Source organism: Coenobita brevimanus, chromosome 47, assembly GCF_032717465.1.
Source record: "Coenobita brevimanus isolate Jiangsu-jjx chromosome 47, ASM3271746v2, whole genome shotgun sequence".
In the NCBI taxonomy this organism is placed as follows: domain Eukaryota; kingdom Metazoa; phylum Arthropoda; class Malacostraca; order Decapoda; family Coenobitidae; genus Coenobita; species Coenobita brevimanus.
This window is the reverse complement of record NC_137000.1, coordinates 3,362,955-3,479,130: the sequence shown is the minus strand read 5'-3', so window position 1 is coordinate 3,479,130 and position 116,176 is coordinate 3,362,955. Positions and strand designations below refer to the sequence as shown.

At 41.9% G+C, this 116,176-nt stretch overlaps 5 protein-coding genes and 1 pseudogene across 5 annotated transcripts in view; 3 read left to right on the top strand and 3 right to left on the bottom strand.

The window, feature by feature from the left end:
• The window catches only part of LOC145398984 (putative aldolase class 2 protein CC_1201), an 8,600-nt gene extending 2,036 nt beyond the window's left edge, over positions 1–6,564 (top strand). The window contains exons 2-6 of the mRNA XM_080271713.1: positions 101–254; positions 1,214–1,376; positions 3,923–4,057; positions 5,126–5,235; positions 6,403–6,564. Coding sequence (XP_080127839.1) covers positions 101–254; positions 1,214–1,376; positions 3,923–4,057; positions 5,126–5,235; positions 6,403–6,564 — 724 coding nt within the window. The remainder of the gene's footprint in view (positions 1–100; positions 255–1,213; positions 1,377–3,922; positions 4,058–5,125; positions 5,236–6,402) is intronic.
• Positions 6,565–15,522: 8,958 nt separating this feature from the next.
• LOC145398982 (atrial natriuretic peptide receptor 2-like) lies at positions 15,523–22,719 on the bottom strand (annotated as a pseudogene).
• A 652-nt stretch (positions 22,720–23,371) lies between these two features.
• On the top strand, positions 23,372–41,785 carry LOC145398981 (putative aldolase class 2 protein CC_1201). Its single transcript, XM_080271712.1, has 8 exons — positions 23,372–23,416; positions 25,073–25,210; positions 33,242–33,393; positions 35,380–35,533; positions 36,507–36,669; positions 39,155–39,289; positions 40,357–40,466; positions 41,624–41,785. The coding sequence occupies exons 1-8, from the start codon at positions 23,372–23,374 to the stop codon at positions 41,783–41,785; spliced, it is 1,059 nt and encodes a 352-aa protein (XP_080127838.1).
• A 9,065-nt stretch (positions 41,786–50,850) lies between these two features.
• On the bottom strand, positions 50,851–68,470 carry LOC145398980 (uncharacterized). Its single transcript, XM_080271711.1, has 14 exons — positions 68,363–68,470; positions 67,207–67,304; positions 66,073–66,213; positions 64,893–65,018; positions 61,816–62,055; positions 61,078–61,206; positions 60,462–60,591; positions 58,831–58,953; positions 56,428–56,517; positions 54,919–55,042; positions 54,170–54,304; positions 52,936–53,019; positions 51,530–51,621; positions 50,851–50,925 (listed from the first exon to the last, which is right to left on the bottom strand). Exons 1-14 carry the CDS (start codon positions 68,468–68,470, stop codon positions 50,851–50,853), a joined length of 1,695 nt encoding a protein of 564 aa, XP_080127837.1.
• A 1,834-nt stretch (positions 68,471–70,304) lies between these two features.
• LOC145398979 (putative aldolase class 2 protein PA3430) lies at positions 70,305–87,677 on the top strand. Its single transcript, XM_080271710.1, has 7 exons — positions 70,305–70,322; positions 79,723–79,874; positions 80,743–80,896; positions 81,957–82,119; positions 84,896–85,030; positions 86,162–86,271; positions 87,516–87,677. The coding sequence occupies exons 1-7, from the start codon at positions 70,305–70,307 to the stop codon at positions 87,675–87,677; spliced, it is 894 nt and encodes a 297-aa protein (XP_080127836.1).
• An 8,863-nt stretch (positions 87,678–96,540) lies between these two features.
• On the bottom strand, positions 96,541–113,568 carry LOC145398978 (uncharacterized). The gene is made up of 14 exons (XM_080271709.1): positions 113,461–113,568; positions 112,314–112,411; positions 111,179–111,319; positions 110,000–110,125; positions 106,866–107,105; positions 106,166–106,294; positions 105,578–105,707; positions 103,981–104,103; positions 102,050–102,139; positions 100,557–100,680; positions 99,814–99,948; positions 98,620–98,703; positions 97,223–97,314; positions 96,541–96,615 (listed from the first exon to the last, which is right to left on the bottom strand). The coding sequence occupies exons 1-14, from the start codon at positions 113,566–113,568 to the stop codon at positions 96,541–96,543; spliced, it is 1,695 nt and encodes a 564-aa protein (XP_080127835.1).
• Positions 113,569–116,176: the final 2,608 nt, after the last annotated feature.

Here is a 116,176-nt window from a genome sequence, read left to right as displayed (position 1 = left end):
AGAGAGAGAGAGAGAGAGAGAGAGAGAGAGAGAGAGAGAGTATGAAAGTCTTTGTTAGAAGGAAAGTGAAAGAAATCTAAATCACCACCACTATACACAGGGCAGCCCGTCTGGAGTTGGCAGCAGCACACCGAGGGCTGGACTTGCTGGGTTTGAACGAGGGTGTTTTTAACCACCTCAGCGTTATGGCCCCGCGGTCCAATGGCGAAGGAGAGGCGATGCTGGTAGTAGAATATGGACTACACTGGAACGAGGTTAGTCTGGGTCAAATCCATAGGGTCGCTCTTGCCTCACTACGGATTGCATTTGAGCCAGGTCAGTCTAGGTCAGGTTTATTTAGTCCTTCTTGGCGCATTACGAACTGCGCTGGAGGGAAATTAGTGTAAGTCAATCACATACGGTCGTTCTTGCCTCATTACGCATTACACATAAAACAGTCTAGACTCTCAATTTACCACAAGGGAGCGAGGCCATTCTATGTTCCGTCATGTCCACATTGCCACTCTTGCCTAAATGCATGTTGCAAGTATAGTCAGGATCTGCGTTTCTTCCTAAGAACCAGAACCCTCCCCCCGGCCCTTTCCTCGCTGTCCGTATGGTGCTCATTATCTTCCACTTGGTCATATTTACATCTGTGCAAATAGTCAACACTGTAGCTTGAAGAATGTGGTTATGAATAGCGTACACACACACACACACACACACACACACACACACACACACACACACACACACACACACACGCACATTTTTATTTACTGTGCCCTGCTCTGCGCACAGGCTTCACACCCTGCTTCCAAGGCCCAGTATTCCCCCTACATACATTACACCTCCACCTGTCACCATTTTGGAGCTATTATCCACCGTCCATACTGAATACATAGCTGGGGTTTCCCACACAGGACTGGTATTTGGTATTAGCAGGGGTATTTTCACATGTCGGTTGGTCTTCTGGTAGAACAGTAAAGTCTGCATTTACTAAAATTCAGTTCCATAAACTGTTCCCTGCTCCAGCCGGGATTTGAAGTTGGGCCCATTAGGATTGTAGGTCACCTCTCTAGCGATTAGATGTGTGTGTGTGTGTGTGTGTGTGTGTGTGTGTGTGCGTGTTTACGTCTGTCCTTAAGTCTGTGCGACCTTCTGTGCATATACTTACATGTACAGAATTGTTCGTAACCAGAAACACTTAAAAATAGTCTCACACCCTTTACAGGTAACGGCCAGCGGACTACTGGAAGTGGACAAGGAGGCCAAAGTGGTGAGAGGTGATGGTGAGCCTGACATCGCCGCCTCCTGCATCCACCGTGGCATCAGAGAAATACGCCCAGACGCTAAGGTGATCATGCATACACACCAGCCATACGCCACTGCCCTGGGTAAGTCACGCATCTCTCTCTCTCTCTCTCTCTCTCTCTCTCTCTCTCTCTCTCTCTCTCTCTCTCTCTCTCAAACATATACACACACACACACACACACACACACACACACACACACACACACACACACACACACACACACACACACACACACACACACACACACACACACACACACACAACCCAAAGTATTATTCGATCTCAGCATTTAACATAGGAACCTGTACACCGAATCTTCCTCCTTAAATTCAACTATTCCTCGATCAAATGTAGTAATTTTTTCAGCCTGGTTAAGTGTTTGTTTAATATATTCCTCTGCTATTGCTTTGTCTTGTATCATGACCTTTATGATCACCCCGATTTTCCTTTCCGTAAACAGGTACGGAAATTTCCAGTCATATTGATTTCCGAAAAGTTGTTGTGGAAATATCACGCAACTTTATGGTGTTGTGGAAGGAACTTCTGATTAATAATTTAAAAAAAAAAGATTATGACGCATTCTTGACGGATGCATATCTTCTTTGGATTATGGATATGAAAATTAAGTTGTTAATGGTTCAGTGCTTTTACCTACATTTTATGGTGCTCAGCAAATGAGGTTATATGCTTTGTTGATGGTAATGGCATACAAATGATTGTCCGTGAACAATGCTTTCTAGAAACTCACCTAGTGGTCTGTTAGTTTAGGTGTGGATGATTAAATGATGCAGGATAGACACTGGTATTGGTGACCGAACCGTTCCTGCAACGTGATAATTCGCCTTGCGGAATGAAAGAAGAGCATTACAGTATCGTATAGTATCGTTTTATGTATATATTGGCTCCAACATGTTTACATGCACCGACCTTGGTCACCTAATGGCGGTTTTCCACGCTGCTCGATCTCTGACAACCTCTTTATTCAGTCCCTTATTCCTAAGGTCGCACGCTATGACCTCTCCCCAGGTCTTTCTCGGTCTGTTTCTCGCAGCCCTACCCCATACGTTCACACTTCTCACTTTCCGCACCCGACTGTCATCCTCCATCCTCTCCATATGATGAAACCATCTCAATCTCCCCTTCCTTATCACTTCACCAATACACTTCAGTCCCATCCTTCCTCTCAACCCCTCAATCGTAACCTAACCCCCCCCCCTTTCCCCGACCCCACATTCAAAGACGCACAATACATCCATCTAATCATTGTCATTACTGTTCGTTTGAGCCCACGAATGTCCTCTTTCTTTACACCTCAGGCCTCACTACCATACAGCATTACACTTCAAGCACATGTCGCATACAAAGATCCCTTAGCACGGAGGAACAGCCCTTTTAGTGTCAGGAGAAGCAACAGCTTCCCGAACTTCCTCCAACCACTCTTTACCCTAGCCACCCAGACCCATATCCGGCACATAACATGTCCCCCAAATAACAAAACTCTTCTACACACTCGAGAAACTCACCAGACAGGGCAGTCCTTTCACAGTACATGTGAATCAGTTCTGATCTGAAGTCACTGTATAAAGCAGCCATTTTTTGCAAATATAAAACACGGTGGAGAGGGCTATTTACTGTTCTGATCACTGATGTGAGATATGAGATATAAGATGCAGCAGAGGTACCTTCAGTTTATCTTTTTCCTACTTAGCGATTCTTAGAAAGCCATGATTTATTGTTCCGGGAAGCATAAGAAACAAGAGATGATTCTCCAAACCTCTATTCCTTGTCCGTCCAGCAAAACCATAGGTTACTTTCACAAGGGAAGTAAAAATATATTTGTTTGTCACTGTCCCGACGTACAGTATGGGAATGAACTATCTTCCTATGGTTTGGTGAGCACATCGTGGAAAAGTGAGACTCTTCGAGATAAGGAATGGTTATGTTGGCCTCTTCACGCAGATTACGTAATCTTCATTTCCTTCTCGCTCCCTCTAAGCAGTGATATAAAGGCTTTTCAGGTGGGGGGTTAGATACAGCCTAAGTTCCCTCTCATTGTTAGCCGTCGTTCGTTAGCTTAAAAAATAAAAATAGAAGATGCCATGATCGAAATAAAAGACGTTCAAGTAGCGAAGAGTTAAGACTTTGGTAATGTTCCACTACACCTTTTTTACTCTAACTTGATCTGAAATTGTCATTTTAACATCATGAGATTACCTCTAGAAAGCGAAGCGAGTCATGAAGAAGTGCTACAAAAAGGATGTAAAGCCACAGCATTGTCTTATTCTACCACTGAGCTGCGTGAATTGAGCTTCAAAGGGGCAAAAATCTGGGCCAAGTTAAGGTAAAGCAACCATAGTTCATTCACTTTACCTTGGTCCAAATTTTCGCCATTTTACAGCATATTTTCCGTAGTTCAGTGGCAGATAAGGTCAACACCACAGCTCTGCATTTTTTTTACATAATACTTCTTCGTGACTACTACCATAATCTGTTGTTAATCTCTTGTTGCAGCTCAGTATTCAAGACGGAGAGATGTGAGTTTTAGTCCAAGTTAACGTGAACAGGGAATATAGTTTTATCTTTAAACTGAGATGATGGTTGATTCTCTGTTCTTGTTTACCCACCAGCCTGCCTAAAGGACCCGACACTGCTGATGGTGCACCAGAACTCGACTCGGTTCTACCAGCGAGTGGCTTACGACAAACATTATAGTGGCTTGGCACTGGCTATAGACGAGGGACGCAGACTGGGGAAGGTATTAGGTGGGTATAGTGGTATAGTGAAGTGGTATGAGGTGGTGTAGTGGTGGGGTATAGTGGTAATGTACGGTAATATGAGGTGGTGTAATGGTAGGGCATAGTGATGTAGTGAGCTGGTATGAGGTAGTACGATGGTAAGGTATAATGGTGTTTGTGGTGATGTGAGGTGACATAGTGGTGTGGTGCGCTGGTGTGAGATGGTGTAGTGGTTAGGCATAATGGTGTAGTGTGTTTTTGTAAGGTGTTACAGTCGTGTAGTGTGATGGTGTGGAGTGGTATAGTAGTGCCATGTGGTGGTATGAGGTGATAGAGTGGTGAGATATAGTGATGTAGTTTGGTGGTGTGCGGTGATGTAGTCGTGTAATGCGCTGGTGTGAGACTGTGTAGTGGTAAGGCATTGTGGTGTAGTTTGGTGGTGTGAGTTGTACGGGCGTAGTGCGCTGGTGTGAGATGGTGCATTGGTGTAGTGCGCTGGTGTGAGTTGGTACAGTGCTGTAGGGCGCTGGTGTGAGATGTAGTGGTGGGATACAGTATTGTGGAGAGTGGATTTTTTTTTTTTTTTTTATGCACGTATCGTCTAGCCATATTTTACTTTAGTTGTAAGAGAACAGCCTGCAGTCCATATATATATTGCGGGGGGAGGTGGAGGGATTCTTTATTAACCATTTAAAAAAAAAAAGCCCCAACACTCTGAGGAACATTGTCGATGAAGGCTAAGCAGGGATGGGTGAAATAAATCGATACAAGTAAGCTAAACTGGCAAGTACGGAATGATACAATTGCTAACACAGTAATACAAGGATTCTGTTTTTCCACCATGATGACAGTAACTATAATGACAATAGTTGGTTTGCTTTCATATGGAACTGGATCAGTGCTACAACTTTAATTCAAAGTCGTTGTTGCATGGAATCAGGCGAGCCGTAGTTAATAGGTAGGAATGAGTCTCCTTGGCTACAAATTTGATCCCCCCTCACTCTCATCTGATTACACCTGGGCATCAGCTGAACTGAAAACGGTTAAGGATCTTTGTCAGGTTAAACACGTTCTAAAAATCTAATATACTTACAGGAGACAAGGACGTACTCTTCCTGGGTCATCACGGGGTAGTTGTGGTGGCTTCTACTGTGGCCCTGGCTTTCGACAACCTCTACTACCTTGAACGAGCGGCGCAGGTTCAGGTGGGTTTGTGGCTCAAGTGGGTATGTATGAAGTGTGTCTGTACAATACCTTTGTTAGTCACTGATCTTTATTCTTCTCTTCATTCTACATTATTCTTATTATCAGCTACGGGTAATTTTGTATCATGTATGTGCTAATGTACCTCACCTTGCTTTACACTACTTATTCCTGCTTGGCCTTCAGCGACAATGTTTCTTAGTGTGTTGCGGCTTGTAGGCTACTAAATGGAAAAGAATAAAAATAAATAAGTAAATGAATAAACAAATATAAGTAAAAACTCGGTTAAACTGGTCTGTCTAGCATTGTTCTTAAGTAGCTCCACAGAGGTTGAGAACTGGAACCATGTAACAGAGGGAGGGAGGTGGGGAGTCGTAGAAGGTACCATCCTCAGATCTCAAGCCAGTAATGATTATCTGCCTTAACGACCCTTGTTCAGTCGATATGCATAAATCTGTTTTACCTAATGACTACTGAAAGAGACAATGTTTAATAGTGTATATCATTTAAATATCGTCCAAGTATAACCTTCTGAAACTTGTCACACTGCAGAGCATCTTAGTAACCCTGTGGTTTTTATTTCTTCGCTGTTACTGTTAGCGATTCTGTTAATTTCAGGAGGGAACCTTAGTATTAAAGATTTGCATGAAGACGCATCTAACCCCTCCCGTTTGAAAAGTCTATCGTCAAACTAAAGATAATCATACGAGATTAAAGAATGAAACAGAAATGGTTTAATTTTCCGTCACTTTCTATTGACTTACAGAATTTATTAATCCCTTCGTGTGTCAAAGAATAAACTGTCTGCCAGGCACCCGTAACTTAAATAGGTAAACTCTCTCTCTCTCTCTCTCTGTGCTTACGTGTGTGCGTGCGTGCGTGTGTGTGTGTGTGTGTGTGTGTGTGTGTGTGTGTGTGTGTGTGTGTGTGTGTGTGTGTGTGTGACAGATAAGGGTAAGCTTTGGCACTTTCTCTTGCCTTCAAACGGTACACTCTCTGACACTGTTTTAATCGGAAGGGAAAAACTCCATGGCACTCTCTTGACCTCTTCCCTCTCTCTGGACCTAAAGCGGTGAACTCTGGCACTCTTTGTTTACTCCATGGCACTCTCACTTATTAAAAAATGTACCTCACTGACGCTCTCTCTTCATCTGATGTTCCTTCTTCAGGTGCTGGCTATGTCGACCAACAAGGAAGTGGAGCTGATACCAGAGGAGGAGTGCAAGAGGACCTCTGATGATATGTGGCGGGATATTAAGAATTACTCCGATGCCAACTTCTACGCCATCTACAGACGACTATGTACATCACAACCAAGCTTTGAGACGTAAACTGGAGAGAGAGAGAGAGAGAGAGAGAGAGAGAGAGAGAGAGAGAGAGAGAAGGGGGGGAGTTGATATAAGAGGTGCTAATTCTTTGCTCAAGCTCAGTGGACGTTATGCCTTCTTGTTCGACTTAGAGCTCCCCCAGTGAAAGAGAGAGAGAGAGAGAGAGAGAGAGAGAGAGAGAGAGATATATATATATATATATATATATATATATATATTTTTATTTTTTATTTTTTTTTTATAGCCCGACGCCCTAATCCCGCAAAGGGTGGCCGCAGACAAAACGCCTCCAAGTCACTCTGTCACCCACCATTTGACTCCCCTCCCCCCAACTCACCCCCTCCCTCATATACCTCTCAACTCCATCCCTCCACCTCATCCTCGGTCTACCCCTCCCTCTCCCTCCCTCCACCTCACCTACATACACCCTCTTAGTCAGTCTTTCATTCTCCATCCTCTCCACATGTCCAAACCACCTCAGTGTATTTCTCCTAATCTTTTCAACCACATCCACATCTACCCCACAACGTTCCTTCACTTCTTCATTCGTCAACCTGTCCCTCCATGTCACTCCACATGCTCCTCTCAAGTAACTCATCTTCCTGTGATCGGTGGATTGATTCTTCTTTCGCAAGGGATGTTCCTGGAAATATCATGTAGTTATATTTCTATTTTCATTTTTTTTTAATGCAAGGAAGAAGTAACCAAAGGCCAGGAGCCCTCAAGATTGTTCCTTCGATAAATAAATAAATAAATAAATATATATATATATATATATATATATATATATATATATATATATATATATATATATATATATATATATATATATAAAACAGGGTACAGTCGGCATCAAAATTACTGTTGCCTCACTTGCCCCTCTAGACTTTGATATTCAGTCTGGTGGACCTGCAGCAAACGACGCTTATCACACTGAGCAGAGGCCAAATGAATTCATAACTATCAGTTGATGCGGATTACGACACTGGTTTTCGAAGCGCATGGAGAGAAAATCAGGAGAGGTGACAGGACTGTGAAGGCAGACTGTATATTGCCTTATTATATTGTGCTGCACAACAGTACCTCTGATGTACCAACTCTTTATCTGCATTTTCATATCTGGAGATCATTGGGATTGTTCTTAATATATTCTATTACAACTTACAGGACAGCATGCTCATAAGCACTGGGGGATTTCTTGCACTTATTTCCTGTTTATTGCAGCTCGGTATTGTGTTTTATGCTATTTACATCTCTTTAAAACCAATTCACATTGCATAAAATATATTATCCAAGATAATATCAACACGTCATATGCAGAAAAAGACTTGTAGGGAAGAGATGTTTGAAAGTCAAAGCTGACGAGCATACGGTTCTTAATGCTGAATCAACATAGTCACATGTCCTCGGAAAGTATCCAATTAAAAAACAATAAATGCATAGTAGTGTTATATTTTGTTTCACTGAGTCCTGATGAAGTGAAAAATGTTTGGCCACGTGAAGAGGATGGACAATGTGATCCTGACTAGGAGAATATGTGTGAGTGAAGCGGAGGGGGAGAGGGGGAAGAGGAGACCAAGAATAAGATGGGAGGATGGGACGGAGAAGTATGAGTGAATGTGAAGTGAACTGTAGATAAGGCAGGCTGAGATCGCCAAGGGAGAGGTATTACGAAGCCTCTTATGCCATTTTGATTACGACACTAATTCCAGCACTCTAATAAAGGATCATGCACTGTTGTTCCTTCTGCCTTTTTGTGGATCTCACCCACCCCCTGTATACGAGTGATAACGGGAATAGCAAGGGCCTGGCAGAGTCACCAAGATGACCTCTATAATGATGATGATGATAATGATGACGATGATGATGGTAATAATAAGATAATAATAATAATGATAATAATAAAATAATAATAATTATATAATCTACAGAATGCCCATCCCTCCATCAATCCCTTTAATCTGGGTTACGTTCTTTTCAATTTATTCTTGCTGCTCCCTGACGGTATTATTCAGCTTACGGCCTCTCGCACTGATTGGGTGTAGTAAAGCTCCATCTCACCCCTCCAGTTAGAAGTATGTCCAGAGCAGAATGATATCGTCAGTAGATAGCATTATGAAAAAAAAAAAAAAAGTTTAATGGGTAATGAAAGGAATACGAAGGAACATATAAAATAACTAATATAGTTACGGTCTGTTTTTACCTGGCTGAAATGGGTCACTCCCACAGTTGGATTCCTTAGTGATAGTCACATGAAATTAGATTAGCCTCGGATATGAAGGAAAACTGGGTCGTCCTGGTTGTTAGTTAAATTAACCATAAGCCTCACTACAACTGGCCATCGCCTTAGTCGAAAGGGGTTAGGAATCTTCGGCAGACTAGAGAAAACGCCCTCTAGCACTGTATGCATCCACACGAATTAAGTCTGAAGGGGACTGGCATACCCTTTTTACTCTACCCTGGCCTAAAATTGCCCTATCTCCATCTTGAATGCTGATTTATAGTAAGAAATTAACAATGAAATATGATGCCAGTCACGAGATGCTATGGAAATGATGTAGTGACAATGCATCGTCCTTTCCTGCCACTGAACTACTTGAATTAGCCAGAAAAGGACGAGAAAGTAGACCAAGTTAAGGTGAAGAAGCTTTGTCGATCATTCGCCACCCACGGTCGAAGTTTGCGCTTTCTTCAGGATTCTAGGGTTCAATCTTTCGTTTTCTTTCTTCGTCAGGTTGAGTTGCAGCTTAGGCGTTAGGTTCAAGTTTAAATTCTCGAACAGAGAGGCGTCCGAGAAACAAAGCAAACTTTTCATGGCGTGTTCAGTGTAGACTGAACTGTTGAGGTGAGGGGTTGCTAATGGCTTCTCTGGAACATCTTTTCTCCATTAGAGGTAAATATATGTACAAAAATTCATAGTATGTTAATATAGACTAGGCTGATATGCATGTGACCCAGTGTGGATTATTTTAAGGCAGGGGGAAGGGTATAACTGTAAGGTGGGTCAGTTTGCTGTGGAGTCGTGCTGTGAAAGAAGAAGGCTATTGAAGGCTTCTCCTAGACATTTTTCTTCATTACAAGTTTATAAGAAAATCACGATATATTACCTTGGAACAGAGTTGATATATACGTGAATAACTACGGGTGGAGGACTTAAGCCAGGATGAGAGATACCTTACTGGGTTAGTATGTTTTCCGGCGTTTTGAAAGCCAGAAGAGGTTTGTAGCAGGGTATGGTTGTTTGGTAGTTCGATCTATCTATCTATTGCCAGACGCCTTAATCCCTTCTACGGGGTGGCCACAAACAAATCTCCTCCACGTCACCCTGTCCCCAGCCATCTCACTGCCCAGCTCCCAATTCACACCCCCCTCTCTCGTATACATCTCCACTCCATCCCTCCATCTCATCCTTGGCCTTCCTCTCCCTTTCTCCCCCTCCGCCTCACTCACATACACTCTCCTCGTCAGTTTCTCACTCTCCATCCGCTCCACATGGCCAAACCACCTCAGTGTGTTTCTCCTAATGCTTCCTATCACATCCACTTCCACACCACAACGCTCCTTCACATCCTCATTTGTCAGTCTGTCTCTCCATGTGACTCCACAGGCTCCTCTCAAATAACTCATTTCCATTGCTCTCACTCTTGACTTATGTCCCTCCAACAACTTCCAAGCTTCACTTCCATACGTCAGAATTGGTATCACAATACTGTCATGTAATAACTTTTTCACTCCCATCCTCACTTCCCTGTTTCTTATCACTGCCTTCAAGGAAGGGCAACCTTTCTTCCTTGTTGTACCCTTTCAAGCACTTCATCCTCCAAACTTCCAGCCTTACTTATCAAACTACCCAGGTACTTAAATCTGTTGGTGAACCGATCTTAAGGTTGTTTTTGATTTCACGTATTTTCGCATCATCACTTAACCCTTAAATCCCGTCGTATATTCTCTGTCTGTTGCCTTCAGACGGTTTTATCCAGTGAAGGGATTAATGAAAGCTAAGTCTTACTCCTTCAAATGAGAAAGCCTGTCCTGAACTAAACAAAATCGCCTGGAGGTAGAAAAAAAAAAAATTCCATCGGACTGTAGTTCAACTAGCCGTTACCGAGGAAAAAAAAAAAAAAAAAAGATGGGAAATTACCCTACAATGATCATATATCATCAAGGGAAGAAAATATACATGTTTTTAGGCTGCCTCCACAAAATGTAGTTTTCTCTCACGGCTTTATACGTGTAGGATTACAATTGACTTTCGTTATGCATGTTTGCTCTCCACGTCATAAGTATACCACTGCGAATCATGAAGGAGGTTCAGTTGCCATAAGGGAGACATATGTTCCTTTCTTATCCTTTCAACTCCCTTCCTACTTTATTACAGGAAACAAAAATACCATTATAATCATATATTTTAGTCAAAACCATTTTGCCAACTCAGACATAGGTCAGACCACTGAGTTCCGCATCCCCCGAAAACAAAAACAAAAAAAATGTGAGGGAAAAGACAGTCACGAGCTATATTCATAAACTACAGTAGCTACCGATACACATGTTCATTTTCTTTAATATTTTGTTCTAAAGAAAACGAGTTAACACATCCATAACTAATATAATACAATTACATTCTTCTTTGTTATCCAGTTTGCTGATGGATACCTTTCACCGATTAGGTATTTTATTCAGTGAACGTGCTCGTGAACTTTTTTTTTTTTTTGCATACCCTACAAGATTGATCTAAGCGCTTTTTTGTTTTTGTGGTAGCCATCTACTTGCATAAGTCTAACAATGAGATAGCCTTACTATACACTTTTAAGCCGTGTTTTATGGCTCCTGTGAGACAATTACTTCCAAGGGGCGAAGGAACACCACTATCTGTCACTGGAGAATGACCTGCCACCCACACATGCTTCATGCACTGGTGTAGGTGTGGAAGACGCTCGGAGAGTAGAGTAAGAAGTGCATGTTGAAATTGTGTTGTTGTGGTTGTTTTTGTTGGTGAGAGTCTATATATGTCATAAAAAAAAAAAACTAGAGGGTGAGAACACATGAGAGCACACGAAGAAAAAGAAAGTGAAAGAATGTGTAGTTCTATATGGTCCACTGTCAGACCGGATCTCCCCACATGGAGAGTTACACCCAGGAAACTCCCACGATGCCTTAAGTCGAGTTGGGAAAGAGTGTGTATGTAAGAGGTGTGGTACATAATTTGTCTGTGTGTGACAGGAGTCTGTTGTTTCTTCACTCAGAATATGACCCATCTTGTCGATTAACATCCAGGTTCCCGTTCCAGTACTTGGTATGAGCAGTCACTCTCTCCTCTCATGTTCTGATGATGATATCTGCATTAGTTACCAAAATCTTGGCACTCTTCAGCATCCCCTTGCGAAAATTGATTCAGATGCTTATGAATGTGCTGATCATCAGTACTGACTAAACAAAGAAGTGCACTAGGTTGCCTGGCATAAATAACTGATATTATTTTGTGGGTGTAGTCTTGATGATGTTCAAGACATCCCATATCTCAAGACCCCTTTCTCGTTTATAATTAATTGTTGTTGTTACCAGATAATTTTCTTGAGGTTAGGAGAGCCCCCAAGTAGAAAAGAAATTAATGAAGACCACAGCCAGTCCCTTCAGTTCGAAAAGTCTATCCTAAAGAGAATATGAGTATAGCAGCGTAGAGATAACAAGAATGGAATAAAATATTCATCTTAACATCAAAGCGTTAAAAGAACTTCATACACACACCGCAACTCAGCCAGGAGACAGGGCGTGTGTGCTGGGCATTCCCCAGGCCCTGTCTTCCCCCTTACCTTTACTCAAGACAACCACCAGCAACCGGGCTACAGCAAGGCCCGGTCTCCTCGAATTGAGGAGAGAATCAACAACAACAACAACAAGAACTTCATTCCCTTCACCGTATAGTCCAACGTCAGACCCACGAGACCCCAACATTCCCTTTGCTGCTGTTACTTCTATGCGTTTACTGTTTTATCCACGTCCAGTCATCCCCCAAATATCCAGTCCTTAACTGCCCCATCAGGAGCGTAGGGTCCGGAGCTAGGCTACGCATTCTCAACATTTAAGGTGAGAATGGCCAGCCTCACTCGCCTGTGAGTGACTTGGTGTGAGTAATAAACTCCAAATAACCCTCCCATGCAGAGCCTTATGGGCCTTAACCGGTTGGAACACCTTAACCCCCTACACCATTAGTATTATGTAGGCATATGGTTACCACCCAGAGTAGTCTCAGTAGTTTCCTGGGTTACAGTAAACCATTTGGACTATCATTCAGTCACCCTGAAGACAGCACTACATCGAGATTGTGAATGGTGGGCGTCCCAAAACAGAATGAACAAAATAACTGAGGCTGGGTGTGTTGGTGATGCATCGGTTAGAACGACCAGCTCACATGTGAAAACTGGAGTTTAAAACTCTAGTCGGTCAGACCCCCGGAAAGGTTGCTTTCCCTTCTCCTTGTTCACAAGTAATATATCTGGAGACCTGGGTGTAAGATCGAGTATCACGAGCATATTCTAGGAAAACATTATGACTTAGCAAAAAATGAATACTGTAATAGATTTATTGGCCCCCGTCCAGTAGTCAGGCTCTAATCTAAGCCATCTTCTACATTATCGCACCGTATCCTTACTGCCTTCATCTACTATGACGACTGTCGACTCTGAACACTCTTAAGCTTGCAGTACAGGCATTAATATCTCTATCAACAGACTTCACACATTTATGGCAAGCATAAGTCTCTCCCAATGATGTGACGTAGCTCCTGCATGATGAATAATTTCAAAATCATTTGTACAGAATGAAGTTAATTATGTAACGGGGATTGGCCGAATATGCATTAAGAGATACTTTTACTCTGCTTCTCATTGTATTTCACAAACAGTATTGTTGAACGTGCTCCATACTCACACACTACAATCATCTTCAGGAAATCCAGACTTTAATATGTTAATATGCTCCTGGTACGTACTGTTCACAATATAACGTCAACTTCACACATCTCGTAATGAATAGACAAATCAGGAGTCAAGCAAAACTTTTAACGCAGAAAGTGGGTATTAAATGTCAGAAGCAAAAAGCCGTCCTTTGTGAAGAGTTAATCAAACAGCAGCCAGTATCAAGGTCTGCTCATTGAAGGTAGGGGAAAGACGGGCTGAGGAGGGCTGTTTCAGAGTTATCAGTGCTTGTATAAGATAAGCAGAGACTACTGTATCAGTTGATTCCAGCAGAACAGAACTGGATAGAAAGGAAGAGGCAGTGTGCACAGTTGACTGAAGGGTGATGTTTGTTCTCTTTAGAGGAGGCGTCGCTGAATCAACGACAGTACTCAAGCCGGTAAAATCATAAATGGGATAGCGTTTCTTGATGTTTTCTGATGCATAATTACTGCATTTTATTCTGTTAAAGTGAAAGAAAGACAGAAAAAAAAAAAAAAAGCTGTATGTCACCCCGTAGCAGAAAGTAAAACATGTTGCGAAGGAAAATAACACAATGATAGCAAAGTATGTATTATTAGTAAGGGCTGGCGGGCTCTTCAGCCGAGGTTTGTGTTTCAGAAGTTTGACCACTGTCCTTAGTGAGAGAAGACTGACTACATAAGAACTAAGCATATTTTCCTGTACTATACTCCTTTCATGTTCTCAAAGGGTAGGTGCCGTTCTTGATGCCTACGCTGTTACATAAACTCACTAATAAATCACTACATAAGAATGCTATATGCTTTCGTTAGCAAGTGCAAGCAAGGTTCTTCAACTACACCCTCTCAAAAAGCCAGTATCAAGGCTCATAGGAATGCATTCTTAAATCAGTAATTCTAACAGCAGCCTACCGATACTTGCTAATCTCTTAATAATATTAGTCAGACGAATATACAGCTATTCTATAAACTGTGTATGTTTGTTCAGTTACCTATTCATCGAAGGAAAACTAACTTTCAGCCCAAGGACGTCTTTTTATCACAATTAGGTAGCCGTCAAAAAATTTCATTCATATTCCAAGGAACCCTTTCGCGATATGGGGATTAATTAAGGCCATAATTAACCTTCCATTTCTAAAAGGCTTCCCCAAGCTGAATACAATCGTCTCGAGATGACACAAATAAACTCTAAAAGACATCCTCATATAAGAGCTTAATACTCACTAACGAAACTGTCTAAGAAGATTAACACCACTACGGCTGGCTTAAATGGCTAAAGCGTGTATATTTTCACTACCCTGTTTATCCCTGTACCCGTAGCAGGGATTCGACATCGGGAAAACCTTTTGAAGTCACAGAGGTTTGTGATGTCGTAGACGCTTGTGATGCTGCTGGATGTCTTACCTTATAAATTACTCCTGATCTTCAAAAAGCATCTGATGCCACACAGTTAACCATTCCATTTCGCTGACTTATTTCTTATTCTACTTTTGTAGCATTAAGAGGCTTTTTTCAGCTTAGGCGTGAGTTTTCGAACTCAAGAATTTTAATATAACCTTCATTGTCTTTATTACAAGTGTCAACTCCAAAGCTGAATGAACCTGTCAGGAAATAGCAAGATAAACTCCATATGACATCTTATTTTCCCTCTAACGTTACCGAGGATTTGTTATGATAAGCTCGGACTTCACCGTGTCTGCTGATGTCACAGTGGCCTCTGACGTCACAAGGGCGTTGATGCCGCGGTAGTCTTTGATGCCAAGGTGACTTTTGCTGTCGCAGTGGCGAGTGATGCTAAGGTAGTTTCTGAAATCACAGATAATTTTGTTGTAACTGGCTTCTGACATCACAAGGTCTTTTGACATCACAAGGACTTTGGAGTCATGGCGGCCTCTGACGTCTAAGGTATCTCCTGACATCCTAAGACTTTGAGGCCATTGTGGCTTCTGACGTTACAGGTGTTTTGATGTCCCGGTGGCCTTTGACATTACAGGGACTTGTCATGTCACGGTGGCCTCTGAAGTCTCCTAAACATCATGACGCTGTGATGGACTCTGAGGTACTTTCTTTATATATATCGTGTTGATCACTGACGCCGCACGGACATCTTGATGCGATGTTACGATGGCCTTCAGTGTTACAGGAACTTTTAATGTGATGTCAGGGTAGCCATCAGTGTCACAGGATCTTTCGATGAGTTGTCACAGTGGTCATCGATGTCACAGGGACTTTTGATATGATGTCATGGTGGCCTTTGACGCTGTGTGGACTATTTCACCAAACCACTGAGCCCAGGAACGTCTCTGACATCTCAACTTTGTGCCTTCTCTTGACGATTTTGTTCATCTTAGGCTAGGCTGTTCTCATCGGATTAACTCCAGCAGCACAAAAGGCCTTTCCTAAGCTAAAGATAATCGCCTGGATATACAAAGATTAGAGAGGAAAAGACGTCACCGGATTCAAGGAGCTAATGTCGTAGGGGCCTCTGAAATCGTAAGTTTTATGATGTCAGGCGGCCTGTGACGTGACGTGAAGGGGAAAGGGGAATTAGTGACCTTCTACGAGGGCATCTTGACTCCCTTGGTATTGGGAGGCCCCGACACCAGCCAGAAAGTCGGAAGGCTGCCCTTACCCTGCCGACAAAAAAAATATTATCAATTGTTTGGGTCTTGTGGAAGATCTGCTAATACTGCTTCAGCGAAAAGGAAACTCCAAATCTTAACTTAGAACAAAGTATATACTAAGATATAGTTACCGATGAGAACGAGTATAGGCATGACCTTGATCTACTAGGAGTATCTGAACTCGAAGGAATTGTTTCCCAGCTAAAGGTTAGAACAATACAGACAACAAACATCTAGGCAAGAGTATATTTTACTTTCTAAGCTAGAGCTGCAGCAACAACAACAAAATGGGCTAGGACACAATTACTATTAAAAAAAAAAAAAAAAAAACGAACAAGCAAAACCTTGATCTAGTAGCCTTAGTACTCAATGAAGTCCCACAGTTAAAGGTTAGAACAAAGCAGACACCATAAAAGCTAAAACGTTTTAGATCGAAGCTACGACAAAATGCTAGGACACGATTGCTAAGGGCGAGAACAGCTGCGACGTTGATGACCTGGTTGCCTTTGAGGTTAGAGCGATACAGACTACAGACATCAAGCCTACAGCGTTCGAAGTCGAAGCTAGGAGGACAAGAGGCTAGGACATAACTACGGAAGACTAGGACAGGTATGACCTTGATCTCCTGGTAGCCCCTGAACTCGAAGGAATAGCCTCCCAGCTGCTCGAGAACCTCTTTAGTAGCCTGGGATATGTGCACCTTCATGGCTGTTGGTGGGAAGAATGTGAAAGCTTGTGGTCTGAAATGTACCTGATCCTCATGAGAATTAAGGTCGTACTCTAGGTGGCATAGGAGGCTTCGTAGCACCCCTCCTTTAGCACTTTATTTCTCTTATCACTGCTTTTTGTACTTTCACTTGTTTGATATGTTCGTCATATTAGTATGGATATAGCTTACATCAGTACCATACAAGAGGATTCAAAGGTGTAATATGCAGAATATTGCTAAGGAAGGGGTGTTGCCAAACTTTCAAAATCAATAACTAGAATGATAACGTAGTGTTTACTTTTGCCTTCTCATCTCTTACTCATGATTTCTCACCTTTCTCCCTTACTAGCTGGCAAAAGGTATATTTATCTCACTCAAAGTCGTATGCATTGAGCTTAAAATACAAAGTAGACGGGAAGCCCTCGTTCACTGGTAAGCAATTGTGGAACATTAAAGGTTGCTGAAATTGATCAGAATGCATCCCACAGAAGAGAGTGCACTCAGTAGCAATAAAGGCAAACCACCTTATACTCTGGTGATGTGCTTCCGAAATTATTTACAATTAATGGTGATTTGCCTTACATGTTGCGATTTATGTAGTATGAATGCAACAGTCAATTAGAGTATTACAACCGTATCAGTAAAACTGAATGGGGTAAGGTGTAAACAATATCCTAATTTTTTATTATCACTTGTGGAAGACCTGTAACTGTTGAATGTGTCGGCCAGTCTTCTTCCACATTGAAGAGTGCAATCAGAATCGATACTGGAAGGTCAGACATCTATTCTTCTCATATGCTTGATCGTCAAAAACTGGGGGCTTGTCTTCAAATACTCACTCTCATTTATAATAATACGTCACCTACGGCCTACCAGTCAAGTCCTCACAGTTACCCAGCTCTAAAGCATGCAACCTTACTTCTCATTATTCAGCTCTTCAGCTTTAGCTCTTGAAGCGTTCTGTCGTCGTGAATTTATTACTGGTTCAGTCGTAGTTATACACTTTAATGAAATTCTCTTCACAACAATAAATACTGCAGCGCAACAAATAATTCTTTCAAAACACAATTTTGTCATTAGCAGCCTCTGACATAAGAAGCCTTTTCATAATTTTCCTTACATGCAAAAATATATACTTAAACTAAAAATTTTTACATAAGAATCAAACTGGCAGACATTGGGACCCCGGGAGTTTTTCTTTTTTCCAGGCATAAACAGCTGTCTTCGATCAGTAACTAAACAGCACAAAAACCTTCGGTATGTTAGTTGAATAATAAACATTAAAGGATAATCACGGCACTGACCTTCCCCAGTGCTCTCCATCCTACTGGCCACATTAACCGTGTCGCCGAAGAGACAATAACGAGGCATCCTTGTCCCCACAACACCTGTCAACACACAGCACCATCACTCTCACTTCTACAGTTAAACAGTGTTCATCATAAGGTCATACTGACAAACATGCCGTTAATTATAATGTCATTTTCCAAAAGACTAATAATTAAGTCTGTTACATTAATTTTCATTCATGGCTATATACAGAGAAGATAATAATTGCTGAATCCACATGATTTGTATTTTGAAAATTAAATGATGTATCCTGATCTCTTTATACGACTGTAATGTAGATGGGAAGCAAGGTAAGGTAGAAGGATGCAAAAAAGATAGTAGGACGAGACGAGGCAAGGAAAGGTGAATCATACCAAGGCTGAGTGAGACATTCTGAAGCAGAGGAAGACAGGATAAAGCTGAGTGAAAACAGAAAAAAAATCAGGAGCTTGGATGAAGCAGACTAAAGAAGAATAAAAATAGATCTCCAGCAAAACAGGCCTCTGAGTTGATGGCTACCCGGATGAAGAGAGGCAGAACAAAGGATGGAAGGACAAGTATACATAAAATCGAACAGGCAGAAGATGGTAGAAGAAGGCAGAGGATGGCGGAGCAAGGCAGAGGCTGGAAGGACGAGGCAGAAGGTGGCAAGTCGAGGCAGAGGGTGGCAGGACGAGGCAAGGGTGACAGGACAAGGCAGAGGGATGGCAAGACAAGGCAGAGGGAAAAAGGACAAGGCAGAGGGAGGTATGGCAAAGGATGGTAGGACAAGGCAACGTGTCAAGAGGAGGCAAAGGGTGGCATGACAAATCAGAGAACAGCAGGCTAAGTCAGAGGGTGGTAGAACAAGGCAGAGGGAAACAGGACAATGTAGAAGAAGGCAGGGCAGGCTAGATGGGGGCAGGGCGAGGCCGAGGCAGAATGAGGCAAGACAAGGCAGAGGGGGGCAGTTCAAAGAAGAAAGAGGCAGGACAAGGCAGAGGAAGGCAGGTCAAGGAAGAAGGAGGCAAGACAAGGCAGAGGGAGGCAGAACAAGCCATATGATGGCAGAACAAGGCAAAAAAAAAGGAAGGAGGGAAGCATTTTGAAAGTCAGCGTGAAAGGGACAAAGGCAGATCAAAGAAGCGTGAAGCAGAATAAGCAGAATGAAGTTACCAGCAACACACGGCCCTGAATTGATGCCGGCCCTGATGAGGAGTGACTTGTCGGGTCGGTGGGGTATCTCGAAGGTCTTGGCCCCCATCGATCAGGTCCAGGGCCATGTCACACAGCTCACCGGCGTGACGCAACCCTGCAACACCAGTTAAATACAATGCAATATCACGCTTCTTGTAATGTAGTCACTCTTGCTACACCACTCTTAACATCACATTTTTGCAGCATCATATTTTTTGCATCATACTATAGCAACATCATATTCTTCCAGCGTCATATTCTTACAACATATTATAACATCATTTTATGGCAACATACTGGCTTACGACCTTATATTTTTGCCATATCAAAAGATGTCTTGTGACATCTTACACGACAATATCATAAGCTTGCAGCTGTCAGGACTCCGTATTATAGTTACAAATCATAATAGATCTATCTATCTACCTATATGCATAGGCTGCTTCCCCCAAGGAAAGGGAGGTAGCCGAGACAGGACGACACACTCCCCATTTACTCATCCATTCAAATACATTCATTCGCATCTTAGCCCCAAAGAGGAGAACGGACAGATCCTCACCGCACCACACCGCACAAGGGTCAACTGCGCAATGCAATCAGTGACATCCGCAGCAGGGCCCGACAGCAGAGCTGGTTTACCCCGTGCCACATCATAACAGACCCATCCCCTTACCCGCACCTGACCTGACTAGCTGATCAGACCAAATGAGGGAGAATATCCCTTCAGGGCTGCGTCATCATTTATTCATTCACAATTTCTCTCCATTTATTTCTGTCACGCACAGCCACTCTTCCTTGCTCAACAGACATCCCTCTTGCATCCAGCGCTCTCTTCACACTGTCCATCCATCCTATTCGTGGTCTTCCTCTCAGCCTTACACCTCTCACATCAGATCTAGTTATCTTTTTCACCAATCGCTCATTATCCAGTCTCTCCATATGCCCAAACCATCGCAACACCCTCTGCTCAACTCTACCAGCCATCTCCCGAACAACTCCAGTTCTCCTTCGCACTTCATCATTTCGCACTCGATCCATACGTGTCACTCCACACATACTCCTCAGACATCTCATCTCCATTACATTCAAACTTTTCCTTTCTGCTACACCCATATTCCATGTTTCAGCCCCATATAATGCAGTCGGTACTACAACACCCTCATACAGCCTTCTCTTTACATCCATTCTAAGCGAGCGACATCTAAACACTTTTTTCATTCCTCCCAGCACCTTTCCTACTTTATTTATTCTAAACTTCACTTCTGCATCTATTCTTCCACCCACAGCAACATGTGACCCTAGATACTGTATTTAAAACACTCTACCTCCTCAAGCAACTCGCCATTCAAAACTATATTCATCCCCCTACCATCTACCAACCTCGTACACTTCATCACTTTACTCTTATTCTCATTTACTTTCAATTTCCTCCTTTCACACACCCTTCCAAACTCGTCTACCAACTGTCTCAACCTCTCCTCTGAATCAGCCACCAGTGCAGTATCATCTGCAAACAGCAGCTGCTTCAGATTCCACTCTCCACCATCAACATTCACCAGACTCAGACCTCCACCTAAAACTCTTGCATTCAACTCCCTTACAACACCATCCATGTAAATATTAAACAACCAAGGCTACATCACACATCCCTGTCGAAGCCCCATTGTCACGGGAAACCAATCACTCACAGCATTTCCCACTCTTACACACGCTCTACTATTAACATAAAAACTTTTCTCCCTTTTTAGTAACCTGCCATCAAGTCCATACAATATTAAAACAGTCCACAAAGCCTCCCTATCAATTCTATCATACGCTTTCTCTAAATCCATGAATGCCCAAAACACATCCTTGCCTTTCGCTAAATACTTTTCACACACTTGTCTCACAGCAAACACCTGATCCACGCATCCCCTCCCTCTCCTAAAGCCACATTGCTCATCACCAATCACTCCCTCTGTACCCTCTCTAACTCTCATAATTAACACTCTACCATAAACCTTACCTACAACACTCAACAGACTTATACCCCTAAAGCTAGTACATTCATACTTATCACCCTTGCCTTTATACAACGGGACCACACAAGCACTTGCCCAGTCAATTGGCACCATACCTTTCACAATAGATAGATAGATAAATAGATAGATAGACAGACAGATAGAAGCAGCAAGTCAGAGGATGAGAAGGTATTGCGTCTGCAAGAATCGAGAAATGCTAAACATGTTTACACACTCTAACTCAAGGAATGCTTGATAGGCACACGACAGCGCCTCGTGACCATGCACACACATACACACATACTGACACACAGGCTTCTAGAACATTTCAACAACAGTGTAACACACATGACACGACCCCTGCTACACCAGAATTTAGGAAGCAGAGCTCAGAAGGAGACAGGCCATAGAACCGACAGGTAGTAGGGAGATGGAGCCTAGCAACATGGGCGAAAGAGAGAGAGAGAGAGAGAGAGAGAGAGAGAGAGAGACTGGAAGGTAGCTCGCGGGACTCTATACTTCACTCGTGTGCGAGAGACTTTGTTAATATTTCCAAGACAAATAAAAATAGTCCCATATTCATCTTTACCTCTACTGTCATTGCATGACAAAAAGGTAACGAAGATTATCTACTTACAAAACTACTCAAGTATAACAACTGCTCGTCCACAAGTCTAATATCTGTATAACTGATCTACAAAACTTCACTACAAAGTTATTGTGACAGCAACAAGACGTACCCCACAACCCCTGCAAATTCAACATCATGCTCTCTTCTCGGTGACAGACTTAAAACAATTCCATTTTGTTTGAAGTAATCTTTCGTGTATCCAATATTATCCAAGTGTACGTCTCACTTTTCCGTCCCTTTTTCATGGCTAGTAACTTTTGTACTTAGACTTTTGACTTGTTTAATGGTGATGATGATGATGATGATATTACTGAAGATGAGGAAAATGACGATGAAGACGATGACGATGCTGATGAAGGAAACAATGACGACGAAAAGGACTCTGTACTAAGAAAAAAAAAATAGATTATATAAATACAGACGACTATGAAAAGAAGAAAACGTAAACAAGTACACACCATTGGGGTGAGGGAGTCCAGACACGACCATGTACGCGTCCCCGATGGTCTCCACCTTGTACACGTCGTAGTTGCCAATGCGAGAGTCGAACATGTTGTAGAGTTTGTTTAGTAAGGTCACTACCTGGGGGGAAGAGAGAGAGAGAGAGAGAGAGAGAGAGAGAGAGAGAGATTGTTATAAATACTTAAACCTACATTTCAGTCTTTTGAAATTACACATAGCCATAGCACTTTCGCACTTACCTCGCGTAGGCGTCCGTTAACTGCACGGGACAGTCTGATATGGTATATTTGCATGCCTGCTATTGATGGGTCTGCTCTGCCAGACAAGCGGGGGTTAACGGCAGCAACAACAACATATGTACCTTGCACACGCTCGCCCAGAACACTTGCGCTATTTCAGTAATTATTAATTTTAAGTGTGCAATCGTGCTACTGACTTATTTTTTCAGTGCTTCATTTCGTCATTCCACAAATCTACTCTTAAGCACTTTCATACATAGTCATCCTACAGATGTACTCTTACCAGTACATTGTTAACAACTTTACGCGAAAACTACTGGTGCGATTTTGACTAAAATTACAGGGATGAAGGGCTATGACCTTCTGATCACCTGATTAAATTTTGCGCCAAATTGGACAAAGGCCCACGCTGTAGACACAAAAAACGTAAAAAAAAAAAAAAGTAAAAAATCGTTTTCCACCATGACTCTTCAAAATCGTCATATCGACATGAAACCAAAACCCAAAGGTGCATCTTTCAAATCTGCATCCTATAACATGCCTCATTACATCAGGGGGGTCACCCCCCAGTTAGTGGTAGGAGGCCAATGTCAGGTGGGTCGGGCCTAAAATTTCAAATGGGCATAGAATCGTCAATTTTCACCCGATTTACTCCAAATTTGATATGTGAATAGATATCCTGTTGTGTTTATACGTCAGCACTAATATGACTGCCAAGGACCGGTTTGCTACGCCTTGGCACCGCTTCTTGGTATTTTTATTAATATGAACTTATGGTGATGAAGTGACTAGAAAACGTATGCAGATGAAAAAGCATAAAGCCCATTACATGTTTGTGATGGGAGACTTCGGTGCCAAACTAAGCAAGATAAGGGTAGGAGGGACAGCAGTGGCGAAATTGGAATGTGTATTTAGAATGCAAAAAGTGAATTGTTAGCTAAATTTACGGAAAGTGGCAATTTTAGGGTGAATGTTTTCTCTTTAACTTTATTGTAATATGGCTCCCATGAGTTGCACACAGGTTTTTTGGTACCTGAAAAAAAAAAAAAAAAAAAAGGAAAAATTAAATGCCAAGAACTCAGGCCCCGAGCTGTCGACCCAAAGTGTCGCTTGGTCTGCCAAACCTAGTGCAAGGACTCGCTAAACAACCTCCATGACCTTGCAGACCTAATCAGTTCCTCGTCCCTTCTTACTGTATCACGGACAAAGATTGGCTGAAATCCGTTGAGGGGTCCAGGACATATCCCACAAGGATAAACTAAGTCAATCCCTTTATAACCTTGACCTTTGCCCCCTTGATCTTGCTGACCTAAACAGTTCAACGTCCCTTCATATTGTATCTCTGACAAAGTTTGGTCGAAATCCAGAGGGCTTCTGGAGATATCACACCCAGAAGGATAAATTAAGTTGACCCCAAATGACACAGTTTTTTGACCCCTTTACTTAGCTGACATAATCATTAAACGGTCTCCTCAAATTGCATCACCGACAAAAGTTTGGTGGAAATCCGTCAATGGGTTCAGAAGATATTGCGCCTACAAGAGTGTTACGGATGTACAGACTCATACATCCATGCACGCACAGACGTACAGACCAATCACTTAATGCCTCCTCCACCATAGGTAGGCGGAGGCATAATGATGATTTAGTTTCGAATCCTTTGACTTCAGTGCGAACAGTACAGCTTGATCCATCCATCCATCCATGCATCATCCAATCCTACGTTGCCCCATGAAGAGCGTAGGAGCCCGGGGCTAGTCAATTTGGTCCTGACATTTAAGATGAGAGTGACCAGCGTCAATCATCCCTGAGTGGCATTATGTGAGCAATAACCACAACCATCAATTGGATATAAACCTTCATCGGCTCAATCTGATTGCAAAGCCGTAGTTACCCATTTAACCACCAGGCAGCATAAGTTGGTTATATGGTTACCACCCCGCGTAGTAAATGGTTTCCTGGTGTACAGGAAACCATTCGGCTTGTCACTCAGTGTAGAGTCACCCATAGGCAGAAGAAACAGGAAAGAATGAAGGAAAGAAAGGCAGAAGAGGGAGTGTAAAGTCACGCGTAGACAGAAGGACGAGGAAGGAAGGAAGTAAACAAAGACAAGAGGAAGGAAGGTATGGAGAGAGGAGAGGAAAGGGCAGACACCCTAGAGCAGCACTACGTCGAGTGAGTGGATGGTGAGCGCCCCCACCTACCACTATAGCAAAAAATAATACCATTTCTGTTTGTAGACGGAGTTCTTTATCAGAAAAACTTATCTTAAAAATGCTCTCGTGACACCGACTGTTTGTGATATAATGTGTGTGTGTGTGTGTGTGTGTGTGTGATTAATTCCGACAGTGAGGTTGTTTCCGGCCGCAAAATTAGTTCTGATAGTGATATTAGTTCCGGCCGTGAGACATGCTCCGATTGTGAGTTTGCTTCTTACTTTGAGATTAGCTTCGACATCGAGAACAGTTCCTGCCGTGATAATGGTTCTAACCTTGATGGTAGGTCCACCCGCGAGATTAGTTCCGGCCATGAAATTAGTCCGATGGTGAGATTAGTTTCGATCGCTAGATTAGTTCTGATCGTGATACTAGTTTCTGCCATTAGATTAGTCCTGACCATGAGATTAGTACCGATCGTGTGATTAGTTCCGACCGTGAGATTAGTTCCGGCCAAGGCCAGAGTGATAGGGAATCGATTCGTTTGTGGCCACCCCTTCCAGAAATAAAACAACAGACAGTTAAGGTTATAGATAGGCTGACAGATAGACAGACAGACAGATCGATCGATCCACAGATAGATAGATAGATAAACAGATACGCAGTTCCTGTCAGATATCCCTTGTTTGTCGTGTCACTCATAATCAAAACATTATTTCCAGCTTAAAGGCATTAGAAACAGTAAGCGAAATAACTCTGCGTGAAAGTTTATAATAATTGCCTAAGGGAGAGACTTTACGAATAAATGAATAAAAATATATAAATAAAAAGTCAGATAGACAGACAGATAGAGAGAGAGAGAGGGAGAGAGAGAATAATTAGAAATCTCGTAAAAAAAATATTAAGGATATTAATGAACCGAAGTGGGCAAATTGGACACGCTGCCATAAGGCGATAAAGCCCTGTATTCTCGTCTATCAAGGAGGCTTCATAGCACTTCTTCCTGACTGGCTAATTCCGTATCTGGTACGTTAATATACTCTTGCATGCCATTTATGTATTCCATATTGGTATGAAAGAGATGTAGATAGGTTGCATAAGATACTGCTGTAGTCAAGATAATGTGCTAAGGAAGAGATGCTATAAAGCCTCCTAAGCCATCGAGAATACAACACAAAGTCGTGTGTTGCAATCTGTATATAGTTGCTACTTGCCAGCTTAGCGTTTTTCTTTTTGTTTTCGCTTGTTTCAGGGATAGGAGCTTTGTTCTGGTAGCCGTCACTTAGCTGCAGGATATCTATGGATATTTTCCATACCTTTATTGATTGGCGATATCCTAAAGATTATTATATTTTTTTTCCGACGATTTACTAGTGGGTCTTATCATGGTAACATTCTAGCGTTTCTGGAGCAAGTTTAGCTGTATTACGAACTTAGCTGAGGTTGGCAAGTCCAGTGTTGTCTCACTATCTGTAGCCGGCAGTGCGTAGCTAGGTGTCAGATGTGTGTAGGTGTGGGCTGCAGTTCCACCAGTGTGTATATACAGCCGTGGTGCGCAGTGCCAAAGGTAGGTGTTGGGGTGGACGTTGTGTCTCGGTCGGTTTGATATTGGCCCCATGTTCCGGGGGACGTTTTATTCATGAGGTCGAGTCCCACTATGTGCCACTGAGTTTGTGGATTAAACGCATAAACTAGTTTCAATTTGCATTAAACATGAAAACCATATCTCCACCCTATCACTGCCTTCGACCACTATCTTCTGTTTCACCGGCTGTGTCTTGTATCTGTCCTATACTACTAGCCTTCACCGTATCACTGCTACCACTGTTTCCTGTTTCACTCCTCCTAGCCTCCTATGATTTCACATTAAGTGTGAAAACCGTATGATTCTCTGCGTTGTCGGCATAAACAGGAGAGGTGTTCCCATAGTTTGCGGTGTTACTTTAACCTCGATGACGATTAATCTCGAGAAAGCTAGTGTCAGTTCACATTGACTTGGCCTTAAATTCCCATCTCTTTATCCTGAATACTGAGATTCGGCAAAAGATTATCACAAGAATATGATGTTAGTCACGAAGGGATGCTATGGAAAGGATGAAGAGAAGCTGCAGTCTTTTTGAGCCACTCTGCTACATGAAGTAAGATGCTAAAATGCGAAAATCTGGGCCAAGTTGAAGTGAATGAACCATAGTATTTTACTGTATTCCGCGTAACTTCAGACTATTTTATTTAGTTAAGTGAGTCATGGGAGCTCGAGATTTAATATTACAACAGTTAACCTTCTCATGGTAGGAACAGCTCTGGTATTTTATGTCAACGCCAGACATTCATTCAAGTGTCAAAGTGTCAGGACTCCATATTATAATTATAAATCATAATAAATAGATAGATAGATAGATAGATAGACAGACAGATAGAAGCAGCAGGTCAGGGGATGAGATAGGTATTGTGTCTGCAAATCGAGCAATGCTAATCATGCTTACACACTCTAACTTAAGGAATGCTTGATAGGCACACGACAGCGCCTCGTGACCATACACACACATACACACATACACACAGGCTTCTAGAACATTTCAACAACAGTGTAACACACGTGACACGACCCCTTCTACACCAGAATTTAGGAAGCAGAGCTCAGAAGGAGGTTAGCCATAGAACCGACAGGTAGTGGAGAGAGTGAATAAGAAGAGGGGTCCAACTAGACTTACTTAGTATATTATGTCTCTGTAATACATACGCTGCTCAACTTAAGACTTTCTCTGAAGATAATAAATCAAGATTAACTCCCTGTATTCATCTTTAACTCCTACTGCTATTCAATTATCAAAATAATAATAAAAACTCAAGACTCACCTATTACAAGAACAGAGAGTCACATTGGTGGCAGCAAGTCCAAAATTCATATAGGAGGCATGTTGGGAAATGAGTGTATCTTGATACCAGCTGTATGTGAGGATCAAATCGTTTCCTTATTTTTAGACACAGGCTCTCCAGTGAACTTAATAACACAAGAAGAAATAAATAGAACGTTTAAAAATAGGAAGAAAGTAACTTTTCTGGAAGAAGCTGATTCAGATTTATATACAATAGATGGGAAAAAAATCACAGTAAAAGGTATGATAAAGTTAAATAAATATCAGTTTCACAGAGACTACAAGACCAATCTCTGCCTTTTTCTATATCGTTGAAAACTTAGCAATTAAAGCTCATATGTTACTGGGCTTAAGATGCAGGAGAGCAGAGAACATAACGTTACTCCCACAAATGAATGGAATAGACTTTGACAATGAATTCATAGAGGAAATACTATCAGAGCCCTCACTGATTAGTAAAAGAGAACCAAAAAGAATTGGTAATATTAAAAGTTTAAACAAACATACACAAACAGATGAGTGTATAGATCCACTCACACCACCAGCCCCAGCCTCCATAATTAGAGACCCAGGTAACAGTACTGATTTATCAGTTTTCCCGCCCATCTCACCAATGACGTAGTTATACCACCTAATTCCTATATGAAAGTTACCATAAAGAGCAAATTACGGAATAATACTGTTCTTATCTTAGAAGAATTATGTAAAGGGATTGTCAGTAGAAAACGCATTATGTCAGATGAACGACGAAGGGCAAACTCAGATATTCATAATTAATTACATGAATGGGGAAGTACAGTTGAAAAAGGAGACTTGCATAGTTAATATTGAAAAATGTCCCGCCCCTGTGAAGGAAATAGTTATAGCTGGAGTGACAAGTGAGATAAAATCTACGGATAGAGAAAGCATAAAAGAGAATTTAATTCACTCAAGTGAATTTGATGAAGAAAATTATTTGTTAACCCTGCTGGAAACACACAGGGACACCGTAGCATTACCCGGAGAACAATTAGGGTGTACTAACCTGATTAATCACAAGATTAATGTGCACCCAGAAACACCACCAATTTTCGTACCAGCCTACCGCATCCCACAATCTCAACGTACACTTGCAAATCAGTATGTCGATAAAATGTTAAAACTTGGAATTATTGAACCTTCAGTCTCCCCGTGGAATGCCCCATTATTCTTCGTGCCCAAACGAAATGGAGAAATGCGTGCGGTAGTAGATTACCGTAAACTAAATCACTCAATCCCAGACCGATTTCCCATGCCATTGCTAAGCGAAGTTCTACAGAATATTGGACCGGAAAATAATGTATTTTCCACAATCGATCTACTAAATGGTTATTACCAAATACCGGTTGAACAGGAGTCACGTAAATACACTGCCTTTTCCACAAATAGAGGCCACTACCAATATACAAGGATGCCGATGGGACTGAGGACAGCCCCAGGCACATTCCAGTGTCTTATGAATTACGTATTGTCCGGAATTTTAGGACAATAATATTTGTTTATCTTGACGATATTATAATCGCAACGAAAAATATTACAGAACATCTCAGGAAATTAGACTTACTCTTACAAAAGCTTTGTGATGCTGGTTTAAAAATTAAGCTTTCTAAATGCAAATTTTGCTTTAAGGAAATAAATTTCTTTTGCCACAAATTAAATTCTAATGGTATTCACACCACTGATGACAAAATACAGGCAGAGAGATTTTCCTGAACCCTCTACGACTGACGAAGTTAGACAATTTTTAGGTCTAGTTGGGTACTATAGGTCATTCGTACCACAATTCTCTCATATAGCCTTTCCTCTGTTCCAGCTACTCAAAAAAGATGCTATATTCCAATGGGAAGAAGAACAAAAACAAGCATTTAACAATCTAAAAATTAAACTAACAAATGCACCTTGTTTGGCATATCCGGATTTCGCAAAATCATTTATCTGTACAGACGCATCAGTTAAAGGATTAGGGGCTGTACTGATGCAGGAAGATAAAAGAGGAAAGAATCAACCAATTGCATTTGCCAGCAGACAAACAAAAGGTGCAGAGAAAAATTATTGCACTACAGACTTAGAGGCATTTACAGTGGTTTTTGCATTACAAAAGTTTCGAGATTTGGTATATGGTTACGAAGTACACTTATTCACCGACCATAAACCACTAGTGGGTATGTTTAAAGAAAAACTCCTCTCTGGGAGGAGAGCAAGATGGAAATGCACAGTTGAAAACTACAATGTACAAATTCATTATATACAAGGTAAAATCAACATAGTAGCCGATGCATTATCTAGGAACCCGAACACAATTCAGGTCGCGGCATTAGATCTCAAAGGAAATATCCCAAACCACGATGATATCGCAAAAGCACAAAGACTTGACCCAATATGGTCTAAAGTTATATACAAGTTAGAAAGTGGAGATGACATACAATTACCAAAACTGCATGTACCACTCGAACAATTCACAATAGTCAATAATACTTTATACAAGAGAAACCCGAAACAACCAAAACGCCAAAGAAATACTAACCAGTTGGTAGTGCCTAATGACATGATACCCCAAGTATTACGAATGAAAGAGTGGAGACAAAAAGGCTCCATTTAGTTGCCTCATACGAGAGTAAAATAAAAACGACGTCATTGGACTGAATGGATTAAAGACGTCAGTGTAGTAGTAGTAGTAGTAGTAGCCACAGGTTCATCTGTAACGTGAACCCAATGGACTGCAGGCTGAAGCTACTTATCTCTAACAGTTCATCATCCCCTTCCGGGGGTACTGGGAGGGAGATAGGAGTCTGTGTAACTGGGCTGTGAATCCCCTTGGTTATATCACTGCCACAACGGGAAGGTGTCCCTCTCTAGTACCTCGGCATTGTGGAGAAGAGATTAATTTGCCGATTTAATTTAACTCAAGCAGGAACTCTGTTTGTGCGGGTGTTAAGACAATATCTAACCCCTCCAGTCCGACAAGTCTCTCCTGAGATTAATAAAATAGTCTGGTGATACCGAGAATGAAAAACAAATGACATCCTCGTAGTGAGAGGGTTGATGCTGTTGTCTGATCTGTTAAGGTACTATGGTTCTTTCACCTGAACCTGGCCCAGATTCTCGTCCTTTTAATGCCTATTTTACGTTACTCATTACCAAATAAGGCTGTGTTACGACTCTAAGGTCCTATCCTTGGCACCTCTTCATGACTACCATAGCACCTCTTCGTGACTATCATCAAATTCTGGTGTTAATCATTTGTTACAATGCATCATTCAGGATTTAGAGATTTCAATTTCAGGCTAGGTACAAGTAAGAGAAGCACAGAGGACAATTTTCAGCATTCCTTTCTTCGACATGAAGTGAGCAAACGACCTTGAAGAATTTAAGTGTCTGCATCATGTTGTTCTGCGACTTGGCCTACAAGAGTCCTCACACCTGCTTTAACATATTCATGTTCACGTATGAGGGGTGGTTCTCATACAACGCTCCTCCTCTCCACTCTGCCGGGCATTTTCTCGTGCTATGCGGGGACGGCTCACTCAACATTAACAGTGTTTGTCCTGCATCATTTGTTCAATTCCTACTCCCACTGCAACACCCACGCCCACACCAACAGACTGAGCTAACCCCACAAGACATGATACTCTCAGGTGAGTTTCTAGTGGAGCGCTATTTCTTGACCACCCAGTATTTTGTTGTATTCTTGCCATGTCCAGGTAGTTTTATGCAGCCCTGGGGAGACGTTTCGAACTGAAGGGATTATATGTAGCTATCAGTAACCCTCTTCACTATTAGAGGGTGCTGGAGAGGGAAACCTTCATGTGGTGGCGCTGCTCGACTGTACAAACATCCCTCAACTCCCTCCCCATCCCCGAAAGGAGGATGGTGAACTGCCGGAGAAAGGCAAGTTCAGTCACCAGTCCACCGGGTTCAGATGAGCCTGAGGCTGCAACTGCTGTTACTCCTTCTCCTCCTACTATTTTCATTATTACTGCTGCTGCTGCTGCTGTTGCTCCTGCTGCTGCTGCTCCTGCTGCTGCTGCTTCTGCTACTACTACTACTACTACTGCTACTACTACTGCCACTACTACTACCACTACTACTACTACTACTACTACTACTGCTACTACTACTACTACTACTACTACTACTACTACTACTACTACTACTACTACTACCACTACTACTACTACAACTACAACTACTACTACTACTACTACTACTACTGCTACTACTATTACTACTACCACTACTACTACTACTGCCACTACTACTACGACTACGACTTTTATTACTAGTACCATTACTACTACTACTAACTATTACTACTACAACTACTATTACAGTACTACTACTACTACTACTACTGCAACTACCACCACTACTACTACTACTGCCGTCACCACCACCACTACTACTACTGGTACTACGACTACTACTACTACTACTGCCGTCACCACCACCACTACTACTACTACTACTACTACTACTACTACTGCCACCACCACCATCCCCACCACAACCACTACTGCTACTGTTACAACTACTGTTACTACTACTGCTACCACTGAAGACCTCTCCCAGGTTATGTAATATGATGTGGTAGCCTGAAAAACTGAATATACATCATCCGATCGAGGGGAATGAATTTGTCAGTAACCGGGGGGCTCAAGTGTCTGTACAAGTGGCCCTCAACTCCCTCCCAGCCCCCCTAAGTAGGACGGTGGAGTGCAAGAGAAGTGCAGGTTCAGCTTATAGTCCAACTGCTTTACGTCCGGATGTGGGTGGGAACACATTAACAACAAGGTGTTTGACCCGACAAATGGCTATATTCTATCCATATTTTCATTGGCTGAGGAGGTTATCGTATCTCCTCTTCTTAGCCAGTTTGTCTTACCTGTGTAGCATAGTTTTTTTTCAGTATATTCGTACCATTATTAAACGATTGTCCTCAGCTTAGGAGAGACTTCGACCTGCAGGGGTTAAATGTAGCTTTCGTTAACCCCTTCGCAACCAGATGGATCTTCCTCAGTTGAATAGTACCGTCAATGGCTGTTTTATATTTTCATCTGATGGAGCATGACTGCTCCAAAAACTCAAATTCTAACATGTTGTTGCAAGAAATTTGATAAGCTTTATCTATAAGATAACAATGCTTCTCTTTGGTTACTAGCCAAATTTATCCTCCAATCTTATTACAGCTGGCCATAAACTAAGCTGAGAGGAGTTAGGAGCCTTTGTCAGGTTAAAGTAAACGCACTACAGGGAGAATTGAAGTAAACTATCAATGACGTAGTCGAAATGAATAAGTCGACTAAAACATCCGACTATGGCGCGTTGTTTCTAACCTGACAAAAAACCTGAACTCCTTTCAGCTCAGTTAATGGCCAAAGTATACTCAGATTGGAGGATCTGTTTAACTAGTAACCAAAAAGACTTACTCCTATCACAACTAAGACGACGAATATTATGTAACTATAATATTCAAGTTCTGAGAGTGGTCCATTAATTGAAAATAAACTAACGACTCCTTATTGGCAGATGGTCATGATGCTACAGGCGGGGAGGCTGGTGATGGGCGGGATGAGGCAGGTGGTGGCGGCGGGGACGAGGCAGACACAGGTGACAAGGACCCTGTCATCAATTGATAAGCTCCCGTACACAGTACCCCAGGGTCCTCAGGGAGAAAACAGGTATGATGGTGTGTGTTTGTCTAATTACTTGTTTCGTAATTATACACAGCACAACGAAGTAGCTAACAGAAGGCGATTTGCATCTGAATAACATGTAATTAGTCATGTCATACTAAGACATAAAATAGCAATGGGGGTGAGATACTGTAGTTGATGGAAGAAGGAGAACATGTAAGGCAATGTGTGTCTATGCATCTGATTATCACCTCCTGATTTAGCACAGCGTAGAAGTAGCTACTTAAGGAGTAAAGAAGAACAGATGTAACTAACAGGGGCAAAAATACGTACACATATTATTAACAGAGGACAAACCACACACACATGTAGCTAATGGAAGACAAGACTACACAGATGTAGTTAACAGAAGATAAAACACACAGGCGTAGGTAATCGAAGACAAAAAGACAGAGATGCAGCTAGTAAGATAGAACACACACACACACACACACACACACACACACACACACACACACACACACACACACACACACACACACACACACACACCATACTGCTGCTAGGGATGAGGCAGGAAGTGGTGGAAATGAGACAAATGGTGTGGGGGTGAGGCAGGTGGTGATGGGGGTAAGACAGGGGGTTTGGGGCTGAGGTAGGTAATGTGGCGTGAGGCAGATGGTGTGGGGATGAGGTACGTGGTGTGGGTATGAGTTACGTGGTGCAGGGTGAGGCAGGTGATGGTGGGGGTGAGGTAGGTGGTGTGGGGTGAGGTAGGTGGTGTGGAAATGAAGCAGGTAGTGGTGGGGATGATGTAGGTGATGTGAGTACAGGTGGTGTGAGAATAAGGCAGGTGGTGGTGGGGATGAGGCGAATGGTGTAAGGGTGAGGCAGGAAGTGGTGGGGTTCAGGCAGGTTGTGTGGGGATGAAGTGGTGGTGATGGTGGTGAGGCAGGCGGTGGTGTGGAGGTGGGCAAGTGGTGCTGGGGTGAGACAGGTGGTGTGGTGAGAGGCGGATGGTGAGGGGTTGAGGCAAGTAACATAAGTCAACCGCCATACCCAGCGTCACAGAGCTTGGAGGGAAGACAGGTGATGTAGATTGTGCTTTTGAGGCATGAATGAATATCCTCATTTAATATACTTACTTGACCTTAACTTTTTCGTCCATTTGCAAAATATTTCAATAAAGCCAGGGGCAGAAAAGGACAGTATTGTTGTTTTACATCCTCTCCATAGCACTTCTTCATGACTAGCAGCTATTCCAGTGCTTAGCTGTTATTACAAATCAGCATTTGAGGCCCAGTTAGTGTAAAGCGAGAACAGTAAAATAGGCCGTCAAGCCTGTCATCACTTGGCTCTCACCTGAGCTGAAAATGGTTTGGAATCTTTGACTGGCTAGAACAAACGCCCTGTAGACGAATTTTACTCCAACTGGCATCAAGCTTGTTTGCTGTAGCCAACTTAAAGACAAGACCGTATAAAGTTTAACCATCAGCGTTTATCCGCAAAATCTATCCACTTCACAAGCATTTTTTTTTTTTTTTTCACCCATATCTAAGTTTTCACATGATAAGCATAAATATATTTTATATTGTTATCTTTTCAGTATGATTTGTAGATAAGGCAGTCATTTTAACATTTATGACTAAACCCCTTCCATCCGGTGCCGTATCTTTTAATTACTTCTTGCCACATCCACACCTTTTTAATCAACTTAAGGGAAAAGGATAAAGTGTGAGAACTCTTTATCATTGTCTATATCACTCCCTCTACACACACAGGGCAGTTCGTCTGGAGTTGGCAGCAGCATAACGATGGCCGGACGGGTTGAGTATGAACGGGAATGTGTGTAAAGAGATAAAATGACAGAAAGAGCGAGTGAAAGCGAGAAAATAATAGAAAAGGATAGAGTGAAACACCTATATCAACACCTGCAAAAGGAGAGAGAGAGAGAGAGAGAGAGAGAGAGAGTATGAAAGTCTTTGTTAGAAGGAAAGTGAAAGAAATCTAAATCACCACCACTACACACAGGGCAGCCCGTCTGGAGTTGGCAGCAGCACACCGAGGGCTGGACTTGCTGGGTTTGAACGAGGGTGTTTTTAACCACCTCAGCGTTATGGCCCCGCGGTCCAATGGCGAAGGAGAGGCGATGCTGGTAGTAGAATATGGACTACACTGGAACGAGGTTAGTCTGGGTCAAATCCATAGGGTCGCTCTTGCCTCACTACGGATTGCATTTGAGCCAGGTCAGTCTAGGTCAGGTTTATTTAGTCCTTCTTGGCGCATTACGAACTGCGCTGGAGGGAAATTAGTGTAAGTCAATCACATACGGTCGTTCTTGCCTCATTACGCATTACACATAAAACAGTCTAGACTCTCAATTTACCACAAGGGAGCGAGGCCATTCTATGTTCCGTCATGTCCACATTGCCACTCTTGCCTAAATGCATGTTGCAAGTATAGTCAGGATCTGCGTTTCTTCCTAAGAACCAGAACCCTCCCCCCGGCCCTTTCCTCGCTGTCCGTATGGTGCTCATTATCTTCCACTTGGTCATATTTACATCTGTGCAAATAGTCAACACTGTAGCTTGAAGAATGTGGTTATGAATAGCGTACACACACACACACACACACACACACACACACACACACACACACACACACACACACACACGCACATTTTTATTTACTGTGCCCTACTCTGCGCACAGGCTTCACACCCTGCTTCCAAGGCCCAGTATTCCCCCTACATACATTACACCTCCACCTGTCACCATTTTGGAGCTATTATCCACCGTCCATACTGAATACATAGCTGGGGTTTCCCACACAGGACTGGTATTTGGTATTAGCAGGGGTATTTTCACATGTCGGTTGGTCTTCTGGTAGAACAGTAAAGTCTGCATTTACTAAAATTCAGTTCCATAAACTGTTCCCTGCTCCAGCCGGGATTTGAAGTTGGGCCCATTAGGATTGTAGGTCACCTCTCTAGCGATTAGATGTGTGTGTGTGTGTGTGTGTGTGTGTGTGTGTGTGTGTGTGTGTGTGTGCGTGTTTACGTCTGTCCTTAAGTCTGTGCTACCTTCTGTGCATATACTTACATGTACAGAATTGTTCGTAACCAGAAACACTTAAAAATAGTCTCACACCCTTTACAGGTAACGGCCAGCGGACTACTGGAAGTGGACAAGGAGGCCAAAGTGGTGAGAGGTGATGGTGAGCCTGACATCGCCGCCTCCTGCATCCACCGTGGCATCAGAGAAATACGCCCAGACGCTAAGGTGATCATGCATACACACCAGCCATACGCCACTGCCCTGGGTAAGTCACGCATCTCTCTCTCTCTCTCTCTCTCTCTCTCTCTCTCTCTCTCTCTCTCTCTCTCTCTCTCTCTCTCTCATACATATTCACACACACACACACACACACACACACACACAACCCAAAGTATTATTCGATCTCAGCATTTAACATAGGAACCTGTACACCGAATCTTCCTCCTTAAATTCAACTATTCCTCGATCAAATGTAGTAATTTTTTCAGCCTGGTTAAGTGTTTGTTTAATATATTCCTCTGCTATTGCTTTGTCTTGTATCATGACCTTTATGATCACCCCGATTTTCCTTTCCGTAAACAGGTACGGAAATTTCCAGTCATATTGATTTCCGAAAAGTTGTTGTGGAAATATCAAGCAACTTTATGGTGTTGTGGAAGGAACTTCTGATTAATAATTTAAAAAAAAAAGATTATGACGCATTCTTGACGGATGCATATCTTCTTTGGATTATGGATATGAAAATTAAGTTGTTAATGGTTCAGTGCTTTTACCTACATTTTATGGTGCTCAGCAAATGAGGTTATATGCTTTGTTGATGGTAATGGCATACAAATGATTGTCCGTGAACAATGCTTTCTAGAAACTCACCTAGTGGTCTGTTAGTTTAGGTGTGGATGATTAAATGATGCAGGATAGACACTGGTATTGGTGACCGAACCGTTCCTGCAACGTGATAATTCGCCTTGCGGAATGAAAGAAGAGCATTACAGTATCGTATAGTATCGTTTTATGTATATATTGGCTCCAACATGTTTACATGCACCGACCTTGGTCACCTAATGGCGGTTTTCCACGCTGCTCGATCTCTGACAACCTCTTTATTCAGTCCCTTATTCCTAAGGTCGCACGCTATGACCTCTCCCCAGGTCTTTCTCGGTCTGTTTCTCGCAGCCCTACCCCATACGTTCACACTTCTCACTTTCCGCACCCGACTGTCATCCTCCATCCTCTCCATATGATGAAACCATCTCAATCTCCCCTTCCTTATCACTTCACCAATACACTTCAGTCCCATCCTTCCTCTCAACCCCTCAATCGTAACCTAACCCCCCCCCCTTTCCCCGACCCCACATTCAAAGACGCACAATACATCCATCTAATCATTGTCATTACTGTTCGTTTGAGCCCACGAATGTCCTCTTTCTTTACACCTCAGGCCTCACTACCATACAGCATTACACTTCAAGCACATGTCGCATACAAAGATCCCTTAGCACGGAGGAACAGCCCTTTTAGTGTCAGGAGAAGCAACAGCTTCCCGAACTTCCTCCAACCACTCTTTACCCTAGCCACCCAGACCCATATCCGGCACATAACATGTCCCCCAAATAACAAAACTCTTCTACACACTCGAGAAACTCACCAGACAGGGCAGTCCTTTCACAGTACATGTGAATCAGTTCTGATCTGAAGTCACTGTATAAAGCAGCCATTTTTTGCAAATATAAAACACGGTGGAGAGGGCTATTTACTGTTCTGATCACTGATGTGAGATATGAGATATAAGATGCAGCAGAGGTACCTTCAGTTTATCTTTTTCCTACTTAGCGATTCTTAGAAAGCCATGATTTATTGTTCCGGGAAGCATAAGAAACAAGAGATGATTCTCCAAACCTCTATTCCTTGTCCGTCCAGCAAAACCATAGGTTACTTTCACAAGGGAAGTAAAAATATATTTGTTTGTCACTGTCCCGACGTACAGTATGGGAATGAACTATCTTCCTATGGTTTGGTGAGCACATCGTGGAAAAGTGAGACTCTTCGAGATAAGGAATGGTTATGTTGGCCTCTTCACGCAGATTACGTAATCTTCATTTCCTTCTCGCTCCCTCTAAGCAGTGATATAAAGGCTTTTCAAGTGGGGGGTTAGATACAGCCTAAGTTCCCTCTCATTGTTAGCCGTCGTTCGTTAGCTTAAAAAATAAAAATAGAAGATGCCATGAACGAAATAAAAGACGTTCAAGTAGCGAAGAGTTAAGACTTTGGTAATGTTCCACTACACCTTTTTTACTCTAACTTGATCTAAAATTGTCATTTTAACATCATGAGATTACCTCTAGAAAGCGAAGCGAGTCATGAAGAAGTGCTACAAAAAGGATGTAAAGCCACAGCATTGTCTTATTCTACCACTGAGCTGCGTGAATTGAGCTTCAAAGGGGCAAAAATCTGGGCCAAGTTAAGGTAAAGCAACCATAGTTCATTCACTTTACCTTGGTCCAAATTTTCGCCATTTTACAGCATATTTTCCGTAGTTCAGTGGCAGATAAGGTCAACACCACAGCTCTGCATTTTTTTTTACATAATACTTCTTCGTGACTACTACCATAATCTGTTGTTAATCTCTTGTTGCAGCTCAGTATTCAAGACGGAGAGATGTGAGTTTTAGTCCAAGTTAACGTGAACAGGGAATATAGTTTTATCTTTAAACTGAGATGATGGTTGATTCTCTGTTTTTGTTTACCCACCAGCCTGCCTAAAGGACCCGACACTGCTGATGGTGCACCAGAACTCGACTCGGTTCTACCAGCGAGTGGCTTACGACAAACATTATAGTGGCTTGGCACTGGCTATAGACGAGGGACGCAGACTGGGGAAGGTATTAGGTGGGTATAGTGGTATAGTGAAGTGGTATGAGGTGGTGTAGTGGTGGGGTATAGTGGTAATGTACGGTAATATGAGGTGGTGTAATGGTAGGGCATAGTGATGTAGTGAGCTGGTATGAGGTAGTACGATGGTAAGGTATAATGGTGTTTGTGGTGATGTGAGGTGACATAGTGGTGTGGTGCGCTGGTGTGAGATGGTGTAGTGGTTAGGCATAATGGTGTAGTGTGTTTTTGTAAGGTGTTACAGTCGTGTAGTGTGATGGTGTGGAGTGGTATAGTAGTGCCATGTGGTGGTATGAGGTGATAGAGTGGTGAGATATAGTGATGTAGTTTGGTGGTGTGCGGTGATATAGTCGTGTAATGCGCTGGTGTGAGACTGTGTAGTGGTAAGGCATTGTGGTGTAGTTTGGTGGTGTGAGTTGTACGGGCGTAGTGCGCTGGTGTGAGATGGTGCATTGGTGTAGTGCGCTGGTGTGAGTTGGTACAGTGCTGTAGGGCGCTGGTGTGAGATGTAGTGGTGGGATACAGTATTGTGGAGAGTGGATTTTTTTTTTTTTTTTATGCAGGTATCGTCTAGCCATATTTTACTTTAGTTGTAAGAGAACAGCCTGCAGTCCATATATATATTGCGGGGGGAGGTGGAGGGATTCTTTATTAACCATTTAAAAAAAAAAAGCCCCAACACTCTGAGGAACATTGTCGATGAAGGCTAAGCAGGGATGGGTGAAATAAATCGATACAAGTAAGCTAAACTGGCAAGTACGGAATGATACAATTGCTAACACAGTAATACAAGGATTCTGTTTTTCCACCATGATGACAGTAACTATAATGACAATAGTTGGTTTGCTTTCATATGGAACTGGATCAGTGCTACAACTTTAATTCAAAGTCGTTGTTGCATGGAATCAGGCGAGCCGTAGTTAATAGGTAGGAATGAGTCTCCTTGGCTACAAATTTGATCCCCCCTCACTCTCATCTGATTACACCTGGGCATCAGCTGAACTGAAAACGGTTAAGGATCTTTGTCAGGTTAAACACGTTCTAAAAATGTAATATACTTACAGGAGACAAGGACGTACTCTTCCTGGGTCATCACGGGGTAGTTGTGGTGGCTTCTACTGTGGCCCTGGCTTTCGACAACCTCTACTACCTTGAACGAGCGGCGCAGGTTCAGGTGGGTTTGTGGCTCAAGTGGGTATGTATGAAGTGTGTCTGTACAATACCTTTGTTAGTCACTGATCTTTATTCTTCTCTTCATACTACATTATTCTTATTATCAGCTACGGGTAATTTTGTATCATGTATGTGCTAATGTACCTCACCTTGCTTTACACTACTTATTCCTGCTTGGCCTTCAGCGACAATGTTTCTCAGTGTGTTGCGGCTTGTAGGCTACTAAATGGAAAAGAATAAAAATAAATAAGTAAATGAATAAACAAATATAAGTAAAAACTCGGTTAAACTGGTCTCTCTAGCATTGTTCTTAAGTAGCTCCACAGAGGTTGAGAACTGGAACCATGTAACAGAGGGAGGGAGGTGGGGAGTCGTAGAAGGTACCATCCTCAGATCTCAAGCCAGTAATGATTATCTGCCTTAACGACCCTTGTTCAGTCGATATGCATAAATCTGTTTTACCTAATGACTACTGAAAGAGACAATGTTTAATAGTGTATATCATTTAAATATCGTCCAAGTATAACCTTCTGAAACTTGTCACACTGCAGAGCATCTTAGTAACCCTGTGGTTTTTATTTCTTCGCTGTTACTGTTAGCGATTCTGTTAATTTCAGGAGAGAACCTTAGTATTAAAGATTTGTATGAAGACGCATCTAACCCCTCCCGTTTGAAAAGTCTATCGTCAAACTAAAGATAATCATACGAGATTAAAGAATGAAACAGAAATGGTTTAATTTTCCGTCACTTTCTATTGACTTACAGAATTTATTAATCCCTTCGTGTGTCAAAGAATAAACTGTCTGCCAGGCACCCGTAACTTAAATAGGTAAACTCTCTCTCTCTCTCTCTCTCTCTGTGCTTACGTGTGTGCGTGTGTGTGTGTGTGTGTGTGTGTGTGTGTGTGTGTGTGTGTGTGTGTGTGTGTGTGTGTGACAGATAAGGGTAAGCTTTGGCACTTTCTCTTGCCTTCAAACGGTACACTCTCTGACACTTTTAATCGGAAGGGAAAAACTCCATGGCACTCTCTTGACCTCTTCCCTCTCTCTGGACCTAAAGCGGTGAACTCTGGCACTCTTTGTTTACTCCATGGCACTCTCACTTATTAAAAAATGTACCTCACTGACGCTCTCTCTTCATCTGATGTTCCTTCTTCAGGTGCTGGCTATGTCGACCAACAAGGAAGTGGAGCTGATACCAGAGGAGGAGTGCAAGAGGACCTCTGATGATATGTGGCGGGATATTAAGAATTACTCCGATGCCAACTTCTACGCCATCTACAGACGACTATGTAGATCACAACCAAGCTTTGAGACGTAAACTGCAGAGAGAGAGAGAGAGAGAGAGAGAGAGAGAGAAGGGGGGGAGTTGATATAAGAGGTGCTAATTCTTTGCTCAAGCTCTGTGGACGTTATGCCTTCTTGTTCGACTTAGAGCTCCCCCAGTGAAAGAGAGAGAGAGAGAGAGAGAGAGAGAGAGAGAGAGAGAGAGAATATATATATATATATATATATATATATATATATATATATATATATATATATATATATATATATATATATGTATATATAAATAAAATAGGAGAGGGTAAGAATAAAATAGAAGATCTTCCTGTGATCGGTGGATTGATTCTTCTTTCGCAAGGGATGTTCCTGGAAATATCATGTAGTTATATTTCTATTTTCATTTTTTTTTAATGCAAGGAAGAAGTAACCAAAGGCCAGGAGCCCTCAAGATTGTTCCTTCGATAAATAAATAAATAAATAAATATATATATATATATATATATATATATATATATATATATATATATATATATATATATATATATATATATATAACAGGGTACAGTCGGCATCAAAATTACTGTTGCCTCACTTGCCCCTCTAGACTTTGATATTCAGTCTGGTGGACCTGCAGCAAACGACGCTTATCACACTGAGCAGAGGCCAAATGAATTCATAACTATCAGTTGATGCGGATTACCACACTGGTTTTCGAAGCGCATAGAGAGAAAATCAGGAGAGGTGACAGGACTGTGAAGGCAGACTGTATATTGCCTTATTATATTCTGCTGCACAACAGTACCTCTGATGTACCAACTCTTTATCTGCATTTTCATATCTGGAGATCATTGGGATTGTTCTTAATATATTCTATTACAACTTACAGGACAGCATGCTCATAAGCACTGGGGGATTTCTTGCACTTATTTCCTGTTTATTGCAGCTCGGTATTGTGTTTTATGCTATTTACATCTCTTTAAAACCAATTCACATTGCATAAAATATATTATCCAAGATAATATTAACACGTCATATGCAGAAAAAGACTTGTAGGGAAGAGATGTTTGAAAGTCAAAGCTGACGAGCATACGGTTCTTAATGCTGAATCAACATAGTCACATGTCCTCGGAAAGTATCCAATTAAAAAACAATAAATGCATAGTAGTGTTATATTTTGTTTCACTGAGTCCTGATGAAGTGAAAAATGTTTGGCCACGTGAAGAGGATGGACAATGTGATCCTGACTAGGAGAATATGTGTGAGTGAAGCGGAGGGGGAGAGGGGGAAGAGGAGACCAAGAATAAGATGGGAGGATGGGACGGAGAAGTATGAGTGAATGTGAAGTGAGCTGTAGATAAGGCAGGCTGAGATCGCCAAGGGAGAGGTATTACGAAGCCTCTTATGCCATTTTGATTACGACACTAATTCCAGCACTCTAATAAAGGATCATGCACTGTTGTTCCTTCTGCCTTTTTGTGGATCTCACCCACCCCCTGTATACGAGTGATAACGGGAATAGCAAGGGCCTGGCAGAGTCACCAAGATGACCTCTATAATGATGATGATGATAATGATGACGATGATGATGGTAATAATAAGATAATAATAATAATGATAATAATAAAATAATAATAATTATATAATCTACAGAATGCCCATCCCTCCATCAATCCCTTTAATCTGGGTTACGTTCTTTTCAATTTATTCTTGCTGCTCCCTGACGGTATTATTCAGCTTACGGCCTCTCGCACTGATTGGGTGTAGTAAAGCTCCATCTAACCCCTCCAGTTAGAAGTATGTCCAGAGCAGAATGAAATCGTCAGTAGATAGCATTATGAAAAAAAAAAAAAATGTTTAATGGGTAATGAAAGGAATACGAAGGAACATATAAAATAACTAATATAGTTACGGTCTGTTTTTACCTGGCTGAAATGGGTCACTCCCACAGTTGGATTCCTTAGTGATAGTCACATGAAATTAGATTAGCCTCGGATATGAAGGAAAACTGGGTCGTCCTGGTTGTTAGTTAAATTAACCATAAGCCTCACTACAACTGGCCATCGCCTTAGTCGAAAGGGGTTAGGAATCTTCGGCAGACTAGAGAAAACGCCCTCTAGCACTGTACAGTATGCATCCACACGAATTAAGTCTGAAGGGGACTGGCATACTCTTTTTACTCTAACCTGGCCTAAAATTGCCCTATCTCCATCTTGAATGCTGATTTATAGTAAGAAATTAACAATGAAATATGATGCCAGTCACGAGATGCTATGGAAATGATGTAGTGACAATGCATCGTCCTTTCCTGCCACTGAACTACTTGAATTAGCCAGAAAAGGACGAGAAAGTAGACCAAGTTAAGGTGAAAAAGCTTTGTCGATCATTCGCCACCCACGGTCGAAGTTTGCGCTTTCTTCAGGATTCTAGGGTTCAATCTTTCGTTTTCTTTCTTCGTCAGGTTGAGTTGCAGCTTAGGCGTTAGGTTCAAGTTTAAATTCTCGAACAGAGAGGCGTCCGAGAAACAAAGCAAACTTTTCATGGCGTGTTCAGTGTAGACTGAACTGTTGAGGTGAGGGGTTGCTGATGTCTTCTCTGGAACATCTTTTCTCCATTATAGGTAAATATATGTAAAAAAAATTCATAGTATGTTAATGTAGACTAGGCTGATATGCATGTGACCCAGTGTGGATTATTTTAAGGCAGGGGGAAGGGTATAACTGTAAGGTGAGTCAGTTTGCTGTGGAGTCGTGCTGTGAAAGAAGAAGGCTATTGAAGGCTTCTCCCAGACATTTTTCTTCATTACAAGTTTATAAGAAAATCACGATATATTACCTCGGAACAGACTTGATATATACGTGAATAACTACGGGTGGAGGACTTAAGCCAGGATGAGAGGTACCTTACTGGGTTAGTATGTTTTCCGGCGTTTTGAAAGCCAGAAGAGATTTGTATCATGGTATGGTTGTTTGGTAGTTCGATCTATCTATCTATTGCCAGACGCCTTAATCCCTTCTACGGGATGGCCACAAACAAATCGCCTCCACGTCACCCTGTCCCCAGCCATGTCACTGCCCAGCTCCCAATTCACACACCCCTCTTTCGTATACCTTTCCACTCCATCCCTCTATCTCATCCTTGGCCTTCCTTTCCCTTTCTCCCCCTCCACCTCACTCACATACACTCTCCTCGTCAGTCTCTCACTCTCCATCCGCTCCACATGGCCAAACCACCTCAGTGTGTTTCTCCTAATGCTTCCTATCACATCCACATCCACATCCACACCACAACGCTCCTTCACATCCTCATTTGTCAGTCTGTCTCTCCATGTGACTCCACAGGCTCCTCTCAAATAACTCATTTCCATTGCTCTCACTCTTGACTTATGTCCCTTCAACAACTTCCAAGCTTCACTTCCATACGTCAGAATTGGTATCACAATACTGTCATGTAATAACTTTTTCACTCCCATCCTCACTTCCCTGTTTCTTATCACTGCTTTCAAGGAACAGCAAACTTTCTTCCTTGTTGTACCCTTTCAAGCACTTCACCCTCCAAACTTCCAGCCTTACTTATCAAACTACCCAGGTACTTAAATCTGTTAGTGAACCGATCTTAAGGTTGTTTTTGATTTCACCTAATTTCGCATCATCACTTAACCCTTAAATCCTGTCGTATATTCTCGGTCTGTTGTCTTCAGACGGTTTTATTCAGTGAAGGGATTAATGAAAGCTAAGTCTTACTCCTTCAAATGAGAAAGCCTGTCCTGAACTAAACAAAATCGCCTGGAGGTAGAAAAAAAAAATGTTCCATCGGACTGTAGTTCAACTAGCTGTTACCGAGGGAAAAAAAAAAAAAAAAAAAAAAGATGGGATATTACCCTTCAATGATCATATATCATCAAGGGAAGAAAATATACAAGTTTTTAGGCTGCCTCCACAAAATGTAGTTTTCTCCTCACGGCTTTATACGTGTAGGATTACAACTGACTTTCGTTATGCATGTTTGCTCTCCACGTCATAAGTATACCACTGCGAATCATGAAGGAGGTTCAGTTGCCATAAGGGAGACATATGTTCCTTTCTTATCCTTTCAACTCCCTTCCTACTTTATTACAGGAAACAAAAATACCATTATAATCATATATTTTAGTCAAAACCATTTTGCCAACTCATACATAGGTCAGACCACTGAGTTCCGCATCCCCCGAAAACAAAAACAAAAAAAATGTGAGGGAAAAGACAGTCACGAGCTATATTCATAAACTACAGTAGCTACCGATACACATGTTCATTTTCTTTAATATTTTGTTCTAAAGAAAACGAGTTAACACATCCATAACTAATATAATACAATTACATTCTTGTTTGTTATCCAGTTTGCTGATGGATACCTTTCACCGATTAGGTATTTTATTCAGTGAACGTGCTCGTGAACTTTTTTTTTTTTTTTGCATACCCTACAAGATTGATCTAAGCGCTTTTTTGTTTTTGTGGTAGCCATCTACTTGCATAAGTCTAACAATGAGATAGCCTTACTATACACTTTTAAGCCGTGTTTTATGGCTCCTGAGAGACAATTACTTCCAAGGGGCGAAGGAACACCACTATCTGTCACTGGAGAATGACCTGCCACCCACACATGCTTCATGCACTGGTGTAGGTGTGGAAGACGCTCGGAGAGTAGAGTAAGAAGTGCATGTTGAAATTGTGTTGTTGTGGTTGTTTTTGTTGGTGAGAGTCTATATATGTCATAAAAAAAAAAACTAGAGGGTGAGAACACATGAGAGCACACGAAGAAAAAGAAAGTGAAAGAATGTGTAGTTCTATATGGTCCACTGTCAGACCGGATCTCCCCACATGGAGAGTTACACCCAGGAAACTCCCACGATGCCTTAAGTCGAGTTGGGAAAGAGTGTGTATGTAAGAGGTGTGGTACATAATTTGTCTGTGTGTGACAGGAGTCTGTTGTTTCTTCACTCAGAATATGACCCATCTTGTCGATTAACATCCAGGTTCCCGTTCCAGTACTTGGTATGAGCAGTCACTCTCTCCTCTCATGTTCTGATGATGATATCTGCATTAGTTACCAAAATCTTGGCACTCTTCAGCATCCCCTTGCGAAAATTGATTCAGATGCTTATGAATGTGCTGATCATCAGTACTGACTAAACAAAGAAGTGCACTAGGTTGCCTGGCATAAATAACTGATATTATTTTGTGGGTGTAGTCTTGATGATGTTCAAGACATCCCATATCTCAAGACCCCTTTCTCGTTTATAATTAATTGTTGTTGTTACCAGATAATTTTCTTGAGGTTAGGAGAGCCCCCAAGTAGAAAAGAAATTAATGAAGACCACAGCCAGTCCCTTCAGTTCGAAAAGTCTATCCTAAAGCGAATATGAGTATAGCAGCGTAGAGATAACAAAAATAGAATAAAATATTCATCTTAACATCAAAGAGTTAAAAGACTTCATTCCCTTCACACTATAGTCCAACGTCAGACCCACGAGGCCCCAACATTCCCTTTGCTGCTGTTACTTCTATGCGTTTACTGTTGTACCCACGGCCAGTCATCCCCCAAATCATCCAGTCCTTAACTGCCCCATCAGGAGCGTAGGGTCCGGAGCTAGGCTACGCATTCTCAACATTTAAGGTGAGAATGGCCAGCCTCACCCGCCTGTGAGTGACTTGGTGTGAGTAATAAACTCCAAATAACCCTGCCATGCAGAGCCTTATGGGCCTTAACTGGTTGGAACACCTTAACCCCCTACATCATTAGTATTATGTAGGCATATGGTTACCACCCAGAGTGGTCTCAGTAGTTTCCTGGGTTACAGTAAATCATTTGGACTATCATTCAGTCACCCTGAAGACAGCACTACATCGAAATTGTGAATGGTGGGCGTCCCAGAACAGAATGAACAAAATAACTGAGGCTGGGTGTGTTGGTGATGCATCGGTTAGAACGACCAGCTCACATGTGAAAACTGGAGTTTAAAACTCTAGTCGGTCAGACCCCCGGAAAGGTTGCTTTCCCTTCTCCTTGTTCACAAGTAATATATCTGGAGACCTGGGTGTAAGATCGATTATCACGAGCATATTCTAGGAAAACATTAAGACTTAGCAAAAAATGAATACTGTAATAGATTTATTGGCCCCCGTCCAGTAGTCAGGCTCTAATCTAAGCCATCCTCTACATTATCGCACCGTATCCTTACTGCCTTCATCTACTATGACGACTGTCGACTCTGAACACTCTTAAGCTTACGGCACAGGCATTAATATCTCTATCAACAGACTTCACACATTTATGGCAAGCATAAGTCTCTCCCAGTGATGTGACGTAGCTCCTGCAAGATGAATAATTTCAATATCATTTGTACAGAATTAAGTTATCTGTGTAACGGGGATTGGCCGAATATGCATTAAGAGATACTTTTACTCTGCTTCTCATTGTATCTCACAAACATAACAATATTGTTGAACGTGCTCCATACTCACACACTACAATCATCTTCAGGAAATCCAGACTTTAATATGTTAATATGTTCCTGGTACGTACTGTTCACAATATAACGTCAACTTCACACATCTCGTAATGAATAGACAAATCAGGAGTCAAGCAAAACTTTTAACGCAGAAAGTGGGTATTAAATGTCAGAAGCAAAAAGCCGTCCTTTGTGAAGAGTTAATCAAACAGCAGCCAGTATCAAGGTCTGCTCATTGAAGGTAGGGGAAAGACGGGCTGAGGAGGGCTGTTTCAGAGTTATCAGTGCTTGTATAAGATAAGCAGAGACTGCTGTATCAGTTGATTCCAGCAGAAGAGAACTGGATAGAAAGGAAGAGACAGTGTGCACAGTTGACTGAAGGGAGATGTTTGTTCTCTTTAGAGGCGTCGTCGCTGAATCAGCGACAGTACTCAAGCCGGTAAAATCATAAATGGGATAGCGTTTCTTGATGTTTTCTGATACATAATTACCGCATTTTATTCTGTTAAAGTGAAAGAAAGACAGAAAAAAAAAAAAGGCTGTATGTCACCCCGTAGCTGAAAGTAAAACATATTGGGAAGGAAAATAACACAATGATAGCAAAGTATGTATTATTAGTAAGGGCTGGCGGGCTCTTCAGCCGAGGTTTATGTTTCAGAAGTTTGACCACTGTCCTTAGTGAGAGAAGACTGACTACATAAGAACTAAGCATATTTTCCTGTACTATACTCCTTTCATGTTCTCAAAGGGTAGGTGCCGTTCTTGTTGTCTACGCTGTTACATAAACGCACTAATAAATCACTACATAAGAATGCTATATGCTTTCGTTAGCAAGTGCAAGCAAGGTTCTTCAACTACACCCTCTCAAAAAGCCAGTATCAAGGCTCGTAGGAATGCATTCTTAAATCAGTAATTCTAACAGCAGCCTACCGATACTTGCTAATCTCTTAATAATATTAGTCAGACGAACATACAGCTATTCTATAAACTGTGTATGTTTGTTCAGTTACCTATTCATCGAAGGAAAACTAACTTTCAGCCCAAAGACGTCTTTTTATCATAATCAGGTAGCCGTCAAAAAATTCCATTCATATTCCAAAGAACCCTTTCGAGATATAGGGGTTAATTAAAGCCATAATTAACCTTCCATTTCTAAAAGGCTTCCCCAAGCTGAATACAATCGTCTCGAGATGACACAAATAAACTCTAAAAGACATCCTCATATAAGAGCTTAATACTCACTAACGAAACTAAGAAGATTAACACCACTACGGCTGGCTTAAATGGCTAAAGCGTGTATATTTTCACTACCCTGTTTATCCCTGTACCCGTGGCAGGGATTCGACATCGGGAAAACCTTTTGAAGTCACAGAGGTTTGTGATGTAGACGCTTGTGATGCTGCTGGATGTCTTACCTTATAAATTACTCCTGATCTTCAAAAAGCATCTGTTGCCACACAGTTAACCATTCCACTTCGATGACTTATTTCTTATTCTACTTTTGTAGCATTAAGAGGCTTTTTTCAGCTTAGGCGTGAGTTTTCGAACTCAAGAGTTTTAATATAACCTTCATTGTCTTTATTACAAGTGTCAACTCCAAAGCTGAATGAACCTGTCAGGAAATGGCAAGAATAAACTCCATATGATGTCCTCTTGCTGACGGGGTTAACGTCACAGCCTTCTGACATCTTATTTTCCCTCTAACGTTACAGAGGATTTGTTATCATGATAAGCTCGGACTTCACCGTGTTTGCTGATGTCACAGTGGCCTCTGACGTTACAAGGGAGTTGATGCCGCGGTAGTCTTTGATGCCAAGGTGACTTCTGCTGTCGCAGTGGCGAGTGATGCTAAGGTAGTTTCTGAAATCACAGATAATTTTTTTGTAACTGGCTTCTGACATCATAAGGTCTTTTGACATCACAAGGACTTTGGAGTCATGGCGGCCTCTGACGTCTAAGGTATCTCCTGACATCGTAAGACTTTGAGGCCATTTTGGCTTCTGACGTTACAGGTGTTTTGATGTCCCAGTGGCCTTTGACATTACAGGGACTTGTCATGTCACGGTGGCCTCTGAAGTCTCCTAAACATCATAACGCTGTGATGGACTCTGAGGTAATTTCTTTATATATATCATGTTGATCACTGACGCCGCACGGACATCTTGATGCGATGTTACGATGGCCTTCAGTGTTACAGGAACTTTTAATGTGATGTCAGGGTAGCCATCAGTGTCACAGGAACTTTCGATGAGTTGTCACAGTGGTCATCGATGTCACAGGGACTTTTGATATGATGTCATGGTGGCCTTTGACGCTGCGTGGACTATTTCACCAAACCACTGAGCCCAGGAACGTCTCTGACATCTTAACTTTGTGCCTTCTCTTGACGATTTTGTTCACCTTAGGCTAGGCTCTTCTCATCGGATTAACTCCAGCAGTACAAGAGCCCTTTCATAAGCTGAAGAAAATCGCCTGGGTATACAAAGACTAGAGAGGAAAAGATGTCACCGGATTCAAGGAGCTAATGTCGTAGGGGCCTCTGAAATCGTAAGTTTCATGATGTCAGGCGGCCTGTGACGTGACGGGAAGGGGAAAGGGGAATTAGTGACCTTCTACGAGGGCATCTTGACTCCCTTGGTATTGGGAGGCCCCGACACCAGCCAGAAAGTCGGAAGGCTGCCCTTACCCTGCCGACAAAAAAAATATTATCAATTGTTTGGGTCTTGTGGAAGATCTGCTAATACTGCTTCAGCGAAAAGGAAACTCCAAATCTTAACTTAGAACAAAGTATATACTAAGATATAGTTACCGATGAGAACGAGTATAGGCATGACCTTGATCTACTAGGAGCATCTGAACTCGAAGGAATTGTTTCCCAGCTAAAGGTTAGAACAATATAGACAACAAACATCTAGGCAAGAGTATATTTTAATTTCTAAGCTAGAGCTGCAACAACAACAACAAAATGGGCTAGGACACGATTACTAAAAAATAAAAAATAAAAATGAACAAGTAAAACTTTGATCTAGTAGCCTTAGTACTCAATGAAGTCCCACAGTTAAAGGTTAGAACAAAGCAGACACCATAAAAGCTAAAACGTTTTAGATCGAAGCTAAGACAAAATGCTAGGACACGATTCCTAAGGGCGAGAACAGGTACGACGTTGATGACCTGGTTGACTTTGAGGTTAGAACGATACAGACTACAGACATCAAGCCTACAGCGTTCGAAGTCGAAGCTAGGAGGACAAGAGGCTAGGACATAACTACGGAAGACTAGGACAGGCATGACCTTGATCTCCTGGTAGCCCCTGAACTCGAAGGAATAGCCTCCCAGCTGCTCGAGAACCTCTTTAGTAGCCTGGGATATGTGCACCTTCATGGCTGTTGGTGGGAAGAATGTGAAAGCTTGTGGTCTGAAATATACCTGATCCTCATGAGAATTAAGGTCGTACTTTAGGTGGCATAGGAGGCTTCGTAGCACCCCTCCTTTAGCACTTTATTTTGCTTATCACTGCTTTTTGTACTTTCACTTGTTTGATATGTTCGTCATTTTAGTATGGATATAGCTTACATCAGTACCATACAAGAGGATTCAAAGGTGTAATATGCAGAATAAATTGCTAAGGGAAGGATGTTGCCAAACTTTCAAAATCAATAACTAGAATGATAACGTAGTTTTTACTTTTGCCTTCTCATCTCTTACTCATGATTTCTCACCTTTCTCCCTTACTAGCTGGCAAAAGGCATATTTATCTCACTCAAAGTCGTATGCATTGAGCTTAAAATACAAAGCAGACGGCACAAGCCCTCCATTACTGATAAGCAGTTGTGGAGCATTTAAGTTTGCTGAAATTGATCAGAATGCATCCCACAGAAGAGAGTGCACTCAGCAGTAATAAAGGCAAACCACCTTATACTCTGTTGATGTGCTTCCGAAATTATTTATAATTAATGGTTATTTACCTTACATGTTGCGATTTATGTAGTACGAATGCAACCATCAATTGGAGTATTACAACCGTATCAGTAAAACTGAATGGGCTAAGGTGTAAAAAATATCCTAATTTTTTATATTCACTTGTGGAAGACCCGCAACTGTTGAATGTGTCGGCCAGTCTTCTTCCACATTGAAGAGTGGAATCAGAATCGATACTGGAAGGTCAGACATCTATTCTTCTCATATGCTTGATCGTCAAAAACTTGGGGCTTGTCTTCAAATACTCACTCTTATTTATAATAATACGTCACCTACTGTACGGCCTACCAATCAAGTCCTCACAGTTACCAAGCTCTAAAGCATGCAACCTTACTTCTCATTATTCAGCTCTTCAGCTTTAGCTCTTGAAGCGTTCTGTCGTCGTGAATTTATTACTGGTTCAGTCGTAGTTATACACTGTAATGAAATTCTCTTCACAACAATAAATACTGCAGCGCAACAAATAATTCTTTCAAAACACAATTTTGTCATTAGCAGCCTCTGACATAAGAAGCCTTTTCATAATTTTCCTTACAAGCAAAAATATATACTTAAACTAAAAATTTTTACATAAGAATCAAACTGGCAGACATTGGGACCCCGGGAGTTTTTCTTTTTTCCAGGCATAAACAGCTGTCTTCGATCAGTAACTAAACAGTACAAAAACCTTCGGTATGTTAGTTGAATAATAAACATTAAAGGATAATCACGGCACTGACCTTCCCCAGTGCTCTCCATCCTACTGGCCACATTAACCGTGTCGCCGAAGAGACAATAACGAGGCATCCTTGTCCCCACAACACCTGTCAACACACAACACCATCACTCTCACTTTTACTGTTGAACAGTGTTCATCATAAGGTCATACTGACAAACATGCCGTTAATTATAATGTCATTTTCCAAAAGACTAATAATTAAGTCTGTTACATTAATTTTCATTAATGGCTATATACAGAGAAGATAATAATTGAGGAATCCACATGATTTGTATTTTGAAAATTAAATGATGTATCCTCATCTCTTTATACGACTGTAATGTAGATGGGAAGCAGGGTAAGGTAGAAGGAGGCAAAAAAGATAGTAGGACGAGACGAGGCAAGGAAAAGTGAATCATACCAAGACTGAGTGAGACATCCTGAAGCAGAGGAAGACAGGATAAAGCTGAGTGAAAAAAAAGAAAATAATCAGGAGCTTGGATGAAGCAGACTAAAGAAGAATAAAAATAGATCTCCAGCAAAACAGGCCTCTGAGTTGATGGGTACCCGGATGAAGAGAGGCAGAACAAAAGGTGGAAGGACAAGTTTACATAAAATCGAACAAGGCAGAAGATTGTAGAAGAAGGCAGAGGGTGGCAGAGCAAGGCAGAGGGTGGCAGAGCAAGGCAGAGGGTGGCAGAGCAAGGCAGAGGGTGGCAGAGCAAGGCAGAGGCTGGAAGGACGAGGCAGAGGGTGGTAGGACGAGGCAGAGGGTGGCAGGACGAGGCAAAAGCTGGCAGGACGAGGCAGGGGGTGGCATGACAATGCATAGCGAAAAGGGACAAGGCAGAGGGAGGTATGACAAAGCAGAAGGGGGCAGAACAAGGCAGAGGGTTGTAAGACGAGTCAGAGTGGCAAGAGGAGGCAAAGGGTGGCATGACAAATCAGAGAAAGGCAGGATAAGTCAGAGGATGGTAGAACAAGGCAGAGGGAAACAAGACAATGCAGAAGGAGGCAGGGCAGGGTAGAGTGAGACAGGGCAAGTCCGAGGCAGGATGAGGCAAGACAGAGCAGAGGGGGACAGGTCAAGGAAGAAAGAGCCAGGACAAGGCAGAGGGAGGCAGAATAAGACATATGGAGGCAGAACAAGGCAAAGAAGAAAAAAAAAGGAAGGAGGGAAGCATTTTGAAAGTCAGTGTGAAAGGGACAAAGGCAGATCAAAGAAGTGTGAAAGAGAAAAAGCAGAATGAATTTACCAGCAACACACGGCCCTGAATTGATGCCGGCCCTGATGAGGAGTGACTTGTCGGGACGGTGGGGTATCTCGAAGGCCTTGGCTCCCTCGATCAGGTCCAGGGCCATGTCACACAGCTCTCCGGCGTGACGCAACCCTACAACACCAATACATCATCGCAATATCACGCGTCTTATGATGTAGCCACTCTTGCTACACCACTCTTAACGTCACATTTTTGCAGCATCATATTTTTTGCATCATATTATAGCAACATCATATTCTTCCAGCGTCATATTCTTACAACATATTATAACATCATTTTATGGCAACATACTGGCTTACGACCTTATATTTTTGCCATATCAGTCTTGTGACATCTTACACAACAATATCATAAGCCTGCAGCAATAGGCCGTACCTCTCAACCCTTACAAATTCAACATCATGCTCTGTTCTCCGTGACAGACTTAAAACAATTCCATTTTGTATGAAGCAATCTTTCGTGTATCCAGTATTATCCAAGTGTACGTCTCACTTTTCAGTCCCTTTTTCATGGCCAGTAACTTTTGTGCTTAGACTTTTGACTTGTTTAATGGTGATGATGATGATATTACTGAAGATGAGGAAAATGACGATGAAGACGAAGACGATGACGATGCTGATGAAGGAAACAATGACGACGAAAAGGACTCTGTACTAAGAAAAAAAAAAAAAAATTATATAAATACAGACGACTATGAAAAGAAGAAAACGTATACAAGTACATACCATTGGGGTGAGGGAGTCCAGACACTACCATGTACGCATCCCCGATGGTCTCCACCTTGTACACGTCGTAGTTGCCAATGCGAGAGTCGAACATGTTGTAGAGTTTGTTCAGCAAGGTCACTACCTGCGGGGAAGAGAGAGAGAGAGAGAGAGAGAGAGAGAGAGAGAGAGAGAGAGAGAGAGAAAGTGATGAAAGGACAAAATGAGGCATAAACGATTGGAAGTGACATAAAAAGAGGGAAGAGTCACAGAATGGGTGAGAAGGCATAGAAGTTTTGAGTCGAGAGAATGAATACTGTAGGAGGGATGAAACGAGAATACAGAAAAGGAGGAATGAAAGTAGGGAGACTGAGAAAAGGACAGTGATCGTGACATACGTAGGGCGAAAGATTTGCAAGAAGTAACCTAATAAAGGTAGGAAGGAGACAAACATGGAACTGAGAGAGTCAGAGAGTAAATCTGGGCAAGAAATAAAATACTGATCTAGGAGAGACAAAAATGTACGTGAAACACTGAGAGAATAAATATACAAGAATTATATAACAAGGAAAGAAATAAAAATGAATGCGAGAGAGACAAAAACAAAGGCTGAGCAAGGAAGGAGATATGGCACAGGAAGGGGCAAAAATGGAAGTGAAGGACACAGGGTGAAAAAATTAACAAAGAAAGAGGAGGACATGGTGTGCAGGGGGAAGCTTGGGAGAAGTTCAAGGCCAGGATCTGCACAGGAATAATAGAGAGAGAGTGAGTTAGTAACAAAGAGATGGATCGAGATACTAATAGGAGAGGGAGATACTAATGAAAAGGAGGACAGGAATGATGAAGGAAGTGAGGTACAAATTAAGCAGGGGAGGAGATACTGAGAAGAGTCTGATTCTTGTAAGAGGGAATGAGACGATAAGCGAGAGAGTGATATGATAGTGGGGGAGTGAGATATACCAACAAGGCAGAGGATGGGATACCAATGTATGTAAAACGAAAAGGGATCAAAGTAAAACAGAAAATGAAAGCACAAAAAGAAACAATGAAGGGAGAGCGAGTAAGTGGTCAGTAGAAAAATAAATACACTGTTAAAAGAATCGTAATTATACTCCACTAATATTTCCTTTCCATGCATCAACCATAATCAGTAATCCAAGCAGATCTTGACTCTGGCTCTCTTCTATTCAGTTTTTCTCTTTGGAATAGTGGGTTATTATTTTTTTACAGGCTTTCAGTCATTGGCTCTTTCTCTTTTACGTAAATATATTAGGTCTAGAAACAAGATAATACTATGACAGTAAGGGGGTGGAGAATTTAAATATAACTGAAATTATGCTGTACATTGCAAGAATGAAGACCGGACGAACCAGTGGTTAGGAGGAATAATATAAGAAACCCTACTAACCTTGTCTCCAAGCATAATTTTTTAAAATATAATCCGTATATATATAAGCTTCCCACTGCTTTCCAACGTGACCCGAATGAACAAGTGGCATTAAAGAGGGATTTTAGATCATTGTGACTTACCTGCATGGGCTCAGAGTCTGAACAGAGAGTGGTGAAGCCAACTATGTCACTAAAGTACACAGACACGTCCTTGTAGCTCTCCGCAGGTACCTGCCAAATACCCAAGATACATAGGTTCGTATTCTTAGAGGCTTCGTAGATTCTGTAGTAGCTCTTAAGTTAACGATAAATTTCTCTTACTGCCCCTTCCTATTCTCTTGTTATGCTATTCATATTTTCATGGCGACATATATTGCATAAATATCGTACAAAATTATATTAACGTGCCAGCAGCAATTATACCCTGGTAAGAAAGAGATGCTATACCTCTTTTTTTTTTCTCTCTGCTTTAGCCTAGAATTGCCATGTCTCCATTTTGGATGATGAGTCGTAACAATGGTTTAATGCTAGGATACTCGTATAATGCTAGTCATGAAGAAATGCTATGGATAGGATGTAGTCATGGTATTGTCTATTCTACTACTGAGTCAAGTGAAATTAGCAACAAAGGAACTAAAACCTGGGCCAAGTTAAGGTAAAAGCATTATAGAAGCCACACTTCCTGGTGAGAGTAAGGGTCATATGGCCTTATTCTCGTCGACTGAGGAAGCTCCCTAACACATCTTCCTAAGTGTCCTCTTGCGTGTTATATAAATCATTCCAATATTGGCAGACTCAGCATAACACGCAAACGGAGAGAGAGAGAGAGAGAGAGAGAGAGAGAGAGAGAGAGAGAGAGAGAGAGAGAGAGAGAGAGAGATGGAGAATCAGTAGCTGAGGAGGAAGTGTTACAAATCTTATACAACATCGAGGATACGATCCATATATAACTAGGAGGCACTCAGAGAGCGCAAAATGCCATTGCCATTAAAAAGGGTCTGGATCAGGATCCATGGAGATATTGTGCTGAATACATTGGATCCGGATCCGCACCGTTTGTTCCTTGACCCATGGATCACCCTTCCACAAAATGTTATTGATATTCAGAACTTTTGGAAATATTATACTTAGGATCCGGATTCGCCCCCAAATTTAATTAATTCCTTTGGTCCATGGCCCACCCTTCCATCAATTTTTCATTGAAATTCATTGACGACTTTTGGAGATATCGTCTAGATAAACAGACAGACAAACATGGTGAATACATAATCTCCTCCAACTTTGTTGGCGGAGGTAGTCATAACTGCCACCGCACCGCAAGCTACTGGGAATGTAAGGCCACTTGCTCCTTAACGATTTGTTTGCATATTACATTTTAACATTCCCTTTCATGTTATTCACGCCTGTTTAATACCGAAATAAGGAGGGGAGGGACATTGAAAAGATTTAACAGATACAAAACAGAAATCACTCAAAGAGCTCATACCTCCACCAATGCCATTGCAGGATCCTGATCCTGATCCGGACACACACACACACACACACACACACACACACACACACACACACACACACACACACACACACACACACACACACACACACACACACACACACACACACACACACACACACACACACACACACACACACACACACACACACACACACACACACACACACACACACACACACACACACACACACACACACACACACACACACACACACACACACACACACACACACACACACACACACACACACACACACACACACACACACACACACACACACACACACACACACACACACACACACACACACACACACACACACACACACACACACACACACACACACACACACACACACACACACACACACACACACACACACACACACACACACACACACACACACACACACACACACACACACACACACACACACACACACACACACACACACACACACACACACACACACACACACACACACACACACACACACACACACACACACACACACACACACACACACACACACACACACACACACACACACACAAAGATAAAGTGACAGAATGAAAATAGGAATACATGATACAGAGAAACATAGACGAGGAGCGGTAATAATCAACACCAGAAAAAACACGAGAATAATGATATACGGTTGAAACAGAGGTAATTAAATGACGAAAATATGGAAAATATAGCAAATCGGACCGTCTTCTTCTTTAAGTTGGAAGGAAACGGGTCGGGACAGGAGACACATTTCGGATACAGTGAATATGTTGAAGTAGGAATTGAAACAGTGATAAGTTTAGACCATAAAATTACTTGAAACGGGGGATAAGTAAAGGCAGGAAATATACAGAGTAAAGCATATCAAACCGTCCTCTTCTTTAGGTTGAGAGTGATGATCGAGGGATAAAAATAGAAGCAAAATTGAAATAAAAAGTAGAATTAAGGAACTGAAAAATGTAAAAAGCAAACCGAAATCAACAAACCCAGGGAAAATACAAAATAATGCATATCACACCGTCTTTTTCTTCTTGAGCTGGAGGGCGACTGCTCTGGGCAACATCTGGTAAATAAGTCGGTCACACCTGCGCTTCTCTCGTTTCAGCTCGGCGCCTTTTACAGTCAGGTTGGAGGCGAACACCTGCAATTTGACGAAATTACCTTCATCAGTCTGGTAACGATTTTTTTCGTTTTATTTTTCCTATCTCCAAACGGTTTTATTCAGCTTTGGAGAAACTTCTCGAACTGAGGATGTTTAATATAGTCTTCATTTCAACTTCTTTACAATCACAGGTCTTGCCAAAGCCTAATAAAATCGTCTGAGGTAGCAAACGTAAATTATGAGAAAAGATCATCTGATTTGCGAAGTTAAAGTTCCCAGTCCTCTATAAGTCACTTACAGCTGAGTAAAATCGTCTAGCTTTAGTTAAAATACAATACACGATTTTTTCCCATCAATTGATGGTTAACGGTATCATTCTATCGCTTTCAGGGTCCTAGGACTTATTCTCACCTGAATAATATCGTCTGGCGTTATCTGGAATGAAATACCACAGTTGTCCCGAGCATGACCGGGTGAACAATTTAAAATGTGTGTGTGTGTGTGTGTGTGTGTGTGTGTGTGTGTGTGTGTGTGTGTGTGTGTGTAAAAGAGAAAATCACAGAAAGCAGAGACATAACACTTGTGGTCATCAGTGTATGCAGCAGCTGCACATACTTGCACTACATTTCTGCCGACACAAGTAACTTGTGTTCAGGGCAATATTCTAAATGCCTCAGAGGAGTTTGCAACACCTCTTCTTTACCGATTGACTTTGAACATTGCACCTCAGTATCTTTTTGAATAGTATTGGTAGAATCTATGTCGACAGTAAAACGATATATACAGCATGCAAGTGAAAGTTGAGGTGTAATATGTACAATAAATCGCCTAGGAAAAGGTGATACGGTATCTACTATGCCACCTAGAGTACGCCCCATATTTCCTTACAAACGACTGTCATTAACGGAGACGTCTTTTTCTTTTAGTTAATTCTTGCTCTCTCTGCAGACAATTTCATTCAGCTTGATATATATATATATATATATATATATATATATATATATATATATATATATATATATATATATATATATATATATATATGTATATATATAAAATAAAGTACAATTACTATGCTTACCATTAACTAAAATATTCGAAATAACTTCTACATCACCAAAGGGACCATCATAACTGCCACACAACATGATCCACTGCACATTTTTAATGTGTCCGACTCTGGATACAGATCTGATGTCTTGTTCCCTGAGGCTCATTAGTCTATCTACGTGTAGCACACCTTTACATGTCACCACTTCGGGACATATCCACCGTCCTTATTGAACTAAATATAGTTGGTGTATCAGTATGAGCCATTTCATAGCACTTTATCACAAGTTAGTCCATATTCTAGGGTTAATCTCTTGCTACAACAGTTTATATTCGTGAGAGAGAGAGAGAGAGAGAGAGAAAGAGAGAGAGAGAGAGAGAGAGAGAGAGAGAGAGAGAGAGAGAGAGAGAGAGAGAGAGAGAGAGACGATAGTTTTAGGTTAAATTAAAGTGAAAAGAGTATAGAAAACAGACCTCCTCCTTGAATCCCATCTCACCTGGATGCTGAAGGTGGCGTGGCGGACAAGCAAGATGATGAGGGGCGAGATGACGAGGATGAGAACCAGGATGATGATGGAGATAGTTACCTGTGTGTCTGACCAACGAGTCTCTCGTACCATGTACTCCCTTTGCACGTACACACACATACATATGCATTCATATATGCGAGTACATAGACATACATGCACAAACCATCTCAAGTGCAAGCGCACGCGCACACACACACACACACACACACACACACACACACACACACACACACACACACACACACACACACACACACACACACACACACACACACACACACACACGTGTAGAGATTCAGTTAGTATAGATTACACAGCTGCGTTCAGGGGTTATAAGCATCTTTCATATAATGCACTAGTTTGTGTTAAAATGTTAAGGTAGTTATGATATATATGCAGTTTATATTCATGCATTGGAGAGAGAGAGAGAGAGAGAGAGAGAGAGAGAGAGAGAGAGAGAGAGATGGAGGGGGGAGGAAGCGAAAAAAGAATAATTCAAAAGATCCTACGATATGCAAGATCATTGAAAAGATACAAGATAGCTAGGACATGCAGGAAAAACGAGGAATATCTAGGGACAAACTTAATCATATCCAAGAGAAGCCATTGCAGGTTCCTCAGCTCGTCAGTGAAGCGGGTCATCACGTAAAAGTAATCGTCAGCCACCTTCAGGTCTGACATCTGCTCCACGTTGCCCAGAATCATATCCCGCCTGGCCAAGAAAAATCACAAGTAACTGTTAGATCCCCTACTTGATATATGCCGTGCTAGAGAGGGACGCCTTCACGTGGTGGCACTAATATGACTGGGCAATGAAGCTCTCTGATTATACAAACTTCCCTTAATCCCTTCTTTATCCCTCGAAAGTATATATATATATATATATATATATATATATATATATATATATATATATATATATATATATATATATATATATATATATATAAGATATTCATGTCATTATCATATCATGTGTCGTTCCTCCCACTCAGTTTAAATAATTTCTCTGAATTATCTTCAAACACCTGTACAAGTTTTGTACATACGGTTAATATTAAGAAGAATTTCACCAATTAATTATGGTCTTAAACGCCTCGTATTGGAGGTAGAAGCTTTTTTGAAAAAAAAAAAAATCCCCAGTCATTAGTTAAGTAATTAAACTCCCTGTATTGGAAATGGTTGATATTGAGAAAATCCTCGCGACTTATCTATGTTCTTAAACTCATCGTATTGGAAAAGTTGTTATTAAGATAAGTCTCACCAATGAATTGTGTTCTTATACCCTCGTACTGAAAAGACTTAATATTAAGATCCTCACCAACTGCTAATGTTCTTAAACTCCTCATATTGTAGGTAGAATCTTTCCACTTTGTCCCGAACCAACTGAACAAAATCCTTGGTCTGGTTGAAGGATTTCCAGGCCAACACGTCGAAGATAACGAAACTCACGAACTTGTCCTTTGTGAGACTCCCCGTGCCAAAAAAGCTGAGGCCTTCCACCGTGACGATGCCAAAGTACTCGACTGAACGGATCATGTCCTTGTAGGCCACTAGCAGCCTGTAGTATAGAGGGTAGTATTAGAGAATGCAAACTCTTCATAGTTGCATTGTATTGTACTACATACCCACGCCACAGGACACCAGTCGATACACTACACACCCACCTGACTCTCTCTCTCTCTCTCTCTCTCTCACACACACACACACACACACACACACACACACACACACACACACACACACACACACACACACACACACACACACACACACACACACACACACACACACACTGGCTTATGTTGCTAGTTTAGTTTAATCTTGCTACTAGTACACAGTTTTATTCAGCTTATAAGAAAATTCATCTAGTAAAAGAATTAGGGAAGGCTATATCTAATTCCTGCTAATGGCAATACTGAAACAAACACAAAAGCGCTAAATAGATGCGGGAGCTTCAGGGTCCAAATATGGTGTCACTAAAGTAGCTGAAGTCTAAAAAAGTGAAGCATGCCAAGGGAGAAAAAAAACATTAGTAAACAACAGACTGACAGGGCCTCTCGAGGAGATGGTTCCGCATCTAAAAAGAAAGACGTCTTCCGTCTGAGCGGGTTAAAAATCATTGTCTGGAGGCAGCGGAAACAGAGAGAGAGAGAGAGAGAGAGAGAGAGAGAGAGAGACAGACAGACAGACAGAGCGGGGGGAGGGGGATGAGAGAAAGTAGACATTATCGAAAAGATTAATTAGGTCGCCCCTGAGCGTGTGATCTGAGCTACCTTGACATAATCCCCTAATATGATTATCTAACCCATTCTCTCTCTCTCTCTCTCTCTCTCTCTCTCTCTGCCTGACCTACTTATCTATATTTTCCCAGTCACTTCTTACACCTAATTTCTTCAGCGCAATATTTTCAGACCAAAGACTATCCATTCACCAAGTCTAGTATGCTTCAGTTTACCTTTGAACTTTTGCCTTTTGTAAATCTAACCATCTATTTTGTTTATCTCATTATTTTGTGATATTTTCCACCCTTTACGCTTTTCCATAACGTTATCCTTATTCCGTCATTCATTTATATCTACCTTCCACCCACACCTTACACCCATCCTCCATCCATATCCCCCACCCACACACTCTCCATGCTGTACGTTCCACTCTCATCCTGTACTATTACCTCCTTCATCCTACAGCCATCGCCTATCTCTCATCCACTCCCTTCGCCTACCCCCACACTCACACCCACACCTTACACCAGTGGTTCTCAATCTTAAGGTTCACGAACCCTCCAGGGTATGCAAGAGGGTTTCCAGGAGTACTTCGACCCCCGATATGAAAAAAGTATATAAAATATAGTAATTTTACAAACATAAATCATGAGATGATAGTGAGAACTGGGAAACTAGTTTCCGTGAAAGATGGGTGTCAGTCATAATCATATACGATATTGACTGCCATGATAAAATCTCCGTGTTAACACTGACACAGTGTTGTAACAGTGTAATAACACACATTTCCGTGGCAAATTAACTTCCACTTCAGTAATTTTGCAACAGCCATTGTGATACCATTATGTAATGGACTAGTGTTAATGAAGTACCAATCTGTATTCAGTACCTCGAAAATGAGGGTACGGGTTGATAGTCTGAATACTCAGAGGTTACATAATAAAAAGTTTCTGAACCAATGCCGTACGAGTACACTCATTCCAACTCCAAAGGTACACTTATCGCCCCCCCCCCCTCACACACACACTACATCCATCCCAGTCCCACGTCCTGCTGTATACCCATCACAAGCCCACACCGTACTGTATGCCCACCCCACACCCACACCCATCCCTCTCCCACATCCTCCTCCATCTTTCACACACGCCCTCAGCCTAAACCCACAGTCTACCCACACCTTACGTGTATCACTTATCCGTGACCCGTCCAACACTCACATCCTACATTCTTCCTAAACCCATCTCCCATACTACACCCACACCTCGCCCACTCTCTACGTCTGTTTTCATCCACACACTTCTCTCACTCTTAATCTGTATGTCTGTCAACCTCCACCCTCACCCTCCACCCATCCCTCACCTACCATCCACACCCTATTATACTTCACCCTTCTCCCAATTCTCTTCTGGCTTTTCCCAAACTTTTTGATCCCCAAACAAGAGGATTATTTGTCTATAATCATCAGAGCTGCTTAATTAATTCCTCTAAAATCCTTTGTAATCAGGGCTAGGGTATCGGCCGAGAGAGAGAGAGAGAGAGAGAGAGAGAGAGAGAGAGAGACAGACAGACAGACAGACAGAAAGAGACTGAAAAGAAAGGAAGAGAACAGGATATGGGGTGAATATAAGGATAAGAGGAGGAAGGACATTTGGAGACAGACAGACAGACAGACAAACAGACAGAGAGGTAGTGATGTAAGTCGCAACTGTCATCTTGTTGATAAGTTACCAGATCAGTGTACACTAAGTCTATCGGCTCCTTAAGTCTAGATAAACGTTCAGATTACGTTACACAACATCTACAACAGAGAAAATTAATAACGATTTGGAGAGAATGAAAAATGGCTGATGATTACTGATAAAGAGATTGAGTGAGAGAGGTGGAGGTGGAGAGGGGAGGGGGAGACCGAAGATGAGATGGAGGGATAAGATGGAGAGGTTTATGAGAAAGGGGGCTGTGAGTTGGAGATAGGGTATCCTGATGGCGTAGGACACGGTGAATTTATTTTAGTAGTGAATATTAAAAGGTGAATATCCACATAGTATAACACTACAGAATGAGAGAGAGAGAGAGAGAGAGAGAGAGAGAGAGAGAGAGAGAGAGAGAGAGAGATCGACTACTGACTGACTGACTGACTAACTGGGTTTTACACGAGCACAGAGGAACGTCCTACTTCCACACGCTGGAGATGTTGGCGTCCTTGATGTTTGACACAATGGCCTCCATGATGAAGTATGTGATGCGGTTGTACCAGTCCATCTTCTGAGTGACCGTGTCTCCTTCATCGTTAATGCTCTTTCTGTACCACAATTTAGAAGTACAGTTAGTTGCCTTACTCTGTTTCTTGTGCTGGAAATAGCTATAAGCCAACACAGATTAGATTTATACTCTTTGTACGACAGTTTAGCAACGCTGTAAATTGACTTATCCTACTTTTTTATTTATGAGAAATGCTAGCAATTATCCATAACAGATTAGATTTATTACATTTCAAGACTCACGCCCTTCCACCCCTTTTCTTACTCCCTCATTATAATTCCATCACCTGTAACTAATATCGCAAATGTTGAACGTGTCTGAGCAAGGTAAGGTTGTATGTTGGCCTTTCTTGGCTACATTCGGCTTTATACTGGTTCCACTGTAAGTGCTTTTTTTAGGATTTTTTTAAAAAGATACGACAGGCCATGAACAGCCTAAAGGACTGGAAAAAATATAGTGCTGTATTACTGCGTAGCGGAATTGTTTTTGGCGTTGTTGGGTTATATATGACTCCACTTATGGGAAATGTAACACTGGAATGTAATTTTCATGACAATTTCAGAATGGTAAGACGACATGGTTGGTTCAACAGCTGAGAAGAAAACAAAGTTTTGGTGTTCCTCGAGCAAGGAAATTCTACGAGCCGTACGAACAGTATTCTTGCTCGCACTGCATGCTTTAACAGTGATAATTTGGGTTGCATCACAATTACAAGTGATGGAGCTATAGTGAGGGAGAATGGGCAAGTATGGAAGGTTGTGAGTCATAGCCGAATATAATTCTACTTTGCTTACATCTGGTGACAGGTACCTTACACTGGAAAATTTGCCCCCGTCTCTGCTAATGTATATAATTTCTACACTCTTTAGCTATGCCTTAAATTGCAACATTTCCATCTTGAAAGCTGAGTTGCAGCAATAGATATACATTAGAATATAATGCCACTTATAAAGAAGCACTGTGGAAAGGATGAAGGGCCATAGCATTGTGTTTTTACGCCACTGAGCTACGTTAATTAAACTAGAAAAGGACAAAAGTTTGGACCAAGTTAAGGTGACAGAACCAAACTGCACAACGTCCCCCTCCCATCTCACCTCAAGTCCTCCAGCTTGATCTGAAACCTAAGCTTGGACGCGAGTATCTCCTGGATTCCTTCATCTCCCGTAAAGTTGGGCCAAGTGTGGAGACGGTCCAGGATTCCGTCTGTCCTCTTAAAGGTGTCCTGTAGGTTGGTTCTGTGAGGAAATGAGGTTAGTTTAGATTTGGTTAGGTTAGATTAAGTTAGATTAGGTTGTGTTAGACTGGGATAGATTAGGATAGATTATGTTAGGGTTGGTTAGGTTAGGCTGAGATAGGTGAGGTGAGATGAGGTTAGATTAAGCTAGGGTAGGTTAGGCTTGGTTAGGATAGGTGAGGTGAGGTAAGGTAAGGTCAAGTAAGGCTAGGTTGATATAGGTCAAATTAGACCGGGCTAGATTAGGTTAGGTGGGGTTAGATAATGCTAGGTTAGGACAGGTCAGGTTAGGGTAGGTTAGATTTGCATTGGCTTGTGAGATGCGTGGTATTTGTGCAATCGGCCTAGTTGTATCGATGCCATGTCATGAAGGTGTCCCTCTGCAGCACTTGCGCTTGTTTGGATGCCAACCAAAGAAATCTTTACTCCCCAGATGGACTTTCGTAGTTACCTTTAGACTTGATACTGTCGAGCGCATGAACTTTTAACATGAACTTTGTTAGAACTATTACAGTGGATTCGTTAGTGAATTACATACCTACCCAGTGAACCATACCATGTTGGGTATTTTTTCTTTTTTCTTTCTTTCTTTCTTTCTTTCTTTCTTCTTTTTCTGTTAAGATGCAGACAGATCAGCTCTGAACAAGAAAGAAGGGGTGAAAGAGGAGTGGAAGGGATGGTAGGAGAAGTAATAAGGAAGGAACAGAAGCAGAGAGGAGAAGGAAAATAGGAGAGATGTAAGAGATGCATGAGGACAGTGAGGAGAAACCAAGAGCGAAAACTAAAAAGCGTGGAATGATAACATAAACGCAAGGAAGGGAAGGGAAGGGAAAGGAAGGGAAAGAGAGGAAATGAAGGAGCTGATGATGGAAAGGTGTACATAGTGAGACGTAAAGGTAGATAAAAGTAAGATGAAAAGGTAAAAATGATGGAAGAGAAAGGAAAGTGGGGAAAATGGAAAAGGTGATGGAAGGATACAAGAAACGCTCCGTACCTGAGCTTAGTGCCATTGGAGAAGACAAAGTAGGCGACCTCGCTCCTCTCTAGCTGTACGGCGGTCAGTAGCATACCTAGCTCTACCGTACCGTCCACCTGAGAGAGAGAGAGAGAGAGAGAGAGAGAGAGAGAGAGAGAGAGAGAGAGATTGTTATTAATGCTTAAACCTACATTTCACTCTTATGAAATTACACATAGCCATAGCACTTTCGCACTTGCCTCTCGTAGGCATCAGTTAACTGCACGGGACAGTCTGGTATGGTATATTTGCGTGCCTGCTATTGATGGGTCTGCGCTGCCAGAGAAGCGGGGGTTACTAGCAGCAACAACAACACATATGTGCCCTGCACGCGCTCGCCCAGAACACTTGCGCTATTTCAGTAATTATTAATTTTAAGTGTGCAGTCTTGCTACAGACTTATATGTTCAGTGCTTCAGTTCGTCTTTCCACAAATCTACTCTTAAGCACTTTCATACATAGTCATCCTACAGATGTACTCTTACCAGTACATTCTGATTTATTTGCACACCTGCATTCACACAATCACACTTACACCTACCCACACCCTCACACACTGATACCTCACCCTCACACACCTACACCTAATTCATACCCTCACACACCAACACATGACTCACACCCTCTTACAGCTTCAAACACACGTCTCCTCAAACCTATACTCACACGCACATCTACACCCACCCTCACTCATCCACACCTACACCCAACGATACCCTTCCACACATACCTACCTGCCCAAAAGGCGCATCTCCCTTTAGTGCAACGCTTCACAGCCTTACACACATTCACTTACTTATAATTACAGCCACCCACTCCCACTCAACATCTACCTGTCTGCTCAAAAGCCGCAAGGACCCTCTGGCGCGACGCTCCAACACATAGAACTACATACCCTACACTCACACCTACACCTGCACTCATACCCAAACCCACACCCATTGAGCACTTTCGCACTACACCCAAACCCACACCCATACAAACCTACACCCAAACCCACACCCTCACACGTTCACATCATCTCACAGATTCACTCCACACACTCCTTCCCATACATGCCCTCACACTTGCACACCACACACCTGCACTTACAAATATACTCACCCACACCCACCCACTCTCCTCCCACACGTACCTGCCTGCCCAAAAGACGCATCTCTCTCTGGTGCGAAGCTACGGTGGCCATGAACCAACAATTCTGCATTACGAGGGCGGTGATGGGTAAGAAGGGCAGGGTGATCATCTGCAGCTGGTGCCATCGCTTCCCTGAAGGGCTGACGGGGTTGAAGCTGCAGCACCCAGCCCTCACCGTCACCAGGGAGGAGGCTTCAGTGGCCGAGGCTGACAGGTCGCTCTTCTCGCTGTCTTCGTCCGTCTGGTGCGCCAATGAGGAATTTTGTCTCTTTTAATTCATACACCAACTTAGCGGAGATTTTCGTCATTTTGCAGCTGCTCTCTCGTAGCTCATTGGCAGAATACTGTAATACTGCAGCTCGATAGCCTTACCATAATTTTTCTTTTGAGATTTTGTGACTAGCACCGTACTGTAGCGTCGATCGTTTGGTACAGCTCAGCATTCAGGAAGGAAAGAAAGCAATTTTAAGCAAAGTTAGAACGGACAGAGCAAACTTTCGGTGGAACACCCTAGAGTCATTGTTTATTCTGACGACAATATTCTCATGGATTTACGACTCTTCATAACACGTCTTCCTAGCCGCTTGTTTTCGGACACACTTACTGTATTTTTCCTCAGTACTGATTAAATTAATTAATGTGCCAAAAAATATCAACAAGTTATATGCACAAAAAATTGGTATAAGGAAAGAAGCCATAAACACACCCCAAAGCCCACAAAATTATGGTTTTTACAGTATTACTTGAAGTGTGGTTTATGAATGGCCCCAACATGTCTAATTACCTGGGCATAAATAACCATTATGATTAAATTATGTGAATATCTTTGACGGATCATAAGAGAAGATTGGAAAAAATGAAAAAAAAAAAGTTATATGCCATTTTTCAGGAACATTTATTGTACTACAAATGTGTTCTGCGAGCACACGTTGGAAGTTAAGATTAATTTTTTTTTTTTAATCTAGAGGTCTGCTTAGAATTGGATTACAGGAAATTAGTTAGAGACATCTTGCTAAAAACATGAGGGCGAGTAGAAAAGAGTAGTGTATTCTGGTAATATATTTTGTACTTCGCTGAACCAACATATAAATGAATGCTTACTTAAACACCACGTGCCAATTGTTAAACACTGGGCCGTATTCTAGGCGTCAAGGAGGCTTCGTAGCACTCATTCCTTAGCGATTTATTTTGCATATTCCACCAAAACAGTCTCGTGTATGCTATATATTATTTTATTATCGACATAGTTTACATCATATACAAAGTAATACTGAGTGGCAATGCTTAGAATAAATCGCTAAGGAAGATGTGTAACGGAGTATCTGAAGCCCCTTTCTGTGCTACCCCCACCAACAGTAACATAAAAAAAATGTATCACTTACCAGACCGTGAGATGAATGTTCCCTGTGAAAGTAGAGAAACACATATATTGTCGGTACTAAACCCTGCATCTATAGTAAATGGAGATCACACTCAACAGAAAATCCAAAGCAAAAAGAATACCCAACACAAAAATTTCACAGCCTTATCCAAAAGCCGTATGTAGTGTAAATTCAGTTCAGATAAATTACGCAAGTGGTTAGGAAATACGAGTAATCATTATTTTTACTACCTGTCTGATGGTTTAGGTATGCAACTGAGCACATATACAATATTTTCTTCTTGACTTTAGGAAAAAAATTCCACTGCCTTGAACCCTCGAATCATCTTGGTTAACTGATGGTAAAGATAGTCACACTAACTAATGTCATCATATCGTGCTAGCTTTTTTTTTTCTTTCCGAACTGCAGAAAAGTAGCCTAGATTGTGATGTAATGCTAGACATTTTTCCAGAACAATTCTACAATATTAGTGTTTCATTATCAGATCATAAAGTTTTTAGTAAAACATTCAATATCAACAGATATGAGTACACTGTGACTTACAATTCCGTGATGTCCGTCATGGCTGGGAGAAAGGGGGTGAGTAAGTGTGCGTCTTGGTGCAGGGTAAAGTTATACCGGTTTGCGAGAGGCACAGGATAGCCCACCTCACCCCGCAGAACACACCCTCCTACTGCCTCATCGCCCTACCTCTCATCAGCAGGCAGCTCTCCCATTCCATAATCTCATCGACCCAGTACACCTTCGTCTTATCCTTGTTTATCCTCATCTCCTTCCATCACACTTCAGCTTGCTTCATCCTCCCCCTCTTCCTTCTCCTTCCCTCCCTTATCCTTGTATATCCTTATCTCCTTCCATCACACTTCCTACTTGCTTCCTCCTCCTCCTCCTCCTTCTGTCCCTATAACTAATCTCATCGGACCAGTACACATTCGTCTTATCCTTGTCTTTCATCTCTTCCCATTGCACTTCCTACATACTTCCGTCTCTTCCTCCTCTCTTTTCCTTGTCTTTGATCTCCTTTCCTTGCATTTTTTTTTAATGCCGTTCTCCTCTTCTTCCTCTTTTATCTGTGTTTTCCTTCTCCTTCCCTCGCACTCGCTACCTGCTTCCTCTTCCTCTTCCTCCTCACCACTCAGTCGTAACCTAGGGTCTTTAATAATCACTTTGACCCTATTATTATTATTATTATTACCAGCCCAGAGGGGCTCGGGGACGAGTATTGTTTTCACCCAGATTGTCTGTTTGTTTGTTTGTCTGTCTGTCTGTCTGTCTGTCTGTTAACAACTTTACGCGAAAAATACTGGTGCGATTTTGACTAAAATTACAGGGATGAAGGGCTATGACCTTCTTATCACCTGATTAAATTTTCCAAATTGGGCCAAGGCCCACGCTGTAGACACAAAAAACGTAAAAAAAAAAAAAAAAAAAAAAAAAAAATTGTTTTTCGCTATGACTCCTTTCAAAATCGTCATATTGACATGAAACCAAAACCCAAAGGTGCATCTTTCAAATCTGCATCCTATAACATGCCTCATTACATCAGGGGGGGTCACCCTCCAGTTAGTGGTAGGAGGCCAATGTCAGGCGTGTCGGGCCAAAAATTTCAAATGGGCATACAATCGTCAATTTTCACCCGATTTACTCCAAATTTGATATGTGACATCTTTGACTAGATATCCTGTTGTGTTTATACGTCAGCACTAAAATGACTGCCGAGGACCGGTTTGCTATGCCTTGGCACCGCTTCTTGGTATTTTTATTAATATGAACTTATGGTGAAGTGACTAGAAAACGTATGCAGATGAAAAAGCATAAAATCCAGTACATATTTGTGATGGGAGACTTCAGTGCCAAACCAAGCAAGATAAGGGTAGGAGGGACAGCAGTGGCGAAATTGGAATGTGTGTTTAAAATGCAAAAAGTGAATTGTTAGATAAATTTACGGGAAGGGGCAATTTTGGGGTGAATGTTTTCTCTTTAACTATATTGTAATTGGTCTCCCATGAGCTGAATATAGGTTTTTGGGTACCTGAAAAAAAAAAAAACATGGAAAAATTAAATGCCGAGAACTCAGGCTCCGCGCTGTCGACCCAAAGCGTCGCTTGGTCTGCCAAACCTAGTGCAAGGACTCGCCAAACAACCTCCATGACCTTGCAGACCTAATCAGTTCATCATCCCTTCTTACTGTATCACGGACAAAGATTGGCTGAAATCCGTTGAGGGGTCCAGGACATATCCCACAAGGATAAACTAAGTCAATCCCTTTATAACCTTGACCTTTGCCCCCTTGATCTTGCTGACCTAAACAGTTCAACGTCCCTTCATATTGTATCTCTGACAACAGTTTGGTCGAAATCCAGAGGGCTTCTGGAGATATCACACCCACAAGGATAAATTAAGTTGACCCCAAATGACATAGTCTTTTGACCCCTTTACTTAGCTGACATAATCATTTAACGGTCTCCTCAAATTGCATCACTGACAAAAGTTTGGTGGAAATCCGTCAATGGGTTCAGAAGATACTGCGCCTACAAGAGTGTTACGGATTACAGACTCACACATCCATCCACACACAGACGTACAGACCAATCACTTAATGCCTCCTCCACCATAGGTAGGCGGAGGCATAATGATGATTTAGTTTCGAATCCTTTGACTTCAGTGCGAACAGTACAGCTTGATCCATTCATCCATCCATGCATCATCCAATCCTACGTTGCTCCATGAAGAGCGTAGGAGCCCGGGGCTAGGCAATTTGTTCCTGACATTTAAGATGAGAGTGACCAGCCTCACTCATCCCTGAGTGGCATTATGTGGGCAATAACCACAACCACCCTTTGGATATAAACCTTCATCGGCTCAATCACTGCAACGCCGTAATTACCCATTAAACCACCAGGCGCCATAATTTGGTTATGTGGTTACCACCCAGCGTAGTAAATGGTTTCCTGGTGTATGGGAAGCATTCGGCTTATCACTCAGTGTAGAGTCACCCACAGGCAGAAGAAATAGGAAAGAATGAAGGAAAGAAAGACAGAAGAGGGACTGTAAAGTCACCCGTAGGTAGAAGGACGAGGAAGGAATGAAGTAAAGAAAGACAGAAGAGGAAGGAAGGTATGGAGGGAGGAGAGGAAAGGGCAGACACCCGAGAGCAGCACTACATCGAGTGAGTGGATGGTGAGCGCCCCCACCTATCACTATAACAAAAAATAATACCATTTCTGTTTGCAGAAGGAGTTCTTTATCAGAAAAGCTTTTCTTAAAAATGCTTTCATGACACCAACTGTTTGTGTTATAATATATGTGTGTGTGTGTGTGTGTGTGTGTGTGTGTGTGTGTGTGTGTGTGTGTGTGTGTGTGTGATTAGTTCCGACAGTGAGGTTGTTCCCGGCTGCAAAATTAGTTCTGATAGTGATATTAGTTCCGGCCGTGAGACATGCTCCGATAGAGTTTGCTTCCTACTTTGAGATTAGTTTCGACCGCGAGAACAGTTCCTGCCGTGATAATGGTTCTGACCTTGATAGTAGGTCCACCCGCGAGATTAGTTCCGGCCATGAAATTAGTCCGATGGTGAGATTAGTTTCGATCGCTAGATTAGTTCTGATCGTGATATTAGATCCTGCCATTAGATTAGTCCTGACCATGAGGTTAGTACCGATCATGTGATTAGTTCCGACCGTGAGATTAGTTCCGGCCAAGGCCAGAGTGATAGGGAATCGATTCGTTTGTGGCCACCCCTTCCAGAAATATAACAATAGACAGTTAAGGTTATCGATAGGCTGACAGATAGACAGACAGACAGATCGATCGATCCACAGATAGATAGATAGATAAACAGATACACAGTTCCTGTCAGATATCCCTTGTTTGTCGTGTCACTCATAATCAAAACATTATTTCCAGCTTAAAGGAATTAGAAATGATCGGATCTTGAATTTGGCTCTCTATTGTATTTTGTTTTTCTCTTGGAGGGAACTGTTACTGAGGGCTCATGGCCTTTGGTTCCTTCTTCCTAGCATAAAAAAAAAAAAAAGAAACAGTAAGCGAAATAACTCTGCGTGAAAGTTTATAATAATTGCCAAAGGGAGAGACTTTACGAATAAATGAATAAAAATATATAAATAAAAAAGTCAGATAGACAGACAGATAGACAGAGAAAGAGGGAGGGAGAGAGAATAATTAGAAATCTCGTAAAATTTGTAAGAATATTAATGAACCGAAGTGGGCAAACTGGACACGCTACCATAAGGCGATAAAGCCCTGTATTCTCGTCTATCAAGGAGGCTTCATAGCACTTCTTCCTGACTGGCTAATTCCGTATCTGTTACGTTAATATACTCTTGCATGCCATTTATGTATTCCATATTGGTATGAAAGAGATATAGATAGGTTGCATAAGACATTGCTCTAGTCAAGATAATGCGCCAAGGAAGAGATGCTATAAAGCCTCCTAAGCCATCGAGAATACAACCCAGATTCGTGTGTTGCAATCTGTATATAGTTGCCAGCTTAGCGTTTTTCTTTTTCTTTTCGCCTGTTTTAGGGAAAGGAGCTTTCTTCTGGTAGCCGTCACTTAGCTGCAGGATATCTATGGATATTTTCCAGTCTTTTATTGATTGGTGATATCCTAAAGATTTATGTATTTTTTTTTCCCGACAATTTACTAGTGGGTCTTATCATGGTAACATTCTAGCGTTGCTGGAGCAAGTTTAGCGGTATTACGAACTTGGCTGAGGTTGGCAAGTCCAGTGTTGTCTCACTATCTGTAGCCGGCAGTGCGTTGTTAGGTGTCAGGTGTGTGTAGGTGTGGGCTGCAGTGCCACCAGTGTGTATATACAGCCGTGGTGCGCAGTGCCAAAGGTAGGTGTGGGGGGGGGGGACGCTGTGTCTCGGTCGGTTTGATATTGGCCTCATGTTTCGGGGGACGTTTTTTTCATGAGGTCGAGTCCCACTATGTGCCACTGAGTTTGTGGATTAAACGTATGAACTAGTTTCAGTTTGCATTAAACATGAAAACCATATCTCCACCCTATCACTGCCTTCGACCACTATCTTCTGTTTCACCGGCTGTGTCTTGTATCTGTCCTACACTACTAGCCTTCACCGTATCACTGTCTACTACCACTGTTTCCTGTTTCACTCCTCCTAGCCTCCTATGATTTCACCTTAAATGTGAAAACCGTATGATTCTCTGCGTTGTCGGCATAAACAGGAGAGGTGTTCCCATAGTTTGCGGTGTTACTTTAACCTCGATGACGATTAATCTCGAGAAAGCTAGTGTCTGTTCACATTGACTTGGCCTTAAATTCCCATCTCTTTATCCTGAATGCTGAGATTCGGCAAAAGATTAGCACAAGAATATGATGTTAGTCACGAAGGGATGCTATGGAAAGGATGCAGAGAAGCTGTATTGTCTGTTTCAGCCACTCTGCTACATGAACTAAGATGCTAAAATGCGAAAATCTGGGCCAAGTTGAAGTGAATGAACCATAGTATTTTACTGTATTCCGCGTAACTTCAGACCATTTTATTTAGTTGAGTCATGGGAGCTCGAGATTTAATATTACAACAGTTAACCTTCTCATGGTAGGAACAGCTCTGGTATGTCAACGCCAGACATTAATTCAAGTGTCAAAGGAGCCAGAGAACTTAGATGTACAATCAGTTTTTGCTGAGTCCCAATCTTTCTTTAGAATGGGAGCTGCAGCAACTGAATATCCGTCCTGCTCCTCATTTACATACTACAAGGTGAACAAGGACAAAAGGGAGACGAACTTTATCTACCAGTCTGACCGGTCCGAGAATGCCAGAGAGAATACGGGCTCTTATCAAATCCGCTTACGTAACACTAAATGCTCCGTTATCTACAGTCTGGTTCATAATAGCGCTCCTCTAGAAGCTCAGTCACCTGGCAGTATCTTGTGGATTTTGGGGGGTGCTCAATCTGCTGGTGTGGATGTGGGTATGGTATTGTGAGTAGGAAATGAACAAAGCAGACATTGATAACCCTGACTGAGCCGTCCCCACAACACACGAGAATCACCCGGCGGAGTGAGTGAGGAGAGCTATAATGCACATGGACCATCCTGTACATCACTCAGCCCCTTCTCTCAAATGAAGCGTTTCGTTCTTGTTACCACCAGGCGATTTTATTCATCTCAGGGGAGACTTTTCCGAATTGGAGGGATTAGATGTAGTCTTCATTAACCTTTTACATACGAGAGATTTATCCTTAGTTGAACAGTAATAGTAGATGCAACCCCAGGCTCATCTGAATGGAAACCCAGTGAACTGAAGACGAAAGATCTCCTATCGCAATCCACTATCCTCTTTTCGGGGGATAGAGAGGGAACCGAGGGACGTCTAAGACCAGCCAGTGGAGCCACCTGGCCATATCGGGGTCACCACGTGAAGGCGTCCCTCTCCAGCGCCCCCCTCCCCCAGGATGAACAAGAATGTATAGGTATCAAAAGAATATGCCGTTAATAGATGTCACCAGATTCAATAGATAAACGAGATTATAAGTCACTCTTTCTCTAAGAAGACGTCTTTTTTTTCACTGCAAACCTTTCAGCACGTTGTCATCTTTTATTGGTCGATTCTTGCTGCCTCCAGACCATTTTTTTCAGCTTGGGCAAGGGAAGGGGGAACTCTTGTCAAGAGGTAAATAAAGTCAAAGGGTAATAAAGGCTGACTCTAACTCCTCTAGTTCGAAAGGTCTCAGCTACGCTGAATTAAATCGTATGGAAGTAATATAAGGAAGGAAGGAATAATGGAGAATTAGCACCAAGCCATAATATGAGTATATGGCACTTAAGGAGTAGAGGGAAAATAAAGCCCGGAAGAAACACAGAAATCTCAAGAAGAGAGGTAGAACAGAAGCGCAGAAGAGGACAGTAAGGAATGAGAGAGTGGAGACAAAAGGGCTCAATTTAGTCGCATCATACGAGAATAAAATAAAAACGACGTCATTGGACTGAATGGATTAAAGACGTCAATGTAGTTGTAGTAGTAGTAGTAGTAGTAGTAGCAGTAGCCCCAGGTTCATCTGTAACGTGAACCCAATGAACTGCAGGCTGAAGCTACTTATCTCTAACAGTTCATCAACCCCCTCCTGGGGTACTGGGAGGAAGATAGGGGTCTGTGTAACTGGGCTGTGAATCCCCTTGGTTATATCACTGCCACAACGGGAAGGCGTCCCTCTCTAGTACCTCGGCATTGTGGAGAAGAGATTAATATGCCGATTTAATTTAACTCAAGCAGTAACTCTGTGCGGGTGTTAAGACAATATCTAACCCCTCCAGTCCGACAAGTCTCTCCTGAGATTAATAAAATAGTCTGGTGATACCGAGAATGAAAAACAAATGACATCCTCGTAGTGAGAGGGTTGATGCTGTTGTCTGATCTGTTAAGGTACTATGGTTCTTTCACCTGAATCTGGCCCAGATTTTCGTCCTTTTAATGCCTATTTTACGTTACTCATTACCAAATAAGGCTGTGTTACGACTCTAAGGTCCTATCCTTGGCACCTCTTCATGACTACCATAGCTCCTCTTCGTGACTATCATCAAATTCTGGTTTTAATCATTTGTTAAAATGCATCATTCAGGATCTAGAGATTTCAATTTCAGGCTAGGTAAAAGTGAAAGACTCATAGAGGACAATTTTCAGCATTCCTTTCTTCGACATGAAGTGAGCAAACGACCTTGAATTATGTAAGTGTCTGCATCATGTTGTTCTGCGACGTGGCTTACAAGAGTCCTCACACCAGCTTTTACATTTTCATGTTCACGTATGAGGGGTGGTTTTTAAAAAACGCTCCTCCTCTCCACTCTGCCGGGCATTTTCTCGTGTTACGAGGGGACGGTTCACTCAACATTATGGTAGGACAAATCTAAACTGGCGGCTAGGGTGGGGCACGAAGTTCTGTACAGTAGTGCCACGTTTTCCATAGGCGCGATGCCCCCCTCCCTCTCTCTCTCTCTCTGTCTCTCATCAGTGGTGTTTTAGGATACATTTTGGTTATTTTCTTTTACATTATATTGTACATATTGTAAATTTGACTTTATTTCCACACCACCCAGGAGGTAAGGACACAAGGGAAAGTGACACGAGGAGGCTCTGGCCGGGTTAGTCTGGGTCTGCGTGAGTGTTGCCGCTCACGAGGGTTTAATGTATTATTTTTTCATTTACTAAGAAATTGGCATATTTTTACTTTTATTCCTGCACATTATCTTATAATCATAATTGTCCTGCATCATTTGTTCAATTCCTACTCCCACTGCAACACCGACACCCACACCAGCAGACTTAGCAAACCCCGCAAGACATGATACTCTCAGGTGAGTTTCCAGTGGAGCGCTATTTTTTGACCACCCCGTATTTTGTTTTGATCTTACTATGTCCAGATAGTTTTATGCAGACTTGGGGAGACTTTTCGAACTGAAGGGGTTATACGTACTGTTGCTATCAGTAACCCTCTTCACTATTAGAGGGTGCTGGAGAGGGAAACCTTCATGTGGTGGCGCTGCTCGACTGTACAAACATCCCTCAACTCCCTCCCCATCCCCGAAAGGAGGATGGTGAACTGCCGGAGAAAGGCAAGTTCAGTCAGCAGTCCACCGGTTTCAGATGAGCCTGAGGCTGCCACTACCGTTACTCCTCCTCCTCCTACTATTTTCATTATTACTGCTGCTGCTCCTACTACTACTACCACTACTACTACTACTACTACTACTACTACTACTACTACTACTACTACGACTATTATTACTACTACCATTACTACTACTACTACTTACTGTTACTACTACAACTACTATTACTACTATTACAGTACTACTACTATTACAGTACCACTACTACTACGACTACTACTACTGCTACTACCACCACTACGACTACTACTACTACTGCCACCACCACCATCCCCACCACAACCACTACTGCTACTGTTACAACTATTGTTACTACTATTGCTACCACTGAAGGTCTCTCCCAGGTTATGTAATATGATGTGGTAGCCTGAAAAACTGAATATACATCATCCGATCGAGGGGAATGAATTTGTCAGTAACCGGGAGGCTCAAGTGTCTGTATAAGTGGCCCTCAACTCCCTCCCAGTCCCCACAAAGTAGGACGGTGGAGTGCAAGAGAAGTGCAGGTTCAGCTTATAGTCCAACTGCTTTACGTCCGGATGTGGGTGGGAACACATTAACAACAAGGTGTTTGACCCGACAGATGGCTATATTCTATCTATATTTTCATTGGCTGAGGAGGTTATCTTATCTCCTCTTCTTAGCCAGTTTGTCTTACCTGTATAGCATAGTTTTTTTTTTTTTCCCAGTATATTCGTACCATTATTAAACGATCGTCCTCAGCTTAGGAGAGACTTCGAACTGCAGGGGTTAGATGCAGCCTTCGCTAACCCCTTTACAACCAAATGCATCTTCCTCAGTTGAATAGTACCGTCAATGGCTGTTTTATATTTTCATCTGATGGAGCATGACTGCTCCAAAAACTCAAATTCTAACATGTTGTTGCAAGAAATTTGATAAGCTTTATCTATAAGATAACAATGCTTCTCTTTAGTTACTAGCCAAATTCATCCTCCAATCTTATTACAGCTGGCCATAAACTAAGCTGAGAGGAGTTAGGAGCCTTTCTCAGGTTAAAGTACGCGCACTACAGTGAGAATTGAAGTAAACTATCAATGACGTAGTCGAAATGAATAAGTCGACTAAAGTATCCGACTATGGCGCGTTGTTTCTAACCTGACAAAAATCCTGAACTCCTTTCAGCTCAGTTAATGGCCAAAGTATACTCAGATTGGAGGATCTGTTTAACTAGTAACCAAAAAGACTTACTCCTATCACAACTAAGACGACGAATATTATGTAACTACAATACAGTATAATATTCAAGTTCTGAGAGTGGTCCATTAATTGAAAATAAATTAACGACTCCTTATTGGCAGATGGTCATGATGCTACAGGCGGGGAGGCTGGTGATGGGCGGGATGAGGCAGGTGGTGGCGGCGGGGACGAGGCAGACACAGGTGACAAGGACCCTGTCATTAATTCATAAGCTTCCGTACACAGTACCCCAGGGTCCTCAGGGAGAAAACAGGTATGGTGGTGTGTGTTTGTCTAATTACTTGTTTCTTAATTATACACAGCACAAGGAAGTAGCTAACAGAAGGCAATTTGCATCTGAATAACATCTAATCAGTCATAACATACTAAGACATCAAAGACTCACAGCAGCCAGGTGCATGGTGATTGTTATAAGTCCTACAGATCGTCACCAGGACTTTGGCATCATTTCACAAACCGCCTTACACAGAGCAGGGGGACTCATGTGTGTGGGGGGAGGGAGGGAAGAGGAAAGGCAATATTTAAAAGAATCATTCATACATATTTACAAACTGTTTATTTTAGAGGTGTACCGATTTCAGGCCTGCCTAGACCATCTTTGTGTATAAGGATCCCTGCATTTAATAACTGTCTCGTAAATAAACACTAGACAGTAGTTAATAGGAGTGAAAATTATGCCTTCAAAGCAATGGGGGTGAGATACTGTAGTTGATGGAAGAAGGAGAACATGTAAGGCAATGTGTGTCTATGCATCTGATTATCGCCTCCTGATTGAGCACAGCGTAGAAGTAGCTACTTAAGGAGTAAATTCGCACAGATGTAACTAGCAGGGGCAAAAATACGTACACATATAATTAACAGAGGACAAACCACACACAGATGTAGTTAATGGAAGACAAGACTACACAGATGTAGTTAACAGAAGATAAAACACACAGGCGTAGGTAATCGAAGACAAAAAGACAGAGATGCAGCTAGTAAGATAGAACACACACACACACACACACACACACACACACACACACACACACACACACACACACACACACACACACACACACACACACACACTTTGTTAGAAGGAAAATGAAAGAAATCTAAATCACCACCACTACACACAGGGCAGCCCGCCTGGAGTTGGCTGCAGCATACCGAGGGCTGGACTTGCTGGGTTTGAACGAGGGTGTTTGTAACCACCTCAGCATTATGGCTCCGCGGTCCAATGGCGAAGGAGAGGCGATGCTGGTAGTAGAATATGGACTACACTGGAACGAGGTTAGTCTGGGTCAAATCCATAGGGTCGCTCTTGCCTCACTACGGATTGAAATTGAGCCAGGTCAGTCTAGGTCAATTTTATTTAGTCCCTCTTGGCGCATTACGAACTGCGCTGGAGAGAAGTTAGTGTAAGTCAGTCACATACGGTCGTTCTTGCCTCATTACGCATTACACTTAAAACAGTCTAGACTCTCTATTTACCACAAGGGAGCGAGGCCATTCAGTGTTCCGTCATGTCCACATTGCAACTCTTGCCTAAATGCATGTTGCAAGTATAATCAGGATCTGCGCTTCTTCCTTAGAACCAGAACCCTCCCCCGGCCCTTTCCTCGCTGTCCGTATGGTGCTCATTATCTTCCACTTGGTCATATTTACATCTGTGCAAATAGTCAACACTGTAGCTTGAAGAATGTGGTTATGCATAGCGTACACACACACACACACACACACACACACACACACACACACACACACACACACACACACACACACACACACACACACACACACACACACACACACACACACACACACACACACACACACACACACACACACACACATTTTTATTTACTGTGACGTACTTTGCGCACAGGCTTCACACACTGCTCCCAAGGCCCAGTATTCCCCCTACATACCTTACACCTCCACCTGTCACCATTTTGGCGCTATTATCCACCTTCCATACTGAATACATGGCTGGGGTTTCCCACACAGGACTGGTATTTGGTATTAGAGGGGGAAGTTTTACATGTACGTTTGTCTTCTGGTAGAACAGTAAAGTCTGCTTTTAATAAAATTCAGTTCCATAAACTGTTCCCTGCTCCAGCCGGGATTTGAGGCTGGGCCCATTAGGATTGTAGGTCACCTCTCTAGCGATTAGATGTGTGTGTGTGTGTGTGTGTGTGTGTGTGTGTGTGTGTGTGTGTGTGTGTGTGTGTGTGTGTGTGTGTGTGTTTACGTCTGTCCTTAAGTCTGTGCTACCTTCTATGCATATACTTACATGTACAGAATTGTTCGTAACCAGAAACACTTAAAAATAGTCTCACACCCTTTACAGGTAACGGCCAGCGGACTACTGGAAGTGGACAAGGAGGCCAAAGTGGTGGGAGGTGATGGTGAACCTGACATCGCCGCCTCCTGCATCCACCTTGGCATCAGAGAAATACGCCCAGACGCTAAGGTGGTCATGCATACACACCAGCCATACGCCACTGCCCTGGGTTAGTCATGCATCTCTCTCTCTCTCTCTCTCTCTCATGCATATTCACATAAAAATACACGCACACACACACACACACACACACACACACACACACACACACACACACACACACACACACACACACAACCCAAAGTATTATTCGATTTCAGCATTTAACATAGGAACCTGTACACCGAATCTTCCTCCTTAAATTCAACTATTCCTCGATCAAATGTAGTAATTTTTTCAGCCTTGTTAAGTGTTTGTTTAATATATTCCTCTGCTATCGCTTTATCTTTTATCACGACCTTCATGATCACCCCCGATTTGCCTTTCCGTAAACAGGTACGGAAATTTCCAGTCATATTGATTTCCGAAAAGTTGTTGTGGAAATATCAAGCAACTTTATGGTGTTGTGGAGGGAACTTTTGATTAATAAAAAAAAAAAAAAAAAAAAAAAGATTATGACGCATTCTTGACGGATGCATATCTTCTTTGGATTATCTATCTATCTATCTATCTATCTATATACCTAGGCTGCTTTCCCCAAGGAAAGGGAGGTAGCCGAGACAGGACGACTCACTCTCCATTTACTCATCCATTCAAACACATTCATTTGCATCTTAGCCCCAAAGGGGAGAACGGACAGATCCTCACCGCATCACACCGCACAAGGGTCAACTGCGCAATGCAATCAGTGACATCCACAGCAGGGCCCGACAGCAGAACTGGTTTACCCCTGCCACATCATAACAGACCCATCCCCTTGGATTATGGATATGAAAATTAAGTTGTTAATGGTTCAGTGCTTTTACCTACATTTTATGGTGCTCAGCAAATGAGGTTATATGCTTTGTTGATGGTAATGGCATACAAATGATTGTCCGTGAACAATGCTTTCTAGAAACTCACCTAGTGGTCTGTTAGTGTAGGTGTGAATGATTAAATGATGCAGGATAGACACTGGTACTGGTGACCGAACCGTTCCTGCAACGTGATAATTCGCCTTGCGGAATGAAAGAAGAGCATTACAGTATCGTATAGTATCGTTTTATGTATAATTGGCTCCAGCATGTTTACGTGCACTGACCTTGGTCACCTAATGGCGGTTTTTCACGCTGCCCGATCTCTGACAGCCTCTTTATTCAGTCCCTTATTCCTAAGGTCGCACGCTATGACCTCTCCCCAGGTCTTTTTCGGTCTGTTTCTCGCAACCCTACCCCATACGTTCACACTTCTCACTTTCCGCACCCGACTGTCATCCTCCATCCTCTCCATATGCTGAAACCATCTCAATCTGCCCTTCCTTATCACTTCACCAATACACTCCAGTCCCATCCCTCCTCTCAACCCCTCAATCGTAACCTAATCCCCCCCTCCCCGGCCCCACATTCAAGGACGCACAATGTATCCATCTAATCATTGACATTACTGTACGTTTGAGCCCACGAATGTCCTCTTTCTTTACACCCCAGGCCTCACTACCATACAGCATTACACTTCAAGCACATGTCGCATACAAAGATCCCTTAGCACGGAGGAACAGCCCTTTCAGTGTCAGGAGAAGCAACAGCTTCCCGAACTTCCTCCAACCACTCCTTACCCTAGCCACCCAGCCCCATATCCGGCACATAACATGTCCCCCAAATAACAAAACTCTTCTACACACTCGAGAAACTCACCAGACAGGGCAGTCCTTTCACAGTACATGTGAATCAGTTCTGATCTGAAGTCACTGTATAAAGCAGCCATTTTTTGCAAATATAAAATACGGTGGAGAGGGCTATTGACTCTTCTGAACACTGATGTGAGATATGAGATATAATATGCAGCAGAGGTACCTTCAGTTTATCTTTTTCCTACTTAGCGAGTCTTAGAAAGCCATGATTTATTGTTCCGGGAAGCATAAGAAACAAGAGATGATTCTCCAAACCTCTATTCCTTGTCCGTCCAGCAAAACCATAGGTTACTTTCACAAGGGAAGTAAAAATACATTAGTTTGTTTGTCATTCTCCCGACGTACAGTATGGGAATGAACTATCTTCCTATGGTTTGGTGAGCACATCATGGAAAAGTGAGACCCTTCGAGATAAGGAATGGTTATGTTGGCCTGATCTTCAAGCAGATTACGTAATCTTCATTTCCTTCTCGCTGTCTCTAAGCAGTGATATAAAGGCTCTTCAAGTGGGGGGTTAGATACAGCCTAAGTTCCCCCTCACTGTTAGCCGTCGTTCGTTAGCTTAAAAAATAAAAACAGAAGATACCATGAACGAAATAAAAGACGTTCAAGTAGCGAAGAGTTAAGACTTTGGTAATGTTCCACTACACCTTTTTTACTCTAACTTGATCTAAAATTGTCATTTCAACATCATGAGATTAACTCTAGAAAACGAAGCGAGTCATGAAGAAATGCTACAAAAAATGATGTAAAGCCACAACATTGTCTTATTCTGCCACTGAGCTACGTGAACTGAGCTTCAAAGGGGCAAAAATCTGGGCCAAGTTAAGGTAAAGCAACCATAGTTCATTCACTTTACCTTGGTCCAAATTTTCGCCATTTTACAGCATATTTTCCGTAGTTCAGTGGCAGATAAGATCAACACCACAGCTCTGCATTTTTTTTTACATAATACTTCTTCGTGACTACTACCATAATCTGTTGTTAATCTCTTGTTACAGCTCAGTATTCAAGACGGAGAGATGTAAGTTTTAGTCCAAGTTAAAGTGAAAAGGGAATATAGTTTTATCTTTAAACTGAGATGATGGTTGATTCTCTGTTTTTGTTTACCCACCAGCCTGCCTAAAGGACCCGACACTGCTGATGGTGCACCAGAACTCGACTCGGTTCTACCAGCGAGTGGCTTACGACAAACATTATAGGGGCTTGGCACTGGCTATAGACGAGGGACGCAGACTGGGGAAGGTATTAGGTGGGTATAGTGGTATAGTGAAGTGGCATGAGGTGGTGTAATGGTGGGGTATAGTGGTAATGTAGGGTAATATGAGGTGGTGTAATGGTAGGGCATAGTGATGTAGTGAGCTGGTATGAGGTAGTACGATGGTAAGGTATAATGGTGTTTGTGGTGATGTGAGGTGACATAGTGGTGTGGTGCGCTGGTGTGAGATGGTGTAGTGGTTAGACATAATGGTGGTGTGTTTTTGTAAGGTGTTACAGTCGTGTAGTGTGATGGTGTGGAGTGGTATAGTAGTGCCGTGTGGTGGTGTGAGGTGATAGAGTGGTGAGATATAGTGATGTAGTTTGGTGGTGTGCGGTGATATAGTCGCGTAATGCGCTGGTGTGAGACTGTGTAGTGGTAAGGCATTGTGATGTAGTTTGGTGGTGTGAGTTGTACGGGCGTAGTGCGCTAGTGTGAGATGGTGCATTGGTGTAGTGCGCTGGTGTGAGTTGGTACAGTGCTGTAGGGCGCTGGTGTGAGATGTTGTAGTGGTGGGATACAGTATTGTGGAGAGTGGATATTTTTTTTTTTTTTTTATGCAGGTATCGTCTAGCTATATTTTACTTTAGTTGTAAGAGTACAGTCTGCAGTCCATATATATATATATATATATATATATATATATATATATATATATATATATATATATATATATATATATATATTGCGGGGGAGGTGGAGGGATTCTTTATTAACCATTAAAAAAAAAAAAGCCCCAACACTCTGAGGAACATTGTCGATGAAGGCTAAGCAGGGATGGGTGAAATAAATCGACACATGTAAGCTAAAATGGCAAGTACGGGGTGATACAATTGCTAACACAGTAATACAAGAATTCTGTTTTTCCACCATGATGACAGTAATTATAATGACAATAGTTGGTTTGCTTTCATATGGAACTGGATCAGTGCTACAACTTTAATTCAAAGTCGTGGTTGCATGGAATCAGGCGAGCCGTAGTTAATAGGTAGGAATGAGTCTCCTTGGCTACTAATTTGATCCTCCCTCTCTCTCATCTGATTACACTTGGGCATCAGCTGAACTGAAAAAGGTTAGGGATCTTTGTCAGGTTAAACACGTTCTAAAAATCTAATATACTTACAGGAGACAAGGACGTACTCTTCATGGGTCATCACGGGGTGGTTGTGGTGGCTCCTACTGTGGCCCTGGCTTTCGACAACCTCTACTACCTTGAACGAGCGGCGCAGGTTCAGGTGGGTTTGTGGCTCAAGTGGGTATGTATGAAGTGTGTCTGTACAATACCTTTGATAGTCACTGATCTGTATACTTCTCTTCATTCTACATTATTCTTATTATTAGCTACGGGTAATTTTATATCATGTATGTGCTAATGTACCTCACTTTGCTTTACACTACTTATTCCTGCTTGGCCTTCAGCGACAATGTTTCTCAGTGTGTTTCGGCTTGTAGGCTACTAAATGGAAAAGAATAAAAATAAATAAATGAATAAACAAATAAATTAATGAAAACTCGGTTAAACTGGTCTCTCTAGTATTGTTCTTAAGTAGCTCCACAGAGGTTGAGAACTGGAACCATGTAACAAAGGAAGGGAGGTGGGGAGACGTAGAAGGTACCCTCCTCAGATCTCAAGCCAGTAATGATTATCTGCCTTAACGACCCTTGTGCAGTCGATAGGCATAAATCTGTTTTCCCTAATGACTACTGAAAGAGACAATGTTTAATAGTGTATATCATTTAAATATCGTCTAAGTATAACCTTCTGAAACTTGTCTCACTGCAGAGCATCTTAGTAACCCTGTTACTATGATGATGTGGTTTTTATTTCGTCGCTGTTACCGTTAGCGATTATTTAATTTCAGGAGAGAACCTTAGTATTAAAGATTTGCATGAAGACGCATCTAACCCCTCCCGTTTGAAAAGTCTATCGTCAAACTGAAGAAAATCGTACGAGATTAAAGAATGAAACAGAAATTGGTTAATTTTCCGTCACTTACTATTGACTTACAGCGTAAATAGAATTTATTAACCCCTCCATTACCACTGTGTCCTCCTGAGGTGAATAAATTTAAGTGGTAGTTGCAACAGTAAATCAAAGAGGACGTCTTCGTGTGTCAAAGGATAAACTGTCTGCCACTCACCCATGACTTAAATAAGTAAACTCTCTCTCTCTCTCTCTCTCTCTCTCTCTCTCTGCTTACGTGTGTGTGTGTGTGTGTGTGTGTGTGTGTGTGTGTGTGTGTGTGTGTGTGTGTGTGTGTGTGTGTGTGTGACCGATAAGGGTAAGCTTTGGCACTTTCTCATGCCTTCAAACTGTAAACTCTCTGACACTGTTTTAATCTAAAGGGAAAAACTCCATGGCACTCTCTTGGCCTCTTCCCTCTCTCTTGACTTAAAGCAGTGAACTGCCTGGCACTCTCACTTATTAAAATGTGTAAACTCGCTGACATTCTCACTTCACCTGATGTTCCTTCTTCAGGTGCTGGCTATGTCGACCAACAAGGAAGTGGAGCTGATACCAGAGGAGGAGTGCAAGAGGACCTGTGATGATTTGTGGCGGGATATTAAAAAGTACTCCGATGCCAACTTCTACGCCATGTACAGACGACTATGTACATCACAACCAAGCTTTGAGACGTAAACTGGAGAGAGAGAGAGAGAGAGAGAGAGAGAGAGAGAGAGAGAGAGAGAGAGAGAGAGAGAGAGAGAGAGAGAAGGGGGGGAGTTGATATAAGAGGTGCTAATTATTTGCTCAAGCTCAGTGGACGTTATGCCTTCTTGTTCGACTGAGAGCTCCCCCAATGAGAGAGAGAGAGAGAGAGAGAGAGAGAGAGAGAGAGAGAGAGAGAGAGAAATTATAAAATAACAGATGGTAAGAATAAAATAAAAGATATTTCTGTGATCGATAAAATAAAAGATATTTCTGTGATCGGTGGATTTATTCTTCTTTCGCAAGGGATGTTCCTGGAAATATCATGTAGTTATATTTCTATATTCATGTTTTTAATGCAAGGAAGAAGGAACCAAAGGCCAGGAGCCCTCAAGATTGTTCCTTCGATTAAAAAAAAAAAAAAAAAAAGATAACAGGGTACAGTCGGCATCAAAATTACTGTTGCCTCACGTGCCCCTCTAGACTTTGACATTCAGTCTGGTGGACCTGCAGCAAACGACGCTTATGACACTGAGCAGAGGTAAAATGAATTCATCACTCTCAGTTGCTGCGGATTACGACATTGGTTTTCGAAGTGCATGGAGAGAAAATCAGGAGAGGTGACAGGACTGTGGAGGCAGATTGTATATTGCCTTATTATATTCTGCTGCACAACAGTACCTCTGATGTACCAACTCTTTATCTGCATTTTCATATCTGGAGATCATTGGGATTGTTCTTAATATATTCTATTACAACTTACAGGACAGCATGCTCATAAGCACTGGGGGATTTCTTGCACTTATTTCCTGTTTCTTGCAGCTCGGTATTGTGTTTTATGCTATTTACATCTTTTTAAAACCAATTCACATTGCGTAAAATATATCATCCAAGATAATATTAACATGTCATATGCAGAAAAAGACTTGTAGGGAAGAGATGTTTGGAAGTCAAAGCTGAGGAGCATACGGTTCTTAATGCTGAATGAACATACTCACATATCCTCTGAAAGAATCCAGTTAAAATATAATAAAAGCATAGTAGTGTTATATTTTGTTTCACTGAGTCCTGATGAAGTGAAAAATGTTTGGCCACGTGAAGAGGATGGACAATGTGATCCTGACTAGGAGAATATATGTGAGTGAAGCGGAGGGGGAGAGGGGGAAGAGGAGACCAAGAATAAGATGTGAGGATGGGACGGAGAAGTATGAGTGAATGTGAAGTGAACTGTAGATAAGGCAGGCTGAGATCGCCGCCAAGGGAGAGGTATTACGAAGCCTCTTATGCCATTTTGAATACGACACTGATTCCAGCACGCTAATAAAGGATCATGCACTGTTGTTCCTTCTGCCTTTTTGTGGATCTCACCCACCCCCTGTATACGAGTGATAACGGGAATAGCAAGGGCCTGGCAGAGAGTCACCAAGATGCCCTCTGTAATGATGATGATGATGATGATGATGATGACGGTAATAATAATATAATAATGATAATAATAAAGTAATAATAATTATATAATCTAAAGAATGCCCATTCCTCCATCAACCCTTTGAATCCGGGTGACGTTCTTTTCAATTTATTCTTGGTGCTCCCTGACGGTATAATTCAGCTTACGGCCTCTCGCACTGATTGGGTGTAGTAAAGCTCCATCTAACCCCTCCAGTTTGAAGTATATCCAAAGCTGAATGAAATCGTCAGTAGATGGAATCATAAAAATAAAAAAAAATAAAAAATGTTTAATGGGTAACTAAAGAAATTCGGAGGAACATATAAAATATCTAATATGCTTTAGTTGGTCTGTTTTTATCTGGCTGAAATGGGCCACTCCCACAGTTGAATTCCTTAGTGATAGTCACATGAAATTAGGTTAGCCTCGGATATGAAGGAAAACTGGGTCTTCGTGATTGTTAGTCAAATTAATCGTCAGTCTCACTACAACTGGCCATCGCCTTGATCGAAAGGGGTTAGGAATCTTCGGCAGACTAGAGAAAACGCCCTCTAGCACTGTATGCATCCACACGAATTAAGTCTGAAGGGGACTGGCATACTCTTTTTACTCTAACCTGGCCTAAAATTGCCCTATCTCCATCTTGAATGCTGATTTATAGTAAGAAATTAACAATGAAATATTATGCCAGTCACGAGATGCAATGGAAATGATGTCGTGACAATGCATCGTCCTTTCCTGCCACTGAACTACTTGAATTAGCCAGAAAAGGACGAGAAAGTAGACCAAGTTAAGGTGAAAAAGCTGGTATGTCGATCATTCGCCACCCACGGTCGAAGTTTACGGTTTCTTCAGGATTCTAGGGTTCAATCTTTCGTTTTCTTTCGTCGCCAGGTTGAGTTGCAGCTTAGGCGTTAGGTTCAAGTTTAAATTCTCGAACAGAGAGGCGTCCGAGAAACAAAGCAAATTTTTCATGGTGTGTTCAGTGTAGACCTAGCTGTTGAGGTGAGGGGTTGCTAATGGCTTCTCTGGAACATCTTTTCTCCATTAGAGGTAAATATATGTACAAAAATTCATAGTATGTTAATATAGACTAGGCTGATATGCATGTGACCCAGTGTGGATTATTTTAAGGCAGGGGGAAGGGTATAACTGTAAGGTGGGTCAGTTTGCTGTGGAGCCGAGCTGTGAAATAACTACGGGTGGAGGACTTAAGCCAGGATGAGAGGTACCTTACTGGGTTAGTATGTTTTCCGGCGTTTTGAAAGCCAGAAGAGATTTGTAGCAGGGTATGGTTGTTTGGTAGTTCGATCTATCTATCTATTGCCAGACGCCTTAATCCCTTCTACGGGGTGGCCACAAACAAATCGCCTCCACATCACCCTGTCCCCAGCCATCTCACTGCCCAGCTCCCAATTCACATCCCCCTCTCTCGTATACATCTCCACTCCATCCCTCTATCTCATCCTTGGCCTTCCTTTCCCTTTCTCCCCCTCCACCTCACTCACATATACTCTCCTCGTCAGTCTCTCACTCTCCATCCGCTCCACATGGCCAAACCACCTCAGTGTGTTTCTCCTAATGCTTCCTATCACATCCACTTCCACACCACAACGCTCCTTCACATCCTCATTTGTCAGTCTGTCTCTCCATGTGACTCCACAGGCTCCTCTCAAATAACTCATTTCCATTGCTCTCACTCTTGACTTATGTCCCTCCAACAACGTCCAAGATTCACTTCCATACGTCAGAATTGGTATCACAATACTGTCATGTAATAACTTTTTCACTCCCATCCTCACTTCCCTGTTTCTTATCACTGCCTTCAAGGAACAGCAACCTTTCTTCCTTGTTGTACCCTTTCAAGCACTTCACCCTCCAAACTTCCAGCCTTACTTATCAAACTACCCAGGTACTTAAATCTGTTAGTGAACCGATCTTAAGGTTGTTTTTGATTTCACCTAATTTCGCATCATCACTTAACCCTTAAATCCTGTCGTATATTCTCGGTTTGTTGCCTTCAGACGGTTTTATTCAGTGAAGGGATTAATGAAAGCTAAGTCTTACTCCTTCAAATGAGAAAGCCTGTCCTGAACTAAACAAAATCGCCTGGAGGTACAAAAAAAAAAATTTCCATCGGACTGTAGTTCAACTAGCCGTTACCGAGGAAAAAAAAAAAAAAAAAATAAGGTGGGAAATTACCCTACAATGATCATATATCATCAAGGGAAGAAAATATACAAGTTTTTAGGCTGCCTCCACAAAATGTAGTTTTCTCCTCACGGCTTTATACGTGTAGGATTACAACTGACTTTCGTTATGCATGTTTGCTCTCCACGTCATAAGTATACCACTGCGAATCATGAAGGAGGTTCAGTTGCCATAAGGGAGACATATGTTCCTTTCTTATCCTTTCAACTCCCTTCCTACTTTATTACAGGAAACAAAAATACCATTATAATCATATATTTTAGTCAAAACCATTTTGCCAACTCATACATAGGTCAGACCACTGAGTTCCGCATCCCCCGAAAACAAAAACAAAAAAAATGTGAGGGAAAAGACAGTCACGAGCTATATTCATAAACTACAGTAGCTACCGATACACATGTTCATTTTCTTTAATATTTTGTTCTAAAGAAAACGAGTTAACACATCCATAACTAATATAATACAATTACATTCTTGTTTGTTATCCAGTTTGCTGATGGATACCTTTCACCGATTAGGTATTTTATTCAGTGAACGTGCTCGTGAACTTTTTTTTTTTTGCATACCCTACAAGATTGATCTAAGCGCTTTTTGTTTTTGTGGTAGCCATCTACTTGCATAAGTCTAACAATGAGATAGCCTTACTATACACTTTTAAGCCGTGTTTTATGGCTCCTGAGAGACAATTACTTCCAAGGGGCGAAGGAACACCACTATCTGTCACTGGAGAATGACCTGCCACCCACACATGCTTCATGCACTGGTGTAGGTGTGGAAGACGCTCGGAGAGTAGAGTAAGAAGTGCATGTTGAAATTGTGTTGTTGTGGTTGTTTTTGTTGGTGAGAGTCTATATATGTCATAAAAAAAAACTAGAGGGTGAGAACACATGAGAGCACACGAAGAAAAAGAAAGTGAAAGAATGTGTAGTTCTATATGGTCCACTGTCAGACCGGATCTCCCCACATGGAGAGTTACACCCAGGAAACTCCCACGATGCCTTAAGTCGAGTTGGGAAAGAGTGTGTATGTAAGAGGTGTGGTACATAATTTGTCTGTGTGTGACAGGAGTCTGTTGTTTCTTCACTCAGAATATGACCCATCTTGTCGATTAACATCCAGGTTCCCGTTCCAGTACTTGGTATGAGCAGTCACTCTCTCCTCTCATGTTCTGATGATGATATCTGCATTAGTTACCAAAATCTTGGCACTCTTCAGCATCCCCTTGCGAAAATTGATTCAGATGCTAATGAATGTGCTGATCATCAGTACTGACTAAACAAAGAAGTGCACTAGGTTGCCTGGCATAAATAACTGATATTATTTTGTGGGTGTAGTCTTGATGATGTTCAAGACATCCCATATCTCAAGACCCCTTTCTCGTTTATAATTAATTGTTGTTGTTACCAGATAATTTTCTTGAGGTTAGGAGAGCCCCCAAGTAGAAAAGAAATTAATGAAGACCACAGCCAGTCCCTTCAGTTCGAAAAGTCTATCCTAAAGCGAATATGAGTATAGCAGCGTAGAGATAACAAAAATAGAATAAAATATTCATCTTAACATCAAAGAGTTAAAAGACTTCATTCCCTTCACACTATAGTCCAACGTCAGACCCACGAGGCCCCAACATTCCCTTTGCTGCTGTTACTTCTATGCGTTTACTGTTGTACCCACGGCCAGTCATCCCCCCATCATCCAGTCCTTAACTGCCCCATCAGGAGCGTCGGGTCCGGCTCCGTATTCTCAACATTTAAGGTGAGAATGGCCAGCCTCACCCGCCTGTGAGTGACTTGGTGTGAGTAATAAACTCCAAATAACCCTGCCATGCAGAGCCTTATGGGCCTTAACTGGTTGGAACACCTTAACCCCCTACATCATTAGTATTATGTAGGCATATGGTTACCACCCAGAGTAGTCTCAGTAGTTTCCTGGGTTACAGTAAATCATTTGGACTATCATTCAGTCACCCTGAAGACAGCACTACATCGAAATTGTGAATGGTGGGCGTCCCAGAACAGAATGAACAAAATAACTGAGGCTGGGTGTGTTGGTGATGCATCGGTTAGAACGACCAGCTCACATGTGAAAACTGGAGTTTAAAACTCTAGTCGGTCAGACCCCCGGAAAGGTTGCTTTCCCTTCTCCTTGTTCACAAGTAATATATCTGGAGACCTGGGTGTAAGATCGATTATCACGAGCATATTCTAGGAAAACATTAAGACTTAGCAAAAAATGAATACTGTAATAGATTTATTGGCCCCCGTCCAGTAGTCAGGCTCTAATCTAAGCCATCTTCTACATTATCGCACCGTATCCTTACTGCCTTCATCTACTATGACGACTGTCGACTCTGAACACTCTTAAGCTTACGGCACAGGCATTAATATCTCTATCAACAGACTTCACACATTTATGGCAAGCATAAGTCTCTCCCAGTGATGTGACGTAGCTCCTGCAAGATGAATAATTTCAATATCATTTGTACAGAATTAAGTTATCTGTGTAACGGGGATTGGCCGAATATGCATTAAGAGATACTTTTACTCTGCTTCTCATTGTATCTCACAAACATAACAATATTGTTGAACGTGCTCCATACTCACACACTACAATCATCTTCAGGAAATCCAGACTTTAATATGTTAATATGTTCCTGGTACGTACTGTTCACAATATAACGTCAACTTCACACATCTCGTAATGAATAGACAAATCAGGAGTCAAGCAAAACTTTTAACGCAGAAAGTGGGTATTAAATGTCAGAAGCAAAAAGCCGTCCTTTGTGAAGAGTTAATCAAACAGCAGCCAGTATCAAGGTCTGCTCATTGAAGGTAGGGGAAAGACGGGCTGAGGAGGGCTGTTTCAGAGTTATCAGTGCTTGTATAAGATAAGCAGAGACTACTGTATCAGTTGATTCCAGCAGAAGAGAACTGGATAGAAAGGAAGAGACAGTGTGCACAGTTGACTGAAGGGAGATGTTTGTTCTCTTTAGAGGCGTCGTCGCTGAATCAGCGACAGTACTCAAGCCGGTAAAATCATAAATGGGATAGCGTTTCTTGATGTTTTCTGATACATAATTACCGCATTTTATTCTGTTAAAGTGAAAGAAAGACAGAAAAAAAAAAAGGCTGTATGTCACCCCGTAGCTGAAAGTAAAACATATTGGGAAGGAAAATAACACAATGATAGCAAAGTATGTATTATTAGTAAGGGCTGGCGGGCTCTTCAGCCGAGGTTTATGTTTCAGAAGTTTGACCACTGTCCTTAGTGAGAGAAGACTGACTACATAAGAACTAAGCATATTTTCCTGTACTATACTCCTTTCATGTTCTCAAAGGGTAGGTGCCGTTCTTGTTGTCTACGCTGTTACATAAACGCACTAATAAATCACTACATAAGAATGCTATATGCTTTCGTTAGCAAGTGCAAGCAAGGTTCTTCAACTACACCCTCTCAAAAAGCCAGTATCAAGGCTCGTAGGAATGCATTCTTAAATCAGTAATTCTAACAGCAGCCTACCGATACTTGCTAATCTCTTAATAATATTAGTCAGACGAACATACAGCTATTCTATAAACTGTGTATGTTTGTTCAGTTACCTATTCATCGAAGGAAAACTAACTTTCAGCCCAAGGACGTCTTTTTATCATAATCAGGTAGCCGTCAAAAAATTCCATTCATATTCCAAAGAACCCTTTCGAGATATAGGGGTTAATTAAAGCCATAATTAACCTTCCATTTCTAAAAGGCTTCCCCAAGCTGAATACAATCGTCTCGAGGTGACACAAATAAACTCTAAAAGACATCCTCATATAAGAGCTTAATACTCACTAACGAAACTAAGAAGATTAACACCACTACGGCTGGCTTAAATGGCTAAAGCGTGTATATTTTCACTACCCTGTTTATCCCTGTACCCGTGGCAGGGATTCGACATCGGGAAAACCTTTTGAAGTCACAGAGGTTTGTGATGTAGACGCTTGTGATGCTGCTGGATGTCTTACCTTATAAATTACTCCTGATCTTCAAAAAGCATCTGTTGCCACACAGTTAACCATTCCACTTCGATGACTTATTTCTTATTCTACTTTTGTAGCATTAAGAGGCTTTTTTCAGCTTAGGCGTGAGTTTTCGAACTCAAGAGTTTTAATATAACCTTCATTGTCTTTATTACAAGTGTCAACTCCAAAGCTGAATGAACCTGTCAGGAAATGGCAAGAATAAACTCCATATGATGTCCTCTTGCTGACGGGGTTAACGTCACAGCCTTCTGACATCTTATTTTCCCTCTAACGTTACAGAGGATTTGTTATCATGATAAGCTCGGACTTCACCGTGTTTGCTGATGTCACAGTGGCCTCTGACGTTACAAGGGAGTTGATGCCGCGGTAGTCTTTGATGCCAAGGTGACTTCTGCTGTCGCAGTGGCGAGTGATGCTAAGGTAGTTTCTGAAATCACAGATAATTTTTTTGTAACTGGCTTCTGACATCATAAGGTCTTTTGACATCACAAGGACTTTGGAGTCATGGCGGCCTCTGACGTCTAAGGTATCTCCTGACATCGTAAGACTTTGAGGCCATTTTGGCTTCTGACGTTACAGGTGTTTTGATGTCCCAGTGGCCTTTGACATTACAGGGACTTGTCATGTCACGGTGGCCTCTGAAGTCTCCTAAACATCATAACGCTGTGATGAACTCTGAGGTAATTTCTTTATATATAACATGTTGATCACTGACGCCGCACGGACATCTTGATGCGATGTTACGATGGCCTTCAGTGTTACAGGAACTTTTAATGTGATGTCAGGGTAGCCATCAGTGTCACAGGAACTTTCGATGAGTTGTCACAGTGGTCATCGATGTCACAGGGACTTTTGATATGATGTCATGGTGGCCTTTGACGCTGTGTGGACTATTTCACCAAACCACTGAGCCCAGGAACGTCTCTGACATCTTAACTTTGTGCCTTCTCTTGACGATTTTGTTCATCTTAGGCTAGGCTCTTCTCACCGGCTTAACTCCAGCAGCACAAGAGCCTTTCCTAAGCTAAAGATAATCACCTTGATATACAAAGATTAGAGAGGAAAAGACGTCACCGGATTCAAGGAGCTAATGTCGTAGGGGCCTCTGAAATCGTAAGTTTCATGATGTCGGCGGCCTGTGACGTGACGGGAAGGGGAAAGGGGAATTAGTGACCTTCTACGAGGGCATCTTGACTCCCTTGGTATTGGGAGGCCCCGACACCAGCCAGAAAGTCGGAAGGCTGCCCTTACCCTGCCGACAAAAAAAAATATTATCAATTGTTTGGGTCTTGTGGAAGATCTGCTAATACTGCTTCAGCGAAAAGGAAACTCCAAATCGGAACTTAGAACAAAGTATATACTAAGATACAGTTACCGATGAGAACGAGTATAGGCATGACCTTGATCTACTAGGAGTATCTGAACTCGAAGGAATTGTTTCCCAGCTAAAGGTTAGAACAATACAGACAACAAACATCTAGGCAAGAGTATATTTTACTTTCTAAGCTAGAGCTGCAGCAACAACAACAAAATGGGCTAGGACACAATTACTATTAAAAAAAAAAAAAAAAAACGAACAAGCAAAACCTTGATCTAGTAGCCTTAGTACTCAATGAAGTCCCACAGTTAAAGGTTAGAACAAAGCAGACACCATAAAAGCTAAAACGTTTTAGATCGAAGCTACGACAAAATGCTAGGACACGATTGCTAAGGGCGAGAACAGCTGCGACGTTGATGACCTGGTTGCCTTTGAGGTTAGAGCGATACAGACTACAGACATCAAGCCTACAGCGTTCGAAGTCGAAGCTAGGAGGACAAGAGGCTAGGACATAACTACGGAAGACTAGGACAGGTATGACCTTGATCTCCTGGTAGCCCCTGAACTCGAAGGAATAGCCTCCCAGCTGCTCGAGAACCTCTTTAGTAGCCTGGGATATGTGCACCTTCATGGCTGTTGGTGGGAAGAATGTGAAAGCTTGTGGTCTGAAATGTACCTGATCCTCATGAGAATTAAGGTCGTACTCTAGGTGGCATAGGAGGCTTCGTAGCACCCCTCCTTTAGCACTTTATTTCTCTTATCACTGCTTTTTGTACTTTCACTTGTTTGATATGTTCGTCATATTAGTATGGATATAGCTTACATCAGTACCATACAAGAGGATTCAAAGGTGTAATATGCAGAATATTGCTAAGGAAGGGGTGTTGCCAAACTTTCAAAATCAATAACTAGAATGATAACGTAGTGTTTACTTTTGCCTTCTCATCTCTTACTCATGATTTCTCACCTTTCTCCCTTACTAGCTGGCAAAAGGTATATTTATCTCACTCAAAGTCGTATGCATTGAGCTTAAAATACAAAGTAGACGGCAAGCCCTCCATTACTGATAAGCAGTTGCGGAGCATTTAAGTTTGCTGAAATTGATCAGAATGCATCCCACAGAAGAGAGTGCACTCAGTAGCAATAAAGGCAAACCACCTTATACTCTGGTGATGTGCTTCCGAAATTATTTACAATTAATGGTGATTTGCCTTACATGTTGCGATTTATGTAGTATGAATGCAACAGTCAATTAGAGTATTACAACCGTATCAGTAAAACTGAATGGGCTAAGGTGTAAACAATATCCTAATTTTTTATTATCACTTGTGGAAGACCTGTAACTGTTGAATGTGTCGGCCAGTCTTCTTCCACATTGAAGAGTGCAATCAGAATCGATACTGGAAGGTCAGACATCTATTCTTCTCATATGCTTGATCGTCAAAAACTGGGGGCTTGTCTTCAAATACTCACTCTCATTTATAATAATACGTCACCTACGGCCTACCAGTCAAGTCCTCACAGTTACCCAGCTCTAAAGCATGCAACCTTACTTCTCATTATTCAGCTCTTCAGCTTTAGCTCTTGAAGCGTTCTGTCGTCGTGAATTTATTACTGGTTCAGTCGTAGTTATACACTTTAATGAAATTCTCTTCACAACAATAAATACTGCAGCGCAACAAATAATTCTTTCAAAACACAATTTTGTCATTAGCAGCCTCTGACATAAGAAGCCTTTTCATAATTTTCCTTACAAGCAAAAATATATACTTAAACTAAAAATTTTTACATAAGAATCAAACTGGCAGACATTGGGACCCCGGGAGTTTTTCTTTTTTCCAGGCATAAACAGCTGTCTTCGATCAGTAACTAAACAGCACAAAAACCTTCGGTATGTTAGTTGAATAATAAACATTAAAGGATAATCACGGCACTGACCTTCCCCAGTGCTCTCCATCCTACTGGCCACATTAACCGTGTCGCCGAAGAGACAGTAGCGAGGCATCCTTGTCCCCACAACACCTGTCAAGACACAACACCATCACTCTCACTTCTACAGTTAAACAGTGTTCATCATAAGGTCATACTGACAAACATGCCGTTAATTATAATGTCATTTTCCAAAAGACTAATAATTAAGTCTGTTACATTAATTTTCATTACTGGCTATATACAGAGAAGATAATAATTGAGGAATCCACATGATTTGTATTTTGAAAATTAAATGATGTATCCTCATCTCTTTATACGACTGTAATGTAGATGGGAAGCAGGGTAAGGTAGAAGGAGGCAAAAAAGATAGTAGGACGAGACGAGGCAAGGAAAAGTGAATCATACCAAGACTGAGTGAGACATCCTGAAGCAGAGGAAGACAGGATAAAGCTGAGTGAAAAAAAAGAAAATAATCAGGAGCTTGGATGAAGCAGACTAAAGAAGAATAAAAATAGATCTCCAGCAAAACAGGCCTCTGAGTTGATGGGTACCCGGATGAAGAGAGGCAGGACAAAAGGTGGAAGGACAAGTTTACATAAAATCGAACAAGGCAGAAGATTGTAGAAGAAGGCAGAGGGTGGCAGAGCAAGGCAGAGGGTGGCAGAGCAAGGCAGAGGCTGGAAGGACGAGGCAGAGGGTGGTAGGACGAGGCAGAGGGTGGCAGGACGAGGCAAAAGCTGGCAGGACGAGGCAGGGGGTGGCATGACAATGCATAGCGAAAAGGGACAAGGCAGAGGGAGGTATGACAAAGCAGAAGGGGGCAGAACAAGGCAGAGGGTTGTAAGACGAGTCAGAGTGGCAAGAGGAGGCAAAGGGTGGCATGACAAATCAGAGAAAGGCAGGATAAGTCAGAGGATGATAGAACAAGGCAGAGGGAAACAAGACAATGCAGAAGGAGGCAGGGCAGGGTAGAGTGAGACAGGGCAAGTCCGAGGCAGGATGAGGCAAGACAGAGCAGAGGGGGACAGGTCAAGGAAGAAAGAGCCAGGACAAGGCAGAGGGAGGCAGAATAAGACATATGGAGGCAGAACAAGGCAAAGAAGAAAAAAAAAGGAAGGAGGGAAGCATTTTGAAAGTCAGTGTGAAAGGGACAAAGGCAGATCAAAGAAGTGTGAAAGAGAAAAAGCAGAATGAATTTACCAGCAACACACGGCCCTGAATTGATGCCGGCCCTGATGAGGAGTGACTTGTCGGGACGGTGGGGTATCTCGAAGGCCTTGGCTCCCTCGATCAGGTCCAGGGCCATGTCACACAGCTCTCCGGCGTGACGCAACCCTACAACACCAATACATCATCGCAATATCACGCGTCTTATGATGTAGCCACTCTTGCTACACCACTCTTAACGTCACATTTTTGCAGCATCATATTTTTTGCATCATATTATAGCAACATCATATTCTTCCAGCGTCATATTCTTACAACATATTATAACATCATTTTATGGCAACATACTGGCTTACGACCTTATATTTTTGCCATATCAGTCTTGTGACATCTTACACAACAATATCATAAGCCTGCAGCAATAGGCCGTACCTCTCAACCCTTACAAATTCAACATCATGCTCTGTTCTCCGTGACAGACTTAAAACAATTCCATTTTGTATGAAGCAATCTTTCGTGTATCCAGTATTATCCAAGTGTACGTCTCACTTTTCAGTCCCTTTTTCATGGCCAGTAACTTTTGTGCTTAGTCTTTTGACTTGTTTAATGGTGATGATGATGATATTACTGAAGATGAGGAAAATGACGATGAAGACGATGACGATGCTGATGAAGGAAACAATGACGACGAAAAGGACTCTGTACTAAGAAAAAAAAAAATAGATTATATAAATACAGACGACTATGAAAAGAAGAAAACGTATACAAGTACATACCATTGGGGTGAGGGAGTCCAGACACCACCATGTACGCATCCCCGATGGTCTCCACCTTGTACACGTCGTAGTTGCCAATGCGAGAGTCGAACATGTTGTAGAGTTTGTTCAGCAAGGTCACTACCTGCGGGGAAGAGAGAGAGAGAGAGAGAGAGAGAGAGAGAGAGAGAAAGTGATGAAAGGACAAAATGAGGCATAAACGATTGGAAGTGACATAAAAAGAGGGAAGAGTCACAGAATGGGTGAGAAGGCATAGAAGTTTTGAGTCGAGAGAATGAATACTGTAGGAGGGATGAAACGAGAATACAGAAAAGGAGGAATGAAAGTAGGGAGACTGAGAAAAGGACAGTGATCGTGACATACGTAGGGCGAAAGATTTGCAAGAAGTAACCTAATAAAGGTAGGAAGGAGACAAACATGGAACTGAGAGAGTCAGAGAGTAAATCTGGGCAAGAAATAAAATACTGATCTAGGAGAGACAAAAATGTACGTGAAACACTGAGAGAATAAATATACAAGAATTATATAACAAGGAAAGAAATAAAAATGAATGCGAGAGAGACAAAAACAAAGGCTGAGCAAGGAAGGAGATATGGCACAGGAAGGGGCAAAAATGGAAGTGAAGGACACAGGGTGAAAAAATTAACAAAGAAAGAGGAGGACATGGTGTGCAGGGGGAAGCTTGGGAGAAGTTCAAGGCCAGGATCTGCACCCGAATAACAGAGAGTTAGTGAGTTAGTAACAAAGAGATGGATCGAGATACTAATAGGAGAGAGAGATACTAATGAAAAGGAGGACAGGAATGATGAAGGAAGTGAGGTACAAATTAAGCAGGGGAGGAGATACTGCGAAGAGTCTGATTCTTGTAAGAGGGAATGAGACGATAAGCGAGAGAGTGATATGATAGTGGGGGAGTGAGATATACCAGCAAGGCAGAGGATGGGATACTAATGTATGTAAAAGGAAAAGGGATCAAAGTAAAACAGAAAATGAAAGCACAAAAAGAAACAATGAAGGGAGAACGAGTAAGTGGTCAGTAGAAAAATAAATACACTTAAAAGAATCGTAATTATACTCTACTAATATTTCCTTTCCATGCATCAACCATAATCAGTAATCCAAGCAGATCTTGACTCTGGCTCTCTTCTATTCAGTTTTTCTCTTTGGAATAGTGGGTTATTATTTTTTTACAGGCTTTCAGTCATTGGCTCTTTCTCTTTTACGTAAATATATTAGGTCTAGAAACAAGATAATACTATGACAGTAAGGGGGTGGAGAATTTAAATATAACTGAAATTATGCTGTACATTACAAGAATGAAGACCGGACGAACCAGTGGTTAGGAGGAATAATATAAGAAACCCTACTAACCTTGTCTCCAAGCATAATTTTTTAAAATATAATCCGTATATATATAAGCTTCCCACTGCTTTCCAACGTGACCCGAATGAACAAGTGGCATTAAAGAGGGATTTTAGATCATTGTGACTTACCTGCATGGGCTCAGAGTCTGAACAGAGAGTGGTGAAGCCAACTATGTCACTAAAGTACACAGACACGTCCTTGTAGCTCTCCGCAGGTACCTGCCAAATACCCAAGATACATAGGTTCGTATTCTTAGAGGCTTCGTAGATTCTGTAGTAGCTCTTAAGTTAACGATAAATTTCTCTTACTGCCCCTTCCTATTCTCTTGTTATGCTATTCATATTTTCATGGCGACATATATTGCATAAATATCGTACAAAATTATATTAACGTGCCAGCAGCAATTATACCCTGGTAAGAAAGAGATGCTATACCTCTTTTTTTTTCTCTCTCTCTCTGCTTTAGCCTAGAATTGCCATGTCTCCATTTTGGATGATGAGTCGTAACAATGGTTTAATGCTAGGATACTCGTATAATGCTAGTCATGAAGAAATGCTATGGATAGGATGTAGTCATGGTATTGTCTATTCTACTACTGAGTCAAGTGAAATTAGCAACAAAGGAACTAAAACCTGGGCCAAGTTAAGGTAAAAGCATTATAGAAGCCACACTTCCTGGTGAGAGTAAGGGTCATATGGCCTTATTCTCGTCGACTGAGGAAGCTCCCTAACACATCTTCCTAAGTGTCCTCTTGCGTGTTATATAAATCATTCCAATATTGGCAGACTCAGCATAACACGCAAACGGAGAGAGAGAGAGAGAGAGAGAGAGAGAGAGAGAGAGAGAGAGAGAGAGAGATGGAGAATCAGTAGCTGAGGAGGAAGTGTTACAAATCTTATACAACATCGAGGATACGATCCATATATAACTAGGAGGCACTCAGAGAGCGCAAAATGCCATTGCCATTAAAAAGGGTCTGGATCAGGATCCATGGAGATATTGTGCTGAATACATTGGATCCGGATCCGCACCGTTTGTTCCTTGACCCATGGATCACCCTTCCACAAAATGTTATTGATATTCAGAACTTTTGGAAATATTATACTTAGGATCCGGATTCGCCCCCAAATTTAATTAATTCCTTTGGTCCATGGCCCACCCTTCGATCAATTTTTCATTGAAATTCATTGACGACTTTTGGAGATATCGTCTAGATAAACAGACAGACAAACATGGTGAATACATAATCTCCTCCAACTTTGTTGGCGGAGGTAGTCATAACTGCCACCGCACCGCAAGCTACTGGGAATGTAAGGCCACTTGCTCCTTAACGATTTGTTTGCATATTACATTTTAACATTCCCTTTCATGTTATTCACGCCTGTTTAATACCGAAATAAGGAGAGGAGGGACATTGAAAAGATTTAACAGATACAAAACAGAAATCACTCAAAGAGCTCATACCTCCACCAATGCCATTGCAGGATCCTGATCCTGATCCGGACACACACACACACACACACACACACACACACACACACACACACACACACACACACACACACACACACACACACACACACACACAAAGATAAAGTGACAGAATGAAAATAGGAATACATGATACAGAGAAACATAGACGAGGAGCGGTAATAATCAACACCAGAAAAAACACGAGAATAATGATATACGGTTGAAACAGAGGTAATTAAATGACGAAAATATGGAAAATATAGCAAATCGGACCGTCTTCTTTAAGTTGGAAGGAAACGGGTCGGGACAGGAGACACATTTCGGATACAGTGAATATGTTGAAGTAGGAATTGAAACAGTGATAAGTTTAGACCATAAAATTACTTGAAACAGGGGATAAGTAAAGGCAGGAAATATACAGAGTAAAGCATATCAAACCGTCCTCTTCTTTAGGTTGAGAGTGATGATCGAGGGATAAAAATAGAAGCAAAATTGAAATAAAAAGTAGAATTAAGGAACTGAAAAATGTAAAAAGCAAACGGAAATCAACAAACCCAGGGAAAATACAAAATAATGCATATCACACCGTCTTTTTCTTCTTGAGCTGGAGGGCGACTGCTCTGGGCAACATCTGGTAAATAAGTCGGTCACACCTGCGCTTCTCTCGTTTCAGCTCGGCGCCTTTTACAGTCAGGTTGGAGGCGAACACCTGCAATTTGACGAAATTACCTTCATCAGTCTGGTAACGATTTTTTTCGTTTTATTTTTCCTATCTCCAAACGGTTTTATTCAGCTTTGGAGAAACTTCTCGAACTCAGGATGTTTAATATAGTCTTCATTTCAACTTCTTTACAATCACGGGTCTTGCCAAAGCCTAATAAAATCGTCTGAGGTAGCAAACGTAAATTATGAGAAAAGATCATCTGATTTGCGAAGTTAAAGTTCCCAGTCCTCTATAAGTCACTTACAGCTGAGTAAAATCGTCTAGCTTTAGTTAAAATACAATACACGATTTTTTCCCATCAATTGATGGTTAACGGTATCATTCTATCGCTTTCAGGGTCCTAGGACTTATTCTCACCTGAATAATATCGTCTGGCGTTATCTGGAATGAAATACCACAGTTGTCCCGAGCATGACCGGGTGAACAATTTAAAATGTGTGTGTGTGTGTGTGTGTGTGTGTGTGTGTGTGTGTGTGTGTGTGTGTGTGTGTGTGTGTGTGTGTGTGTGTGTAAAAGAGAAAATCACAGAAAGCAGAGACATAACACTTGTGGTCATCAGTGTATGCAGCAGCTGCACATACTTGCACTACATTTCTGCCGACACAAGTAACTTGTGTTCAGGGCAATATTCTAAATGCCTCAGAGGAGTTTGCAACACCTCTTCTTTACCGATTGACTTTGAACATTGCACCTCAGTATCTTTTTGAATAGTATTGGTAGAATCTATGTCGACAGTAAAACGATATATACAGCATGCAAGTGAAAGTTGAGGTGTAATATGTACAATAAATCGCCTAGGAAAAGGTGATACGGTATCTACTATGCCACCTAGAGTACGCCCCATATTTCCTTACAAACGACTGTCATTAACGGAGACGTCTTTTTCTTTTAGTTAATTCTTGCTCTCTCTGCAGACAATTTCAATCAGATATATATATATATATATATATATATATATATATATATATATATATATATAAAATAAAGTACAATTACTATGCTTACCATTAACTAAAATATTCGAAATAACTTCTACATCACCAAAGGGACCATCATAACTGCCACACAACATGATCCACTGCACATTTTTAATGTGTCCGACTCTGGATACAGATCTGATGTCTTGTTCCCTGAGGCTCATTAGTCTATCTACGTGTAGCACACCTTTACATGTCACCACTTCGGGACATATCCACCGTCCTTATTGAACTAAATATAGTTGGTGTATCAGTATGAGCCATTTCATAGCACTTTATCACAAGTTAGTCCATATTCTAGGGTTAATCTCTTGCTACAACAGTTTATATTCGTGAGAGAGAGAGAGAGAGAGAGAGAAAGAGAGAGAGAGAGAGAGAGAGAGAGAGAGAGAGAGAGAGAGAGAGAGAGAGACGATAGTTTTAGGTTAAATTAAAGTGAAAAGAGTATAGAAAACAGACCTCCTCCTTGAATCCCATCTCACCTGGATGCTGAAGGTGGCGTGGCGGACAAGCAAGATGATGAGGGGCGAGATGACGAGGATGAGAACCAGGATGATGATGGAGATAGTTACCTGTGTGTCTGACCAACGAGTCTCTCGTACCATGTACTCCCTTTGCACGTACACACACATACATATGCATTCATATATGCGAGTACATAGACATACATGCACAAACCATCTCAAGTGCAAGCGCACACACACACACACACACACACACACACACACACACACACACACACACACACACGTGTAGAGATTCAGTTAGTATAGATTACACAGCTGCGTTCAGGGGTTATAAGCATCTTTCATATAATGCACTAGTTTGTGTTAAAATGTTAAGGTAGTTATGATATATATGCAGTTTATATTCATGCATTGGAGAGAGAGAGAGAGAGAGAGAGAGAGAGAGAGAGAGAGAGAGAGAGAGAGAGAGAGAGAGAGAGAGAGATGGAGGGGGGAGGAAGCGAAAAAAGAATAATTCAAAAGATCCTACGATATGCAAGATCATTGAAAAGATACAAGATAGCTAGGACATGCAGGAAAAACGAGGAATATCTAGGGACAAACTTAATCATATCCAAGAGAAGCCATTGCAGGTTCCTCAGCTCGTCAGTGAAGCGGGTCATCACGTAAAAGTAATCGTCAGCCACCTTCAGGTCTGACATCTGCTCCACGTTGCCCAGAATCATATCCCGCCTGGCCAAGAAAAATCACAAGTAACTGTTAGATCCCCTACTTGATATATGCCGTGCTAGAGAGGGACGCCTTCACGTGGTGGCACTAATATGACTGGGCAATGAAGCTCTCTGATTATACAAACTTCCCTTAATCCCTTCTTTATCCCTCGAAAGTATATATATATATATATATATATATATATATATATATATATATAAGATATTCATGTCATTATCATATCATGTGTCGTTCCTCCCACTCAGTTTAAATAATTTCTCTGAATTATCTTCAAACACCTGTACAAGTTTTGTACATACGGTTAATATTAAGAAGAATTTCATCAATTAATTATGGTCTTAAACGCCTCGTATTGGAGGTAGAAGCTTTTTTGAAAAAAAAAAAAATCCCCAGTCATTAGTTAAGTAATTAAACTCCCTGTATTGGAAATGGTTGATATTGAGAAAATCCTCGCGACTTATCTATGTTCTTAAACTCATCGTATTGGAAAAGTTGTTATTAAGATAAGTCTCACCAATGAATTGTGTTCTTATACCCTCGTACTGAAAAGACTTAATATTAAGATCCTCACCAACTGCTAATGTTCTTAAACTCCTCATATTGTAGGTAGAATCTTTCCACTTTGTCCCGAACCAACTGAACAAAATCCTTGGTCTGGTTGAAGGATTTCCAGGCCAACACGTCGAAGATAACGAAACTCACGAACTTGTCCTTTGTGAGACTCCCCGTGCCAAAAAAGCTGAGGCCTTCCACCGTGACGATGCCAAAGTACTCGACTGAACGGATCATGTCCTTGTAGGCCACTAGCAGCCTGTAGTATAGAGGGTAGTATTAGAGAATGCAAACTCTTCATAGTTGCATTGTATTGTACTACATACCCTCGCCACAGGACACCAGTCGATACACTACACACTCACCTTACACTCTCTCTCTCTCTCTCTCTCTCACACACACACACACACACACACACACACACACACACACACACACACACACACACACACACACACACACACACACACACACACACACACACACACACACACTGGCTTATGTTGCTAGTTTAGTTTAATCTTGCTACTAGTACACAGTTTTATTCAGCTTAGAAGAAAATTCATTTAGTAAAAGAATTAGGCAAGGCTATATCTAATTCCTGCTAATGGCAATACTGAAACAAACACAAAAGCGCTAAATAGATGCGGGAGCTTCAGGGTCCAAATATGGTGTCACTAAAGTAGCTGAAGTCTAAAAAAGTGAAGCATGCCAAGGGAGAAAAAAAACATTAGTATACAACAGACTGACAGGGCCTCTCGAGGAGATGGTTCCGCATCTAAAAAGAAAGACGTCTTCCGTCTGAGCGGGTTAAAAATCATTGTCTGGAGGCAGCGGAAAAAGAGAGAGAGAGAGAGAGACAGACAGACAGAGAGCGGGGGGAGGGGGATGAGAGAAAGTAGACATTATCGTAAAGATTAATTAGGTCGCCCCTGAGCGTGTGATCTGAGCTACCTTGACATAATCCCCTAATATGATTATCTAACCCATTCTCTTTCTCTCTCTCTCTCTCTCTCTCTCTGCCTGACCTACTTATCTATATTTTCCCAGTCACTTCTTACACCTTCTCATTTCTTCAGCGCAATATTTTCAGACCAAAGACTATCCATTCACCAAGTCTAGTATGCTTCAGTTTACCTTTGAACTTTTGCCTTTTGTAAATCTAACCATCTATTTTGTTTATCTCATTATTTTGTGATATTTTCCACCCTTTACGCTTTTCCATAACGTTATCCTTATTTCGTCATTCATTTATAATTACCTTCCACCCACACCTTACACCCATCCTCCATCCATATCCCCCACCCACACACTCTCCATGCTGTACGTTCCACTCTCATCCTGTACTATTACCTCCTTCATCCTACAGCCATCGCCTATCCCCCATCCACGCCCTTCGCCTACCCCCACACTCACACCCACACCTTACACCAGTGGTTCTCAATCTTAAGGTTCACGAACCCTCCAGGGTATGCAAGAGGGTTTCCAGGAGTACTTCGACCCCCCGATATGAAAAAAGTATATAAAATATAGTAATTTTACAAACATAAATCATGAGATGATAGTGAGAACTGGGAAACTAGTTTCTGTGAAAGATGGGTATCAGTCATAATCATATATGATATTGACTGCCATGATAAAATCTCCGTGTTAACACTGACACAGTGTTGTAACAGTGTAATAACACACATTTCCGTGGCAAATTAACTTCTACTTCAGTAATTTTGCAACAGCCATTGTGATACCATTATGTAATGGACTAGTGTTAATGGAGTACCAATCTGTATTCAGTACCTCGAAAATGAGGGTACGGGTTGATAGTCTGAATACTCAGAGGTTACATAATAAAAAGTTTCTGAACCAATGCCGTACGAGTACACTCATTCCAACTCCAAAGGTACACTCATCGTCCCCCCCCCCCCCGTCACACACACTACATCCATCCCAGTCCCACGTCCTGCTGTATACCCATCACAAGCCCACACCGTACTGTATGCCCACCCCACACCCACACCCATCCCCCTCCCACATCCTCCTACATCTTTCACACACACCCTCAGCCTAAACCCACAGTTCACCCACACCTTACGTGTATCACTCATCCGTGACCCGTCCAACACTCACATACTACATTCTTCCTAAACCCATCTCCCATACTACACCCACACCTCGCCCACTCTCTACGTCTGTTTTCATCCACACTCTTCTCTCACTCTTAATCTGTATGTCTGTCAACCTCCACCCACACCCTCCACCCATCCCTCACCTACCATCCACACCCTACACCCCATCCACACCCTATTATACTTCACCCTTCTCCCAATTCTCTTCTGGCTTTTCCCAAACTTTTTGATCCCCAAACAAGAGGATTATTTGTGTATAATCATCAGAGCTGCTTAATTAATTCCTCTAAAATCCTTTGTAATCAGGGCTAGGGTATCGGCCGAGAGAGAGAGAGAGAGAGAGAGAGAGAGAGAGAGAGAGAGACAGACAGAGAGAGACAGAGAGACAGAGAGAGACAGAGAGAGACAGAGAGAGACAGACAGAGACAGACAGACAGACAGAGACTGAAAAGAAAGGAAGAGAACAGGATATGGGGTGAATATAAGGATAAGAGGAGGAAGGACATTTGGAGACAGACAGACAGACAGACATACAGACAGAGAGGTAGTGATGTAAGTCGCAACTGTCTTCAAGATAAGTTACCAGATCAGTGTGCGCTAAGTCTATCGGCTCCTTAAGTCTAGATAAACGTTCAGATTACGTTACACAACATCTACAACAGAGAAAATTAATAACGATTTGGAGAGAATGAAAAATGGCTGATGATTACTGATAAAGAGACTGTGAGTGAGAGAGGTGGAGGTGGAGAGGGGAGGGGGAGACCGAAGATGAGATGGAGGGATAAGATGGAGAGGTTTATGAGAAAGGGGGCTGTGAGTTTGAGATAGGGTATCCTGATGGCGTAGGACACGGTGAATTTATTTTAGTAGTGAATATTAAAAGGTGAATATCCACATAGTATAACACTACAGAATGAGAGAGAGAGAGAGAGAGAGAGAGAGAGAGAGAGAGAGAGAGAGAGAGAGAGATCGACTACTGACTGACTGACTGACTAACTGGGTTTTACACGAGCACAGAGGAACGTCCTACTTCCACACGCTGGAGATGTTGGCGTCCTTGATGTTTGACACAATGGCCTCCATGATGAAGTATGTGATGCGGTTGTACCAGTCCATCTTCTGAGTGACCGTGTCTCCTTCATCGTTAATGCTCTTTCTGTACCACAATTTAGAAGTACAGTTAGTTGCCTTACTCTGTTTCTTGTGCTGGAAATAGCTATAAGCCAACACAGATTAGATTTATACTCTTTGTACGACAGTTTAGCAACGCTGTAAATTGACTTATCCTACTTTTTTATTTATGAGAAATGCTAGCAATTATCCATAACAGATTAGATTTATTACATTTCAAGACTCACGCCCTTCCACCCCTTTTCTTACTCCCTCATTATAATTCCATCACCTGTAACTAATATCGCAAATGTTGAACGTGTCTGAGCAAGGTAAGGTTGTATGTTGGCCTTTCTTGGCTACATTCGGCTTTATACTGGTTCCACTGTAAGTGCTTTTTTTAGGATTTTTTTAAAAAGATACGACAGGCCATGAACAGCCTAAAGGACTGGAAAAAATATAGTGCTGTATTACTGCTTAGCGGAATTGTTTTTGGCGTTGTTGGGTTATATATGACTCCACTTATGGGAAATGTAACACTGGAATGTAATTTTCATGACAATTTCAGAATGGTAAGACGACATGGTTGGTTCAACAGCTGAGAAGAAAACAAAGTTTTGGTGTTCCTCGAGCAGGGAAATTCTACGAGCCGTACGAACAGTATTCTTGCTCGCACTGCATGTTTTAACAGTGATAATTTGGGTTGCATCACAATTACAAGTGATGGAGCTATAGTGAGGGAGAATGGGCAAGTATGGAAGGTTGTGAGTCATAGCCGAATATAATTCTACTTTGCTTACATCTGGTGACAGGTACCTTACACTGGAAAATTTGCCCCCGTCTCTGCTAATGTATATAATTTCTACACTCTTTAGCTATGCCTTAAATTGCAACATTTCCATCTTGAAAGCTGAGTTGCAGCAATAGATATACATTAGAATATAATGCCACTTATAAAGAAGCACTGTGGAAAGGATGAAGGGCCATAGCATTGTGTTTTTACGCCACTGAGCTACGTTAATTAAACTAGAAAAGGACAAAAGTTTGGACCAAGTTAAGGTGACAGAACCAAACTGCACAACGTCCCCTCCCATCTCACCTCAAGTCCTCCAGCTTGATCTGAAACCTAAGCTTGGACGCGAGTATCTCCTGGATTCCTTCATCTCCCGTAAAGTTGGGCCAAGTGTGGAGACGGTCCAGGATTCCGTCTGTCCTCTTAAAGGTGTCCTGTAGGTTGGTTCTGTGAGGAAATGAGGTTAGTTTAGATTTGGTTAGGTTAGATTAAGTTAGATTAGGTTGTGTTAGACTGGGATAGATTAGGATAGATTATGTTAGGGTTGGTTAGGTTAGGCTGAGATAGGTGAGGTGAGATGAGGTTAGATTAAGCTAGGGTAGGTTAGGCTTGGTTAGGATAGGTGAGGTGAGGTAAGGTAAGGTCAAGTAAGGCTAGGTTGATATAGGTCAAATTAGACCGGGCTAGATTAGGTTAGGTGGGGTTAGATAATGCTAGGTTAGGACAGGTCAGGTTAGGGTAGGTTAGATTTGCATTGGCTTGTGAGATGCGTGGTATTTGTGCAATCGGCCTAGTTGTATCGATGCCATGTCATGAAGGTGTCCCTCTGCAGCACTTGCGCTTGTTTGGATGCCAACCAAAGAAATCTTTACTCCCCAGATGGACTTTCGTAGTTACCTTTAGACTTGATACTGTCGAGCGCATGAACTTTTAACATGAACTTTGTTAGAACTATTACAGTGGATTCGTTAGTGAATTACATACCTACCCAGTGAACCATACCATGTTGGGTATTTTTTTCTTTTTTCTTTCTTTCTTTCTTTCTTTCTTTCTTCTTTTTCTGTTAAGATGCAGACAGATCAGCTCTGAACAAGAAAGAAGGGGTGAAAGAGGAGTGGAAGGGATGGTAGGAGAAGTAATAAGGAAGGAACAGAAGCAGAGAGGAGAAGGAAAATAGGAGAGATGTAAGAGATGCATGAGGACAGTGAGGAGAAACCAAGAGCGAAAACTAAAAAGCGTGGAATGATAACATAAACGCAAGGAAGGGAAGGGAAGGGAAAGGAAGGGAAAGAGAGGAAATGAAGGAGCTGATGATGGAAAGGTGTACATAGTGAGACGTAAAGGTAGATAAAAGTAAGATGAAAAGGTAAAAATGATGGAAGAGAAAGGAAAGTGGGGAAAATGGAAAAGGTGATGGAAGGATACAAGAAACGCTCCGTACCTGAGCTTAGTGCCATTGGAGAAGACAAAGTAGGCGACCTCGCTCCTCTCTAGCTGTACGGCGGTCAGTAGCATACCTAGCTCTACCGTACCGTCCACCTGAGAGAGAGAGAGAGAGAGAGAGAGAGAGAGAGAGAGAGAGATTGTTATTAATGCTTAAACCTACATTTCACTCTTATGAAATTACACATAGCCATAGCACTTTCGCACTTGCCTCTCGTAGGCATCAGTTAACTGCACGGGACAGTCTGGTATGGTATATTTGCGTGCCTGCTATTGATGGGTCTGCGCTGCCAGAGAAGCGGGGGTTACTAGCAGCAACAACAACACATATGTGCCCTGCACGCGCTCGCCCAGAACACTTGCGCTATTTCAGTAATTATTAATTTTAAGTGTGCAGTCTTGCTACAGACTTATTTGTTCAGTGCTTCAGTTCGTCTTTCCACAAATCTACTCTTAAGCACTTTCATACATAGTCATCCTACAGATGTACTATTACCAGTACATTCTGATTTATTTGCACACCTGCATTCACACAATCACACTTACACCTACCCACACCCTCACACACTGATACCTCACCCTCACACACCTACACCTAATTCATACCCTCACACACCAACACATGACTCACACCCTCTTACAGCTTCAAACACACGTCTCCTCAAACCTATACTCACACGCACATCTACACCCACCCTCACTCATCCACACCTACACCCAACGATACCCTTCCACACATACCTACCTGCCCAAAAGGCGCATCTCCCTTTAGTGCAACGCTTCACAGCCTTACACACATTCACTTACTTATAATTACAGCCACCCACTCCCACTCAACATCTACCTGTCTGCTCAAAAGCCGCAAGGACCCTCTGGCGCGACGCTCCAACACATAGAACTACATACCCTACACTCACACCTACACCTGCACTCATACCCAAACCCACACCCATTGAGCACTTTCGCACTACACCCAAACCCACACCCATACAAACCTACACCCAAACCCACACCCTCACACGTTCACATCATCTCACAGATTCACTCCACACACTCCTTCCCATACATGCCCTCACACTTGCACACCACACACCTGCACTTACAAATATACTCACCCACACCCACCCACTCCCTCCCACACTTACCTGCCTGCCCAAAAGACGCATCTCTCTCTGGTGCGAAGCTACGGTGGCCATGAACCAACAATTCTGCATTACGAGGGCGGTGATGGGTAAGAAGGGCAGGGTGATCATCTGCAGCTGGTGCCATCGCTTCCCTGAAGGGCTGACGGGGTTGAAGCTGCAGCACCCAGCCCTCACCGTCACCAGGGAGGAGGCTTCAGTGGCCGAGGCTGACAGGTCGCTCTTCTCGCTGTCTTCGTCCGTCTGGTGCGCCAATGAGGAATTTTGTCTCTTTTAATTCATACACCAACTTAGCGGAGATTTTCGTCATTTTGCAGCTGCTCTCTCGTAGCTCATTGGCAGAATACTGTAATACTACAGCTCGATAGCCTTACCATAATTTTTCTTTTGAGATTTTGTAACTAGCACCGTACTGTAGCGTCGATCGTTTGGTACAGCTCAGCATTCAGGAAGGAAAGAAAGCAATTTTAAGCAAAGTTAGAACGGACAGAGCAAATTTTCGGTGGAACACCCTAGAGTCATTGTTTATTCTGGATTTACGACTCTTCATAACACGGCTTCCTAGGTGATTTGTTTTCGCACACACTTACTGTATTTTTCCTCAGTACTGATTAAATTAAGATAATTAATGTGCCAAAAAATATCAACAAGTTATATGCACAAAAAATTGGTATAAGGAAAGAAGCCATAAACACTCCCCAAAGATCACAAAATTATGGTTTTTACAGTATTACTTGAAGTGTGGTTTATGAATGGCCCCAACATGTCTAATTACCTGGGCATAAATAACCATTATGATTTAATTATGTGAATATTTTGACGGATCATAAGAGAAGATTGGAAAAAAAAAAAAGTTATATGCCATTTTTCAGGAACATTTATTGTACTACAAATGTGTTCTGCGAGCACGCGTTGGAAGTTAAGATTATTATTTTTTTTAAATCTAGAGGTCTGCTTAGAACTGGATTACAGGAAATTAGTTAGAGACATCTTGCTAAAAACATGAGGGCGAGTAGAAAAGAGTAGTGTATTCTGGTAATATATTTTGTACTTCGCTGAACCAACATATAAATGAATGCTTACTTAAACACCACGTGCCAATTGTTAAACACTGGGCCGTATTCTAGGTGTCAAGGAGGCTTCGTAGAACTCGTTCCTTTGCGATTTATTTTGCATATTCCACCAAAACAGTCTCGTGTATGCTTTATATTATTTTATTATCGACATAGTTTACATCATATACAAATTAATACTGAGTGGCAATGCTTAGAATAAATCGCTAAGGAAGATGTGTAACGGAGTATCTGAAGCCCCTTTCTGTGCTACCCCCACCAACAGTAACATAAAAAAAATGTATCACTTACCAGACCGTGAGATGAATGTTCCCTGTGAAAGTAGAGAAACACATATATTGTCGGTACTAAACCCTGCATCTATAGTAAATGGAGATCACACTCAACAGAAAATCCAAAGCAAAAAGAATACCCAGCACAAAAATTTCACAGCCTTATCCAAAAGCCGTATGTAGTGTAAATTCAGTTCAGATAAATTACGCAAGTGGTTAGGAAATACGAGTAATCATTATTTTTACTACCTGTCTGATGGTTTAGGTATGCGACTGAGCACATATACAATATTTTCTTCTTGACTTTAGGGAAAAAAAATCCACCGCCCTGAACCCTTGAATCATCTTGGTTAACTGATGGTAAAGATACAGTCACACTAACTCGTGTCATCATATCGTGCTAGCTTTTTTATTTTCTTTCCGAACTGCAGAAAAGTAGCCTAGATTGTGATGTAATGCTAGACATTTTTCCAGAACAATTCTACAATATTAGTGTTTCATTATCAGATCATAAAGTTTTTAGTAAAACATTCAAGATCAACAGATATGAGTACACTGTGACTTACAATTCCGTGATGTCCGTCATGGCTGGGAGGAAGGGGGTGAGTGAGTGTGCGTCTTGGTGCAGGGTAAAGTTATACCGGTTTGCGAGAGGCACAGGATAGCCCACCTCACCCCGCAGAACACACCCTCCTACTGCCTCATCGCCCTACCTCTCATCAGCAGGCAGCTCTCCCATGCCATAATCTCATCGACCCAGTACACCTTCGTCTTATCCTTTTTTTTCCTCATCTCCTTCCATCACACTCCAGCTAGCTTCCTCCTCCCCTTCTTCCTTCTCCTTCCCTCCCTTATCCTTGTATTTCCTTATCTCCTTCCATCACACTTCCTACTTGCTTCCTCCTCCTCCTCCTCCTCCTTCTGTCCCTATAACTAATCTCATCGGATCAGTACACATTCGTCTTATCCTTGTCTTTCATCTCTTCCCATTGCACTTCCTACATACTTCCGTCTCTTCCTCCTTTCTTTTCCTTGTCTTTGATCTCCTTTTCTTGCATTTTTTTTTTAATGCCGTTCTCCTCTTCTTCCTCTTTTATCTGTGTTTTCCTTCTCCTTCCCTCGCACTCGCTACCTACTTCCTCTTCCTCTTCCTCCTCACCACTCAGTCGTAACCTAGGGTCTTTAATAATCACTTTGACCCTATTATTATTATTATTATTATTATTATTACCAGCCCGGAGGGGCTCGGGGACGAGTATTGTTTTCACCCAGATTGTCTGTTTGTTTGTTTGTCTGTCTGTCTGTCTGTCTGTTAACAACTTTACGCGAAAAATACTGGTGCGATTTTGACTAAAATTACAGGGATGAAGGGCT

Coding starts and splice junctions, on each gene's coding strand:
- LOC145398981 (XM_080271712.1), top strand. CDS start 23,372: ATGACTGCCAAGGACCGGTTTGCTACGCCTTGGCACCGCTTCTTG. Junction 23,417..25,072: donor CGCCTTGGCACCGCTTCTTG/GTATTTTTATTA, acceptor TCCGGCCGTGAG/ACATGCTCCGATTGTGAGTT. Junction 39,290..40,356: donor CAGACTGGGGAAGGTATTAG/GTGGGTATAGTG, acceptor ATATACTTACAG/GAGACAAGGACGTACTCTTC.
- LOC145398979 (XM_080271710.1), top strand. Junction 79,875..80,742: donor GGTCCTCAGGGAGAAAACAG/GTATGGTGGTGT, acceptor CACTACACACAG/GGCAGCCCGCCTGGAGTTGG. Junction 86,272..87,515: donor AACGAGCGGCGCAGGTTCAG/GTGGGTTTGTGG, acceptor TTCCTTCTTCAG/GTGCTGGCTATGTCGACCAA.
- LOC145398980 (XM_080271711.1), bottom strand. CDS start 68,470: ATGATCACCCTGCCCTTCTTACCCATCACCGCCCTCGTAATGCAGAAT. Junction 58,954..60,461: donor ACGCCACCTTCAGCATCCAG/GTGAGATGGGAT, acceptor GTCAAATTGCAG/GTGTTCGCCTCCAACCTGAC. Junction 50,926..51,529: donor GGGGCTACCAGGAGATCAAG/GTCATGCCTGTC, acceptor TTTTGTCGGCAG/GGTAAGGGCAGCCTTCCGAC.
- LOC145398978 (XM_080271709.1), bottom strand. CDS start 113,568: ATGATCACCCTGCCCTTCTTACCCATCACCGCCCTCGTAATGCAGAAT. Junction 105,708..106,165: donor CTTCTCTTGGATATGATTAA/GTTTGTCCCTAG, acceptor GTACGTGCAAAG/GGAGTACATGGTACGAGAGA. Junction 104,104..105,577: donor ACGCCACCTTCAGCATCCAG/GTGAGATGGGAT, acceptor GTCAAATTGCAG/GTGTTCGCCTCCAACCTGAC.